At 42.3% G+C, this 144,179-nt stretch overlaps 5 protein-coding genes, 1 long non-coding RNA gene and 1 pseudogene across 15 annotated transcripts in view; 3 read left to right on the forward strand and 4 right to left on the reverse strand.

Moving 5' to 3' along the window:
• Positions 1-14,802: 14,802 nt before the first annotated feature.
• On the reverse strand, positions 14,803-28,127 carry si:dkey-28n18.9 (sorting nexin-6). Its single transcript, XM_014167025.2, has 14 exons — positions 27,895-28,127; positions 27,425-27,529; positions 26,883-26,990; positions 26,418-26,478; positions 25,979-26,106; positions 21,259-21,342; positions 20,965-21,039; positions 20,849-20,879; positions 20,630-20,717; positions 18,517-18,556; positions 18,290-18,376; positions 17,622-17,711; positions 17,247-17,312; positions 14,803-17,071 (listed from the first exon to the last, which is right to left on the reverse strand). The coding sequence occupies exons 1-14, from the start codon at positions 27,898-27,900 to the stop codon at positions 16,931-16,933; spliced, it is 1,110 nt and encodes a 369-aa protein (XP_014022500.1). The 5' UTR covers positions 27,901-28,127; the 3' UTR covers positions 14,803-16,930.
• Positions 28,128-28,376: 249 nt separating this feature from the next.
• Positions 28,377-30,130, reverse strand: zgc:152986 (dnaJ homolog subfamily B member 9). 2 transcript variants are annotated; one of them, XM_014167020.2, is made up of 3 exons: positions 29,949-30,130; positions 29,245-29,493; positions 28,377-28,879 (listed from the first exon to the last, which is right to left on the reverse strand). In XM_014167020.2, exons 2-3 carry the CDS (start codon positions 29,474-29,476, stop codon positions 28,461-28,463), a joined length of 651 nt encoding a protein of 216 aa, XP_014022495.1. In that variant the 5' UTR covers positions 29,477-29,493; positions 29,949-30,130; the 3' UTR covers positions 28,377-28,460. The 2 variants fall into 2 exon arrangements, with proteins under 2 accessions (XP_014022495.1, XP_014022494.1); XM_014167019.2 differs by having other exon boundaries at positions 29,729-30,130.
• A 28-nt stretch (positions 30,131-30,158) lies between these two features.
• On the forward strand, positions 30,159-33,772 carry LOC106583159 (zinc finger CCCH domain-containing protein 10-like; annotated as a pseudogene).
• Positions 33,773-37,412: 3,640 nt separating this feature from the next.
• LOC106583158 (uncharacterized) lies at positions 37,413-109,392 on the forward strand. Of its 4 annotated transcripts, none has more exons than XM_045705855.1 (74): positions 37,414-37,951; positions 39,285-39,326; positions 41,329-41,463; positions 41,703-41,776; positions 41,941-42,013; positions 42,400-42,489; positions 42,714-42,769; positions 43,017-43,137; positions 46,165-46,341; positions 46,666-46,748; positions 47,020-47,068; positions 47,221-47,310; positions 47,512-47,613; positions 51,844-51,915; positions 52,045-52,131; positions 52,316-52,465; positions 52,606-52,725; positions 52,803-52,979; positions 53,338-53,423; positions 53,631-53,679; positions 53,844-53,933; positions 55,896-55,991; positions 56,175-56,246; positions 56,818-56,904; positions 57,013-57,159; positions 57,303-57,412; positions 57,564-57,765; positions 59,062-59,238; positions 64,775-64,857; positions 65,063-65,111; positions 65,252-65,341; positions 65,569-65,664; positions 65,867-65,938; positions 66,022-66,108; positions 66,283-66,429; positions 66,573-66,682; positions 66,826-67,021; positions 68,324-68,500; positions 74,118-74,200; positions 74,406-74,454; positions 74,595-74,684; positions 74,912-75,007; positions 75,210-75,281; positions 75,365-75,451; positions 75,604-75,750; positions 77,851-78,020; positions 78,153-78,291; positions 79,582-79,676; positions 79,892-80,033; positions 80,203-80,379; positions 80,683-80,765; positions 85,164-85,212; positions 87,252-87,341; positions 87,678-87,773; positions 87,966-88,037; positions 88,121-88,207; positions 88,508-88,654; positions 88,779-88,948; positions 89,076-89,214; positions 94,724-94,824; positions 95,036-95,177; positions 95,448-95,624; positions 95,928-96,010; positions 96,480-96,528; positions 97,004-97,093; positions 97,443-97,538; positions 98,111-98,182; positions 98,275-98,361; positions 101,352-101,498; positions 101,595-101,731; positions 101,998-102,129; positions 107,233-107,335; positions 107,606-107,655; positions 107,966-109,392. In XM_045705855.1, the coding sequence occupies exons 1-74, from the start codon at positions 37,601-37,603 to the stop codon at positions 107,991-107,993; spliced, it is 8,046 nt and encodes a 2,681-aa protein (XP_045561811.1). In that variant the 5' UTR covers positions 37,414-37,600; the 3' UTR covers positions 107,994-109,392. The 4 variants fall into 4 exon arrangements, with proteins under 4 accessions (XP_045561813.1, XP_045561811.1, XP_045561812.1 ...); XM_045705856.1 differs by having other exon boundaries at positions 79,585-79,676; XM_045705857.1 differs by lacking the exons at positions 97,004-97,093; positions 97,443-97,538; positions 98,111-98,182; ... (5 more) ...; positions 107,606-107,655; positions 107,966-109,392 and adding an exon at positions 96,654-96,716 and having other exon boundaries at positions 37,413-37,951.
• LOC123729726 (uncharacterized) lies at positions 68,586-71,623 on the reverse strand. The gene is made up of 2 exons (XR_006761435.1): positions 70,954-71,623; positions 68,586-68,697 (listed from the first exon to the last, which is right to left on the reverse strand). It is a non-coding gene; the product is annotated as an uncharacterized lncRNA (long non-coding RNA).
• Positions 109,393-130,626: 21,234 nt separating the features above from the next.
• On the forward strand, positions 130,627-138,842 carry dtx3l (deltex-3-like). Of its 3 annotated transcripts, XM_014166988.2 has the most exons (10): positions 130,627-130,729; positions 131,157-131,243; positions 133,824-133,892; positions 134,219-134,272; positions 134,501-134,647; positions 134,945-135,185; positions 135,434-135,606; positions 135,726-137,249; positions 137,395-137,612; positions 137,867-138,842. In XM_014166988.2, exons 2-10 carry the CDS (start codon positions 131,202-131,204, stop codon positions 137,934-137,936), a joined length of 2,538 nt encoding a protein of 845 aa, XP_014022463.2. In that variant the 5' UTR covers positions 130,627-130,729; positions 131,157-131,201; the 3' UTR covers positions 137,937-138,842.
• The window catches only part of LOC106583141 (low-density lipoprotein receptor-related protein 1), a 219,342-nt gene continuing 213,742 nt past the window's right edge, over positions 138,580-144,179 (reverse strand). For 3 of the 4 annotated variants that reach the window (XM_045705049.1, XM_045705048.1, XM_045705047.1), the window contains exons 83-89: positions 143,084-143,267; positions 142,911-143,012; positions 142,736-142,809; positions 142,485-142,578; positions 141,555-141,593; positions 140,498-140,642; positions 138,580-140,352 (exon numbers count right to left, since the gene is read on the reverse strand). In XM_045705049.1, the coding sequence (XP_045561005.1) occupies positions 140,215-140,352; positions 140,498-140,642; positions 141,555-141,593; positions 142,485-142,578; positions 142,736-142,809; positions 142,911-143,012; positions 143,084-143,267 (776 nt within the window). In that variant the 3' untranslated portion in view covers positions 138,580-140,214. The remainder of the gene's footprint in view (positions 140,353-140,497; positions 140,643-141,554; positions 141,594-142,484; positions 142,579-142,735; positions 142,810-142,910; positions 143,013-143,083; positions 143,268-144,179) is intronic. The other variant, XM_045705050.1, reaches the window with a different exon arrangement.

Consider the following 144,179-nt stretch of genomic DNA (forward strand, 5'->3'; position numbering starts at 1 on the left):
GGCAGGACACCTGACAGCTCTTCTGACTGTGCAGGCCAGTGTCTCCTTCCTTCTCCACTTCTCTGAGTGGACTTGTGGGTTGAGGTGTGTGCTGATGTGAGTTGTTGTTGTTGTTATTGTTGTAACTTTGTGTGTTTACTGTTACTGGTTGCAGTTGCTGATAGTTGTTTGCATTTGTAATTGTGTTATTATATTATGAGTGTTATTATTGCTCCAGCTGTGCTACTGTTGGTATTAGTCCATTCTATTCTATTCTGGATCCATTTGCTTATCCTGTTGATACAATGCATATATTCATTGCTCTTATTTTCCTGTATTACAGATCCTTCCCACATCTATTTCCTGTCGGTTGTGCGTGTGTATGGCACTACAGTTCCCTTGTGTGTAACTCTGAGGTTGCCTCATTCCCCTCTTACCGGGGAAGAGGAAGTGGGTGACAGATCAGCCCAAATGGAGAGTCACTCTCTTTCAAATAGGATGCCATTTGTGATGCAGAAATACAGTGTACAGAGTGAACCAAGCAGGCTCTCCACTGAGGCACATTAGATGAACAAGAGCCATCACATTGTAGGTTGTTTTCCTCTCGGTAGATGGTGGCAATGATAAATCATAGGGAAGAAACAGCAGGAGGCTCCTGGACAGCTGTTGGCTCCTCTGAGCTCCTCTCAGCCAAGCTTAAAACACCCGACCATCTGTAGATAAACACAGTCCTACGCACACAAACACAGAACTATTGCTCACGCATACAAACCTACTGGTTATTGTATGTCCACGCAAACAAGAGTACACAGATACACAATGCTACTATTCTTAGGTATGCCCAAGCTTTTTGAAACCAGACCCACATAGCTGAAATCTCACTGCATTAGGTAAGACGCAACAATACTGAAGCTGTCTGCTTATTAGGTTGGGATATATTGCGTTTGAACTCATTAGATATTTTTGAGATGATGCTTGTTCCTAATGCTCAACTGTACCAACAGGTGAGAGATATAACAACATAAACTTGTATCTCAGGCTGTGAGACCTAATTGGTACCATATTCCCTATAAGTGCACTACTTATGACCCCATCTGGGTTAAAAGTGTACTATGTACAGTAGGGCAGGGATCATCAACTAGATTCTGGCGCATGCCGATTCTTTTCTTGAGTGGATGGTCAGGGGGCTGGTACATAAATACAAATTGACTGCAAGAAGCCGAAACAGATATAATATTTGAATAAAACATGATCATTTCAAACCCTGCCTACATTTGTAGGCTACATGATCACATATATCACTTTGGAACAGATTTCCTCAATTAAAATCACTTTGAGCTGATCTGCTGGTGTTTTACGGTCTACGTCATAGTTGTTTTTATACCAAATTCTGCCCGTGGGCCACCAATTGGGGAACCCTGATGTAGGGAATAGGGTGCCTTTTGGGATGCACGTCAGTTTCTACAGATGCCACAGCCTCCGCCTGGCCTTTTTTAATGGCCTAATTGATCCATCTCACTACCCTCTGCCCTCCCCGAGTCAGATACGTGTATATTCTGTATGATTTTATTTATCACAAGCCCCCATCATCTAGTGTCTTGCTGACTATGATGTGTCAAATGTCCCCCAGCTGTTTCCATAGCATGTTGTTATAAAACGTTTAATTGGCTAATGGAACCAAACAGGTCAGCTATCTATCACTGTTACACGCCCGTTGCATGCTTTTAGTCCACACAGATGACAAATACTGCCCCATATGTCAATACACACCACCACACAACATGCTTTCTGTTAACAGTGGAGTGCTTGTTTGCCCTTCACTAAAGACCAAAATGTGCACCAAAAAATTGTAATTTGAAAAAATATATATATGTTTTACTTGTGGACCAAAATGTTGACCGCAGCACCGCACAGGTTGCAAAATAGTTGGGAAGAGATTTTCGATGTGCTGATTCCGTGGCACATGGTTAATGAACTGATATGCAAAACAGCGCTTGATTCAAAACTAAGATTTTTTCAATTTAAATTATTATACAAAATTCTTGGAACAAACAGAATGTTACGGATACGGTGACTTCGGAAAATATTCAGATCCCTAGACTTTTTCCACATTTTGCTAAGCTACAGCCTTATACTAAAATAGATTTGTTATGAAATCCTCAGCAATCTACACACAATGCCCCATAATGACAAAGTGAAAACAGGTTTTTAGAAATGTTTGCAAATGTATTAAAAATGAAAAACATAAATACCTTTTTTACATACTGTAAGTATTCAGACCCTTTGCTATGAGACTCAAAATTGTGCTTAGGTGCATCACCTGTGGTAAATTTAATTGATTGGACATGATTTGGAAAGGCACACACCTGTCTATATAAGGTAACACAGTGCATGTCAGAACAAAAGCCAAACCATGAGGTCCAAGGAATTGTCTGTAGAGCTCCGAGACAGGATTGTGTCGAGGCACAGGGGAAGGGTACCAAAACATTTCTGCAGCATTGAAGGTCCCCAATAACACAGTGGCCTCCATCATTCTTAAATGGAAGAAGTTTGGAACCACCAAGACTCTTCCTAGAGCTGGCCGCCCGGCCAAACTGAGCATCGGGGAGAAGGGCCTTGGTCAGTGAAGTGACCAAGAACCTGATGGTCACTCTGATAGAGCTGTGGAGATGGGAGAACCTTCCAGAAGGACAACCATCTCTGCAGTACTCCACCAATCAGAGAGATCCTTGATGAAAACCTGTTCCAGAGCGCTCAGGATCTCAGACTGGGGCGAGGTTTCACCTTCCAACAGGACAACGACCCTAAGCACACAGCCAAGACAACGCAGGAGTGACTTCGTGACAAGTCTCTGAATGTCCTTGAGTGGCCCAGCCAGAGACTGGACTTGAACCCGAACGAACATCTCTGGAGAGGCCTCCTGGGTGGTGCAGGCACTGCATCGCAGTGCTAGCTGTGCCACCAGAGATTCTGGGTTCAAGCCCAGGCTCTGCCACAGCCAGCTGCGACTGGGAGGCCCATGGGGCAGTGCACAATTGGCCCTGTGTCGGGTTAGGGAGGGTTTGGCCAGCAGGGATATCTTTGTCTCATTGTGCACTAGCGACTCCTGTGGTGGGCTGGGCGCAGTGCACGTTGACCAGATTGCCAGGTGTATGGTGTTTCCTCTGCACATTGGTGTGGCTGGCTTCTGGGTTGGATGTGTGTTGTGTCAAGAAGCAGTGTGGCTAGGTTGGGTTTCGGAGGATGCATGGCTCTCGACCTTCGCCTCTCCTGAGTCTGTACAGGAGTTGCAGCGATGAGACAAGACAGTAGACACTACCAATTGGGGTAAAAAAGCTTGAGAGGATCTGCAGAGAGGAATGGGAGAATCTCCCCAAATACAGGTGTGCCAAGCTTGTAGCGTCATACCCAAGAAGACTTGAGGCTGTAATTGCTTCCAAAGGTGTTCAACAAAGTACAGAGAAAAGAGTCTGAATAATTATGTAAATGTGATATTTCTGTTTTTTTATTTTATACATTTTGCAAAAAAATTGAAAAACCAGTTTTTGCTTTGTCATTATGGAGCATTGTGTGTAGATCGATGAGGGAAAAAAACAATTTCATACATTTTAGAATAAGGCAACGCAGCAAAATGTGAAAAAAGTCAAGGGGTTTGAATACTTTCCAAATGCGCTGTATATATAGGACATACAACTATCTCAGCTCTGCAGATTTTGCTACGAAGAGATAGAATCATTAGATCACTTATTTTGGTATTGCCCCGATGCAGCTTGTTTCTGGTCACAGGTTCAGGAATTGCTGAAAAATCACAACATTTATCTAAAATTAAACCTAGAAATAGCACTGTTGGGAGATTTGGAAAAACATAGTCAATCAACAATATAATAATACTGTTAGAGCCAAATAGCCAATTTGTATTTGTATAGAATAACCAGAGCATTATTAGTCAAAGTATTAGTGTGAAGCCATTATTGGAGATGAATACCTCCCTTGCGGCCGGTGCGGTGGCTACGGGAGGAGGAAGGGTTATTTGAGGGAGGAAGTCAGGCCTACGAGGAGGAGTCTTGGTTAGACGGGGAGCGGTAGAGTTTTTTGACCGCACTAACTCTCATGATATCTTGAATTGACTGCATACAATAGCCTTCATTTATTGTACTTCATTTATTGCACTTATAAGTTATTAGAATTAGAGGAATTATAAGAAACATTTGCGTTTCCTCATATTTTATATTAGAAAGTCTGTAAGTGTTATATGCTTGAACAAAGAAGCATCCTTTTGTTTGTAAACTTGCAATCCGAAGTGCCACACTGCCATCATCTCTATGGACGTGCAGTAAAGCCTGTTGTGAGTGTGTCTTTGAAATAGCACCTCTCTCGCCAGGGCAGTGGGCATATTTATTGGATGGAATAGAGAAAATATGCCATTACAAATACTTTTTATAAAATTATTTCCTTAACTTACAATCTGTAGACACTATGCGATTAGACAGGTGCAGAATGTATGTGAAAAATCTAAGCACAGTTAAAAAATATATCTCACATGGAAATCATAAGAGGTTTGCAGAGATGGGTGGGATGGACTGAGACTTGAGAGGTGGGTTTAAAAGCTCATGTTCTATAATAGTTATGACTGAAAAGAAGATTTATAATGTATAAGTACAATCTATCTTTGTATATCAAAATATCAAGTTACTTTATTCTTGCTATGTAACTGCTGTAAATAATAATAGTGAAATTCCATGTCTGTAAAACATGTGTAGAATGTACTGTACATGTAACAACAAAAGAAAAAGCTGTAAAAACAACGTTTATTTTTGTCCTCCGAAGAGGGTGGTGGATGGCCCCCCAATTTTTTATTTTTTTAATACAGTGGAGTGAAGGTGCTTTAGTTCACATTGTATCACATGCTTTTGTTCACACTGAATAAAGAATTTTAGAGGGTCCATAGCATTACAACCTTTAGTGAGAGTGGAGTAAAAAGGATAGTTTAAAATGACAAGGTGACCTTGCTGTGCCAACACTTATACCACAGAGTAAACCCCCTCTGACGTAACCATGTGATGGGCTAATGGTGGTTGCTGTAGAATAACATTCTTCCACTATGTATGAGGTAAATGTGGTGTGCCAGTTAGGGCATAGGAAGTATAATGAGGTTTTTATGTAATGTTGGGGAGCTTGCTACTGCAGTCTGTTTTTAAATGGATCACTGGTTTATGAAAAAATAACAATATTCAGTGTCACTTTATGAGTTGTACATGGCTAGGAAAAAAATATTAACGTTGACAGAATTCACATTTTCTCAGTCCATTCATTCCTATTCCATTAAATAATTAATCAAGATCCAATACCCACGTAGCAATATAACACTTTGGAAAGCAATCCCATTTCGGATCCATTCTCATATACTTTCATTATGTCAAACGCGAAACAGAAATTCCATTCTGTCCTTTGGGTTAAATGGAATGTTGCTGCTTGCTCAGCTTGTTTTGCTTTGTTGCTTCTCCCCTCTTGTCATTTCCTATTTGCTCCGCAGTGAGGAAAAATCGGATTAAAAACACAATCACCATGGCGCCGGGCTCTGTGCCTTCTAATCAAAACATAATGGGAGTTTAACATGCATTATCTCAGAGTGGAATTTAATGAGAGTTTAACAAGCCTTATCTCAGAGTGAATTTTAATAGCGGCTTCCAGAGGCATTCCGTAATAATGATCCCATCTGCATCTCATCCCAAGACAAAGTCAGAGGAGACCAAGAACAATAACTCCAGGGGTGACAAGGGAAACATCTGCAGCTCACGTGGACAAGGCTTGTGTCTCAAACTCAAACTGTCTGGTGCTGTTGTGTTGTGTCTGTCTGTCTTGAGGTGTCAGGGTTGCAGTTTCCATCTGTTTTTTGTTGCTTTAACTTTGTTTGGTTTTTAGTCTCTGTCTATTGTTGTTTTGTCTGGTTCCACATTTTTTGGGGAGTTTTTGTCTTTGTTAGTTGGTCTGATATACAGTACCAGTATATCATTCCAGGGTTTTTCTTTATTTTCCTATTTTCTACGTTGTAGAACAATAGTAAAATAAAGAAAAACCCTGGAATGAGTAGGTGTGTCCAAACTTTTGACTGGTACTGTATATCAGACCAACTAACAAAGACAAAAACTCAACAAAAAAAATTGGAACCAGAAAAAACAACGTTTTGTAGAATAATAGTGAAGACATCAAATCTATGAAATAACACATATGGAATAATTTATTAACCAAAAAAGTGTTAAACAAATCAAAATATATTTTATATTTGAGATTCTTCAAAGTAGCTACCCTTTGCCTTGATGACAGCTTTCCACACTCTTGGCATTCTCTCAACCAGCTTCATGAGGTAGCCACCTGGAATGCATTTCAATTAACAGGTGTGCCTTGTTAAAAGTTAATTCGTGGAATTTCTTTCCTTCTTAATGTGAGCCAATCAGTTGTGTTGTGACAAGGTAGGGGTGATATACAGAAGATAGCCATATTTGGTAAAAGACTAAGTCCATATGTAATACCCTTGATTGAATCAGGTATTGAGTTTATTTGTTATAATTAATTGGTTATATATTTAAAAGATAAGTGAATAGTTTGTTTTACTTTGAATTGTAAGTTTTGACCAATAAGGTCGCTCGTTAAGTTGTGGCCAATGGGAGTTGACCTGGTTAACGGGAGGTCTGGAAAAAGGACGTTGATGGAGGGAAAAAGAGGTTGATGAAAAGAATGGACGTTTTTACCTTAGGACGGTTGGTAAAGAAATTATAAAAGAAGATGACAGAACTAGAACAAAACCCATACCTACTAGGATATGAAGGGAAATACATGTTTTATTTTATAAAAGAGTTGTTATAATTTTGTTAAAACTTAGTACAGACTGAAGCTACCGTCTCGTCGTGGAGGTATTTGTCAGCATTGAGGTTAGCCTAGCATCGTGTGACACTGGGAGATAATTGCTTGGGGAGCTTAACGAGTTCGTGTTCCCATGGGATATCGGTTACGGCTAAGGTGTACTGTCTGCATGGGTAGCTGTGCTTGCCTTGGACTTTGTGAGGAAACCTGCATGGAACTGCCATACTTCGCTGAGGGAATATCTACCAAGCAGTGAGTAACCACAACGTGAAGTGCTTCAGGATATTTTTGGGTGTCATCATTTTTTTTGAGCTCCAACACGCGCCAATGGTTTATTTAAGCGAACTTGAAATAATTTGGACTCATTGGGGTTTATTATTTTCTATTTCTTTTGTTGTGTCTGAAAATGTATTTATGTTTGAAAATGTTTTAATACACATATGGAACATTATGTATATTGAGTTGGTGGAGTCATTGATTGTCTCAATTTAATTTAATGCATGGGATGGTCCATCCGGATTCAATAACAGAAACCTATAATCATTTAATCTGAAGTTAATACCCTATTGTCATAACCCTAGATAGTTTACAATAGGAATTCTTATTGGAGATGTCCTTCTTACCTAACATCCCATGCTGCTGAGATACTCTGCATAAGTTAATATTGTGAGAGTCATATTCGAGCCTGGTGAGAGGGTTACACATATTATGGCAACAACAGCTGAAATAAGTAAAGAGAAATGACAATCCATTACTTTAAGACATGAAGGTCAGTTAAAAAAGAACATTTCAAGAACTTTGAAAGTTTATTTAAGTGCAGTCACAAAAACCATCAAGCGCTATGATGAAACTGGCTCTCATGAGGACCACCACAGGAAAGGAAGACCCAGAGTTACCTCTGCTGCAGAGGATAAGTTCAGTAGAGTTAAATGCACCTCAGATTGCAGTCCAAATAAATGCTTCACAGTTCAAGAAACAGACACATCTCAACATCAACTGTTCACATGAGACTGCATGAATCAGGCCTTCATGATCGAATTGCTGCAACCATTACTTAAGGACACCAATAAAAAGAAGACACTTGCTTGGGCCAAGAAACACGAGCAATGGACATTAGACCGGTGGAAAGTCCAAATGTGACATTTTTGGTTCCAACCGCCGTGTCTTTGTGAGACGCAGAGTGGTTCCCACCGTGAAACATGGAGGAGGGGTGATGGTGTGGGGGTGCTTTGCTGTTGACACTGTTACTGATTTTTTTTTTATTCAAGGCACACTTAACCAGCATGGCTACCATAACATTCTGCAATGATACGCCATCCCATCTGGTTTGGGCTTAGTGGGACTATAATTTGTTTTTCCACATGACAATGACCCAAAACACACCTCCAGGCTGTGTAAGGGCTATTCGAGCAAGAAGGAGAGTGATGGAGTGCTGCATCAGATGACCTGGCCTCCACAATCACCCGACCTCAACCCATTTGAGATGGTTTGGGATGAGTTGGACCGCAGAGTGAAGAAAAAGCAGCCAACAAGTGTTCAGCATATGTGGGAACTCCTTCAAGACTGTTGGAAAAGCATTCCTCATGAAGCTGGTTGAGAGAATACCAAGAGTGTGCAAAGCTGTCATCAAGGCAAAGGGTGGCTTTGCCGATGACACAACAGTGGTAGGCTTGATCACCGACAACGACTAGACAGCCTATAGGGAGGAGGTCAGAAATCTGTCCGTGTGGTGCCAGGACAACAACCTCTCCCTCAACGTGATCAAGACAAAGGAGATGATTGTGGACTACAGGAAAAAGAGGACCGAGCACGCCCCCATTCTCATCGACGGAGCTGCAGTGGAGCAGGTTGAGAGCTTCAAGTTCCTTGGTGTTCACATCATCAGCAAACTAACATGGTCCAAGCACACCAAGACAGTCGTGAAGAGGGCACGACAAAACCTATTCCCCTTCAGGAGACTGAAAAGATTTGGCTTGGGTCCTCAGATCCTCAAAAGGTTCTACAGCTGCACCATCGAGGGCATCTTGACTGGTTGCATCACTGCCTGGTATGGCAACTGCTCGGCCTCCAACCGCAAGGCACTACAGAGGGTAGTGCAAACGGCCCAGTACTTCACTGGGGTCAAGCTTCCTGCCATCCAGGACTTCTATACCAGGCGGTGTCAGAGGAAGGCCCTAAAAATTGTCAAAGACTCCAGCCACCCTAGTCATAGACTGTTCTCTCTGCTACCTCACAGCAAGTGGTACCGGAGAGCCAAGTCTAGGTCCAAGAGGCTTCTAAACAGCTTCTACCCCCAAGCCATAAGACTCCTGGACATCTAATGAAATGGTTACCCAGAATATTTGCATTGCCCTCCACCTCTTTTACACTGCTGCTACTCTCTGTTGTTACCGTCTATGCATAGTCATTTTAATATGTCTACCTACATGTACATATTACCTCGACTAACCGGTGCCCCCGTACATTGACTCTGTACCGGTACCCCCTGTTTAGTGTCTCACTATTGTTATTTTACTGCTGCTCTTTAATTACTTGTTACTTTTATTTCTTATTCTTATCCGTATTTTTTTAAACTGCATTGTTGGTTGGGGGCTTGTAATTAAGCATTTCACTGTAAGGTCTACACCTGTTGTATTTGGCGCATGTGACTAATAAAATTTGATTTGATTTCGATTTTTGGCTACTTTTGAAGAATCTCAAATATAAAATATATTTTGATATGTTTAATGCTTTTTGGGTTACTAAATGGTTCCATATGTGTTATTTCATAGTTTTGATGTCTTCACTATTATTCTACAAAGTAGAAAATAGTACAAATTAAGAAAAACCCTTGAATGAGCAGGTGTGTCCAAACTTTTGACTGGTACTGTATACCCGTAATTAAATTAAGATGAATTAAACTTTCATTATTGGGTCACCTCCCAATCTTAAACAGAATTAAACCTCAGCTCAACAAGACTGTATGAAGGTGTGGTGTATATTTGAGCGATATCTCTGTATAGAGAGTGATTAGAAAGAGATGAACCAAAAGTATACTTCAGTCTCAGCAAAAGTGGAGAGGTCCATTCCACCTGCAGATCATATATGCTTTTACTCACTTTGAAATGTTTCTTACAAACGTATTATTTTTTCCCTGCTGTCTACATTGAAAATCATTTCTCAAAGACACTGTGTGTTAGAGGTATTATTGTGTGACAAATCAAATCAAATTGAATCAAATCTACTGCAGATCATGCTCTTTCCAGAGGGACAAACCACAAAGCCTAAGAAAACCATTCTCCTTTGTTCTCCAGCCTCAAAGGTATATGTTTCTTTTCATCCTCTGTGCTCAATGTTTATTTGTTTATTCACACAGACAGAAGCAGAGTTGCTTATCTCTCCTCTCTCAGATCTCCCCCTTTAAAGGACACATGACCGGGTCGCTAAGGACTTCACACAGCAACAGCAGCCCTGGAGACCAGGAACGACAAGGTAAGCAGGACCCTTACAGGTCCCACTGGAGTTAGAGGCCATGACTTGAGAGAAACAAGACAAGGGGAAGGTAGGTAGTGATGAGAGGGTGGATCATTGTTGTTATGAAGAAGATGAGCTGTCACTGTCATCTGCCGGTACACCGGTGTATATTCATGTGGTGTTGTCAACCACTCAAATGGAAACTTATGTTAATGTATGCTGTTTGAAGAACCAAATTTAAGGTTGTGGTCTGACACTCTGACACTGACTTTTTACACATTTTGTTACGTTACAGCCTTATTAAATGGATTAAATTGTTTTTTTTCCTTCATCAATCTACACACAATACCCCATAATGACAAAGCATAAACAGGTTTTTAGAAAACGTTGCAAATTAAACATTTTAAATAACCTGAAATATCACATTTATATAAGTATTCAGACCCTTTACTCAGTACTTTGTTGAAGCACCTTTGGCAGTGATTACAGCCTCGAGTCTTCTTGGGTATGACACTACAAGCTTGGTACAACTGTATTTGGGGAGTTTCTCCCATTCTTCTCTGCAGATCCTCAAGCTCTGTCAGGTTGGATGGGGAGCATTGCTGCACAGCTATTTTCAGGTCTCTCCAGAGATGTTAGATCAGGTTCAAATCCGGGCTCTGGCTGGGCCACTCAAGGACATTCAGAGATTTGTCCCGAAGCCACTCCTGCGTTGTCTTGGCTGTGTGCTTAGGGTCATTGTCCTATTGTAAGGTGAACCTTCGCCCCAGTCTGAGGACCTGAGCGCTCTGGAGCAGGTTTCCATCAAGGATCTCTTTGTACTTTGCTCGATCCTCGATCCTCGACCCTCGATCCTGACTAGTCTCCATGTTCCTGTTTTTCATTTTTAGTAAATTAAGAAAAATTTCAAAACCTGTTTTGCTTTGTCATTATGGGGTATTGATGAAGGAAAAAAAACAATTTAATCCATTTTAGAATAAAGCTGTAATGTAACAAAATGTGGAAAAAGTCAAGGGCTCTGAAAACTTTCCGAATGCACCGTAGTAGGAGGGTCCATCAGATGTCTGAATGTGACAGTTGTTTCCTTGATATGCTGTTGATGACACATACTGTATATGTCATTTGCAATCTCCACATGTGGTGACCTCGAGGAGCCCAGGGGGTGTGTTCGTGGTGTGCCCCACTTCCCTGTTCAGACGAAGGAATGGACCACAATGGAAAAAGGGAAAAATAACTGATCATGCCCTTGTTTTTGTGCATTTGTCTGTTTGTGACTGTGTATACTGTTCTTTCCCTCTCCACTTTTTATTTTCATTCGTTGCACCAAATATAATTTGATTTGTTATCATCAAATCACTCAATGTAATAGCTCCCAGGAGCTCTTGCTTTCAGTGTCTGCCAGGACATTATGGTGGCTGATTTGAGTCTAATTTATTATGTCCTCTGTGCTGAAGTGACAACTGTTGAGAGTTAGTCCTACACCACAAACCCGAAGCCTATGATTGAACTGTTATTCAAAATGGAAGCAAATTCCTCAACATGTGTAAATTGAAATGACATTAAAAAAAAACAACTGTACTGTACATTTCAGAACAGTGGACAAATGTTCCTATGCTGATCTGTTCAGTCAAATGAGCAGCTACATTCATAAAGTCATAAAACCTTTGGCGTACATCAGTAATTAGGAGTGACAGTGATGTCATCTCCTCAACTTGTCATCTGAGACCTGAGTGGTGACATGACTGATGAATGGCACATGGCAAGCACTCAGTCACAGGGGAATACAGAGTATTGAAATGTATGGCTTCATACGACAGTGAACAGAGAAATTTACCAAATTAGCAAATCTAATCCAGGCAATGTGAATACTGCAAGGAGAGAAAACGACATGTTCTGCATCAAGGGGTAAAGAGAGACCCACTGAGACAGTGAGAGAGACACTGCCCAGTGCCCACTGTGTAGCTGTGAAGCGGAGCTGAGATAAATCTATATCTATCAATACTAGCATATTATATTTTTAAGATAGGTTTATTGCCATCTCAATGTCATGACAATTATATAACTTTATTGGTACAGTGCTGGGGGGAGGGAGATTGTTAGCATGAAGATCACCAGGGTAGAGAGAGGGGAAACTCCCTCATGTATTTTTCATCTCAACAGTATGACCTTTTCCACACATTCTTAGGACTCACACTAACTCTGCCACACACACAACACGCACACACGCACACAAACCAATGAATCATAATTTGTGTACTTCAGTGATTAGACTTTAATGAGGTCAAAACAACCTTGGGCTGACAACTTTTGAGCGGCAGTCAAACTTCACAGAGTACAACTAGGCCACAGATGTTTCATGACTGAGATTTCACATCATACTGTATGTCTTACAGGCTTTAGTTTTACTCCTTCGATTTCTGTTTTTTAAGATGTTCAAGCTTTGCATGGAATATCTGAGGCTTTGAGCATTACGTTGGAATGTTGCAAAATTAAGAATCTCTCAGGTTAACTTTTGACTTTCATGGGCCCTCAGATGCTCTGAAGGTCTTAGAGCCGTGAGCAGTGAGACCACAGAGAACCTGCACAGGGTGGAAATAAAGAGTTACACAAATAATGGGCAAACCCTTCCCAGCAAACTCTGTCCCAGTGTTATCACCACAGGCATACTGTATAACCACATTGGAGAAGAGTACAACCACAACTCAGAAGGAAAACTTGTAAGAGAAGTAGCAAACATGCTGTCATTTTCCTTGTAATTTGAGCAGTGTTGCCTACTGGTGAATTAGGAACTGTTTTAAGCCTGGTTCTAAGAACAGAGGCTGTTGACTCTGTCATGTTCCTCTCTAGATTTCTTCCATCTAAGGAGTTTTTCCTGGCCATTGCGCTCTCGCTACTGCTTTGCTTGCACTTTGGGTTTAGGCTGGATAACTGTTTGTGACAACTTGTGATGTAAAGAGGGCCCAAAAAAATGTGATTGATTGATTATGACTTCTTGCAGTGTGAAATGGCCTAAATATCTTAAACTATAGTCATAACACAGTAAATGTTGAAGATTCAGGACATAGAGGAGGGTAGATTTACTGTAAACCAAAATACAGGCTGCAGATGCCCAACATACAGCACAGTCTAACCAATCCACAATCAGCACCTGGGCATATGCTCATACATATTTATATGCCCTTGGTCTAAAACCCCGGTAAAAAACTCCTTATTAAAACCCTCAAGTTAAAACAGGAAAACGTTAATACGTGTTCAGTTACAGCCCCAATGGGCCAACAGTGTTCAGCGTCTCAGAGAAGATAGCGAGAAGGAGGACCTTATAAATCCCGCTGTGTAGATTTATGACTTAACAGTGTGAATGAATTAGGCACGCATAAAACATCCCCTATGTAAATGCTTTGATTAAAGTGGTGCTGCTGCAGTGTCTGCCTGCTCATCTGTGGTGGTCTTTCCCCATCTCATCTAATGAAGGAGCTCATTTGAGGGAGACCATGTTTCAGCTATATGGAAGCTAGGCTATTTGAGTTGTGTGCAACAAGACAGTCTCAACACCTGAGAGTCCCAGGTCAGATTTGTCCTGGGTCAAATTAAGCCCCTCCTAGAATTGGCAGTAGTTCACTTCTTAGTTCACTGTCTTAGGACTTTTCTCATTTGGGAAAAAGTCCATCCTCCATCCTCCACCCTCTCGCCTTCGTCTCCTTCTCAAAACGCATGAGATGAGAAAGCCAGAGGTTCCTCCCCTCTGACCTTCTCCTCCAATGGGTTTTGAGAAGGAGACGAGGATAGAGGAGAATGAGTGACAGGAGTATGCAATTGAGATCTTTCCTTGGTCATGTTTTGGACTGGTATTTGCACTGTCCCAGGTCTTGTTTAGCCCAGTTAGGACTGGTCCTAGTACTCTGTCCTAGACCTGGTTGAGCCCTGTTGGGCCTGATTCATTAGGCCTGTTGCTAGACCCACAGACTATGTTCTGACAGGCCATTGATGTCATGAGCAGCTGACAAACAGGCCTTTAGAGGGCCACAGGGCTGAATGGGCACTGAGTGCTGCTGCCTTCCCACCAGTAATGAGCCACTTTACTGAATGTGCCTTAAGTGCATGTTTTCGTTGAGAAGAGCACACAGTCACACAGCCCTTCTATTCGGTCATGCTCCCAGGTATCAGAAACCTTCTCATCACTGTGTGTGTGTGCATTTGAGTCATGTGCACTAATTAGCGCATAATGTATGAAACCATTTGTAAATATAGCTCCCTGTTGTATTATTCAGCTGGCATAATGTGGTCCCGGAACAGAAAAGAGCCAGTATGATCAAATCATGATGCACCCAAGGAATAGTAAGTTTGATGACCTTCTCACAACCATTTGGATTCCCTCATCTTTATCCATATACTTCAGGATGTGTGGTTAATATCCACACAGCAGAGCATATTCCTCATATTGATTTAAGCCTTCAGAACATCAGAGGTAAAAATCAGTGAGTCATCAACAACAGACAATAAAAACACTTATACCTTCAAAAATCTTTATTGTCCATTTCATTAGAATCAAAATTGTTGTATTCAGCAGTGTTATGCATCTTTGAATACATTCAGAGGTGTTAGAATCATGTTATATGTTTAGTGCAGGAATGATAAAGTACTTATATATAAAAAAATAAAAAAAAACAAATGACAGCCAATGTGTGCTTAACACTAAGCCACTAGAGCACTACAGTCTCTTATAAAACCTGTTAAACCAAATGTTTCGCTATTGATTAAATTGATTTGGTACTGGCACCAAAGCCATGGGGATAAGAGCAGTTAAAAAGCATCACAAAAATCTGATGTCAAATCAATTGTTAAATGCATTGGTTTATTAAATACCTCAGAATTCTCACATTATGATTTTCTGAGCATAATTGTATTATTGGTAAGATTTACAAAATGAACAGTGCTCTGTATTAAATTCTGCTCACAGCATCAGGCACAGAATGTATTCCAGACTGATTGAATTGATTCCACATGTCGAGCACAATGATGCGGTGACCTCTGTATAGATTACTGAGTGGAACATATGGCAGTGGCTAACAGGGGATTGCATGTAATTGCCTTGATAGTTAATCACATGCAGTAAACAAAAACCGCAACACCAGTAAACAGGAAGAGGAAGAGGGAGAGTGAGGAAACATGCCAACAGAAAACATGCATAGTTAGAACATACAGCCAACTCCTGATAAATGCAATAGCATGTCTGATTGGAACTATCTTGAATGCATGCAACAAATCAGAGCATGCAGATTTACAAGCAAGTAAAATGGATATACAGGTATTTGAAATGGGATAGGTGAATTGCAATGCAGTTGAGAGCAGCAGTGGGCTTTACGGCTGGGTTATCTTGACTCTAGAACAGGGTGAATACAGCAGTATGTAGCCTGATGTCAAAACCATCTCTGCTGTGTCCAAACACTCCTTCACTGTCAGATTACCACATTCTGCTCTACTCCTTTCTTCCTGATTACTGTGATGGGACATACTCCTCCCCACGACTCAGAGATTACAGACCAAGACAAACAAGCTCAAAGACACAGCAGCATCCTCATAGATATGGCCAACAGAGTCAACACAGGGCGCAGCATAGAGTGAAGAGTCAGGGATCAGCCACAGTGGAGAGTCAGGGGAGAGAACAGCACAAAGATCAGTTATAGGATCGACCAATCCCAGAATTGACCCCCAACCACTTGTGGAGATTTGGGAGGATTGAAGAAGTTTAAGCAATACCAGCCTACCATAACTATTACCATATTGCTTATACATAACACATCCAAACATGTGCCAAGGGGTAGGGTTAGTGGTCTTTTTGAATTGGACAGCCTAGAGTACACTCACATTCAGCAATAGAAGGATCATCTTAGGGCCCAGCCACAGTTAGTTGAGGAAGCACCAGAAGAACAGTCATTGAATCAGCATATAAACCAAACAGAGGGAAGAGCAGAGGGAACAGTCCTAGAGTCAGAATACAGAGAGTATCCTTGTGTGGAGTCTAACACACTGATTAATGAGCCTGGAGTGAGAAAAACACACAGGCAGCCAGAGAGTTGGGCAATCAGTTCATCATGCTTTATTTTGTGTGACCCTTACTACTGATGGGGCGATGGTTAGAGAGCTGCACAGAACACTCTCCTCTCCTCACTGTCTGCTGTCGTGGATGAATCAGAATTAGTTGGGTAACATAGATAATTAAGATGTTTTATTAGTATAATATGCTTATTTGAGGTACTTGTCATTAGAAAGTGTCCATATGTGGTGGCTAATTTCTGCATTACCAAATGAGAAGTTACAAACACACTGCACCATTGCACAATACTGACAGACAATCGGACCCTCTGCTAAGTAGAGGGGGTTTGAGTGTGAGAGGGGTTTGGAGAGAGGACACAGTATGTGACTGTGTGAGAGAGAGACAAAGCTATTGGGTTATTATTGCTATAAGGATTATGCTGATTTCCTTACATTTACAAGTTTAATGGAAGCAGGGTTTGACGCATACATAGACAATACATGGACATAGTTAGTGTGAGGTGCTCAGACAGTCAAACTGTGTTCAGGTGGGTCAGAGGGGTGTGTGGCGGTCGTGGGAGGGGGTGTGTCTGGCCAGTGGTGGTCACTCCCCCAGCTCTTTGAAAGCCTGTAAGTGCTGGCTGTAGCGGAAGGAGGTGTCCCTGGCTGTTTCAAGCTGCTTCTCACACCACAGAATCAGAGCCTGGCGTAACAACTCCACACGAGTACTGTGGAACCTTGCTATCTGGAACACACACACGCCACTGAACTTTAGAATAAAATAGAACATATATTTCAGTCAAAACTCAGCAGACAAAAAGCAACAGTCTGTTGTATAAGAGCTGCTAAGGGGAGAGGTGAGTGTCAGAATGAAGTGAACATTGGAGGTGAAAGGCAGCAGTCCAGTGGGCTGTATGTACCTCCTGTTTAGCCACTCCAGATACATGATCAAACTCCTTCTCAGCTGCCACTTTCAATTCGTCCATCTGAATCAGAGAGGAAAATACATCACTCACACAGTGCAGAACATAACAGTTTCAGAACTATTAGTCAATATACAGTCAAGTCCTGATAAGTGCACATTGGAAAAAGTATAAACACTGTTTAATTGTATTGCAGTTCACCAGTAGCAATTCAACTATATTTTTTTACTGGGATATCTTTATGCAGGAATGACAGTCTCAAGCCATATAAGCAGTTGGCTCTAGATGAGAGAGTACTACTGACCTTTGCTCGACCTATGAGGAACAAGCAGTGCCTGATGTGTCCCCATCTGTGTGAATAAAAACACTTACAGCAGCTTTCTTTACAGGCTTGGCTCTCTCTGCATTCCTGCTGGCTGTTTCTAGCTCCACAAGCTTACAGGTCCTCCTGTACAGCATCTCCTACAAAAGAACCACTGAAATGGCTCAAAGATCAACCTTATTTATCCAGAAAGAAAATATTTAATAACTTTTTATTTATACATTTTTTTATTTAACAACTAGGCAAGGCAGTTAAGAACAAATTATTATTTACAATGATGGCCTACACCGGCCAAAACCGAACGACACTGGGCCAATTGTGCGCCAATCTATAGGACTCCCAATAATGGACGGTTGTGATACAGCCTGGATTTGAATTAGGGTGTCTGTAGTGACGCCTCTAGCACTGAGATGCAGTGTCTTAGACCGCCGCACCACTCGGGAGCCCTTTAATATCAACAATATGTGTTAAGAGTTTCCTGAGCAATTTGTGATGTCTGTGACAGCTGAATGGGTTGAGGTTTTTCCACCATGACCTAATGGAAATGACAGTATGTCCTAATACAAACTGTGAGCATTAACAGTTACAACACTAATACTGAACAATGTTGTTGTTCACCAATAACTGAGCAGCTAACACTAAGGCCAGGAGTTTTTCCCAGTCAGGTCATGTAGACAGGAAAAACTCCTGGCCCTAGTAATGAAAGATGATGTCTGACCTTCTCTGCCTCTTGGCAACGAGACTCCAGATCCAGCCCCAGCCCCAGAGTGCTCAAGTTGTTCTCAGCAACACTCTCAAAGTTTCTCTGCCCACAGAGAAAGAGACAAACATAATTAGCAATGCATGTGTGGTAAATCATGTGAAATATCCTCCCAGTCTTTTTTCCTTAGAATTTTTGTTGTTTGGTCAAATGTATATTTCCACAGGGTGAGGATGACATTTTACCTTGATTGAATCTATGACCTCAGACAGCTTGACACATATCCTGCAAGATGAAATAGGGGAATAGGTGAGTCCCTTTAAAAAACACCGCCCATATACATGGTGGAGACAGATCGTTCATTGCAATGGTATTCAAACTTTTTCAACGGGGACCCAATTTTTTCAGGCAGGATTTCTGGGGACCACATTTTGTCCCCACAATAAATTACTGCGACCCCACCCCAAATCTAATGTCACAACCAAATCTGTACATTTCGATTTTTAAATCAACAAATAGGCCTAACCTTCATTTCATTTGAATCTCTTACCAAATGAAAAGAAAACAATAAGTACATTTACTCAATAAAATAGTATTTTTCTAATTATCCTTCTCAAAAATGTTTGTATATTGTTACATGCAATAATCTGTACTCTTAATACAGTTGAAGTCAGAAGTTTACATACACCTTGGCCAAATACATTTACTCAGTTTTTCACAATTCCTGAAATTGAATCCTAGTAAAAATTCCCTGTTTTAGGTCAGTTAGGATCACCACTTTATTTTAAGAATGTGAAATGTCAGAATAATAGTAGAGAATTATTTATTTCAGCTTTTATTTCTTTCATCACATTCCCAGTGGGCCAGAAGTTTACATACACTCAATTAGTATTTGGTAGCATTGCCTTTAAAATGTTTAACTTGGGTCAAGTTTAACTTCCACAAGCTTCCCACAATAAGTTGGGTGAATTTTGGCCCATTCCTCCTGACAGAGCTGGTGTAACTGAGTAAGGTTTGTAGGCCTCCTTGCTCGCACACACTTTTTCAGTTCTGCCCACAAATGTTCTATAGGATTGAGGTCAGGGATTTGTGATGGCCACTCCAATACCTTGACTTTGTTGTCCTTAAGCCATTTTGCCACAATTTTGGAAGTATGCTTGGGGTCATTGTCCATTTGGAAGACCCATTTGCACCAAGCTTTAACTTCCTGACTGATGTCTTAAGATGTTGCTTCAATATATTCACATAATTTTCCTACCTCATGATGCCATCTATTTTGTGAAGTGCACCAGTCCCTCCTGCAGGAAAGCACCCCCACAACATGATGCTGCCACCCCCGTGCTTCACGGTTGGAATGGTGTTCTTCAGCTTGCAAGCCTCCCCCTTTTCCCTCCAAACATAACGATGGTCATTATGGCCAAACAGTTCTATTTTTGTTCCATCAGACCAGAGGACATTTCTCCAAAAAGTAAGATCTTTGTCCCCATGTGCAGTTGCAAACCGTAGTCTGGCTTTTTTTATGGCGGTTTTGGAGCAGTGGCTTCTTCCTTGCTGAGCAGCCTTTCAGGCTGTGTCGATATATGACTCGTTTTACTGTGGATATAGATACTTTTGTACCCGTTTCCTCCAGCATCTTCACAAGGTCCTTCGCTGTTGTTCTGGGATTGATTTGCACTTTTCGCACCAAAGTACGTTAATCTCTAGGAAATAAAACGCGTCTCCTTCCTGAGCGGTATGGCGGCTGCATGGTCCCATGGTGTTTATACTTGCGTACTATTGTTTGTGCAGATGAACTTGGTACCTACAGGCGTTTTCCCATGATGTCAAGCAAAGAGGCACTGAGTTTGAAGGTAGGCCTTGAAATACATCCACAGGTACACCTCCAATTGACTCAAATTATGTCAATTAGCCTATCAGAAGCTTCTAAAGCCATGACATAATTTTCTGGAATTTTCCAAGCTGTTTAAAGGCACAGTCAACTTAGTGTATGTAAACTTCTGACCCACTGGAATTGTGATACAGTGAATTAATCTGTCTGTAAACAATTGTTGGAAAAATTACTTGGTCATGCACAAAGTAGATGTCCTAACCAACTTGACAAAACTATAGTTGGTTAACAAGAAATTTGTGGAGTGGTTGAAAAACAAGTTTGAATGACTCCAACCTAAGTGTATGTAAACTTCCGACTTGAACTATATATATATATATATATATATATATATATATATATATTATTTATCCTATTGTTTAATTCTGGCAACCCCACTACAGTCAGTTAGGGTCGAAACCCCAACTCTGAATATCTCTGGTTTATTCTATGTAAATGTAGATATGACATCTATGGTGTGGTTCTCTCACTTTGAGAAGGCCAGGACAGCCGAGTCTTCTTCCTGCTCCACACAGAGATGCAGAGCGGTTGAGAAGTGTCCACAAGCCACTGCTAGTTCTGGGGAAACACACATGGTAAGCAACAGAAGCAGAAACCACAAACACATGTATCTTCTAAAACTTTGTTTAGCCACAACACGTGCCACCACACTCGATTGCAACCTCACTCTCTGACTCAAAATGTCTTACTTTGTTCTGTCAGCACCACATCAATGAACCTCTGGAAAAAGAGAAGATATAAGAGGGGCTGCAGACAACCAAAACAGGTCAAGAGAGAGAGAGAGAAAATGGTACAGAGCACTAACCTCTGTTGCTGATTTGGAGCACCCAGTGAGAGTTAAGTTGTTATCACGCTCAGTCTGAAAAAAGTCATCCACATCCTGGAGACAGAAAGGAATGTACTGATTCACTTTGGACAATCTGACAACACACAAATCTTCTCAACACTTTCAGCTATTGTGGATGTTGTGCTGAACACATACAGTTTTGTCTGGTTAATGTATATGGATGTGATGGGGTTAGATCTTGTTTGTCCTTAGAGTGACATGTGGAAGGTGCAGGGTTAGGTTTTGATTGTCCATTATATTATACTGAGGTACCTTGTGACCCTCCTTCCTCATCCCTTCCATGGCCTGGCTCAGGCGATTGAAGATACCCTTCCTCACCCTCTGACGACCTGGGGGCTGGAGCGCACCCACGTATGCATACACAACCACACACACAACCACACACACACACACGCGAAAGGGACAGATTAAGGGTACGAGTAACTCATTTCATTACATCGAATCAAACTTTATTTGTCACATGCGCCGAATACAACAGGTTTAGACCTTACCGTGAAATTCTTACTTACAAGCCCTTAACCAACAGTGCAGTTCAAGAAAGACTTAAGAAAATATTTACCAAATAAACTAAAGTAAAAATTATAAAAAGTAACACAATAAAACAACAATAACGAGGCTATATACAGGGGGTACCGGTAATGAGTCAATGTGCGGGGTTAGTCGAGGTAATTTGTACATGGAGGTAGGGGTGAAGTGACTATGCATAGGTAATAAACAGCGAGTAGCAGCAGTGTAAAAACAAATCGGGGGGGAGGTTAATGTAAATAGTCCAGGTGGCCATTTGATTAATTGTTCAGCAGTCTTATGGCTTGTGGGTAGAAGCTTACAAAGCCTTTTGGTCCTAGACATGGCGCTCCGGTACTGCTTGCCGTGAGGTAGCAGAGCGAACAGTCTATAACTTGGGTGACTGGAGTGTAAGGTGTATGTAAACTTCCGACTTCAACTGTAGGTCCTGGATGGCAGGAAGCTTGGCCACAGTGAGGTACTGGGCCGTACGTACTACCCTCTGTAGCGCCTTACGGTCAGATGCCGAGCAGTTGCCATACCAGGCAGTGAGGCAACCGGTCAGGATGCTCTCGATGGTGCAGCTGTAGATCTTTTTGAGGATCTGAGGACCATGCCAAATCTTTTCAGTCTCCTGAGGGGGAAAAGGTGTTGTCGTGCCCTCTTCACGACTGTCTTGGTGTGTTTGGACCATGATAGTTTGTTGGTGATGTGGACACCAATGAACTTGAAACTCTCGACCCGCTCCACTACAGCCCTGTCGATGTTAATGGAGGCCTGTCCAGCCCGCCTTTTCCTGTAGTCCACGATCAGCTCCTTTGTCTTCCTCACATTGAGAGAGAGGTTGTTGTCCTGGCAGACCTCCTCCCTATAGGCTATCTCATCGTTGTCAGTGATCAGGCCTACCACTGTTGTGTCATCAGCAAACTTAATGATGATGTTGGAGTCATATTTGGCCACGCAGTCGTGGGTGAACATGGATACTACAATGCAAAATAATGTTTCTGTCAGACAATCATCTCCTACATTGACACACTTCATTCTGAGAAGAGCTGACTATAATAAGAGGAATATGACTATTTAGAGAAAAAAGAGAAACAGAAAGGCCTGTCAGAGAGACCTGGAACTGGATGTGGGCTGAGAGTCAGGGGGTGCTGACAGTCCTCATACACTCCAGTCTATTTCTATGACTACTGTTACTCATACAGTACTGAAATACCATTATCAGATTAGCAGAGTTAACACTCAAAGGGGTCAAACCATGACGTCAACGTCAAAGTCGGATCTCTAGAAAAATGCCAGAGTTTTTGATTTGGAATTCAGAGTTGGAGAACTGTTAAACTATTTTTCCCAGCCGGATCTCATTTTTTTCAGAGTTACCAGTTGTCTTCAATGCATTGAAGTCTGAGATTTCTGAGTTGTTTTGAACACTGCATTAGTCTCAGAGGAGGGAGAGAGAGAGAAGCAGAGGGGTTCACCTCTCACGGTCCTTGCTCTCTCCTTTTCCTCCTGTGAGACTGACCAGAGCGAGGTGACAGTCTTCCACCTATTTGTTTAATGATGGAGGTGTGCAAGTCTCATTGTATCTCTTCTCTAGGATGATCCCTCTGCATTGTACTCGACAATTTCAGACAGAAACACTGCTGTTGAAGAAAAGACAACACCACTTAGTGTAAGTATAAACTTTATATAGGCCTGGTGGGAATTCAAATAGTTGTGCCTTCAAGATTTTAGCAGCAGCACGCACAGTTTCTCTGAATGTATCTTGTGTTTGTAATTGCCCCTCTCTATAGGAGGATCCCTCAGTGACATACTCCACCATCGACCACATGAAAGGAAAGCAGAAAGCAGCAGTAAGTCTGGAGAACAGTGGAGAAACAGAGTACGCCAGCATCAAGATAGGCAGATCCCCCTAGAGCCAGTATACAGTAGGCCTACAACTGGCTCACAGCCTTATACTGCAGAGAGATCTCATATTGTGTCCAGTATCATGTGGTTTTATCTGGCACACTTGAGTGTAAATATGTTTCACTCTCCACCTCAGTAAGACAAGTTTAGTTTTGAGCTGTTCACAGGAGATCAGATGTTAAATCAACCAAACACTGTAGAGAAGAGATGAGTAAGATTGGTGAAGTAACAAGAAGACATGTTTGTTTTTGTGTAGCAGAGACACAAAGCGCCGTATATGGCTGTAAGTTGACCTAGTTCCCTTTTTATATTGCTGTTGTGCAATTATTTTTATATCTGTAAACTTCTTTGAAATAAAGACGGAGAACTTCAGACATTTAAAAAAAAGAAAAAAGGAAGATGTTTAACATGTGAATCGTATCTTTCTGCCAAATAGCTGGTACACCCTGAGCAATTCATCTTTCTCCACATTGACAACATAAAAACAGGTTAAACATTTTTTTTGTATGAGAGTGTATCACAGACAACAATCTCTGTGAAAACAACCTCAACCTCTTGTCAAAACCAGTTAGCTATTTCCGCTTTGGTGTAATGGAGAAATCACACATCGTGGTCTTTGTGAACAAGAAAATCAGTCTAACAATAACATCAACTGAAGCTACTTTTCAGTGCAGTGTGTGAAATGTTTCTGAGGTCTGTTCTCTTGCCCTTGTTTAGATACAGACAACATTGTCATTTGTCAAAGTCACATCCTACAATAGTCTACTTCAGCACACTCCCATAGACCCAAATCAGATGGCCATCTAAGTACAGCTTCTTAATATATTGTAATGAAACAGGAAGGGAGAGTGGCTCGAACCTTCAACTTTCTGGCCCGTAGCCCTGCGGAAATCAACTATGCCACAAAAGCATGCTCAAGAGTCGATATCCACGCTTATAAACCAGGGTCGCTACAATATCTTGGCTGAGTAAGATCATGTGTTTTTTGACATGTCGTTATGTTTCTACAACTTGATTGGAGTCAACCTGTGGTAAATTCTATTGATTGGACATGATTTGGAAAGGCACACACCTGTCTATATAAGGTCCTACAGTTGCCAGTACTTGTCAGAGCAAAAACCAAGCCATGAGGTCAAAAGAATTGTCTGTAGAGCTCCCCAACAGGATTGTGTCAAGGCAAGGGGAAGGGTACCAAAATATGTCTGCAGCATTGAAGGTCCCCAAGAAAACAGTGGCCTCCATCATTCTTAAATGGAAGAAGTTTGGAACCACCAAGACTCTTCCTAGAGCTGGCTGCCCGGCCAAACTGAGTAATTGGAGGAGAAGGGCCTTGGTCAGAGAGGTGACTAAGAACACAATGGTCACTCTGACAGAGCTTAGAGTTCCTCTGTGGAGATGGGAGAACCTTCCAGAAGGACAACCATCTCTGCAACACTCCACCAATCAGGCCTTTATGGTAGAGTGGCCATACAGAAGCCACTCTTCAGTAAAAGGCACATGACAGCCCACTTGGAGTTTGCAAAATGGCACCTAAAGGACTCTCAGACCATGAGAAACAAGATATTCTAGTCTGATGAAACCAAAATTGAAACCTGGCACCATCCCTAAGGTGAAGCATGGTGGTGGCAGCATCATGCTGTGGGGATGTTTTTCAGTGGCAGGGACTGGGAGACTAGTCAGGATCAAGGGAAAGATGAATGGAACAAAGTACAGAGATCCTTGATGAAAACCTGCTCCAGAGTGCTCAGGTCCTCAGACTGGGGTGAAGGTTCACCTTCTAACAGGACAACGACCCTAAGCACACAGCCAAGACAACGCAGGAGTGGCTTCGGGACAAGTCTATGAATGTTCTTGATCGAACATCTCTGTAGAGACCTGAAAATAGCTGTGCAGCAACACTCCCCATCCAACCTGACAGAGCTTGAGAGGATCTGCAGAGAATAATGGGAGAAACTCCCCAAATACAGGTGTGTCAAGCTTGTAGCGTCATACCCAAGAAGACTCGAGGCTGTAATCACTGCCAAAGGTGCTTCAACAAAGTACTGGTCTGAATACTTACGGAAATGTGATATTTCCGTTTTTTTATTTTAAATAAATCTGTAAACATTTCTAAAAACCTGTTTTTGCTTGTCATTATGCAGTAATGTGTGTAGATTGATGAGGGGAAAAAACAATTTAATCCATTTTAGAATAAGGCTGTAACTTAACAAAATGTGAAAAAAAGTTAAGGGGTCTGAATACTTTCCAAATACACTGTATGCAGCCAATGGGCAAGTGCCCTATACTGATAAACTTTACAAAACAAATGTGAATAAACTGTTTGACAGTCTCTTAAACATTGTGTGGAAACTCAAAAATCCCTAGTTACTAAATGCACCACATTACAATGTACAAGACATACAACTGGAACTGGCCAGTTCAAACCAACAGGTCATTAAGACACAGGTCAAACACATGGTGATGATTGGACTCAAACTGAACAGGAGAGGATAGGACATTGAGAAAGGGGTAGGATTAAACAGCTGGAGAAGGAGAAGAGGGTTTGGTGGTAATAACACACCTCTGAGCTAGTGAGGAAGTTCTCCAGGCATTTGTTCTTGCTGAGCGTGGTGTGTGCTGCCACCTGGTGGAGATAGGTCTCCAGTGCCATGCAGTACATGCGCCAGTCCTCCCCCATGGCCAAGAAACCTACTCCGCAGACCAGTGAGACAGCCAAATCTTTCACTTCAAACCAATATAAAAACATTGGTATGGCCACCCATACAATATCAGACAATAAACTGACCAATGAATAACAACGGTGTAGAGTTTCATTGGATGTAAGATATATATTTTTTAAATTGGTTTTCACATATTAATGATACAACATAATAATTTATAACAAATGATCAATAATAACTTAATAAAACACATTGTTAGCAAGCATTGATAAATATCTGTGTGATGTCAGGTGCATTGGGTCAGGGCTGTAAGCAATATATTTGTTGACAAATACATACCAAGTTGTTTCAGAACTTTGGTTGGTGCATTCAACTGAGGCTTGGCTGGTAGAGGAGGAAACTAGGGAGTGAAGTCACATAGTGGTATTTTTTATGAGGCTTGAATTCCCAATGCAATGGTGTATAGCCTACATTGAGCTACATTTTGAAATTATAAACTGGGTGGTTCGAGCCCTGAATATTAATTGGCTGACAGCCGTGGTATATCAGAGAATGCAAAGAGTGTGCAAAGCTGTCATCAAGGCAAAGGGTGGCTATGGTGTTATTTCATAGTTGACGTCTTCACTATTATTCTACAATGTAGAAAATAGTAAAAATAAAGAAAAACCATGGAATGAGTAGGTGTGTCCAAACTTTAGACTGGTACTGTATAGTCACTGTTGAAGCTTATAGGTTTGCTAGTTAGGGTCAGTGTCAGGATTCGATCATGTGTCAGGTGTACGTAGGAAGAGGTGGGATACTAACAATGACACCCAGTATCCCAGGCACCACCTCCTGAGAGAACAGACACTGCTGCAACCACTGAAAGTCCTCATGAGTCCTAGCCACATGGTATTCCCCACTGCCTGACAACTGGGAGGGAGGGAGGGAGGGAGGGACACAGACAGACAGACAGACAGACAGACAGACAGACAGACAGACAGACAGACAGACAGACAGACAGACAGACAGAACGTGTCACAACAGTCAAACAAGTGCATTTGGTACAGTATTCATGCACGCCATTGAAAACCTCCTGATCCTATAGTACATGTGGACACAATAACAGGCACTGAGAACAAATACTAACTTTATAGTCACTGTATCCAACAAAGGAAATAAGAACCTGACCAATGTATAGTATATACCATAATTGTGCACTATAATCTTACTGAATGACTTCAGTTAATGGCTATCTTCAAGGCTTTAAGGTCCCACTGAGTAGGGTTCTGACAATCAGTCATTCTCCTAAATAGTGGCAACATTAGGCTGCGAGACCATTTCATTTATCTCTGAAAACGACTCACCTTCTGGGATATGACTATGAAGGTCAATGCATCCCCGTCTCTCACGGCGTCAGCCACCCGGATAGTTTGGGCACTCACACTAAGTGACCCCTCTCTAGCCTCCTCCTGAAATCAACAACAATAATTTCTGTCAGACTCCAAACAGCATCAGAAAGCATTCATCATGAGACATGGTTATTGCTACAACTATTGAATGTCATTTAACTTAAAGTAGCTTATCATCCTGCACATGCGCTGATAAATGTCCATTATTACCACATCCTCACAAAAGTACACTTTCAGGTTTACAAAAACGTCAGCATTCCAATACTTGCAGTATGACTCATTTTAGCGTTTTAAATGATCTTCACAGCTAAAACGTAAAACACAAACGGTGTAAAGGTGTGTCTCTGGCAGACAGCCCATCACATGATGACCAGGAACCGTAGATAAACTGTCTTATCAGACTACAACATACTACACAGACTTACCATCATTTTCTAACTACTGTATGTGCAGTCACTCCCCCAACGTCTATAGTGTGGTAAAACTGTAAATTTGATACAAATATAAAAGCACAGATCCTTTGTCTCCTAACGGCAGCTGTGCACAGACACACTAACTATTGAAGAGGCACAGGATTTCCTTTAGGTCAAAGTGCAGGAGTGAGAGGGCAAAAAAACAGCCAAACCAAAGAAAGTGCTGGCGCAGGGAAAAACAGAGGGGAGTAACGATGTGTTACTGAGTAACTCAAATGTCTGGACCACGGCCACACCCGTACAGGAAAGATAGGAGAACTGACCATAGAGTTCCCCTCAGTCAACCATGCAGACTGGTAAACAACTGGAACTTATTTTGGCCCATAAAAGTTGCACAGCTCATTCAGTAGTATATAACATTTCATATGTCCACTTTATACTATGGAACACAGGCACTATGTGCTGTTATGTGACAGAATCAACACCAGACATAATCAATGTAAGGGCACTGTGACTTTATTGCACATTCGACCCATCTGACTGCAAACATTATATGAGCCCATGAAAACATAGATATATCATGCCCTCTCACACACTTCCTCAGCACTGCTGTCTGTGTGTGTTTTCTTCCAGCAGAACTGTGGTCCCTCTTGCTCCCCAAACCCCTCCTCATGGTCCCCCAGCCCCATCTGGCTGAAGAGATCCCCCGAGAGGTCAAAGAAGCTGCTACCCAGGAAGGCCTGATACTCATGGAGGTCATCCTCATCCTCTCCCCCTAACTGGAAGCTCCAGGAGTCCCCCACATCCTCCAGAATGGGGTCCTCGTCCATATTCAGGCCCTGGAACAGCTCCTCCAGGTTAAAGTACAAGGAGCCCTGGCCCCCTCCATCCCCGGCCCAGTCCCCTTTACCCCCATCCTCCTCCTCAGTCTGGAAAGCCTCATGACCCATCTGGTCATACCGCATCCGTTTCTCCTCGTTTGAGAGCACCTCGTATGCTTGAAGTGGAGAGAGAAGCACCCCGTTACCATAGCACTGGCAGCTCTGAAGTCTCTCAGTCCATTCACTCACACAATTACCCAGAACACATTGCTACATTACCTGAGCTTAAAAAGGTAGCCTATTCTGAAAGGTTAAAGTGGTGTTTTAGTGGTCTGAGTGCAGCGCAGTATGAGACAAAACAACCTGTCTCTGTCTGCAGGTATTGGTTGCAACACTCTTTGCAAAGAATGCCAGCTTTATCTTAAAATTATCAAGATATATTAGTACATACAAAGATGTATTTTATTACATACAGTACGATATATATTCAGCTCTTACTGATCCAAGAGAGAAAAATAAAGTTGTGAGCCTAGGACCTTACCTTCAGCTATCTCCCTGAAAATCTTCTCTGCATTGGGACTTTTGTTCCTGTCTGGATGGTATGTCATGGCCAGTTTATGGAAGGCCTTCTTGACCTGCCTGTCAGTGGCAGACTGTGGAACACCCAGCACCTCATAGTAGTCTCTAGTAGTAGCCTCAGAGTCACAGGGCCACAGGAACACAACACACCACAAGGAGCCCAGTAGCAGCATCCCAGAGGAAAGATGTCGCATTGCCTATACTGTACCTGCTACAGCGAGGACATGAAGTGTAAGAAAAACGATGTTTTTCAATGTAACACGCAGTTAGTTATTCTTCACTGTAACTCCAGTAGGAGTGGTGTCCCTCTCGTAACCACACAAAAGCTAAGTTAAACGTACAAGTTTCATGTCAGCATACCAACAGTGTACATAGGCATATGATGTCTTCAGGCAACACACACACACAATGCATAACGCTGTATAGGGTATAAATTGTATACACACAAATGTTGGTGTCGAACTTGGCTAATCATCAAAATGTGGATTCTCTGCTAGCACTCTGCCTTGCTTGCTAATGTTTGCATTACTTGCTAGTAAGCTAATAGCACGCCAGGTCTAGTAAATTAACAGCAGCTACGGTCGTGTTCAAAGTCGTCTCCCTCCTCGGAATTTTTAGATTATTTGTGACAAACTACATACACACCAAAGTTCAGCTGGTACCTACTAAAAGGTTAGTGCGGCTACCAATTAGGCCTTTTAGGCTATAAAGAACCACCGCCAGCATCTTGTTCATGTTTAACAGCTGCACTGTAAATATCCCCGCCCACAATGGATCCAGGCAGGTACAGGGTCACCTGTCATCCTGCAAACCCCGTCGTGTCTGAGTCCCCCACCAGAGGGCGCTCTGTTGTCATCAGCGCAGACGCAGTACGTCTGGTGTTGGTTTTGTCAAAGATTTTTACAACCATAATCTCATTGTTCTATTTGTTGTTCTCCAATACATCCAGTAAATTACACGAAAATCTGCAAGACGATTTGTGAGAACATTTTGGATCAATAGAGGTAGAAATTGTTCTAACCCCCCTTCTCTGGAGGTTGTGCTTTGAGTCTTTGGAGGACCAACCACGAGTGTTCAACAACACAGCAAGGACAATAGTCAGCAAAGAGAATGTGTTGAGAAAACTCAGAGGCATTATGTCACAAATTATACGTTAGCCGTCTCACATTCGTCACATAGAAATCCCACCAGCTGACATGGAAAGTAGATAATACACAGTTTCTTTTGCGTAAAATACTTCTCCTCAAGGCAGCATTTTGGTAAGTTATTGATGGCTAATCATAGGTAACGTTTGCTAGCTAGCTTGTTAGCAAACTAACGTTAGCTAGCTCTATAATCAGACACCTTCAACAGACTAGTGGAATCCCTGTAGTTTGCTTACACAATTGTACCATGATGTGACTTTGCAGCTTGTAACTAGATAACCACGGCGGGTTGTTATATTATTGTGGCTATCTAGCTAGCTAGCTGAATAGCCATAACTAGCTCTCATTCGGCTAGCTAACGTTATGTCGCTAAATAGCTAACATGTTGTTTAGCTAACCAGCTAACTAGCTAGGCTGTAGCGGCTAGCTAGGCTACTACCTCCCAAACAGCCAGAAACTGCTAGCTATAGACAAGACATGTTTAATGGACCTGTCCCGGCCTTTGGTTTGTATAATTAAACTTTCTACTCACTTCTGTATTTGTCCAATCAATGATTTCAGAACAAGCATTTGTTCTGGCTGATGCCATTGCCTATGTATACATTGATTTAGTTAACTAGCTTGATAACTGTCAGTAAGAATGTATTTAACTTGATAACACAATCAACTTGACATGTATATTTCAGATGCCTGGGTAGAGGATTGCATTGGTCCGAAGAGCGTTGGACTTACACTCATTATCAGGGAACAGAAAAGGCTGTCGGAATAAGTCACTCGCCCACACACATGAGTGCTGTGTTCCCCTTGCGCTGGGCTGAGCGCCATGCCTGACCGGGACAGCGCCTACCTCTCAGGCGGTTGCGGTGGGGTGGGTACTAGTGTGGGCGAGGAAGGGGTGCCGGGGTCTGGTTTAGGAGGGGGCACAGGAGAGTGCCGAGGGGGATCAGCGGGAGGTGGAGGCAGTGGCTCTGGGGGCATGGGTGGAGTAGGGGCCCTGGGAAATGGGAACAACTGTGGGGGAGGTGGAGCTGGGGGCCCTGGGTCAGGACCGGCCCCGGATGGGGTCTGCAGGGACTTTCTGAGGAACGTGTGTAAGAGGGGCAAACGCTGCCGCTTCAAACACCCAGACTTCAATGAGGTGCCGGACCTCGGGGTGCAGAAGAATGAGTTTGTCTTCTGCCATGACCACCAGAACAAGGAGTGCGTCCGCTCCAACTGCCGCTTCGTCCACGGCTCCAAGGAGGATGAGGACTACTATAAGAAGTCAGGGGAGCTGCCCCTCAGGCTGAGGGGGAAAGTAGCTGCAGGACTGGGCCTGTCCCCCCATGGACCTCCCACACAGCCGAGGGGAGGTCCCCATCTGCAGGGACTTCCTAAAGGGAGAGTGCCAGCGGGGCAACAAGTGCAAGTTCCGCCACGTCAAGAAGGACTATGAGTATGAGCAAGCCAGGGTGGGTGCCGGGGTCGTGATGGGCCCGGGGGCCAGTGGGATGGTGAACACAGGCGGGGGGGTAGGAGGGGTTGGGGTGGGTGCTTGTGGGGGCATGGCCGGACTGGTTGGGGGTGGAGGTAGCATGATGGGGATGGGCTGTCCCAGCCTGGGAGGCTGCAGAGATCCAGGTATCTCAGGGGTGGGGGGAATAGGGGTAGGAGGGATGGGGGGGTTGCCTCTCCATGGCCTCAGGACAGCGTCGTTTTGACAGGGGACCTTGCTCGGTGTACGACTCCCTGTTTGAGAGTGGTCTGTATGAGACAGGGCCTCTGGAGTCCCCTTTGGACCACACAATGCTGCAGCTGAAGAGACGCAGGCTGGAGGGGCTCCGGCTGGACGGGAACGGAGGGGGGCACTATGAGCTGGGGATGCAGGCGGCCCTCTCGCCTCGGCCCCTGGAGTACAGGTTTCTGGAGGAGGAGAACGCCCTGCTGAGGAGGAGAGTGGAGGAACTGAAGAAACAGGTCAGTGTAGGAGACAGGAAATGATCAACAACCCTCCACACATAATCAACAACCACACATAACAATACAATGAATCTATTAACCTTTTTAAGATCACTCCTCAAACCCCTTAATCTCTTCTTCAGGTGTCAAACCTCATGGCCACTAATGAGGTGCTGCTGGAACAGAATGCCCAGTTCCGGAGCCAGACCAAGGTGTCTGTAATGACCCTGTCCTCCACCCCAGCCCCCTCTGAGCAGACCTTGGCTCCCCCTGTGGGTGCGGTTAGCTCCTACAACCACAGCATCGCCCAGACCCATACCACCCTGAGCAGCGCCGGGCTGCAGCCTCGTACCGTCACCCTCACCCAGCAGGACCTAGTGGCCCCCACTGGTGCCCCTACAGTACCCCCATCCAACACCGCCCCACCCAGTGCTCCCCCGCCCCACCTCAACCCCGAGATCACCCCGCTCTCAGCCGCCCTGGCTCAGACCATCGCCCAGGGCATGGTGCCTCCCGTTTCCATGGCACCTGTGACTGTTTCTGTGGCACCGGTGGCTGTATCCATGGCGCAGCCTCTACCTTGCATCACTATAAGCCACGCCACCACCCCAATGGTGTCCTACCCTATCGCCAGCCAGAGCATGAGGATCACCACCATACCTCACTGATGCACTCTCTGGCAAACTCTGTACAACTCTCCCATGGAACTAGAGATGGGGATGGTATGCAGAATGCATCTCTCAAGTTTTAATTGACCCACAGCAGCTGACTGACTCGAGGGGCAAAGTTGTGGGGGAACCCTAATGCCCACACGCCATAGGCAAAGAAAAGGCTAACTTTGATAGGATGACTCCGCCACACACACCCTGCTCTGTGGCAGCGTTACAAAGTCAGGTGGTCCTCTGAGGTGACCTCCGACCTTGTTAAAGGTTGGTGTGCCAAAGGGACTTCTTCAAACACAGGCAGCAAAAATAACGACAAACTGAAAATGTCAGTCATGGCGATATTCATAGTTCTTTCACACATTTGACTGATGTCTTGATTACCAGGGGATTGTGACATTTCAGTTATCTTCTGTTATTTTTGTTAATGGATTTTTAATGTGTAATGTTGAAATTTTGCATTGCACACATTTAATGAGAATAACCACAAGAAAATGGATCTCCTGTTTTATTGCTAATTAATCAAGTTATCCATAGTAATGTTATTGTGTGAGGATAAGGTTATTGACTGATTGACACACCATCGGATTCATTTTTCAGTGCTTGATGCATTGGTATCTTTACCCTAGATTTAATGCTCAAGCCTAAACTCAGCTGAGAGCCTACAAACAAACGTAAGTCAATCATGAAGGGAATGGGTAAGCTTGGAAAAGAAACACCTTTAATAAACATGTTATGGATCATTTCCAAATGTACTTGTCAACATTTTATGCATTAAGATGAATGTGTGAACCAATGGCCTCGGGTAGATACGTAAAAGAAAATATACACCCCTGTTTTGCCCTTAGAACAGCCTCAATTCATCGTGGTATGGACTATATGGTGTCAAGCGTTCCACAGGAATGCTGGCCCATGTTGACTCCAATGCTTCCCACATTGTGTCAAGTTGGCTTTGGGTGGTAGACCATTCTTGATACACATGGGATTCTGTTGAGTGTGAAAAAACTCAGCAGTGTTGCAGTTCTTGATACAAACCGGTGTGCCTGGCACCTACTACACCCCGTTAGAAAGGCACTTAAATATTTTCTTTCCCATTCACCCTCTGAATGGCACACATACACAATCAATGTATCAAGGATTACAAATCCTTTATCCTGTCTCCTCCCCTTCATCTACACTGATTTAATAAGTGACATCAAGCAGGCGTTCTTAATATTTTGTACACTCAGTGTATATATCACTTGGGGGAAAATAGTATTTTGTAAACATCAAAGAAAATGCAACACTACACTTATGGCATTAACTATCTTGGTTAGGAACACCATACTAAACCATCTTTGGTAACACCCTTTGTAAACCAAACAAGATAGACTGGTGTCTACAATCCACCTTCAGGTAAGAAAATTGACGTGGCTATTGAAAACAATTGAAGAGCTCTTGATTCTGCATCAGTATTGGATACGTTGTCATTGACAGCCTATATTGCTCTCACAGACTTTATGGGAGATTGGAAAAGAATGCGCACTCTGCAAGTTTAAAATAAACAAGCGCATGGACTTTAGTGTGTGAACTTATTATCTGTCCCGTATTGCCAATTGGATGTGGGTCATTTTGCCATTTCAAAGGAGGGTGCATCTCAGAAATATAATAAATAGGTGTAACAGTACTCTTCTTGCGTTGTGTACAATCAATCATCGACACGAACTCCAACTTGTAACACCAGTCATGGAGCTTTATTCTGATAGGAACAGCACAAAATTGCACGTCATGCAATGCACGGCTCACCATCCAACTTTGCACTCACGCACGCTGGTTTGGTGCTTGTTCACTGGGCAATGTAGTTACCAAAATAATACAATTACAATATAATATCTTTAACAATGTACCTGATAGGAACAGCACAAAATTGCACGTCATGCAATGCACGGCTCACCATCTAACTCTGCACTCACGCACTGTACAAAATATACAACCCCCCCACCAGACAGTAAGTAGCTAGCTGGTATTAGCTGGAATTCTCTACAACAAAATGGACAACATTCACCAAAAACCGCTGCATCTTATGTGTGATGTTCGAATAACATTTACAAACAAATTGATATAAATTGTACATTTAAATCATCACTTGAGAGTATAAAAATCCCTTTTGACGTACAGTGCTTTGCAACCAACAACTTACCGCTGGTTTGGTGCTTGTTCACTGGGACGATTCTAACTGAAACATCCTCCCTCGTAAGCAAGCTACGCAAACCAGCCAATAAGATGCCATGTTGAGTCGGTGAATGCAAGACAAGACAAAAATTAAACCAAAACCCCATTGGCATAACAATAAAGTGGCAAGGGGAATCACCAATATAACCCTGTTACACTCCCCCCTACTGAATTCCACTTGCAAAGAAAAATAATACAAATACAAAACGGCACTGTGCAAACATACCAGGTACAGAGACACTCCACATATGTACAGAATAATCCAGAGAGAAAAAAATTCTAGATATATTTTTATACTACCTAATAGAGAAAACTAAAAGGTAAAGCTGTGTATATTGAGGATGCAGACCCTGCTTTAAAACAGTCACTAAATATTCCAGTCATTAGACTATTCTCCTTGAGAATTAGAGTGAAAGGTGGTTGAGCAATCCCTTTAGCCCTCATAGGTAAACATGCCTGTTACATGTTAAGTACACTCAGTGACTTTAAAACATCCAAGTAATAAAATAAACTACCATGAGAGACTTTATCATATCCATCACATTACCATCCTGCAACCTCTAATCATGGTCACAATGATGTAAAAACAAAGCAAATAAAACATGTCAATACCATTGACCCTCTATTCACACATTAACCTTCAAGAGCTAACTTTCTGCTGATTCATAATCTCTATCAGTCTCGACACTGGTTTAAATAGTCTTCCTGCCCTTGACCTAATACAACCCCGAGTACCTTCAACTGCATAAGGGGTAACAGTGTTGTGTACTGTTGCAATAGTGGGTCTGTCAACACAAGACAAAACTAAAACCAAAAACCCATTGGCTTAACAATAAAGTGGCAAGGGGAATCACCAATATAACCCTGTTACATAGGCCTAGGCCTATGTTTTTTGGGGGATCCTTGAGTTAATTTCCCCTCGCAGTTGTGCCTGTCAGTCTCCCAAACCAAAACAACATGACTGGGGGTGGATATTTTTTTTATAGACATTTGTACAGATTAAAACAATTCCTAATAATGCTTTTCTCAGCACTTCAGCACACTGCGACAGTTCACTTAATTATTTGCGCGACTCTTTAGATCAGCGATTCTAAACTAGTGGTTCACAACCCAAAGAGGTTTTGAATGGGTCGCTGGTGAAAAAATATGTGGGTATACAGTGCATTCGGAATGTATTCAGACCCCTTTACTTTTTCCATATGTTGTTACGTTACAGCCCTATTGTAAAATTGATCAAATAAAATGTTTTCCTCAATCTACACACAATACCCCACAATGACAAAGCGTAAACAGGTTTTTAGAAATGTTTGCTAATTTATTACAAATAAAACCAAATAAGTACATAAGTATTCTGACCTTTTGCTATGAAACTTGAAATTGAGCTCTGGTGCATCCTGTTTCCATTGATCATCCTTGAGATGTTTTATAACCTGTGGTAAATTCTATTGATTGGACATGATTTGGAAAGGCACGCACCTGTCTATATAAGGTCCCACGGATGACAGTGCATGTTAGAGCAAAAACCAAGCCATGAGGTCGAAGGAATTGTACATAGAGCTCCGAGACGCAAATCTGGGGAAAGGTACCAAAACTTTGAATGTCCCCAAGAACACAGAACGAATTGTTTGCCAACTGCACATCACTGCCAAACTCATAACCCACGTGCCAAACTCATTCCACGGAGGGCCGAGTGTCTGTGGGTTTTCGCTCTTGTACTTCATTATGGAATTAAGATCACTAATTAGTAAGGAACTCCCCACACGTAGGTATTTATTGAAAGCAGAGACCAAAACACAGAGGCACTACGCCCTCCATGGTATGAGTTTGACACCCCTGCCCTGCCCTAAACCTTAACCCTTTAACCTAACTCCTAACCTTACCCTAACCCTTAGCCTAGCTAACATTAGCGCTAGCCACCTAGCTAACGTTAGCAACAACACATTTAGTGAATTCAGAATATATTGCACGAATTGTTAAGCAATTTGTAAGATATCATACGAATTAAATTCGTAACATATCATTCGAAATGGATGATAGACACCCACATATTAATACATACCAACGAAATTAAATATAGCATACGTACAGAATAATACGACATGCTTTGAGACCAGGTTGCAAAAATGGCAGGCAGGCACGCGCATTCACGCGCATTCACGAATGAGTACACATAATTCGACTGCGGCTTTTCTCTTCATGGGCTGGGCGTATTTCTGTTCTGCTAACGGCATTGGCTAGATTCTAGAACAGTTGTGCATACAGCGTTGTACATTAGATAGTCTCTGTTGGAAAGGAAGTATTGAAGAATTTGCACTAGCTAGACTACTTTTTCTGTGAGAACCTAGATATAAAAAACACCAGGATGCAAAATCCGGACTCGGGACAGGGAGAATCCACCAAGAAAGCATCTGGGTCAGCCCATTCCGTTAATAATGCACCGAATAGCGGAGAAATGAAGCCACCGGGTTTTGACGCTGTATCGGTTCTTTGGACATTTGGCAAGTGCCTAGGTGCCTTGCTGCCCGTGTACCTGGCAGGATACTACCGGGTTAGCGCCAGTTTTTTGGTTTTCGGGCTTATGGTCTACACGGGATGGAGGCACTCGCGCGAGGCAAAAGAAGCTCGTCTGCGGTCCGCCATTCACCTCTATGACAACGAGCAACAATATACATCCATGAACATTTTCAAAAGTAAAAAGGATCTCCCTGCTTGGGTAAGAAAAATGTGTGAAAACGGTTTGTCACTCACTTGAATAAGTTAACGTGGTTCACCTAGATTCTATCCCGTTAGGCTATTATGGTCCTCACCAGCCAGTCTTCCAAAATCTTCACACTCAATGCCACAACAGGCTATGCACATGCATGGTTACAGAAAATAGCCTATCGCTGGACCAAAGAGATCCTCTAAAATTTCTCCTAAACCATAGTTTGATATTTATTTTATTTTACCGTTATTTTACCAGGTAAATTGACTGAGAACACATTTTCATTTACAGCAACGACCTGGGGAATAGTTACAGGGGAGAGGAGGGGGATGAATGAGCCAATTGTAAACTAGGGATGATGGTATGAGGGACAGTTTGGGAATTTAGCCAGGACACCGAGATTAACAGCCCTACTCTTATGATAAGTGCCATAGGATCTTTAGTGATCACAGAGAGTCAGGACACCCGTTTAACGTCCCATCCTAAAGACGGATGTAAATGATATAAAATATATAAATGATAACTGCGCTAATAGGAAATAAAATAATTTGGAACATGGGTAGAACAATATTATTATACAGTTACTACATCTACATGACAAAATCTCTGGCTCAAACTGCCCCTAATATTTGTGGGGCTGGTATACTGTATCCAAGCTACAGTAGCCTAGGCCATCATCCCCCATGCAGCTGAGCTGAGTGGATAATTCATCTTTCTTCCCAAAAGGTTCCAGTAAAGTAATGCTCTGAAGCTTGCAGACCATATTGATCCCTATGTATAGATTTTAAAGGCCATTTTAGATGCATTGATTGAGGTGTGGTCTTTTGATGCGCTCTCTCTTTTTCTCTCTCACTCTCTCCCTGTGTATGATTCCGCAGCCTCCTCAGCTGCTTCTATATTAGGCCATTCTCGATATATCTTCTCTTGGGACTAAGGAGCGAGTGAGTCAGAGAGAATGTCTCTATTTCCGAATACAGATAAGGGGAAGAAAAGAGCTATCCCAACTACTGGTCACAACATAACCTTTGGCAGAGAGTCTCGTCTGCTATGGGTGAAGAATGGTGTTTGAATTGTTTACACCATAAGATAGTTTTGTTTAGTGACAAGATAAGGCATTGAGATGGTGGTGTACTTCTTTCTCACCTCCACTTCCTGCACTTTGGATGTTGACAGTTCCTTTTTCGCTGTAGCACAATTTACAACACACAAAATCAGACAAACACACTGGGAAAAGCTAGTCAGATCAGATTACACTTTATAGTGCATATGCAAATGACTAGACATCTGCTGAATTCCTAAATCTGTTCTATATGTGAATGATTTATATTCTAATTCCTTACAGGTCAACTTCCCAGATGTGGAGAAGGTGGAGTGGCTCAATAAGGTACTACTATATCACCCCCTACTGAACTTTCCATCTGGCATCCTCTCTGCTCACAGATGGCTGCCCTTTAGAGAGGATAAAGAGAAACCATATGTATAATTCTCCCATTAAACACACAGTAAACACACATGCCTGTCTCTGTAAGCCAGGTGCTGTGTTGATAGATGGTTGGTGGGGCATGGTAGCTGTCTGAGAGACTAGCGCTGCTGCTGTTACACTACCATGTTACAACATGGACACCCACTCCAGTAGCCTCGCCACTGTGTCTAGGCAGCCGCAGCAATCTATCCTCTCCTGCAGCAGAGAGCAGGCAGCAGGCCCAGAGCCTTTCCGTATTAGTGCTGGTTGACTCACAGGAAGGGGGAGGGGCCAGCCAAACCCATAAAATCCAATCAAATGGCAATATTTGTCCTCTCTTCCAGCCCTGCAAAACCAGGCTGTGTTGCTAAGAATAGACCTCCTCAGCCAAGACTGAAATGATTGTGTTCGCTACATTGGGAACACGAGGTCCGAGAGCCGCTATCTTTCGGACAAAGCAGAGATTTGAGTCGGGTTTGCTACAGGGACATCAGCAGACTCTACTGGCCTCTAGGCGCCAGAAACCCTTGCTGTTAGTGTTGTTGATGACTCATTCTTTAGATTTACGTACGCAGCCATCACCTTTGTGTTGAGATGTCTTGTGACATGCAATTGGAAAGGGAAAGGGGGATACCTAGTCAGTTGTATAACTGAAGGCCTTCAACTGAAATGTGTCTTCCGCATTTGACCCAACCCCTCTGAGTCAATTGAGACGTCTCAAGACACTTTTGTTCTCAAGACATGTCTTATTAAGACACATTTTGAAGACGTCTTGAGACACAGCCTGTCTCTCAAGACACTGAATTATGTCTTGAGACATTTTATGTGTGTCTTCAAGACATGTCTCAAGACAGTAATGTAAAATAGTTCTACGACTTGAGACATTTTATTTTGGAATGTTGAACATTTCAAACTCATTTCAAAATGTTGAGCAAACTTCAGTGCGTTGAAGAAAACTGGTAAATCTGAAAAAAACGAGATCCGGCTGGGAAAAATAGTTTAACAGTTCTCCAACTCTGAATTCCAAGTCAGAAACTCTGGCATCTTTCTAGAGATCTGACTTTGACGCTGACGTCATGGTTTGACCTCTTTTACCCCCCCCCCCTAATTTGTCAGGGGTGTGTGTACTGGTGGCGAAGTCAGGTCTTCAACGCACTGAAGTTTGCTCAACATTTTGAAATGAGTTTGAAATGTTCAACATTCCAAAATAAAATGTCTCAAGACATAATTCAGTGTCTTGAGAGACAGGCTGTGTCTCAAGACGTCTTCAAAATGCGTCAGGTGGGTGGATTATCTTGGCAAAGGAGAAATCCTTACTAACAGGGATGTAAACAAATTTGTGCACAACATTTTGGAGAAAAAAGCTTTTTGTGCATATGGAACATTTCTGGGCTCTTTTATTTCAGCTCATGAAACATGGAACCAACACTTTAGATGTTGCGTTTCTGTTTTTGTTCAGTGTATATACTCACTGTCCACCAGGGAAGGAGTCTTGTGCTGCTTTTAGACAAAAATGAAACCCCCCCTAGAATCTTACAGAGATCGAATGGGTTTCTATAGGAACCATATTATAAAAACAGTGGAGGCGGAACAAAAACATCTACAGCTATGGGTGGCCCAGAATCCTGAATATGTGTATCTATGCCTGTGCCATCATGGAAAAGACAGATGTCTGCATTGCAGGCTGAAACATGCATGTTGCCCTAGTTCTTATACACAGATTGTGTACGAGTATCCCTTTGAGATAGTTGGTCTTGCTCTTAAAATGTTAACTCCTAAGTAGCAGGTGGTAGAACAAGTCTATCTGTGTTTCCCTCAGAATGTTGTAATAACCTGATTTAGTATTGCTGAAAAGCAATTGCTTGGTGTGCATTACACAAACTATGACCATCATCCCTGCTCCTCTCCCTGTCCCCCACCTCAGATTCTGCAGCAGGTGTGGCCGTTTGTGGGTCAGTATCTGGAAAAGTTGCTGGTGGAGACCATCGCTCCCTCCATCCGTTCCTCCAGCACTCACCTCCAGACCCTCACCTTCACCAAGGTGGACTTTGGGGACAAGGTAACTTGTAAGATATCATTTCACCATAAAACACACTGCTTACAGGTCTCATCATATGGATACACAGTGACACTGTTTAAACACTGCACAAGATTTAATTTCACTCTCACTGAAGTGAACATGACACTTCAGACATATTGGTCAATGACCTTTTATAATTTTAAAATTGTAATTTGACAACGAGTGTTATATTTGGTGCACATTATGTTCTGTATATAACTGCTGTGTGTGTGTTGTAGGCCATGAAGGTGGTGGGTGTGAAAGCACACACAGAGAATGAGAGGGGACAAGTCCTGCTGGACGTGTACATCAGGTGACCTTCAACCCTTCCATGTTTGACTTTCCTCCAGGCCTCAAAAGCACCATTCACTCTCTCTTCCAAAATGAGACATAATGGCTATTGAAGATCATATCCGTTATACAAGGACCCATTATTGATTGCAATGTGTTACAGTATCCTTCTCTTTTACCATGCAGCTATGTTGGAAACGTTGAGATTAATGTGGAGGTGAAGAGGTATTTCTGCAAAGCAGGAGTCAAAGGAATACAGGTATGTTTTATCTTCTGTAGTCTCTGATACGGCTGTGGGATATTATCGAAAATAGGGAGAGAAAGAATTAGTTGACAAAAAAAAGAGAATAAGGAGAGGCATGAAGGGATGTTGTTCCCACTTTACAGTAAGGTACCCGTAAGACTGTAATTAACACTTTACAGTAAGGTACCCGTAAGACTGTAATTAACACTTTACAGTAAGGTACCCGTAAGACTGTAATTAACAGGGTTTTAGTCATTTACAAATGCCATCTCTTTTTGTTTTTATATATAAACAAATAATTCAGTCTATAAAGTATAAACCCTTTATAAACCCATTATAAACCTTTTATCATTGTTGCCATTCGTTTTATATTTATGTATCCATATTCCTGCCTCTTTCAGCTGCATGGGATGATGAGGGTGATTCTAGAGCCTCTAATTGGAGATGTCCCCATCGTGGGCGCGGTCACCATGTTCTTCATCCGCAGGCCGGTGGGTACCTGGGACCATCCCTCTCTTTCCTCCACACCTACCATAAGTCTGTCTATCTCTCCCTTCCTATCCCCTTTCCCCCCCAACACCACTATCGTCCACTCCCGGTTATTTGTTCATGCCTCCATTTGTTTACGTACTTCCCTTTCTCTTTGTATTGAATGTCCTGAACCCCAACATTTGCTCCTCTGTTTTTCCCTCATCCCCTCACCCCTGTCCTGCAGAAACTGGACATCAACTGGACTGGATTGACCAACTTACTGGACATCCCTGGTCTGAAGTGAGTGAGGTTGACTCTCTCTGTTGTTAGTGTTCTGTAATTGGAGTCACTATGTAATGTGATGATAATTCACTTCATATAACACTGTAACACAAAACTATACTCCACTACACCACATGATACCATCAACACTGTGCTATGATGTGATATGCCGCCTGACCAGGCTGTATAATGCTGTACTACTGTATGTGTACTTCCGTATTTACTGTACATATGAAGTCGTGTGCTCCCTCTCTGTGTTTCTCAGCATCATGTCTGACACTATGATAATGGACGCCATCGCCTCCTTCCTGGTTCTGCCCAACCGCCTGACTGTTCCCCTGGTAGCAGACCTGCACGTTGCCCAGCTTCGCTCTCCTCTGCCCAGGGTGAGACCACACACTCCACAAACACTCTACAGAAACAAAAAGGAAGAAAAATACTTTAAGCATATGTTTTAATAGTGTAAAATGAACAGTTTTACAGAAAGACTAATGTATAAGGACACAGGGCGAGACCCAGATGCAGACACGGGAGGCAGATGGTTCGAGTCTCTGATATTTATTAGTATCCATGGGGCAGGCAAGAGAATGGTCGTGGACAGGCAAAAGATCATAACAAGGTCAGAGTCCAGGAGGTACAGAGTGGCAGGCAGGCTCGAGGTCAGGCAGGCGGGTTCAAAGTCAAGGCAGGCTTGGGTCAAAACTGTGAGGACTAGCAAAAAACAGAGAAAAGGACAAAGCAGGCGCACGGAGTAACACTCTGGTTGACTTGACAAAACAAGACGAACTGGCACAGACAGACAGAAAACACAGGTATAAATACCCAGGGGATAATGGTGAAGATGTGTGACACCTGGAGGGGGTGGAGACAAGCACAAGGACAGGTAAACAGATCAGGGTGTGACATAATGTGAAGGCCAAATTACGAAGGAGGAACTTCTTGATGCAATTAAAGCCTTAAACTCCAGGGCTGGATGGCATACCAGTTGAGGTATATCAGACCTTTTTTGATGTACTCAGAGGTCCGTTATTAGCATGTTTTAACCACTCCTATAAAAATGTTTGATCATCAGATGCTCAGCAAGAAGGTCTGATTTCACTATTATTGAAACAGGACCCAGGTGGAAAATATAAAGATCCAGTCCACTTAAGAAACTGGAGTCCTCTTACACTTCAGTGTTGTGATGCAAAAATTCTAGCAAAATGCAAAGCGCATTGAATAAAAAAGGTATTTTTCGGATGTTATTCATCCTAATCAGACAGGTTTTTTACATGGACGATACATTGGAGATAATATAAGACAAGTACTGGAAACAATAGAACCCTATGAAAAATTTGGGAAACCGGGCCTGGTTATTCATAGCTGATTTTTAAAAGGCATTTAATAAAGTACGACTAGAATGTATATACACTGCTCAAAAAAATAAAGGGAACACTAAAATAACACATCCTAGATCTGAATGAATGAAATAATCTTATTAAATACTTTTTTCTTTACATAGTTGAATGTGCTGACAACAAAATCACACACAAATAATCAATGGAAATCCAATTTATCAACCCATGGAGGTCTGGATTTGGAGTTACACTGAAAATTAAAGTGGAAAACCACACTACAGGCTGATCCAACTTTGATGTAATGTCCTTAAAACAAGTCAAAATGAGGCTCAGTAGTGTTTGTGGCCTCCACGTGCCTGTATGACCTCCCTATAACGCCTGGGCATGCTCCTGATGAGGTGGCGGATGGTCTCCTGAGGGATCTCCTCCCAGACCTGGACTAAAGCATCCGCCAACTCCTGAACAGTCTGTGGTGCAACGTGGCGTTGGTGGATGGAGCGAGACATGATGTCCCAGATGTGCTCAATTGGATTCAGGTCTGGGGAACAGGCGGGCCAGTCCATAGCATCAATGCCTTCCTCTTGCAGGAACTGCTGACACACTCCAGCCACATGAGGTCCAGCATTGTCTTGCATTAGGAGGAACCCAGGGCCAACCGCACCAGCATATGGTCTCACAAGGGGTCTGATGATCTCATCTCGGTACCTAATGGCAGTCAGGCTACCTCTGGAGAGCACATGGAGGGCTGTGCGGCCCCCCAAAGAAATGCCACCCCACACCATGACTGACCCACCGCCAAACCGGTCATGCTGGAGGATGTTGCAGGCAGCAGAACGTTCTCCACGGCGTCTCCAGACTCTGTCACGTCTGTCACATGTGCTCAGTGTGAACCTGCTTTCATCTGTGAAGAGCACAGGGCGCCAGTGGCGAATTTGCCAATCTTGGTGTTCTCTGGCAAATGCCAAACGTCCTGCACGGTGTTGGGCTGTAAGCACAACCCCCACCTGTGGACGTCGGGCCCTCATACCACCCTCATGGAGTATGTTTCTGACCGTTTGAGCAGACACATGCACATTTGTGGCCTGCTGGAGGTCATTTTGCAGGGCTCTGGCAGTGCTCCTCCTGCTCCTCCTTGCACAAAGGCGGAGGTAGCGGTCCTGCTGCTGGGTTGTTGCCCTCCTACGGCCTCCTCCACGTCTCCTGATGTACTGGCCTGTCTCCTGGTAGCGCCTCCATGCTCTGGACACTACGCTGACAGACACAGCAAACCTTCTTGCCACAGCTCGCATTGATGTGCCATCCTGGATGAGCTGCACTACCTGAGCCACTTGTGTGGGTTGTAGACTCCGTCTCATGCTACCACTAGAGTGAAAGCACCGCCAGCATTCAAAAGTGACCAAAACATCAGCCAGGAAGCATAGGAACTGAGAAGTGGTCTGTGGTCCCCACCTGCAGAACCACTCCTTTATTGGGGGTGTCTTGCTAATTGCCTATCATTTCCACCTGTTGTCTATTCCATTTGCACAACAGCATGTGAAATTTATTGTCAATCAGTGTTGCTTCCTAAGTGGACAGTTTGATTTCACAGAAGTGTGATTGACTTGGAGTTACATTGTGTTGTTTAAGTGTTCCCTTTATTTTTTTGAGCAGTGTATATATTTTAAACACACTCCACAAAAACTCTCCACAAACACACTCCTTAAACACACACATTTACTCAGACCACAGACTCTATGTATCTTATCTGAGCGTACTGCCAACCTCCTTGATAAATGAACTCTGACCCAGAGTTATACAGACATTACACATAATAGAGCTTATACCAGTATGAATCCTCTCACTGTCTTCCTCTCCCTCCCTCCCTCCCCATGAAATACTCCATTGTTCCCTCTCTCTCTGTCCCCTCTCTCTCTCTGTCTCCCCCCTCTCTCTCTGTGTCCCCTCTCTCTCTGTCTCCCTCCTCTCTCTCTGTGTCCCCTCTCTCTCTGTGTCCCCTCTCTCTCTCTGTCTCCCCCCTCTCTCTCTGTGTCCCCTCTCTCTCTCTCTGTGTCCCCTCTCTCTCTCTGTGTCTCTCAGGGTGTGGTGCGTATCCACCTCTTGGAGGCTGATGACCTGCCAGCTAAGGACAACTACATGAAGGGGGTGATAGCAGGGCTGTCTGACCCATACGCCCTGTGTAGGGTGGGGCCTCAGACTTTCACCTCCCACGTTGTGGACAACACTGTCTGTCCCAAGTGGGGAGAGATGTATGAGGTGAGGGGGCCTGGAGCCGGAGGATTGTAAAATCACTCATTCCTCTTTCATTGACTGTCATTGCCACATATTAGTGTTGCATTTACTGTTGGAAAATAGCATGTCTTGATTTCCATACCTTTATTTAGGAAGATAATGCATTACTTGGTAGAGAATGCATTAGTCCAGTAACGGAGTGGGGATTCCCCTATGTGTGTGTGTGTCTATTAAGGGAAATCCACTGCCAACTGAGTAATCATATACAGTACACAGCCACATTGTCTCCTCATTCATGTCCTGTGTTTGGTTCTCATGGTGTTGTGTATGTCCATGTGTGTGTGTCAGGTCATAGTCCATGAAGTACCAGGTCAGGAGCTGGAGGTGGAGGTTTATGATAAAGACCCAGACAAGGATGACTTTCTGGGGAGGTAGCTACATCTCTCTGCCTGCCTGCCTGCCCATGGGTTTCTGTGTGCTGCACTGCCACTTTTTTACTGACTCCCCTGACCTTTCACCTCTCATAGTCCTGCCACTGAGTCAAAGGAGAAGGATATAAAGTCTACTAGTGTTTTAAATGTAGTGTTATTCTTTTGTCCTTAAATACTACTGGTTCTCCTTTCCTTGTTTTTCTCCATCTTGATTTCTCTGTTTTTATTTCTTTCTCTATTTGTCTCTCTCCCTCTTTCCATTTTCCTCCAGAACCAAGATAGATTTGGGTATCGTGAAGAAGTCCAAAGTGGTTGATGAAGTGAGTTATTTGTATTATTGAATGTCTGATAAAGTTAGACATTTAACAAGATAACAATTTAACAAGATGACTCACAACCGTTTAGAAGTAATGTCTATGCTTCCCCCATTACGTTATCATCACAATCTGTATATTTATGCTTTGTTTCTCAGTGGTTCACCCTGAAAGAAACCAAGTCAGGACGTGTCCATTTCAGACTGGAGTGGTTGGTCTTGCTGCCCAACACGGAGCGACTGGAACAGGTCTGCATCCGTATCCTCCCTATCATAATATTCCTCCCTCAGTCAATGTGAAAGGAATATGATGCTCAGGCTGTCTTGTATGTTTAAACATTGTGGTGACTTTGTACACTGGCAGTGAGCCCGTAGTGAAGGAATGTGCAGAATGAACATTGCTTAGAGCTGAGTGCCTCTCCCCTTCTCTCCTCTCCACTCCTCCCCCAGGTTCTTCAGAGGAACGAGAGCATGACGGTGTCCAGTAAGACTTCTGACCCCCCCTCGGCAGCCATCTTGGCAGTGTATCTGGACAAGGCTGAAGCCCTTCCTGTGAGTCACCACACCTCATCAACCTCTTCCCCCTCCTCTCTCAGCCCAAAGCTGCTTCCTGTCTGTGGCTTTGCTAGGGTACAGCTGTAACTGTCGTTAAGGTTCTTGTTACACAGAGGTGTTCCCTACCATCTGCCCTTGTTCACTTCCCATCACTGAGCTGAGATAATTGGATAGGTGTAAGGAATATCTCCACCTAGCTTTCAGGTAGGCTAGGTGGAGTATCTGCCATGTTGCTTTCACATATCCAGTCCTATTCGATCTGTTAAGGGGAGTGAATGGCAGGTGAGGGGAGAGAACAACAGCCATAGTGGTGGTGTGTTCAGCTTTAGACTTCCTGAAACTGTTTGCACACAGCTCTGTTGTTTCCTCTGTGCTTCAGGACGGCTTTGATTTCTGTACTGTTTTTCGGTGGTTGCCATGCAACATCTATGGCAGTGGTTACCAATCCTATCTCTATAGCGCTACAGAGTGTGCAGGCTTTTGTTACAAACCAAATGAAATCAAATCAAACTTTATTTGCCACATGCGCCGAATACTACAAGTGTAGACTTTACCGTGAAATGCTTAGTTACAAGACATTAACCAACAGTGCAGTTCAAGAAGAAGAAATTGTTTACCAAGAAGGCTAAAATAAAAGTAGTAATAAAAAGTAGCACAATAACAATATCGAGGCTATATACAGGGGCACTGGTACCGAGTCAGTGTGCAGGGGTACAGACTAGTTGAGGTAATCTGTACATGTAGGTGGGGGCAAAGTGACTATGCATAGGTAACAAACAAACAGCGAGTAGCAGCAGTGTACAGGGGGGGTGTCAATGTAAATAGTCCGGTGGCAATTTTATGAATTGTTCAGCAGTCTTATGGCTTGGGGTAGAAGCTGTTGAGGAGCCTTTTGGTCCTAGACTTGGCCGTCCGGTACCGCTTTCCGTGCGGTAGCAGTGAAAACAGTCTATAACAATTGTATGGGCTTTCTTCTGACACCGCCTATTATATAGGTCCTGGATGGCAGGAAGCTTGGCCCCAGTGAGGTACTGGGCTGTTCGCACTACCCTCTGTAGCGCCTTACGGTCAGATTCCGAGCAGTTGCCATACCAGGTGGTGATGCATCCGGTCAGGATGCTCTCGATGGTGCAGCTGTAGAACCTTTTGAGGATCTGGGGGCCCATGACAAATCTTTTCAGTCTCCTGAGGGGGAAAAGGTGTTGTCGTGCCCTCTTCACGACTGTCTTGGTATGTTTGAACCATGATAGTTCGTTGGTGATGTGGACACCAAGGAACTTGAAACTCTCGACCCGCTCCACTACAGCCCCGTCGATGTTAATGGGGGCCTGTTCGGCCCGCCTTTCCTTGTAGTCCACGATCAGCTCCTTTGTCTTGCTCACATTGAGGGAGAGAGAGGTTGTTGTCCTGGCACCACACTGCCAGTTCTCTGACCTCCTCCCTATAGGCCGTCTCATCGTTGTCGGTGATCAGGCCTACCACTGTTGTGTCGTCAGCAAACTTAATGATGGTGTTGGAGTCGTGTTTGGCCACGCAGTCGTGGGTGGACAGGGAATACAGTAGGGGACTAAGTACACACCCCTGAGGGGCCCCAGTGTTAAGGATCAGCATGGCAGATGTGTTGCTGCCTACTCTTACCATCTGGGGTCGGCTCGTCAGGAAGTCCAGGATCCAGTTGCAGAGGGAGGTGTTTAGTCCCAGAGTCCTTAGCTTAGTGATGAGCTTCGTGGGAAGTGATGAGCATTGATGAGCAGTGTGGAGTGCAATAGAGATTGCGTCATCTGTGGATCTGTTGGGGCGGTATGCGAATTGGAGTGGGTCTAGGGTGTCCGGGAGGATGCTGTTGATGTGAGCTATGACCAGCCTTTCAAAGCACTTCATGGCTACCGACGTGAGTGCCACGTAATAATTTAGGCAGGTTACCTTCGCTTCCTTGGGCACAGGGACTATGGTGGTCTGCTTGAAACATGTAGGTATTACAGGCTCGGTCAGGGAGAGGTTGAAAATGTCAGTGAAGACACTTGACAGTTGGTCCGTGCATGCTTTGAGTACACGTCCTGGTAATCCATCTGGCCCAGCGGCTTCGTGAATGTTGACCTGTTTAAAGGTTTTGTTCACATCGGCTACTGAGAGCGTTATCACACAGTCATCCAGAACAGCTGGTGCTCTCGTGCATGCTCTAGTGTTGTTTTCCTCGAAGCGAGCATAAAAGGCATTTAGCTCGTCTGGTAGGCTCGCGTCACTGGGCAGCTCGCGTCTGGGTTTCCCTTTGTAGTCCTTAATAGTTTTCAAGACCTGCCACATCCGACGAGCGTCAGTGCCGGTGTAGGATTCAATCTTAATCCTGTATTGACGCTTTTCTTGTTTGATGGTTCGTCTGAGGGCATAGATTTCTTATAAGTGTCCGGATTAGTCTCCAGCTCCTTGAAAGCGGCAGCTCTAGCCTTTAGCTCGATGTGGATGTTGCCTGTAATCCATGGCTTCTGGTTGGGATATGTAAGTACAGTCACTGTGGGGACGACGTCATTGATGCACTTATTGATGAAGCCGATGACTGAGGTGGTATTCTCCTCAATGCCATTGGATGAATCCCGGAACATATTCCAGTCTGTGCTAGCAAAACAGTCCTGTAGTGTAGTATCCGCGGGAGTCGTTGTCAATGGGAGTCGTTGTCCCAAAGGCAGGAAGGCAGTTTAGGTCCAAAATAAGCCCATAGAAACACATTGGGCTAATTTTGGACAGATTTTGGCAAGAGTAAAACCTCTCGCTTCGCCTCTTCCCCTCTGATCCTTCTCTGTCCGAGCCAGAAAAAACAGGCACAATGGATTATGGTCATTGTAGTTAATTACCAGTTTTCTGAGTTGAACTAGGTTGAATATCTGATCGCATAAATATTTCTCGACTTTCGCCTCTCCGAATTTCGTGTTATCCAATTGGTAGTTACAGTCTTGTCTCATCGCTGCAATTCCCGTATGGACTCGGGAGAGGTGAAGGTCGAGAGCCGCACCTCCTCCAAAACACAACACAGCCAAGCCGCACTGTTTCTTGACACAATGCCTGCTTAACCTGGAAGCCAGCCGCACCAATGTGTCGGAGGAAACACCGTACACCTGTCGACTGTGTCAGCGTGCATTGTGCCCGGCCCACCACAGGAGTCGCTAGTACGTGATGGGACAAGAACATACCAACCGGCCAAACCCTCCCCTAACCCGGACAATGCTGGGACAATTGTGCGCCGCCCCATGGGTCTCCCGGTCTCGGCTGGCTGCAACAGAGCCTGGACACGAACCAGGATTTCTAATGGCACAGCTAGCACTGCGATGCAGTGCCTTAGACCACTGCGCCACTCGGGAGGCCTCGTTCACATAGTGTTGATCAGACTGTTGATTGTGGCCTGTGGAATGTTGTCCCACTCCTCTTTAATGGCTTTGCGAAGTTGCTGGATATTGGCGGGAACTGGAACACGCTGTCATACACGTCGATCCAGAGCATCCCAAACATGCTCAATGGATGACATGTCTGGTGAGTATGAAGGCCATGGAAGATCTGGGACACTTTCAGCTTCCAGGAATTGTGTACAGATCCTTGCGACATGGGGCCGTGCATTATCATGCTGAAACACGAGGTGATGGCAGCGGATGAATGGCACGACAATGGGCCTCAGGATCTCATCACGGTATCTCTGTGCATTCAAATTGCCATCGATAAAATGGAATTATGTTCTTTGTCTATAGCTTATGCCTGCCCATACCATTCTCTGGCAACAGCTCTGGTGGACATTCCTGCAGTCAGCATGTCAATTGCCCGCACCCTCAAAACTTGAAACATCAGCTTCTTGATATGCCACATCTGTCAGGTGGATGGATAATCTTGGCAAAGGAGAAATGCTTACTAACAGGGGTGTAAACAAATTTATGCACAACATTTTAGAGAAATAATGTTTTAGTGCATATGGAACATTTCTGGGATCTTTTATTTCAGCTCATAAAACATGGGACCAACACTTTACATGTTGTGTTTATATAAGGGAATTCAAGTAATTGAACCGACATAGGTCAATACATTTTTTTAATAACTGGGAAAAAAATGAAATGTTGGTTAATCGCTCAGCACTAATCGGTTGTGTTAGTGCTGGGCCGGAACAAAACCCCCCATCGTAGTGTTGTTAATGTTGGTTGTTTGTGTTTGCCTTATATTTCAATATGTGTTTCTATGTTTGTGTTTTAGATGAAGAAGGGCAATAAAGAACCTAGTCCCATGGTGCAGTTGTCTGTGCAGGACATCACTCGAGAGAGCAGGGTAAGACTACCAGAGCAGTGACTTACTTGACTTATTCCATTCAGCTCCTATAGTGGAGAAAAGGACCAAACAGTGCTACCAAACTCCCTCCTATTTCACTCTCTCAATTTTCCTTCACACTGCTTTTAGACCTGTTGGACAACCATCAACCCAAAGTGGGAGGATGCCTTCACCTTCTTTATCCCAGATCCACACAAGCAGTCAATAGACATTCAGGTATTGTGATATTCTAACTCCATTGGATAACATGTTTTGCACCCATTTGTCATCATGTTCATTTAATGAATGCTGTATTTATGTCTGTTTTTTCCTCATAGCATTCTTTTCAATGACCACACTCTCTTTTCTCTGTGTGTATTCTTCACTCAACATTCTCACTATCCTCCCATGTCTGTCTCAGGTGAAGGACAATGACCGGATACAGACTCTAGGTAGCCTGTCCATCCCTCTGTCCCGCCTGCTGTCCAGCCCCAACCTGTCTCTGGACCAGTGGTTCCAGCTAGACAAAGCTGGCCCTGCCAGCCGCATCTACATTAACACTGTACTCAGGGTAAGGACTGGTACCTCCTCTCAATCCCAACCTACAGGTTGATTCACATCTAAAAACAAATTGCTCAGTTTGGCCTGTGTAATGTATTATTATTTCTTTATTTTTCTTTCTTTCTTTCTTTCTTTCTTTCTTTCTTTCAGGTGTTATGGTTGGATGAGGATAACATCCCCACTTCCTCTACAGAAGCAGCCAACCTAGCAGCAGGTCTCTCAAAGATACGCCCCCAACACACCTCCCCTGACCCCAGCTTTGCTACAGAGGTAAATAATGCCCTGTTTATGAGATAGCAATGTTGAAGAATGTGAGTCTGATGAAGTAAAGTGTTTTGTTGTTTTAGGGGGTGCTGAGAATCCACCTTCTAGAGGGCCAAAATCTGGTCCCCAAGGACAACATGATGGGGGGCATGGTGAAGGGCAAGAGTGACCCCTATGTCAAGATCAACATTGGGGGTGAGACCTTTGAAAGCCGGGTCATCAATAGGAACCTCAACCCCACCTGGAACGAGATGTATGAGGTAGGATATTACATAGTGGCCATGATTTTATTTGGACGACCCAATAAGTCAAATCTTGTGAAATATAATCTTAATTTCAAATCAGATATTTTCAACAAAACAAATAAAGCCATTGTTCAAAACGGACACTCATGCCACTGTAGGGTAATAATGAGTTCAAGGTCTCTGCACTTCAGTAAACAGTAGAACCATAGAACAAGTGCTCAACAACCAGGACAGCAGGCTAAAACTGTGGACTTGCCTATTATTTTGAGGAAAATATTAGGTGACCTAAAAATGTCAGTGCTTCCCTGTGTGTTTCCAGTTTTAGTATGTGGAATACTGCCCTTACTGAAGCTGTTGTTGTGTTGTCTCCCAGGTGGTTCTGACCACACTGCCTGGCCAGGAGCTGCATGTAGAGCTGTTTGATAAGGACATGGACATGAAGGATGACTTCATGGGCAGGTATGCAGGCTTGCGACCCAAATGGCATCCTAGTCTATATATAGTGCACTACTTTAGGGTGCCATTTGGGACGCAAATGGAGTCTCTGGGAGCTAGATAGATTTCTATGACAGGGACATGTAACTACTCCCACAGATTTATTTTTGCTCCATATTACATGTGTTTGTACAGTAGTTTGCTCTCTGATGGTGATATGTACTGTTACAGGTTGAAGATCAGTCTGAAGGATATCATCACCTCTCAATACACTGACCAGGTGAGATCTACCTGCCTGCATGGGAGTTAACATGACTACATACTTTAATTTAAACAAACCAATCACTGCACTGAATGTTGAACTTTACCATCCTATGTGAAAGCTTTTTAGTTACCCTGTTTCATTGGTATGGTACACTGTGAGTTGTTGTCTCTCTTTTCCAGTGGTACACTCTGAATGATGTGAAGTCAGGTCGTGTTCACCTGGTACTGGAGTGGGTACCAACAGTATCACAACCAGACAGACTGGATCAGGTCAGTCCTATTCTTCCAGTTTTAAATTCGTCCCCCAAATATTTGCAGTATTAAACAGTAGAGTAATATATCCTTATACACATACAGTGCATTCGGAAAGTATTCAGACCCTTTCCCTTTTACATTTTTTTTCTTTGTTACAGCCTTTTTGTAAAATTGATTAAATATTAGTTTTTTCTCATCAATCTACACACACTACCCCATAATGACAAAGCGAAAAACAGGTTTTTAGACATTTTTGCTAATTTATTAAAAATAAATAACAGAAATAAGTGGCGAAGTGGTCTAAGACACTGCATCTCAGTACAAGAGGCGTCACTGCAGTACCTGGTTCAAATCCAGGCTGCTCACATCTGGCCGTGATTGGGAGTCCCATAGGGCGGCGCACAATTGGCCCAGCTTCGTCCGGGTTTGGTCGGGGTAGGCCGTCATTCTTAAAAAAAAGGTTGAATAAATAAATAAAAATAAAATACCTTATTTACTTAAGTATTCAGATTCTTTGCTATAAGACTCGAAATTGAACACCTGCTTCCATTGATCATCCTTGAGATGTTTCTACAACTTGTGGTAAATTCAATTGATTGGGCTTCGGGACAAGTCTCTGAATGTCCTTGAGTGGACTTGAACCCGATCGAACATCTCTGGAGAGATGTTCGATCGGGTTCAAGTCCGATCAAGTCCGATCGAACAGGTCTGGAGAGACCTGAAAATAGCTGTGCAGCAACGCTCCCCATCCAACCTGACAGAGCTTGAGAGGATCTGCAAAGAATTGGAGAATCTCCCCAAATACAGGTGTGCCAAGCTTGTAGTGTCATAACCAAGAAGACTCAACATTGTAATCGCTGCCAAGGGTGCTTCAACAAAGTACTGAGTAAACGGTCTGAAAATTATTTTTAATACATTTGAAAAATTCTACAAACCTGTTTTTGCTTTGTCATTATAGGGTAATGTGTGTGTAGATTGATGAGGGGGGGAAAAAAATCTATTTTAGAAGAAGGCTGTAACGTAACAACGTAACGTAACAAAATGTGGAAAAAGTCAAGGGGTCTGAATATTTTCCGAAGCCACTGTAATTTAGGAGTTATTAAGGAGATCATGTTGAGATCATAGAATCTGTTTTGCAAATGATACCTGAGTACAAAACATAACAATATACACTAAACAAAAATATGAACGCAACATGTAAAGTGTTGGTCCCATGTTTCATGAGCTGAAATAAAAGATCACAGAAATGTTCCATACGCACAAAAAGCTTATTTCTCTCAAATTTTGTGCACAAATTTGTTTACATCCCTGTTAGTGAACATTTCTCCTTTGCCAAGATAATCCACACACCTGACAGGTGTGGCATATCAAGAAGCTGATTAAAAAGCATGATCATTACACAGGTGCACCTCATGCTGGGGACAATAAAAGGCCACTTTAAAATGTTCAGTTTTGTCACACAACACAATGCTGACTGCAGGAATGTCCACCAGAGCTGTTGCCAGAGAATTGAATGTTCATTTCTCTACAATAAGCTGCCTCCAACGTTGTTTTAGAGAATTTGGTAGTAGGTCCAACCGGCCTCAATCACAGACCACGTGTAACCTCGCCAGCCCAGGACCTCCACATCCGGCTCTGGTGCTAAGGAGTATTTCTGTTGGCAATAAAGCCCTTTTGTGGGGAAAAACTCATTCTAATTGGCTGGGCCTGGCTCCCCGGTGGGTGGGCCTATGCCCTCCCAGGCCCACCCATCACAGCACCCCTCCCCAGTCATGTGAAATCCATAGATTAGGGCCTAATGAATTTATTTCAATTGAATGATTTCCTTATATGAACTGTAACTCAGTACAATTTTTGAAATTGTTGCATGTTATGCTTATGTTTTTGTTCAGTATAATAGGCAGTAGAAACAGTAGAGTAATGCATCCTGAAACACTGTGCCGTACAGTCCCACTGACCTGTTTACATTTCCCTCAGGTGTTCCAGTTCCAGTCCAGGCAGTCCTACCACAACAAAGCCTTTCCATCCATGGCTCTACTGTTTGTGTTTGTGGAGAGGGCTGACGGCCTATCTGTGCGTCTAATCTACCTCTTTCTCAGTTTGGAAGGGATCTCATGACTTTGTGTGCAGGGCTTATGATAATGATGTTATGTTTGTTATGTTTAGAAGACTCATTCTATTGCATATGAATACAGTGTTTATTTTTTGTGCACATCTAGTGTGTGTGTGTGTTTGTTTATTGTGGTGTGTTTCTAGCTGAAGAAGAGTGGGAAGGAGCCAAAAGTGGGAGCTGAACTTGTTGTGGGGGGGACCTCCCATAAAACGACGGTGAGACAGATAACTCAATATGTCCTGTTTTAAAATTGACATATGACACTGTAAAACCAAAGTGTAAATAAAAACATTTTTTTCATAAAGTCAGTCTCGTCCAAAACTGAGATTTGTGAGATGATAGGGAAAAAATGGTATGTCACGGAATGAAGGATACTGTAACAGTTTTCATTGGGTTGGGATTATTTATTTTAATCCTGCCCACATGCCCACAGCTGGCAGCACCCAAGTAATCATCAATTACACAAAATACCTTTTGCAGTTAAAATCCCATGTACCAAAAAAAGTTAAATGGGTTTCCATTGCACTTTCAACTCTACTGATGGTTTTCTCACACATTTTTTGCCGTTATATAGCTAGTGTGCCCACTCTGGTTTTGGCTGTAGCCAACAGCTCGCAGATACAGTGCGGGTAGACTAGTCTACATGATTAGATCATTTTTTTGTCAAACGGCAGCCAAGCATCAATGATTATGTCACCAGAATAAGACTTATAGAGATATTTAATGTAAAGAAGCAGGTTTATGTCAGTGAATTACAGCTCAGGCCTCCTTTCTATGTCTCTTAAGGTGTGTGATCGCACCATCTCACCCAAGTGGGACGAGGCTTTTTACTTCCTGGTTCATGACCCCAGAGAGGAGATCCTCATAGTGAAGGTGAGTGTGTATGTTACTTTTTAGATAAGAGCTTAAAGATGTGTGCTTTTATAAAAGGGTGCTACATTACGCTGTCATCCATCCTTCTTCCATTTTCTCTTATACTAGTTGTCGCACAGTTGGACCTTGCCTATTGGTTCTCTGGTGCTACCAGTCAGAGAGCTGCTGTCAGAACCAGATCTGGTCCTGGATCAGTGGCTGAGTCTGGATGGAGCCTCACCTGACAGTCAGATTCTACTGAGGGCTGAACTGAAGGTGAGACACACTCTTGCACTTACAGAACTTTAGAAACACTATCTTACTCTGTAGGAGGCACTATAGACGTATATTGATTCAATACATGATGTTTTGTAATAAGGTTAAATGGTGGAGTTATTAATTGTGTTGTTCTTCTACAGGTGCTATGTCCCAAGAAGTGTGAGATTGATGTGGAGAGGGCAGATCAACCCAGAGCTCGAGCCGCCTCTACTGCTGAACAGAGACTGGAGAGAGACACAGTGCAGCAGAGGTAGAACAAATGAGGGTGTACTAATACACACACACACACACACACACACACACACACACACACACACACACACACACACACACACACACACACACACACACACACACACACGTTTAACCAATTTCTCTGTTCTTCCACCATGTCTGCTCAGGTCTAGTTCAGTGGACACTCCCAGTGCTCCAGCCCCCAGCCCTCCTTCTATCCCAGCACCAGTACCAGAGCCAGAGGAGGCTAAGATGGTAACAGTTACTGAGATGGTAGCTGAGAAGGTACCTGAGGAGGTCACTGAGGAACCCAGTCTTCCTGAAACACTCCCCACACACACCAACCCTGAGCCCAGCTTTGGCTCTGAGGTGAGAAGCAGTGTGCTAGTGTTTTATTTTATTTCACCTTTATTTAACCAGGTAGGCCAGTTGAGAACAAGTTCTCGTTTACAACCTGGCCAAGATAAAGCAAAGCAGTGCGACACAAACAACAACACAGAGTTACACATGGAATAAACAAATGTACAGTCAATAACAATAGAAAAGTCTATATACTGTGTGTGCAAATGAAGTAAGATTAGGGAGTTATGGAAATAAATAGGCCATAGTGGCGAAATAATTACAATTTTGCAATTAAACACTGGAGTGATAGATGTGCAGAAGATGAATGTGCAAGTAGAGATACTGGGGTGCAAAGGAGCAACAAAAGAAATATAACAATATGGGGATGAGGTAGTTGGGTGGGCAATTTACAGATGGGCTATGTACAGGTGCAATGATCTGTAAGCTGCTCTGCCAGCTGATGCTTAAAGTTAGTGAGGGAGATATGAGTCTCCAGCTTCAGTGATTTTTGCAATTCGTTCCAGTCATTGGCAGCAGAGAACTGGAAGGAAAGGCAGCCAAAGGAGGAGTTGGCTTTGGGGGTGACCAGTGAAATATACTTGCTGGAGAGCGTGCTACGGGTGGGTGCTGCTATGGTGACCAGTGAGCTGAGATAAGGCGGGGCTTTACCTAGCAAAGACTTATAGATGACCTGGAGCCAGTGGGTTTGGCGACGAATATGAAGCGAGGGCCAGCCAACGAGAGCATACAGGGCATAGTGGTGGGTAGTATATGAGGCTTTGGTGACAAAATGGATGGCACTTTGATAGACTACATCCAATTTGCTGAGTAGAGTGTTGGAGGCCATTTTGTAAATGACATCGCTGAAGTCAAGGATCGGTAGGATAGTCAGTTTTACGAGGGTATGTTTGGCAGCATGAGTGAAGGATGCTTTGTTGCGGAATAGGAAGCCGAATCTAGATTTCAATTTGGATTGGAGATGCTTAATGTGAGGCAGGAGCCAAGGAACCAGCCTCTGAGGGTTGGCCAGTCCTTTTCTGGCTGTGCCGGGTGGAGACTTTAAGAGTACATGGCTGTCAAGGCCAGATTGTTCTTCAAGATGTTCATAGATGACCAGCAGGTTCAAATAATAATCACAGTGGTTGTAGAGGGTGGTACAGGTCAGTACCTCAGGAGTAAATGTCAGTTTGCTTTTCATAGCCGAGCAGTACCATTTACTGTGTGAATAAGATATTTAATACTATGTACAGTACTGTGTGAATCAGGTATTTCATGCTACACTGCTGTGTTTTGTACAGTCTTGTTACTAGTGTTTGTTTTTAGGGGGTACTGAGAATCCACCTACTGGAGGCCCAGAATCTAATCGCCAAGGACAACCTGATGGGGGGCCTGAAGAAGGGCAAGAGTGACCCGTATGTCAAGATCAACATCGGAGGGGTCAAGTTTAAGAGTCATGTGATCAAGGAGAACCTCAACCCTACCTGGAACGAGATGTATGAGGTATGGAGGTATTCAGTAGCAATATTTGGCATGTCATTAAGTGAACCATCCATCCTGTCTAACAGAATATGGAACAAAGCCAAAGTGTCAATATTGCAATTTATTTGTCATTAATAATGCTGATAGTACTGAATAGCAAAAGATAAAGAATACGATGAAGAGTAAGAAGACGATATCAGTCTTCTAAAACACCAGAGCTGAAAAATAGAACAACAAAAGGGGAGAAGTGTTAAGTGTAAATTAGAATGAATACAGTGTATTTTCACATAGCTGAGGTACAACAACTAGCCTGATTACAGTTGATGCGTTCACTTAACTCATTAGTAGAGTCCACAAGTGACTTGTTCACAGAGTTGGTTAAGTTTGGATAGTCCTTTGGTGTCTACAGAGTTAGGTAAATCTGCCTCTAATTGCCTTGCACCCTGTTTGGAATAATCGCCAAAAGACATTTGGATTGGATGCTTTGAAGGCCCTAGGTCAATTCAGACAGCTGACAGAGGATTTTTTTAAATGAAGAATGTCTTGGTTTTAATTGACTGTGTTTTGTATCTTAATGTGTACATTGTCTATATTTGTTTTTTTTCGATACTTGCCTGTTGTATGTGCTTGTTTTTGTATCGTATCGTGCAGGGCTCATTTGTAAGAGTTAAGTCTCAATATGACTTCCTTGTTTTAGGTCTTTGAAGCTGGTGTACAGTTGAAGTCAGAAGTTTACATACACCTTAGCCAAATACATTTAAACTCAGTTTTTCACAATTCCTGACATTTAATCCAAGTAAAAATTCCCTGTCTTAGGTCAGTCAGGATCACCACTTTATTTTAAGAATGTGAAATGTCAGAATAATAGTACAGAGAGTGATTTATTTCAGCTTTTATTTCTCTCATCACATTCCCAGTGGGTTAGAAGTTTACATACACTCAATTAGTATTTGGTAGCATTGCCTTTAAATTGTTTAACTTGGGTCAAACGTTTCAGGTAGCCTTCCACAAGCTTCCCACAATAAGTTGGGTGAATTTTGGCCCATTCCTCCTGACAGAGCTGGTGTAACTGAGTCAGGTTTGTAGGCCTCCTTGCTCGCACACGCTTTTTCAATTCTGCCCACATATTTTCTATAGGATTGAGGTCAGGGCTTTGTGATGGCCACTCCAATACCTTGACTTTGTTGTCCTTAAGCCATTTTGCCACAACTTTGGAAGTATGCTTGGGGTCATTGTCCATTTGGAAGACCTATTTGCGACCAAGCTTTAACTTCCTGACTGATGTCTTGAGATGTTGCTTCAATATATCCACATCATTTTCCTACCTCATGATGCCATCTATTTTGTGAAGTGCACCAGTCCCTCCTGCAGGAAAGCACCCCCACAACATGTTGCTACCACCCCCGTGCTTCACGGTTGGGATGGTGTTCTTCGGCTTACAAGCATCCAAACATAACGATGGTCATTATGGCCAAACAGTTTTATTTTTGTTTCATCAAACCAGAGGACATTTCTCCAAAAAGAATGATCTTTGTCCCCATGTCCAGTTGCAAACCGTAGTCTGGCTTTTTTATGGCAGTTTTGGAGCAGTGGCTTCTTCCTTGCTGAGCGGCCTTTCTGGTTATGTTGATATAGTGCTCGTTTTACTGTAGCTATTGATCTTTTGTACCTGTTTCCTCCAGCATCTTCACATGGTCCTTTGCTGTTGTTCCGGGTTTTATTTGCACATTTCGCACCAATGTACTTTCATCTCTTGGAGACAGAACGCGTCTTCTTCCTGAGCGGTATGACGGCTGCGTTGTCCCATGGTGTTCATACTTGCGTACTATTGTTTTGTACAGATGAACGTGGTACCTTCAGGTGTTTGGAAATTGCTCCCAAGGATGAACCAGACATGTGGAGGTGTACAATTTTTTTTCTGAGGTCTTGGCTGATTTCTTTTGATTTTCCCATGATGTCAAGCAAAGAGGCACTGAGTTTGAAGGTAGGCCTTGAAATACATCCACAGGTACACCTCCAATTGACTCAGTTGATGTCATTTAGCCTATCAGTAGCTTCTAAAGCCATGACATCATTTTCTGTAATTTTCCTAGCTGTTTAAAGGCACAGTCAACTTAGTGTATGTAAACTTCTTACCCACTGGAATTGTGATACAATTCTGAAGAATTATAAGTGAAATAATCTGTCTGTAAACAATTGTTTGAAAAATTACTTGTGTCATGCACAAAGTAGATGTCCTAACCGACTTGCCAAAACTATAGTTTGTTAACAAGAAATTTGTGGAGTGGTTGAAAAACTAGTTTAAATGACTCCAACCTAAGTGTATGTAAACTTCCGACTTCAACTGTACAAAACCGAAAGTAAAAGACGCAACAACAAAACTTAAGAACAGGAAGAATAGAAATAGTGACACACATTTCTATGTGATTTTGGTCGGGTCGCCCAAAAAGTTACATAATGCAGCTTTAACATTTACCTTGAAGTTTTTCCATCGTCAATAGCCTTTGGTCCTCTCCTGCATTTTCGTTATCTGTTTCTTTTTGGCTTTGGATTTCTCCCATTCGAGCCATTGCCCCTCGACCTTCTGTCGATTTGCTTCGGTCTTCAGGAGCTTGGTCCTCTTCTTTTCTTCCCACTCTGCGCGGGTTACACCAATGTAGTTTCCCAAACACCAGTTGTAGACCTTGTCTCCTTTGTGTACCTACTTGTAGTAGGTGTGTAACATTTTCTTCTGTTTTTCTCCTTAAAGTTGCACTATGCAGAAATCACTCTGCCATTTCCTGGTTGCTAAAACTCTTAATAGTTTAGACCACCACGTCTGCCTGTTCCTCGTTTGTGACCGCATCCAGCTTTCTCAGCCGGTCCTCCTCCCACTCTCTCTCCATCTCGCAGTGTCTGTGCTCTTCCAGAATCCGGGTCTGCTTGGCTTTCTGTGTCTTCATCATCATCTTCCATCTCTCCTCCCTTTGTCTTTCTTCCTCTCTCTCCCGCTCTTCCTCCTGTTCTTTCTTAATCTCGTCCCACCTTGCTCTCTCCAAGGTGTTCTGTCTTAGCTCCTTCATCCTTCTATCCTTCAACTTTTCTTTCTTGGTCATTTTGGGATGTTTCTTTCCCTCCCTATCCTTCTCTAGCTCTCTCAGTCTCGCCTCTCTCTGTCTATCCAACCCTTGCTGCCTCCTTTTTTCTCTCTCTCTGTTTCTCAGTATCTCTCTCTCTCTCTCTCTCTCTTTGTCCTCATCTTTTAAATTGCAAATATGTCAACTATGATACAAAACCTGTTTTCAACCCAAACATGCATTAATACCTACGCTATCTGTTAATATATCTCAACAATAAAAACAACACAATTTACTTGAAATTCTAATCTGAATATCTTTCTGTTAAATGGCATCCTTGAAATCATCCGCATTGTGATGTCATCCCTTATGTCAATGCCATCATCACTCTGGAGTGTCCTCAGCCATCCTCAGCCACAAAAGACCCATACATTTCCTGACCTTATTTACCTTAAGTCATGAGTTGAAAATAAATGATTTGTCACATTTATATATTTCCTTATGAAAGTTGCTTAACTTCTCTGAATATATTTTTATTTACTTTGGCTGTTCTCTAAACAAAACAGATTTTTTTTCCCAGGTACAGTGAGGGAAAAAAGTATTTAATCCACTGCTGATTTTGTACGTTTGCCCACTGACAAAGAAATGATCAGTCTATAATTGTAATGGTATGTTTATTTGAACAGTGAGAGACAGAATAACAACAAAAAAATCCAGAAAAACGCATGTCAAAAATGTTATAAATTGATTTGCATTTTAATGAGGGAAATAAGTATTTGACCCCCTCTCAATCAGAAAGATTTCTGGCTCCCAGGTGTCTTTTATACAGGTAACGAGCTGAGATTAGGATCACACTCTTAAAGGGAGTGCTCCTAATCTCAGCTTGTTACCTGTATAAAAGACACCTGTCCACAGAAGCAATCAATCAATCAGATTCCAAACTCTCCACCCTGGCCAAGACCAAAGAGCTCTCCAAGGATGTCAGGGACAAGATTGTAGACCTACACAAGGCTGGAATTGGCTACAAGACCATCGCCAAGCAGCTTGGTGAGAAGGTGACAACAGTCGGTGCGATTATTCGCAAATGGAAGAAACACAAAAGAACTGTCAATCTCCCTCGGTCTGGGGCTCCATGCAAGATCTCACCTCGTGGAGTTGCAATGATCATGAGAACGGTGAGGAATCAGCCCAGAACTACACGGGAGGATCTTGTCAATGATCTCAAGGCAGCTGGGACCATAGTCACCAAGAAAACAATTGGTAACACACTACGCCGTGAAGGACTGAAATCCTGCAGCGCCTGCAAGGTCCCCCTGCTCAAGAAAGCACATATACATGCCCGTCTGAAGTTCTTCAATGAACATCTGAATGATTCAGAGGACAACTGGGTGAAAGTGTTGTGGTCAGATGAGACCAAAATGGAGCTCTTTGGCATCAACTCAACTCGCCGTGTTTGGAGGAGGAGGAATGCTGCCTATGACCCCAAGAACACCATCCCCACGTCAAACATGGAGGTGGAAACATTATGCTTTGGGGGTGTTTTTCTGCTAAGGGGACAGGACAACTTCATCGCATCAAAGGGACGATGGACGGGGCCATGTACCGTCAAATCTTGGGTGAGAACCTCCTTCCCTCAGCCAGGGTATTGAAAATGGGTCGTGGATGGTTATTCCAGCATGACAATGACCCAAAACACACGGCCAAGGCAACAAAGGAGTAGCTCAAGAAGAAGCACATTAAGGTCCTGGAGTGGCCTAGCCAGTCTCCAGACCTTAATCCCATAGAAAATCTGTGGACGGAGCTGAAGGTTCGAGTTGCCAAACGTCAGCCTCGAAACCTTAATGACTTGGAGAAGATCTGCAAAGAGGAGTGGTACAAAATCCCTCCTGAGATGTGTGCAAACCTGGTGGCCAAATACAAGAAACGTCTGACCTCTGTGATTGCCTACAAGGGTTTTGCCACCAAGTACTAAGTCATGTTTTGCAGAGGGGTCAAATACTTATTTCCCTCATTAAAATGCAAATCATTTTATAACATTTTTGACATGCGTTTTTCTGGATTTTTTTGTTGTTATTCTGTCTCTCACTGTTCAAATAAACTTACCATTACAATTATAGACTGATCATTTCTTTGTCAGTGGGCAAACGTACAAAATCAGCAGGGGATCAAATTCTTTTTTCCCTCACTGTAACTCCTAAGCAACCTAGTATACCAACTTTAGAATTGACCCCAGCTCTGGCCATAAGTCTACCGAACATTGTATTCTGACGTGAGTCAACTTTGTTATGTCTGCCATTTCTCACCTGATTCATCGTTAGCTCTCTTCATCCGCTATAGTCTCTCTTTATCTAACTGGGGACTTTGTCTGTGGAAAGTCTAGAAACTGTTCTTTGTGGAATTATGTTTCATGCAATCTATTGCTTTCTGATGAATAGGAGTAGAAATGTGAACTTTCTAGTTTCCTCTCTAAGTGTTACCGTCAATATGATGTTTGTCCCCAGACGGTGATGACACCACAGTCAGATCAGGAGGTCCAGGTAGAGCTATATGATAAAGACATGGACAAGGATGACTTCCTGGGCAGGTGAGAGGAGCTGCTCCTGCGTTCCAAATGGCACCCTATGTCATATATAAAGTGCACTTCTTTTGACACTAATTAGTGCACTATGTAGGGAATAGGATTCCATTTGGTATACATCCAAGTTGGGTCCTGTACTTTTTGTTACCCATACTGTTCCCTGTCAAAGTGTTGTTTGATTTCTGACTGTATTTTTCCCTCCTGTGTACAGGTGTAACATCAGTATGAGAGACATCATACACTCCCAGTATACAGACCAGGTAATGCTTACATCTCTCTCTGCTCGTGTACTAAATGATGTCTGTACTCGCTTACATCGGTAGTCGGTACACTCATCTGTATAATGTGTGTATTAGTTTTAGTACACTGTCTGATGTGTGCTTTGTTGTCTCTTTTCCAGTGGTACACTCTGAATGATGTGAAGTCAGGTCGTGTTCACCTGGTACTGGAGTGGGTACCAACAGTATCCCAACCAGACAGACTGGATCAGGTCAGTTCTACTTCCCTCCTTTCTGTCTCGTCAATTTATATATTTTTCACACCTCCGCGCCCCTCTCTATAGTTTTCCAGTGTTACTTTTGCCCTGTCCTCACCTCTCCCTATCTCAGTACCCCTTCTCCCCATCTCTCTCTCATTCTATTATTCGTTTTTAACCTTTTAACCACCTGTTTTGATGTTATTCCAAAGTGATTGAACTCTTTTCTCCCCATGTTCCAGGTGCTGCAGCTGCAGTCTCTCCAGTCCTACCAGAACAAGGCTGTTCCCTCTGCTGCTCTGCTCTTCGTCTACATGGACAGAGCCCACTCACTGCCTGTGAGTCACCTCTGACCTTTCACCACTTCACCTCTGTCACTGAGCTATTTCGAACTTTTGATCTCTGGCTTCAGGTTGATGTCTAGTTTTTACAACTGTTATATGTGTTATGCATACATTTTGATATGTTCGATTTTATGAATTGCACACAGTCAGTGTTTGGTTTTGACTGTTGTATTGTGTGATCCCTGTGTGTTTGTAGTTGAAGAAAAGTGGGAAGGAGCCAAAGGCTGGAGCTGAGCTTGTTCTGGGAGAGACAACATATAGAACCAAGGTGAGATACCGTACATGTAGAGCTCAAATGCATGACTTGTAACAGGATCTGCCGTGAAAGTCAACTTCTCTGTCTCTCTGAAGGTATGTGATCGTACCAACTCCCCCCAATGGGAAGAGGCTTTCTACTTCCTGGTTCGTGACCCCAGAGAGGAGATTCTCATAGTGAAGGTGAGAGTTCAGTCTGCTTCAGGATGGAGTCTCTAAACATGGATAATGTTTAATGGAAACGTAATGTCACTCACTGTAAACATCTTGCACAGTCACTGTTAAATGCAATTCATCCACACAAATCTACCCTTTTATATTTTCCTTTCTAATCACTCTTTATTTATCTTTCTCTAGCTCTCCAGTGCTTGGGATCAGGTGATGGGTTCTCTGGTTCTACCAGTCAGAGAGCTGTTGTCAGAACCAGATCTGGTCCTGGATCAGTGGCTGAGTCTGGATGGAGCCTCACCTGACAGTCAGATTCTACTGAGGGCTGAACTGAAGGTGAGACACACTCTTGCACTTACAGAACTTTAGAAACACTATCTTACTCTGTAGGAGGCACTATAGACGTATATTGATTCAATACATTATGTTTTGTAATAAGGTTAAATGGTGGAGTTATTAATTGTGTTGTTCTTCTACAGGTGCTATGTCCCAAGAAGTGTGAGATTGATGTGGAGAGGGCAGATCAACCCAGAGCTCGAGCCGCCTCTACTGCTGAACAGAGACTGGAGAGAGACACAGTGCAGCAGAGGTAGAACAAATGAGGGTGTACTAATACACACACACACACACACACACACACACACACACACACACACACACACACACACACACACACACACACACACACACACGTTTAACCAATTTCTCTGTTCTTCCACCATGTCTGCTCAGGTCTAGTTCAGTGGACACTCCCAGTGCTCCAGCCCCCAGCCCTCCTTCTATCCCAGTACCAGAGCCAGAGGAGGCTATGAGGGTAACAGTTACTGAGATGGTAGCTGAGAAGGTACCTGAGGAGGTCACTGAGGAACCCAGTCTTCCTGAAACACTCCCCACACACACCAACCCTGAGCCCAGCTTTGGCTCTGAGGTGAGAAGCAGTGTGCTAGTGTTTTATTTTATTTCACCTTTATTTAACCAGGTAGGCCAGTTGAGAACAAGTTCTCGTTTACAACTGCGACCTGGCCAAGATAAAGCAAAGCAGTGCGACACAAACAACAACACAGAGTTACACATGGAATAAACAAATGTACAGTCAATAACAATAGAAAAGTCTATATACTGTGTGTGCAAATGAAGTAAGATTAGGGAGTTATGGAAATAAATAGGCCATAGTGGCGAAATAATTACAATTTTGCAATTAAACACTGGAGTGATAGATGTGCAGAAGATGAATGTGCAAGTAGAGATACTGGGGTGCAAAGGAGCAACAAAATAAATATAACAATATGGGGATGAGGTAGTTGGGTGGGCAATTTACAGATGGGCTATGTACAGGTGCAATGATCTGTAAGCTGCTCTGCCAGCTGATGCTTAAAGTTAGTGAGGGAGATATGAGTCTCCAGCTTCAGTGATTTTTGCAATTCGTTCCAGTCATTGGCAGCAGAGAACTGGAAGGAAAGGCAGCGAAAGGAGGAGTTGGCTTTGGGGGTGACCAGTGAAATATACTTGCTGGGGAGCGTGCTACGGGTGGGTGCTGCTATGGTGACCAGTGAGCTGAGATAAGGCGGGGCTTTACCCAGCAAAGACTTATAGATGACCTGGAGCCAGTGGGTTTGGCGACGAATATGAAGCGAGGGCCAGCCAACGAGAGCATACAGGGCATAGTGGTGGGTAGTATATGAGGCTTTGGTGACAAAATGGATGGCACTTTGATAGACTACATCCAATTTGCTGAGTAGAGTGTTGGAGGCCATTTTGTAAATGACATCGCTGAAGTCAAGGATCGGTAGGATAGTCAGTTTTACGAGGGTATGTTTGGCAGCATGAGTGAAGGATGCTTTGTTGCGGAATAGGAAGCCGAATCTAGATTTCATTTTGGATTGGAGATGCTTAATGTGAGGCAGGAGCCAAGGAACCAGCCTCTGAGGGTTGGCCAGTCCTTTTCTGGCTGTGCCGGGTGGAGACTTTAAGAGTACATGGCTGTCAAGGCCAGATTGTTCTTCAAGATGTTCATAGATGACCAGCAGGTTCAAATAATAATCACAGTGGTTGTAGAGGGCGGTACAGGTCAGTACCTCAGGAGTAAATGTCAGTTTGCTTTTCATAGCCGAGCAGTACCATTTACTGTGTGAATAAGATATTTAATACTATGTACAGTACTGTGTGAATCAAGTATTTCATGCTACACTGCTATGTTTTGTACAGTCTTGTTACTAGTGTTTGTTTTTAGGGGGTACTGAGAATCCACCTACTGGAGGCCCAGAATCTAATCGCCAAGGACAACCTGATGGGGGGCCTGAAGAAGGGCAAGAGTGACCCGTATGTCAAGATCAACATCGGAGGGGTCAAGTTTAAGAGTCATGTGATCAAGGAGAACCTCAACCCTACCTGGAACGAGATGTATGAGGTATGGAGGTATTCAGTAGCAATATTTGGCATGTCATTAAGTGAACCATCCATCCTGTCTAACAGAATATGGAACAAAGCCAAAGTGTCAATATTGCAATTTATTTGTCATTAATAATGCTGATAGTACTGAATAGCAAAAGATAAAGAATACGATGAAGAATAAGAAGAAGATATCAGTCTTCTAAAACACCAGAGCTGAAAAATAGAACAACAAAAGGGGAGAAGTGTTAAGTGTAAATTAGAATGAATACAGTGTATTTTCACATAGCTGAGGTACAACAACTAGCCTGATTACAGTTGATGCGTTCACTTAACTCATTAGTAGAGTCCACAAGTGACTTGTTCACAGAGTTGGTTAAGTTTGGATAGTCCTTTGGTGTCTACAGAGTTAGGTAAATCTGCCTCTAATTGCCTTGCACCCTGTTTGGAATAATCGCCAAAAGACATTTGGATTGGATGCTTTGAAGGCCCTAGGTCAATTCAGACAGCTGACAGAGGATTTTTTAAATGAAGAATGTCTTGGTTTTAATTGACTGTGTTTTGTATCTTAATGTGTACATTGTCTATATTTGTTTTTTTCGATACTTGCCTGTTGTATGTGCTTGTTTTTGTATCGTATCGTGCAGGGCTCATTTTTAAGAGTTAAGTCTCAATATGACTTCCTTGTTTTAGGTCTTTGAAGCTGGTGTACAGTTGAAGTCAGAAGTTTACATACACCTTAGCCAAATACATTTAAACTCAGTTTTTCACAATTCCTGACATTTAATCCGAGTAAAAATTCCCTGTCTTAGGTCAGTCAGGATCACCACTTTATTTTAAGAATGTGAAATGTCAGAATAATAGTAGAGAGAGTGATTTATTTCAGCTTTTATTTCTCTCATCACATTCCCAGTGGGTTAGAAGTTTACATACACTCAATTAGTATTTGGTAGCATTGCCTTTAAATTGTTTAACTTGGGTCAAACGTTTCAGGTAGCCTTCCACAAGCTTCCCACAATAAGTTGGGTGAATTTTGGCCCATTCCTCCTGACAGAGCTGGTGTAACTGAGTCAGGTTTGTAGGCCTCCTTGCTCGCACACGCTTTTTCAATTCTGCCCACATATTTTCTATAGGATTGAGGTCAGGGCTTTGTGATGGCCACTCCAATACCTTGACTTTGTTGTCCTTAAGCCATTTTGCCACAACTTTGGAAGTATGCTTGGGGTCATTGTCCATTTGGAAGACCTATTTGCGACCAAGCTTTAACTTCCTGACTGATGTCTTGAGATGTTGCTTCAATATATCCACATCATTTTCCTACCTCATGATGCCATCTATTTTGTGAAGTGCACCAGTCCCTCCTGCAGGAAAGCACCCCCACAACATGTTGCTACCACCCCCGTGCTTCACGGTTGGGATGGTGTTCTTCGGCTTACAAGCATCCAAACATAACGATGGTCATTATGGCCAAACAGTTTTATTTTTGTTTCATCAAACCAGAGGACATTTCTCCAAAAAGAATGATCTTTGTCCCCATGTCCAGTTGCAAACCGTAGTCTGGCTTTTTTATGGCAGTTTTGGAGCAGTGGCTTCTTCCTTGCTGAGCGGCCTTTCAGGTTATGTTGATATAGGGCTCGTTTTACTGTAGATATTGATCTTTTGTACCTGTTTCCTCCAGCATCTTCACATGGTCCTTTGCTGTTGTTCCGGGTTTTATTTGCACATTTCGCACCAATGTACTTTCATCTCTTGGAGACAGAACGCATCTTCTTCCAGAGCGGTATGACGGCTGCGTTGTCCCATGGTGTTCATACTTGCGTACTATTGTTTTGTACAGATGAACGTGGTACCTTCAGGTGTTTGGAAATTGCTCCCAAGGATGAACCAGACATGTGGAGGTGTACAATTTTTTTTCTGAGGTCTTGGCTGATTTCTTTTGATTTTCCCATGATGTCAAGCAAAGAGGCACTGAGTTTGAAGGTAGGCCTTGAAATACATCCACAGGTACACCTCCAATTGACTCAGTTAATGTAATTTAGCATATCAGTAGCTTCTAAAGCCATGACATCATTTTCTGTAATTTTCCTAGCTGTTTAAAGGCACAGTCAACTTAGTGTATGTAAACTTCTTACCCACTGGAATTGTGATACAATTCTGAAGAATTATAAGTGAAATAATCTGTCTGTAAACAATTGTTTGAAAAATTACTTGTGTCATGCACAAAGTAGATGTCCTAACCGACTTGCCAAAACTATAGTTTGTTAACAAGAAATTTGTGGAGTGGTTGAAAAACTAGTTTAAATGACTCCAACCTAAGTGTATGTAAACTTCCGACTTCAACTGTACAAAACCGAAAGTAAAAGACGCAACAACAAAACTTAAGAACAGGAAGAATAGAAATAGTGACACACATTTCTATGTGATTTTGGTCGGGTCGCCCAAAAAGTTACATAATGCAGCTTTAACATTTACCTTGAAGTTTTTCCATCGTCAATAGCCTTTGGTCCTCTCCTGCATTTTCGTTATCTGTTTCTTTTTGGCTTTGGATTTCTCCCATTCGAGCCATTGCCCCTCGACCTTCTGTCGATTTGCTTCGGTCTTCAGGAGCTTGGTCCTCTTCTTTTCTTCCCACTCTGCGCGGGTTACACCAATGTAGTTTCCCAAACACCAGTTGTAGACCTTGTCTCCTTTGTGTACCTACTTGTAGTAGGTGTGTAACATTTTCTTCTGTTTTTCTCCTTAAAGTTGCACTATGCAGAAATCACTCTGCCATTTCCTGGTTGCTAAAACTCTTAATAGTTTAGACCACCACGTCTGCCTGTTCCTCGTTTGTGACCGCATCCAGCTTTCTCAGCCGGTCCTCCTCCCACTCTCTCTCCATCTCGCAGTGTCTGTGCTCTTCCAGAATCCGGGTCTGCTTGGCTTTCTGTGTCTTCATCATCATCTTCCATCTCTCCTCCCTTTGTCTTTCTTCCTCTCTCTCCCGCTCTTCCTCCTGTTCTTTCTTAATCTCGTCCCACCTTGCTCTCTCCAAGGTGTTCTGTCTTAGCTCCTTCATCCTTCTATCCTTCAACTTTTCTTTCTTGGTCATTTTGGGATGTTTCTTTCCCTCCCTATCCTTCTCTAGCTCTCTCAGTCTCGCCTCTCTCTGTCTATCCAACCCTTGCTGCCTCCTTTTTTCTCTCTCTCTGTTTCTCAGTATCTCTCTCTCTCTCTCTCTCTCTTTGTCCTCATCTTTTAAATTGCAAATATGTCAACTATGATACAAAACCTGTTTTCAACCCAAACATGCATTAATACCTACGCTATCTGTTAATATATCTCAACAATAAAAACAACACAATTTACTTGAAATTCTAATCTGAATATCTTTCTGTTAAATGGCATCCTTGAAATCATCCGCATTGTGATGTCATCCCTTATGTCAATGCCATCATCACTCTGGAGTGTCCTCAGCCATCCTCAGCCACAAAAGACCCATACATTTCCTGACCTTATTTACCTTAAGTCATGAGTTGAAAATAAATGATTTGTCACATTTATATATTTCCTTATGAAAGTTGCTTAACTTCTCTGAATATATTTTTATTTACTTTGGCTGTTCTCTAAACAAAACAGATTTTTTTTTCCAGGTACAGTGAGGGAAAAAAGTATTTAATCCCCTGCTGATTTTGTACGTTTGCCCACTGACAAAGAAATGATCAGTCTATAATTGTAATGGTATGTTTATTTGAACAGTGAGAGACAGAATAACAACAAAAAAATCCAGAAAAACGCATGTCAAAAATGTTATAAATTGATTTGCATTTTAATGAGGGAAATAAGTATTTGACCCCCTCTCAATCAGAAAGATTTCTGGCTCCCAGGTGTCTTTTATACAGGTAACGAGCTGAGATTAGGATCACACTCTTAAAGGGAGTGCTCCTAATCTCAGCTTGTTACCTGTATAAAAGACACCTGTCCACAGAAGCAATCAATCAATCAGATTCCAAACTCTCCACCCTGGCCAAGACCAAAGAGCTCTCCAAGGATGTCAGGGACAAGATTGTAGACCTACACAAGGCTGGAATTGGCTACAAGACCATCGCCAAGCAGCTTGGTGAGAAGGTGACAACAGTCGGTGCGATTATTCGCAAATGGAAGAAACACAAAAGAACTGTCAATCTCCCTCGGTCTGGGGCTCCATGCAAGATCTCACCTCGTGGAGTTGCAATGATCATGAGAACGGTGAGGAATCAGCCCAGAACTACACGGGAGGATCTTGTCAATGATCTCAAGGCAGCTGGGACCATAGTCACCAAGAAAACAATTGGTAACACACTACGCCGTGAAGGACTGAAATCCTGCAGCACCTGCAAGGTCCCCCTGCTCAAGAAAGCACATATACATGCCCGTCTGAAGTTCTTCAATGAACATCTGAATGATTCAGAGGACAACTGGGTGAAAGTGTTGTGGTCAGATGAGACCAAAATGGAGCTCTTTGGCATCAACTCAACTCGCCGTGTTTGGAGGAGGAGGAATGCTGCCTATGACCCCAAGAACACCATCCCCACGTCAAACATGGAGGTGGAAACATTATGCTTTGGGGTGTTTTTCTGCTAAGGGGACAGGACAACTTCATCGCATCAAAGGGACGATGGACGGGGCCATGTACCGTCAAATCTTGGGTGAGAACCTCCTTCCCTCAGCCAGGGTATTGAAAATGGGTCGTGGATGGGTATTCCAGCATGACAATGACCCAAAACACACGGCCAAGGCAACAAAGGAGTAGCTCAAGAAGAAGCACATTAAGGTCCTGGAGTGGCCTAGCCAGTCTCCAGACCTTAATCCCATAGAAAATCTGTGGACGGAGCTGAAGGTTCGAGTTGCCAAACGTCAGCCTCGAAACCTTAATGACTTGGAGAAGATCTGCAAAGAGGAGTGGTACAAAATCCCTCCTGAGATGTGTGCAAACCTGGTGGCCAAATACAAGAAACGTCTGACCTCTGTGATTGCCTACAAGGGTTTTGCCACCAAGTACTAAGTCATGTTTTGCAGAGGGGTCAAATACTTATTTCCCTCATTAAAATGCAAATCATTTTATAACATTTTTGACATGCGTTTTTCTGGATTTTTTTGTTGTTATTCTGTCTCTCACTGTTCAAATAAACTTACCATTACAATTATAGACTGATCATTTCTTTGTCAGTGGGCAAACGTACAAAATCAGCAGGGGATCAAATTCTTTTTTCCCTCACTGTAACTCCTAAGCAACCTAGTATACCAACTTTAGAATTGACCCCAGCTCTGGCCATAAGTCTACCGAACATTGTATTCTGACGTGAGTCAACTTTGTTATGTCTGCCATTTCTCACCTGATTCATCGTTAGCTCTCTTCATCCGCTATAGTCTCTCTTTATCTAACTGGGGACTTTGTCTGTGGAAAGTCTAGAAACTGTTCTTTGTGGAATTATGTTTCATGCAATCTATTGCTTTCTGATGAATAGGAGTAGAAATGTGAACTTTCTACGCTTAAGAATATTCATATGAAGTATTTATAACATGTTGTCTGTCAACGACTGTCATGACTCCTGCTCTATAGGTTTACTTATAGTTTCCTCTCTAAGTGTTACCGTCAATATGATGTTTGTCCCCAGACGGTGATGACCCCACAGTCAGATCAGGAGGTCCAGGTAGAGCTATATGATAAAGACATGGACAAGGATGACTTCCTGGGCAGGTGAGAGGAGCTGCTCCTGCGTTCCAAATGGCACCCTATGTCATATATAAAGTGCACTTCTTTTGACACTAATTAGTGCACTATGTAGGGAATAGGATTCCATTTGGTATACATCCAAGTTGGGTCCTGTACTTTTTGTTAGCCATACTGTTCCCTGTCAAAGTGTTGTTTGATTTCTGACTGTATTTTTCCCTCCTGTGTACAGGTGTAACATCAGTATGAGAGACATCATACACTCCCAGTATACAGACCAGGTAATGCTTACATCTCTCTCTGCTCGTGTACTAAATGATGTCTGTACTCGCTTACATCGGTAGTCGGTACACTCATCTGTATAATGTGTGTATTAGTTTTAGTACACTGTCTGATGTGTGCTTTGTTGTCTCTTTTCCAGTGGTACACTCTGAATGATGTGAAGTCAGGTCGTGTTCACCTGGTACTGGAGTGGGTACCAACAGTATCCCAACCAGACAGACTGGATCAGGTCAGTTCTACTTCCCTCCTTTCTGTCTCGTCAATTTATATATTTTTCACACCTCCGCGCCCCTCTCTATAGTTTTCCAGTGTTACTTTTGCCCTGTCCTCACCTCTCCCTATCTCAGTACCCCTTCTCCCCATCTCTCTCTCATTCTATTATTCGTTTTTAACCTTTTAACCACCTGTTTTGATGTTATTCCAAAGTGATTGAACTCTTTTCTCCCCATGTTCCAGGTGCTGCAGCTGCAGTCTCTCCAGTCCTACCAGAACAAGGCTGTTCCCTCTGCTGCTCTGCTCTTCGTCTACATGGACAGAGCCCACTCACTGCCTGTGAGTCACCTCTGACCTTTCACCACTTCACCTCTGTCACTGAGCTATTTCGAACTTTTGATCTCTGGCTTCAGGTTGATGTCTAGTTTTTACAACTGTTATATGTGTTATGCATACATTTTGATATGTTCGATTTTGTGAATTGCACACAGTCAGTGTTTGGTTTTGACTGTTGTATTGTGTGATCCCTGTGTGTTTGTAGTTGAAGAAAAGTGGGAAGGAGCCAAAGGCTGGAGCTGAGCTTGTTCTGGGAGAGACAACATATAGAACCAAGGTGAGATACCGTACATGTAGAGCTCAAATGCATGACTTGTAACAGGATCTGCCGTGAAAGTCAACTTCTCTGTCTCTCTGAAGGTGTGTGAACAGTCCAACTCCCCCCAATGGGAAGAGGCTTTCTACTTCCTGGTTCGTGACCCCAGAGAGGAGATTCTCATAGTGAAGGTGAGTGTTCAGTCTGCTTCACGATGGAGGCTCTAAACAATGATAGTGTTTAATGGAAACATAATGTCACTAACTGTTAAATGCAATTCATCCACACAAATCTACCCTATTATCTTTTCCTTTCTAAGCACTCTTTATTTATCTTTCTCTAGCTCTCCAGTGCTTGGGATCAGGCGATGGGTTCTCTGGTGCTACCAGTCAGAGAGCTGTTGTCAGAACCAGATCTGGTCCTGGATCAGTGGCTGAGTCTGGATGGAGCCTCACCTGACAGTCAGATTCTACTGAGGGCTGAGCTTAAGGTGAGACTCACACACACACACACTTCTATATCCTCTATGGTCCTCTACAGTGCCTATAGAAGTGTCAAGGTGGGTGTAGCTGGTGCGTGGAAGTCAGGCGCAGGAGAGCAGAGATGAGTGGACAAAGCACTTTACTTATGCAATGATATGAACACAACGCAACCGCATCACAAAACAAATGCCCAATGAACAAGTAAGGCAGCACAAAATACAAAACCCAAGAACAAAGTACCGGCTGCCACAAAACATGGGTATAACACAAATCCTGGCGCAAACCAGCCGGAAGTCTGCCAACCTCGACAATAAACAATACCCCACACAGACATGGAGGGAACAGAGGGCTAAATACATATAGTAATGATGATGAAATTAAATGAAAACCAGGTATGCAGGAAAACAAGACAAAACAAATGGAAAATGAAAGGTGGAGCGGCGATGGCTAGATGACCAGTGACGTCGACCGCCGAACGCTGCCTGAACAAGGAGAGGGACCGACTTCGGCAGAAGTCGTGACAAGAAGTCTACACCCCACTTTTGATTTCTTCACATTTGTTGTGTTACAAAGTGAGATTAAAATTGATTGAATTGTCATTTTTTGTCAACAAGCTACACAGAATACTTGATTTGATAAAAAAAAAAGAATACTACATAAAACCCTAATATACCTTGATTAGATAAGTATTCACCCCCCTGAGTCTATCAATACATGTTAGAAACACCTTTTGGCAGCGATGACAGCTGGGAGTCTTCTTGGGTAAGTCTCATAAGAGCTTTGCACACCTGTATTGTGCAATATTTTCTCATTATTCTTTTCTAAATTCTTCAAGCCCTGTCAAGGTGTTTAGGATCATGGCTAGAAAGAAATGTTCTAGTCTTAGATTTTCAATCAGATTTAAATGTAACTTGGCCACTCAAGAACATTCACTGTCTTCTTGGTAAGCACCTCCTGTGTAGATTTGGCTTTGTGTTGTAGGTTAGTGTCCTGCTAAACTGTAAATTCTTCTTCCAGTGTCTGGTGGAAACCAGACTGAAGCAGATTTTCCTCTAGTATTTGGCCTGTGCTTAGCCTCATCCAGTTTCTTTTCATCCTGAAAAAGTCCCCAGTCGTTGCCCATGTCAAGCCTACCCTTGCTTGCAAATAAGGAGGCAGTTACTCATTTTTTTTCTTGCAGTTTTACTTTCGTGCCTTGTTGAATGTTTTGGAATATTTGTATTCTTTATATTTGTATTCTTCTTTTCACTCTGTCATTTAGGTCATTATTGTGGAGTCATCACAATGTTGTTGATCCATCCTCAGTTTTCTCCCATCACCGCTATTGAACTCTGTAGCTGTTTTCAAACCACCAATGGCCCCATGGTGACATCCCTAAGCAGTTTCCTTCCTGTCCTGCAGCTCAAAGCATCTTTGATGTGTCTGGATGGTTTAATAAATCATCCACGTAATAATTATTAACTTGACCATGCTTAAAGATATATTCAATATCTGATTTGTTATTGTTACCTATCTACTAATCACTGCCCTTCTTTATGAGGCTTTCGAAAAGCTCCCTGGTCTTTGTAGTTGAATCTGTGCTTGAAATGCAATACTTGACTGAGGGACCTTACAGATGTTGTATGTATGTGGAAGAGAGGAAGGGGTAGTCATTTAAAAATCATGTCAACCTCTATTATTTCACACAGAGTGAGTCCATATAACTTATGTGATTTGTTAAGCCAAATTTTACTTCTGAACTAATTAAGGCTTGCTTTAACAAAGAGGGTGAATACCAATGCAGCAACTATATTTTAGTTATTTAAACTTTATTAATTTGTAAAAATGTGTATACTTTTCTTTCCACTTTAACATTATGGAGTATTTTATGTAGATCAATGACGAAAAAAATACAATCCCACTTAGTTAAGCTACAAAATGTGAACAAACGTAAAAGGGGTGTAGTCTTTCTATAGGCACTTTATACTATCGATCAACATTTTTGAGTGACAGACAAAATGTGCCATAGAGTACACAAAGCGCCACGTTATGTACTTTACCTGCACCTGGTAGTCTAACATTGTCAAAAAAATATTGGTAAGTTATTAGTGGCATGTTTTCGTTCAAAGATCCTGAACTCGAAGATGACTGAGGGTGTTGGGGTACCACAAGGCTCTGTCTCAGGTCCAGAAACTATTACTAGTGGGAGTTACAGTGAGGAGAAAGAACCAATCACCATTGAGCAGCCAGTTACTGCGACCATTGAGGAGGACCAACACATTGAGGTGCCCTCTGAGGAGTGAGTTTTTGTCTTGGCCCCTCCCAATATTCAAATAGTTATTATAAGTTGATTGCAATTTATATGCAAATGTATGCAGTGTATGTCAATTATAAAACCTTTTAGCATATGTGTCTCTTTGTGTGTTTTCAGATCTGTTGCAGTCTCCAGCCAACCCTCTGTCTCTGAACCTGAGGAAGCAGAGGTTGTCTTTGAGGTCCCTAAAGAAGACCCCAGCCCTCCTGAGACACTCCCCACACACACCACCCCTGACCCCAGCTTTGATACTGTGGTGAGATACAGTATGTGGATGCCTCTGTATGCATATCATTAAGCATTCTGTCTGGATTGTATTCAGAGTCAATATTTTTTCCTGTCACAATCAGGGGTTGGAACTGGTACAGGGAACAGAACAGAAAACCGGAAAATAAAGACATTTTTCAAGAAACAGGATCAGAACCGGGAACGAAAGTCATTAAAAGCATGGGAACCGGTTAATAACGTTATTTTACGTTCAGGGCATTTTTTTCCAGTCCCACAAAAAACACAACAAAGCGCCTATGCAAAGCCCTCCCTCTGTCACTCAGAAACGTATTCCAGTGTCTGCCTGCCAGCTGGAAATCTTTGCCTGTGTGTGTGTGTGTGTGTGTGTGTGTGTGTGTGTGTGTGTGTGTGTGTGTGTGTGTGTGTGTGTGTGTGTGTGTGTGTGTGTGTGTGTGTGTGGGCTACCTGCCCCTCCCCCTCTGAAACATAGTCTACAGTAGCCTACTGACGTTACAAGCGTGATTCAGAAGATAGGGAGAGAGATTTTTAATTACAGAATAATGGATGTACTTTTTCAATGCTAGTTAGGGATACTATAGTTATTCACATTGGATTTATTAACTACCAAAAGGTAAGACGTGTTTTTTATTCTGGTGACGCTCCGCACACACAAGCTTGTTAGCTAGCTAGCTAGGTCTGGTCCAACGTTAAAGCAACTCTGAAGTTCAAAGACAGTCAAAGTTCCTCCATAGAAGCCGCTCCTCCGTAAGTATAGTTCTGTAGGCCTAATTCAGATAATGCATGTCATCACAAGGTCCACAGCGCTTCAAGCCAAGCCTCCTCCCCCACCCTCTCTCACTCTCTCCCCACCCACAAAATTTCAGTTGGATCTCGCACCCTACACTTTTCTTTCCATCACGCATGTAAACAACTCACTGAGCTATAGCTTGCCCGCTCCATAGCAAGCTGTATGATTGGTGAAGTAATTTAATGTTGCACTAAATGTAAAAAAAAATAAAAAATGGTTTCAGAGGTTTAAAAAGGAACAGAAAGAAACAATATAAACCGGTACTTTTTTGGGGTTCGAACCGGTTCAGAACTTTATTTTGCTCGTCGGGAACAGTATAACGGAACGAGAAAAAAAGAATGGTTCTGTTTAGAACAAAACAATTGTAAAATAATTTCAGTTCGAACCCCTGGTCACAATACACTGAAACCAAGAGTATGTATTCATGAATCATTGGTTTTGATATGAATTGCATGGCCAACAAAAACTTTATAGCTGCAGGTGAAAGCATTGACATGTGTTTTTGACCAGCAGAAAGAGGAGCCAGAAGAACCTATCACCATCACCCAACTGTCAGTCACAGCAGACACTGAGGAGCTCCAACCCTGGCACAGGCCAACGGCTGGGTGAGCTCCATTCAACAACACATCCAGAGAACTTTGCATGTACACTGACTTTGCATTGATAATCTTCAGTGTGGTGAAGCAACTATCAACATGCTGTGTGTGTGTGTGTGTGTGTGTGTGTGTGTGTGTGTGTGTGTGTGTGTGTGTGTGTGTGTGTGTGTGTGTGTGTGTGTGTGTGTGTGTGTGTGTGTGTGTGTGTGTGTGTGAATATTCAGATCTGTTACAGAGGACATTGCCAGAGCTACAGTGTCTAGCCTTCCTTCTGTGTCTGTACCTGAGGAAGCTGAGGCCATGCCTGATGTCATCCCTGAAACACGCCCTCCTCACACTACCCCTCACCCACGTTTTGGCACTGAGGTGGGTGCTTTACTGTAGGGACTATAAAAATGCTTTATACTACCAAGAACAAAAGTTCAAATTGAATAAAAAATATCTCAAGACCTTATATTGTTTGTATTTTGAGAATGCTAGGATGCCTTCAAAAAGGTTATAGTGTGCCACTGCAGTTCTGTTGTTTATCCTGTAGGGAGTGCTGAGAATCCATGTACTGGAGGCCCAGGATCTGGTTGCCATGGATAAGCTGATGGGGGGCCTGAAGAAGGGCAAGAGTGACCCCTATGTCAAGATCAACATCGGAGGGGTCAAGTTTAAGAGTCATGTGATCAAGGAGAACCTCAACCCAACCTGGAACGAGATGTTTGAGGTATGGAGGGACTTGTAGTTTATTCAATTAATCTCCGTCGGCTGTTAAACTTTGTGCCCATTTAGATGAGCGATAAAATGGATTGTGCTGTACTGAAGAAAGTCAAAGTAATGCGTGTTAGGACAGACTTTTGATCTTTTGTACAATTACTGTATTTTGATGGCTTCTCTCATGTAAGAATATATCTGAGACATCTAGAAGTGTATGCCTTAGCTACCTTTCTGCCTTAATAACATGTAATAGTATTATTTATGTGTAGTTTTGTTGTTATTGATCTTCCCTGACGTATGTGTGTTTCCCCAGACGGTGCTGACCCCCCAGGCTGGTCAGGAGGTCCAGGTAGAGCTGTATGATAAAGACATGGACAAGGATGACTTCCTGGGAAGGTGTGTTGTGACTGGCCCAACTATACACCGTTTAATCAGTAACCCGCTATTGATAGTTAAGGAATACGTCCCCAAGGGCACCCTATTACCTGTATAGTACACCATTTTTGACCAGAGTTGTATTTTGTATTTATTAAGAATCCCCATTAGCTACTGCCAAGGCAACAGCTACTCTTCCTGGGGTCCAGCAAAATTAAGGCAGTTATACATTTTAAAAACTTTACAATACATTCATAACAGATTTCACAACATATTAAGTGTGTGCCCTCAGGCCTCTACTCTACTACCACTTATCTATAACACAAAATCCATGTGTGTATAGTGCGTATGTTATTGTGTGTTTTTATGCATGTGTCTATGTTTGTGTTGCTTCACAGTCCCCACAGTTCCATAAGGTATATTTTTATCTGTTTTTTTTATCAAATTTTACTGCTGGCATGTTACTTGATGTGGAATAGAATTCCATGTAGTCATGGCTCTATGTAGTACTGTGCGCCACCCATAGTCTGTTCTGGACTTGGGGACTGTGAAGAGACCTCTCGTGGGCTATACATGGGTGTCCGAGCTGTGTGCCAGTAGTTCAAACAGACAGCTCGGTGCATTCAACATGTCCACCCCTCAGAGCCTGATTCCTCTCTAGTTTTCTTGCTAGGTTCCTGCCTTTCTAAGGAGTTTTTCCTAGCCACGGTGCTTCTACATCTGCATTGCTTGCTGTTTGAGGTTTTAGGCTGGGTTTCTGTACAGCACTTTGTGACATGATTTAAAAAGGCTTTATAAATACATTTGATTGATTGATTGATTGATTGATTGATGTCAATACCTCTCACAAATACAAGTAGTGATGAAGTCAATCTCTCCTCCACTTTGAGCCAGGAGAGATTGACATGCATATCATTAATGTTAGCTCTCTGTGTACATCCAAGGGCCAGCCGTGCTGCCCTGTTCTGAGCCAATTGCAATTTTCCTAAGTCCCTCTTTGTGGCACCTGACCACGACTGAACAGTAGTCCAGGTGCGACAAACTAGAGCCTGTAGGACCTGCCTTGTTGATAGGGCTTTAAGAATGCAGACAGACTTCTCCCCATCCTAGCTACTGTTGAATCAATAGGTTTTGTTTTTACCATGACAGTTTACAATCTAGGGTTACTCCAAGCAGTTTAGTCATCTCAACTTGCTCAATTTCCACGTTATTTATTATAAGATTTAGTTGAGGTGTATGCTTTTAGTTTTTTAAATATTTAGGACTAACTTATTCCTTGCCACCCATTCTGAAACTAACTGCAGCTCTTTGTTAAGTGTTATAGTCATTTCAGTCGCTGTGGTAGCTGACGTGTATACTGTTGAGTCATCGGCAGACATGGACAAACTGGCTTTACTCAAAGCCAGTGATGTTGAAAAAAGTAAGGCGCAAAGACAGCTGCCCTGGCGAATTCCTAATTCTACCTGGATTTTGTTGGAGAGGCTTCCATTAAAGAACACCCTCTGTGTTCTGTTAGACAGGTAACTGTATCCACCATATAGCAGGGGGTGTAAAGCCATAACACATATGTTTTTCCAGCAGCAGACTATGATCTATAGGCTCCTGAGTGGCACAGCGGTCTAAGGCACTGCATCTCAGTGCAAGAGGCATCACTATAGTACCTGGTTCGAATCCAGGCTTTATCACATCTGGCCGTGATTGGGAGTCCCATAGGGCGGTAAACAATTGGCCCAGCGTCATCGGGGTTTGGCCGGGGTAGGCCGTCATTGTAAATAAGAATTTGTTCTTAACTGACTTGCCAAGTTAAATAAAGGTTAAATAAAAAATAATTTAAAAAAATATATATAATGTCAAAAGCCGCACTGAAGTCTAAAGAACAGCCCCCACAATATTTTTATCATCAATTTCTCTCAGTCAATCATCAGTCATTTGTGTAAGTGCTGTGATTATTGAGTGTCCTTCCCTATAAGCATGCTGAAAGTTTGTTGTCAATTTGTTTACTGTAAAATAGCATTGTATCTGGTCAAACACAATTCTTTCCAAAAGTTTACTAAGGGTTGGTAACAGGCTGATTGGTTGGCTGTTTAAGCCAGTTAAGGGGGCTTTACTATTCTTATGTAGGGGAATAACTTTTGCTTCCCACCAGGCCTGAGGAAACACACTATCTAGTAGGCTTAAATTGAAGTTATGGCAAATAGGAGTGGCAACATCATCGTCTATTATCCTCAGTCATTTTCCATCCAAGTTGTCAGACACCGATGGCTTGTCATTGTTGATAGACAATAATACTTTTTTCACCACTTCCACACTTACTGTATGGAATTCAAAAGTACAATTCTTGTCTTTCATAGTTTGTTCAGATATACCTGGATGTGTTGTGTCAGCGTTTGATGCTGGCATGTCATGTCATCCCTAAGTTTGCTTATCTTGCAAATGAAAAAGTCATTAAAGTAGTTTGCAATATCAGTGGGTTTTGTGATGAATGAGCCATCTGATTCAATGAATGATGGAGTAGAGTTTACCTTTTTGCCCAAAATGACATTTAAGGTGTTCCAAAGCTTTTTACTATCATTCTTTATGTCATTAATCTTTGTTTCATAGTGTAGTTTCTTCTTCTTTTTATTCAGTTTAGTCACATGATTTCTCAATTTGCAGTATGTTTTTCAATCGGTTGTACAGCCAGACCTATTTGCCATCTATTTTGCCTCATTCCTCTCAACCATACAATTTTTCAATTCCTCATCAATCCAGATGGATTTAACAGTTTTTACAGTCATTTTCTTAATGGGTGCGTGCTTATTAGTAACGGGAAAAGCAATTTCATAAATGTGTTAAAGGCAGCGTCTGGTTGCTCGTAATTACACACCACGGACCAACAAGTATTCTTCACATTAACAACATAGGAATCACTACAAAACTAATTGTATGACCTCTTATACACAATATTAGGCCCAGCCTTTGGAACTTTGGTTTTCCTAGATATGGCTACTATATTGTGATCGCTACATCCGATGGATTTGGATGCTGCTTTAAAGCACATTTCTGAAGCATTAGTAAAGATACGATCAGTACATGTTGATGATTTCATTCATGTACTGTTCGTAACTACCCTGATAGGTTGATTGATAACCCGAACCAGGTTGCAAGCAATAGTTACAGTTTTAAGCTTTCTCTTGAGTGGGCAGCCTGATGAAAGCCAGTCGATATTTAAATCACCCAGGAAGTATACCTCTCTATTGATGTCACATACATTATCAAGCATTTCACATGTTATCCAGATACTGACTGTTAGCACTCCCACCAGAATGGGCTTTAGGTGAGGCAGATGAACCTGTAGCCATATTACTTCAACAGTATTTAACATGAGATCCTCTCTAAGCTTCACATGAATGTGGTTCTGAATATAAACAGCCACACCTCCACCTTTGCCATGTCTGTCTTTTCTGTAAAGTTATAACCATGTATTGCTACCACTGTATCATAAAAGGTATTATCTAAGTGAGTTTCAGAGATTGTCAGAATATGAATGTCATCTGTTACTAGCAAATTATTGATTTTATGAACCTTGTTTTTTAAGCTACATATGTTAACGTGGGCTATTTTTAGCACTTTTCTGGGATGCTTGATTGTTTTTCTTGCTTTACTGGGAAGCTTGGCAAAGGTAAAAATGTTTGGGTTATTTGTATTAGTGCAGGGTGAGCAGCACACAGAGGTCTTCCTTCTAGCACCACCTCAGTGCTAACAGTATAACTCTGGTTCATAGGCACATGATTACTGCATACAATAGCTGTAGGATCAGCAGAGGCATTCAGGGCAGTAAGAGGAACATAAATTAGGTTACTTACATTTGTGTCTACCAATGCCCCTGGTATAATGTACATTTGCTAAAGCATTATGATGACTCAGCGACACAATGGTAGAGATTAACTGAGCTGTGCTTGGGTCATTGATAAGTCATTGTCTCAACGCAGCCTTATAATGCTGTGAAAGGATCCAGGAACTCAAATTATTTGGGTGTAATCCCATCCTTATAATACAAGCTTTGTTTCTAGAAGGTATCAGAATTGTCAATAAATGAGTTCTATGGGCCCTGGTCAAAAGTAGTGCACTAAATAGGGAATAGGGTAATGTTTGGGACGCACACAAAATAACACTTAGTTTCATGCACTTTGGTCTCATGGTGGATGAAATGTTTGAAATATAAGATAAGGTTCTACTTTTCTACTTTCACATATGAAATATATATATAAATGTTCACAGGAATGCAATTCCTTTTTGAAATGTTGCCAAAGTGTGTGTGTGTGTGTGTGTGTGTGTGTGTGTGTGTGTGTGTGTGTGTGTGTGTGTGTGTGTGTGTGTGTGTGTGTGTGTGTGTGTGTGTGTGTGTGTGTGTGTGTGTGTGTGTGTGTGTGTGCGCAGGTTTATGATTAGGCTGAGTGATGTCATCAGTTCCCAGTACACAGACCAGGTGAGTCAGTGTACTGAGATATTTACTTCTCTTTCTAGCCTGTCTGCCATGTGGCACTCCCTTTTATTACTTGTAGGCCTAATGTCAGGTTAAACTCCCTTTTATTACTTGTAGGCCTAATGTCAGGTCAAACTCCCTTTTATTACTTGTAGGCCTAATGTCAGGTTAAACTCCCTTTTATTACTTGCAGGCCTAATGTCAGGTCAAACTCCCTTTTATTACTTGTAGGCCTAATGTCAGGTCAAACTCCCTTTTATTACTTGTAGGCCTAATGTCAGGTTAAACTCCCTTTTATTACTTGCAGGCCTAATGTCAGGTCAAACTCCCTTTTATTACTTGTAGGCCTAATGTCAGGTCAAACTCCCTTTTATTACTTGTAGGCCTAATGTCAGGTCAAACTCCCTTTTATTACTTGCGGGCCTAATATCAGGTCAAACTCCCTTTTATTACTTGCGGGTCTAATGTCAGGTCAAACTCCCTTTTATTACTTGCGGGCCTAATGTCAGGTCAAACTCCCTTTTATTACTTGCGGGTCTAATGTCAGGTCAAACTCCCTTTTATTACTTGTAGGCCTAATGTCAGGTCAAACTCCCTTTTATTACTTGTAGGCCTAATGTCAGGTCAAACTCCCTTTTATTACTTGCGGGCCTAATATCAGGTCAAACTCCCTTTTATTACTTGCGGGTCTAATGTCAGGTCAAACTCCCTTTTATTACTTGCGGGCCTAATGTCAGGTCAAACTCCCTTTTATTACTTGCGGGCCTAATGTCAGGTCAAACTCCCTTTTATTACTTGCGGGCCTAATGTCAGGTCAAACTCCCTTTTATTACTTGTAGGCCTAATGTCAGGTCAAACTCCCTTTTATTACTTGTAGGCCTAATGTCAGGTCAAACTCCCTTTTATTACTTGCGGGCCTAATGTCAGGTCAAACTCCCTTTTATTACTTGTAGGCCTAATGTCAGGTCAAACTCCCTTTTATTACTTGTAGGCCTAATGTCAGGTCAAACTCCCTTTTATTACTTGCGGGCCTAATGTCAGGTCAAACTCCCTTTTATTACTTGTAGGCCTAATGTCAGGTCAAACTCCCTTTTATTACTTGCGGGCCTAATGTCAGGTCAAACTCCCTTTTATTACTTGCGGGCCTAATGTCAGGTCAAACTCCCTTTTATTACTTGTAGGCCTAATGTCAGGTCAAACTCCCTTTTATTACTTGCGGGCCTAATATCAGGTCAAACTCCCTTTTATTACTTGCGGGCCTAATGTCAGGTCAAACTCCCTTTTATTACTTGCGGGCCTAATGTCAGGTCAAACTCCCTTTTATTACTTGTAGGCCTAATGTCAGGTCAAACTCCCTTTTATTACTTGCGGGCCTAATGTCAGGTCAAACTCCCTTTTATTACTTGCAGGCCTAATGTCAGGTCAAACTCCCTTTTATTACTTGCGGGCCTAATGTCAGGTCAAACTCCCTTTTATTACTTGCGGGTCTAATGTCAGGTCAAGGCCATCATGTTGCTACAATATAACTTTTGATTGAGAGGTTAAGCTTAGATTTATTTCCCCCCTTTATTTTATTGTGCTACATGTGTAAACAGGCTATTCGGTATATTTCTGTGTTCCAGTGGTACACTCTGAATGATGTGTGTTTCTGTTCCAGTGGTACACTCTGAATGATGTGTGTTTCTGTTCCAGTGGTACACTCTGAATGATGTGTGTTTCTGTTCCAGTGGTACACTCTGAATGATGTGTGTTTCTGTTCCAGTGGTACACTCTGAATGATGTGTGTTTCTGTTCCAGTGGTACACTCTGAATGATGTGTGTTTCTGTTCCAGTGGTACACTCTGAATGATGTGTGTTTCTGTTCCAGTGGTACACTCTGAATGATGTGTGTTTCTGTTCCAGTGGTACACTCTGAATGATGTGTGTTTCTGTTCCAGTGGTACACTCTGAATGATGTGTGTTTCTGTTCCAGTGGTACACTCTGAATGATGTGTGTTTCTGTTCCAGTGGTACACTCTGAATGATGTGTGTTTCTGTTCCAGTGGTACACTCTGAATGATGTGAAGTCAGGTCGTGTTCACCTGGTACTGGAGTGGGTACCAACGGTATCACAACCAGACAGACTGGATAAGGTCAGTTCCACTCCTCCGTTTTTTCAGTTTCTTCGTCTCTCATTTCTCAATCTCATTTTCTTTCACTATGAGTTTAGTTCAACAATTTCTCTCCTCCCTCCCTATCATACAATGACATATTCCTAGAACTCTTTATGCAAAAGACTCACATTCCATAACTCATGAGGCATAACATTTTACATGTTAGTCATTTATCTAGAGTGACTTTGAACCAGAGACCTTTCAGTTACTGGCCCAACACTCTTAACCGCTAGGCTACCTGACGCCCTTAACAGAGCACAACATTATTATTGCAAGATGTTGTTTCAAATTAACTCTTTTCTCCCCATGTTCCAGGTGCTGCAGCTGCAGTCTCTCCAGTCCTACCAGAACAAGGCTGTTCCCTCTGCTGCTCTGCTCTTCGTCTACATGGACAGAGCCCACTCACTGCCTGTGAGTCACCATAAACCTCTTCACCTCAGACACTGTGCACTTTGAACGTTTGAACTCTGACTATGCGTTGTTGTCTAGTTTTGCAGCTGTGATATGGGTTATGCACAGATGTTGATGGTTTATTTTGTCTAGTTGCTCACAATCAGTGTTTGGTTTTGACTGTTGTATTGTGTGATCTCTGTGTGTTTCTAGTTGAAGAAGAGTGGGAAGGAGCCAAAGGCTGGAGCTGAGCTTGTTCTGGGAGAGACAACATATAGAACCAAGGTGAGATACCGTACATGTAGAGCTCAAATGCATGACTTGTAACAGGATCTGCCGTGAAAGTCAACTTCTCTGTCTCTCTGAAGGTATGTGATCGTACCAACTCCCCCCAATGGGAAGAGGCTTTCTACTTCCTGGTTCGTGACCCCAGAGAGGAGATTCTTATAGTGAAGGTGAGAGTTCAGTCTGCTTCAGGATGGAGGCTCTAAACATGGATAATGTTTAATGGAAACATAATGTCACTCACTGTAAACATCTTGCACAGTCACTGTTAAATGCAATTCATCCACACAAATCTCCCAACAGGGATATAAACCAATTTGTGCACACAATTTGAGAGAAATAAGCTTTTTGTGCGTATAGAACATTTCTGGGCTCTTTTATTTCAGCTCATGAAACATGGGACCAACACTTTACATGTTGCCTTTATGTTCATGTTCAGTGTAATTCACTCATTATTTATCTTTCTCTAGCTCTCCAGTGCTTGGGATCAGGCGATGGGTTCTCTGGTGCTACCAGTCAGAGAGCTGCTGTCAGAACCAAATCTGGACCTGGATCAGTGGCTGAGTCTGGATGGAGCCTCACCTGACAGTCAGATTCTACTGAGGGCTGAGCTTAAGGTGAGACACACTCACAAACATGTACCAACAATCAATGTTTTGGAGTGAGGGACAAAATGTGCACAGCCTATACAAAGCGCCACATGATGTACTTTAACTGCACTCGCCATGTTTTTGTTCACAGATCCTGAACTCGAAGATGACTGAGGGTGTTAGGGTACCACAAGGCTCTGTCTCAGGTCCAGAAATGATTATGAGTGGGAGTTACAGTGAGGAGAAGGAACAAATCACCATTGAGCAGCCAGTTACTGCAACCAATGGGGAGAAGCAACACAGTGAGGTGCCCACTGAGGAGTGAGTTTTTGGCTTGGCCCCTCCCAATATTAAAATAGTTCAATTGCAGTTATACATTTATTGCAAAAGTATGCAGTGTATGCAAATGATAAAACCCTTAAGTATATGGCTCTCTATGTGTTTTCAGAGATTTTGTAGTCTCCAGCCAACCCTCTATCTCTGAACGTGAGGAAGCAGAGGTTGTCTTTGAGGTCCCTAAAGAAGACCCCAGCCCTCCTGAGACACTCCCCACACACACCACCCCTGACCCCAGCTTTGATACTGAGGTGAGATACAGTATGTGGATGCCTCTGTATGCGTAATCCCTCGTGGGCAGATTCTGCATGCAGACCGAGAAATCTGTTTAGACATAATGGTATATGTAAGATAATGAGCAGCAGCAGTTCCAGTCTTTGGGTTTTTCTCACTGGTTATTTGGACATATCAAGATTTGGCGAAGGCGGTGCTTAACCTCTTGGGGCTAGGTGGGACGCTAGCGTGCCACCCGTGGTGCACTCCATCAACAGCAGGTGCATTTCAAGAGCGGCAAATTTGAATCCAAATAAATGTCAAAATTCAAATTTTTCAAAAATACAACTATTTTACACCATTTGAAAGATAAACATCTCCTTAATCTAACCACGTTTTACGATTTCAAAAAGGTTTTACGGCGAAAGCATAAATTTAGAGTATGTTAGGACAGTACATTTACAAGAGTTGTGTGTAATGTTTTGTCAAGTCAAAGACAGGGTCACCAAAACCATAAAACCAGCTAAAATGATGCACTAACCTTTTACAATCTCCATCAGATGACACTCCTATGACATTATGTTAGACAATGCATGCATTTTTAGTTCTATCAAGTTCATATTTATATCCAAAAACAGCGTTTTACTATGGCATTGATGTTGAGGAAATCGTTTCCCTCCAATAACCGGCAGTCAAGTCAGCGTCACAAATTAAATAATTAAAATTAGAAAACATTGGTAAAATATTATATTGTCATTTAAAGAATTATAGATTTACATCTTTTGAACGCAATCAACTTGCCAGATTTAAAAATAACCTTACTGGGAAATCACACTTTGCAATAATCTGAGCACTGCGCCCAGAAAAATACGCGTTGCGATACAGACTAGACGTCATGTTGGGGAGATCTAAAATCGAAAATACTATGTAAATAATCCATTACCTTTGATTCTCTTCATCAGATGTCACTTCCAGGTATCACAGGTCCATAACGAATGTAGTTTTGTTCAAAAAAGCTCATCATTTATGTCCAAAAATCTCCGTCTCGTTAGCACATGATGTAAGCCAGCCGGACTTCTCGTCATGAACGAGGGGAAAAAATATATTTCCGTTCGTTCAAACATGTCAAACGTTGTATAGCATAAATCATTAGGGCCTTTTTTAACCAGAACATGAATAATATTCAAGGTGGACGAATGCATACTCTTTTATAACGTATTGGAACGAGGGTACCCAACATGAACTCGCGCGTCAGAGTCTAATCGGCCATCACCGTTCCATGGCTCTTGTTCGGTCAGATCTCCCTCCAGAAGACTCAAAACACTTTGTAAAGGCTGGTGACATCTAGTGGAAGCAATAGGAAGTGCCAAAATATTCCTAAACCCCTGTGTTTTTCAATGGGATAGGTTTAAAGTCAATACAACACATCAGGTATCCACTTCCTGTCAGAAAATGTCTCAGGGTTTTGCCTGCCAAATGAGTTCTGTTATACTCACAGACACCATTCAAACAGTTTTAGAAACTTTAGAGTGTTTTCTATCCATATATAATAAGTATATGCATATTCTAGTTACTGGGTAGGATTAGTAACCAGATTAAATCGGGTACATTTTTTTTATCCAGACGTGCAAATGCTGCCCCCTAGCCCCAACAGGTTAAACAGCTTTACTTCGAGTGCTTCACGCGTTTGCCCACATGGAATTGGAAGGGGGATGGGGGGGCTTTGGCTGAGTTTCCTTTTGCAAGGGTGTGGACTAGAGGTCGACCGATTAATCGGAATGGCCGATTAATTAGGGCCGATTTCAAGTTTTCATAACAATCGGTAATTGGTCTTTTTGGTCACCGATTTGCCGATTTAAATAATTTTTTATTTATTCTTATTTTACACCTTTATTTAACTAGGCAAGTCAGATTAAGAACACATTCTTATTTTCAATGACGGCCTAGGAACAGGGGTTAACTGCCTTGTTCAGGGGGGATTCGGGGATTCGTTTTTGCAACCTTCTGGTTACTAGTCCAACGCTCTAACCACCTGCCTTACATTGCACTCCACGAGGAGCCTGCATGGCAGGGTGTGACTACCTGTTACGCGAGGGCAGCAAGAAGCCAAGGTAAGTTGAATGCTAGCATTAAACGTATCTTATAAAAAACTGTCAATCTTAACATAATCACTAGTTAACTACACATTGTTGATGATATTACTAGTTTATTTAACGTGTCCTGCGTTGCATATAATCGATGCGGTGCCTGTTAATTTCTCATCGAATCACAGCCTACTTCGACAAACGGGTGATGATTTAACAAGCGCATTTGTGAATAAAGCACTGTCGTTGCACCAATGTACCTAACCATAAACATCAATGCCTTTCTTTAAAATCAATACACAAGTATATATTTTTGAACCTGCATATTTAGTTAATATTGCCTGCTAACATGAAATTGTGTCACTGTTCTTGCGTTCATTGCCTGGCGTGTTGTGAACTAATTTGCCAAAATTTTACGTAATTATGACATACCATTGAAGGTTGTGCAATGTAACAGGAATATTTAGACTTAGTGATGCCACCCGTTAGATAAAATACGGACCGGTTCCGTATTTCACTGAAAGAAAAAAACTTTTGTTTTCGAGATGATTGTTTCCGGATTCGACCATATTAATGACCTAAGGCTCGTATTTCTGTGTGTTTATTATATTATAATTAAGTCTATGATTTGATAGAGCAGTCTGACTGAGCAGTGGTAGGCACCAGCAGGCTCGTAAGCATTCATTCAAACAGCACTTTCGTGCATTTTGTCAGCAGCTCTTCGCAATGCATTGCGCTGTTTATGACTTCAAGCCTGTCAACTCCCAAGATTAGGCTGGTGTAACCGATGTGAAATGGCTAGCTAGTTAGCGGGTGCGCGCTAATAGCGTTTCAAACATCACTCGCTCTAAGACTTGGAGTAGTTGTTCCCCTTGCTCTGCATGGGTAACGCTGCTTCGAGGGTGGCTGTTGTCGATGTGTTCCTGGTTTGAGCCCAGGTAGGAGCGAGGAGAGGAACGGAAGCTATACTGTTACACTGGCAATACTAATGTGCCTATAAGAACATCCAATAGTCAAAGGTATATGAAATACAAATCGTATAGAGAGAAATAGTCCAATAATTCCTATAATAACTACAACCTAAAACTTCTTACCTGGGAATATTGAAGACTCATGTTAAAAGGAACCACCAGCTTTCATATGTTCCCATGTTCTGAGCAAGGAACATAAACGTTAGCTTTCTTACATGGCACATATTACACTTTTACTTTCTTCTCCAACACTTTGTTTTTGCATTATTTAAACCAAATTGAACATGTTTCATTATTTATTTGAGGCTAAATTGATTGTATTGATGTATTATATTAAGTTAAAATAAGTGTTCATTCAGTATTGTTGTAATTGTCATTATTACAAATAAATAAATACAAATCGGCCTATTAATCGGTAGCGGGGTTTTTGGCCCTCCAATAATCGGTATCGGCGTTGAAAAATCATAATCGGTCGACCTCTAGTGTGGACTTCGCAAACTGCCAGATCACTCCATTTCTAACACATATACAGTGAGGGAAAAAAGTATTTGATCCCCTGCTGATTTTGTACGTTTGCCCACTGACAAAGAAATGATCAGTCTATAATTTTAATGGTAGGTTTATTTGAACAGTGAGAGACAGAACAACAAAAAAATCCAGAAAAACGAATGTCAAAAATGTTATGAATTGATTTGCTTTTTAATGAGGGAAAAAAGTATTTGACCCCCTCTCAATCAGAAAGATTTCTGGCTCCCAGGTGTCTTTTATACAGGTAACGAGCTGAGATTAGGAGCACACTCTTAAAGGGAGTGCTACTAATCTCAGTTTGTTACCTGCATAAAAGACACCTGTCCACAGAAGCAATCAATCAATCAATCAGATTCCAAACTCTCCACCATGGCCAAGACCAAAGAGCTCTCCAAGGATGTCAGGGACAAGATTGTAGACGTACACAAGGCTGGAATGGGCTACAAGACCATCGCCAAGCAGCTTGGTGAGAAGGTGACAACAGTTGGTGCGATTATTCGCAAATGGAAGAAACACAAAAGAACTGTCAATCTCCCTCGGCCTGGAGCTCCATGCAAGATCTCACCTCGTGGAGTTGCAATGATCATGAGAATGGTGAGGAATCAGCCCCGAACTACACAGGAGGATCTTGTCAATGATCTCAAGGCAGCTGGGACCATAGTCACCAAGAAAACAATTGGTAACACACTACGCCGTGAAGAACTGAAATCCTGCAGCGCCCGCAAGGTCCCCCTGCTCAAGAAAGCACATATACATGCCCGTCTGAAGTTTGCCAATGAACATCTGAATGATTCAGAGGACAACTGGGTGAAAGTGTTGTGGTCAGATGAGACCAAAATGGAGCTCTTTGGCATCAACTCAACTCGCCGTGTTTGGAGGAGGAGGAATGCTGCCTATGACCCCAAGAACACCATCCCCACGTCAAACATGGAGGTGGAAACATTATGCTTTGTGGGTGTTTTTCTGCTAAGGGGACAGGACAACTTCACCGCATCAAAGGGACGATGGACGGGGCCATGTACCGTCAAATCTTGGGTGAGAACCTCCTTCCCTCAGCCAGGGCATTGAAAATGGGTCGTGGATGGGTATTCCAGCATGACAATGACCCAAAACACACGGCCAAGGCAACAAAGGAGTGGCTCAAGAAGAAGCACATTAAGGTCCTGGAGTGGCCTAGCCAGTCTCCAGACCTTAATCCCATAGAAAATCTGTGGAGGGAGCTGAAGGTTCGAGTTGCCAAACGTCAGCCTCGAAACCTTAATGACTTGGAGAAGATCTGCAAAGAGGAGTGGGACAAAATCCCTCCTGAGATGTGTGCAAACCTGGTGGCCAACTACAAGAAACGTCTGACATCTGTGATTGCCAACAAGGGTTTTGCCACCAATTACTAAGTCATGTTTTGCAGAGGGGGTCAAATACTTATTTCTCTCATTAAAATGCAAATCAATTTATAAAATTTTTGACATGCGTTTTTCTGGATTATTTTGTTGTTCTGTCTCTCACTGTTCAAATAAACCTACCATTAAAATTTTAGACTGATAATTTCTTTGTCAGTGGGCAAACGTACAAAATCAGCAGGGGATCAAATACTTTTTTCCCCTCACTGTAGACCCAGTAGTTAATCACGCAGATGACCAAATTATGCAAGATTTTATTTCTTTGTTAACAGTTAGCCTAGCGATAGGTAACCTAGCAGTTAAGAGCGTTGGGTCAGTAACCGATAGGTCGCTGGTTCGAAGCCCTGAAATGACTAGGTGAAATATCTGTTGATGTGCCCTTAAGCAAGGCACTTAACCCTAATTGCTCCTGTAAGTCGATCTGGATAAGAGCATCTGCTAAATAACAACAACAACAAAAATGATGTATTCATGAGACATGTTATAATTGGTTTTGATAGGAATTGCATGGCAGGGGAAAAGCATTGACTGCAGGTGTAAGCATTGGAATGTGTTTTTGACCAACAGATAGAGGAGCCAGAAGAACCTGAGGAACCTATCACCATCACCCAACTGTCAGTCACAGCAGACACTGAGGAGCTCCAACCCTGGCACAGGCCAACGGCAGGGTGAGCTCCATTCAACAACACATCCAGAGAACTTTGCATGTACACTGACTTTGCATTGATAATCTTCAGTGTGGTGAAGCAACTATCAACATGCTGTGTGTGTGTGTGTGTGTGTGTGTGTGTGTGTGTGTGTGTGTGTGTGTGTGTGTGTGTGTGTGTGTGTGTGTGTGTGTGTGTGTGTGTGTGTGTGTGTGTGTGTGTGAATATTCAGATCTGTTACAGAGGACATTGCCAGAGCTACAGTGTCTAGCCTTCCTTCTGTGTCTGTACCTGAGGAAGCTGAGGCCATGCCTGATGTCATCCCTGAAACACGCCCTCCTCACACTACCCCTCACCCACGTTTTGGCACTGAGGTGGGTGCTTTACTCTAGGGACTATAAAAATGCTTTATATTACCAAGAACAAAAGTTCTAATTGAATAAAAAATATCTCAAGACCTTATATTGTTTGTATTTTGAGAATGATAGGATGCCTTCAAAAAAAAAAAATGCATGAAATGAAATTAAATGTATGCATTCACTACTGTAAGTCGCTCTGGATAAGAGCGTCCGCTAAATGGCTAAAATGTAAATGTGAAAAAAATGTTATAGTGTGCCACTGCAGTTCTGTTGTTTGTCCTGTAGGGGGTGCTGAGAATCCATGTACTGGAGGCCCAGGATCTGGTTGCCATGGATAAGCTGATGGGGGGCCTGAAGAAGGGCAAGAGTGACCCCTATGTCAAGATCAACATCGGAGGGGTCAAGTTTAAGAGTCATGTGATCAAGGAGAACCTCAACCCAACCTGGAACGAGATGTTTGAGGTATGGAGGGACTTGTAGTTTATTCAATTAATCTCCGTCGGCTGTTAAACTTTGTGCCCATTTAGATGAGCGATAAAACGGATTGTGCTGTACTGAAGAAAGTCAAAGTAATGCGTGTTAGGACAGACTTTTGATCTTTTGTACAATTACTGTATTTGGATGGCTTCTCTCATGTAAGAATATATCTGAGACATCTAGAAGTGTATGCCTTAGCTACCTTTCTGCCTTAATAACATGTAATAGTATTATTTATGTGTAGTTTTGTTGTTATTGATCTTGCCTGACGTATGTGTGTTTCCCCAGACGGTGCTGAACCCCCAGGCTGGTCAGGAGGTCCATGTAGAGCTGTATGATAAAGACATGGACAAGGATGACTTCCTGGGAAGGTGTGTTGTGACTGGCCCAACTATACACCGTTTAATCAGTAACCTGCTATTGATAGTTAAGGAATACGTCCCCAAGGGCACCCTATTACCTGTATAGTACACAACTTTTGACCAGAGTTCTATGGTCCCTAGTCAAAAGTAGTGCACTAAATATGGAATAGGGTGCTATTTGAGATGCACACAAAATAAGACTTATACTTTCATGCATTTTGGTCTCATGGTGGATGAAATGTTTGAAATATAAGATATGGTTCTACTTTTCTACTTTCACATATGAAATATATATATAAATGTTCACAAGAATGCAATTCCTTTTTGAAATGTTGCCAAAGTGTGTGTGTGTGTGTGTGTGTGTGTGTGTGTGTGTGTGTGTGTGTGTGTGTGTGTGTGTGTGTGTGTGTGTGTGTGTGTGTGTGTGTGTGTGTGTGTGTGTGTGTGTGTGTGTGTGTGTGTGTGTGTGTGTGTGCAGGTTTATGATTAGGCTGAGTGATGTCATCAGTTCCCAGTACACAGACCAGGTGAGTCAGTGTACTGAGATATTTACTTCTCTTTCTAGCCTGTCTGCCATGTGAGGTCATTACTGTTGTCACAGCTTCACTTTATTTTCCATCTTTATTTTATTGTGTATATTTCTGTGTTTCAGTGGTACACTCTGAATGATGTGTGTTTCTGTTCCAGTGGTACACTCTGAATGATGTGTGTTTCTGTTCCAGTGGTACACTCTGAATGATGTGTGTTTCTGTTCCAGTGGTACACTCTGAATGATGTGTGTTTCTGTTCCAGTGGTACACTCTGAATGATGTGTGTTTCTGTTCCAGTGGTACACTCTGAATGATGTGTGTTTCTGTTCCAGTGGTACACTCTGAATGATGTGTGTTTCTGTTCCAGTGGTACACTCTGAATGATGTGTGTTTCTGTTCCAGTGGTACACTCTGAATGATGTGTGTTTCTGTTCCAGTGGTACACTCTGAATGATGTGTGTTTCTGTTCCAGTGGTACACTCTGAATGATGTGAAGTCAGGTCGTGTTCACCTGGTACTGGAGTGGGTACCAACGGTATCACAACCAGACAGACTGGATCAGGTAAGTTATATTCTTCCTGTTTCAGTTTCTTCTGCCTCCCCATCTCTCTCATTCCCTGTTATTGTCTTTTCTTTCACTGAGTTTGATTTAACCCTCTCTTGCCTCCCCCTATTGCTCTCTCTCATACAATCATCCTATGACATATTCATACTGTTTACATAAGAAGGAAGTCTTCCTGCATCCAGAATGCAGTTGACTCAAATTACATAACTCATATGAGGCTTTTGTATTTGTATTTATTAGGGATTCCCCCCCCCACCCCCCACCCCCCCACCCCACTTAACAATTAAATAGCACAGCATTAGGTTGAAAGATGTGTCATTTTAACTCTTTTCTCTCCATGTTCCAGGTGCTGCAGCTGCAGTCTCTCCAGTCCTACCAGAACAAGGCTGTTCCCTCTGCTGCTCTGCTCTTCGTCTACATGGACAGAGCCCACTCACTGCCTGTGAGTCACCTTTCACTTCTGATATTGTGATGTTACCATGATCTTTATAGCCTACTGTTGTCTGATGTTTGTAATAAACTGCGATGATTCGCAAAGTTGTTTCCTTTTAAGTCTGTAGACACTTGTTCTCTTGTGTTGTGTAGTTTATTTCATTGGCGAGATATGACCTCAGTGTTATAGATGCAATATGCAGAAATCGCTCTGGCAAATCCTGGTTGCTAAAATTAAAATAGTTAGACTAATTTCAGTTTATGTGACAAAACAAGCAATGTATAGTGTAGAGAATCATTGCACCATCTAAACTGCTGTGAAATATATTTTCAATAACCAAAAATATTGTTTTTTCAGCTATCTGAAGCTGGTGAATGAAACTTATGATCGGGAAGTATAGAAATAGTGCATAGAACAGATCTACTGCTTCTTAGACTTGCTTTCAATGAGAATGACAAATATATAACTCACATTTCTAAAAAGTTACATATTACAGCTTTAATTGTCTTATGATCAAGATTTGATGGTATCATATTATGTCACTGAGTTACCCATAGTGACATATCTCTGTGTGTTTGTAGATGAAGAAAAGTGGGAAGGAGCCAAAGGCTGGAGCTGAGCTTGTTCTGGGAGAGACAACATATAGAACCAAGGTGAGATTCTCATCTCACAAGATCATGCTTGTAATTTGTCTTAGATTGACCAAATAACATCTCCTTTCCCTATCTCCTCGATCTCTCTGAAGGTGTGTGATCGCACCAACTCTCCCCAGTGGGATGAGGCTTTCTACTTCCTGGTTCGGGATCCCAAAGAAGAGATGCTCATAGTGAAGGTGAGAGGTTGTTTATTTGTGATTGCAAGCACTTTGCTTCCTGTTTTATTACTGATTTAAAACACAATACGATTTCTTTATTGTCCACCCATGTTTAAGTGTTGTTCAAGTCAGGACATCAGTGTTAATCTTGTCAACAATAACTATGACGAAAAACGACCTATTTTTCCTGACTAAACTAAACTCAGCAAAAAAAGAAACGTTCTCTCACTGTCAACTGTGTTTATTTTCAGCAAACTTAACATGTGTAAATATTTGTATGAACATAAGATTCAACAACTGAGACATAAACTGATCAAGTTTCACAGACATGTGACTAACAGAAATGGGGGGGGGGCAAAATCAAAAGTAACAGTCAGTATCTGATGTGGCCACCAGCTGCATTAAGTACTGCAGTGCATCTCCTCCTCATGGACTACACCAGATTTGCCAGTTCTTTATGTGAGATGTTACCCCACTCTTCCACCAAGGCACCTGCAAGTTTCCAGACATTTCTGGGGGGAATGGCCCTAGCCCTCACCCTCCGATCCAACAGGTCCCAGACGTGCTGAATGGGATTGAGATCCGGGCTCTTCGCTGGCCATGGCAGAACACTGACATTCCTGTCTTGCAGGAAATCACACACAGAACGAGCAGTATGGCTGGTGGCATTGTCATGCTGGAGGGTCATGTCAGGATGAGCCTGCAGGAAGGGTACCACATGAGGGAGGAGGATGTCTTCTCTGTAATGCGCAGCGTTGAGATTGCCTGCAATGACAACAAGCTCAGTCCGATGATGCTGTTACACACCGCCCCAGACCATGACGGACCCTCCACCTCCAAATTGATCCCACTCCAGAGTACAGGCCTCGGTGTAACGCTCATTCCTTCGGCGATAAACGCGAATCCGACCATCACCCCTGGTGAGACAAAACCGCGACTTGTCAGTGAAGAGCACTTTTTGCCAGTCCTGTCTGGTCCAGCGACGGTGGGTTTGTGCCCATAGGCGACGTTGTTGCCGGTGATGTCTGGTGAGGACATGCCTTACAACAGGCCTACAAGCCCTCAGTCCAGCCTCTCTCAGCCTATAGCGGACAGTGTGAGCACTGATGGAGGGATTGTGCGTTCCTGGTGTAACTCGGGCAGTTGTTGCCATCCTGTACCTGTCTCGCAGGTGTGATGTTCGGATGTACCGATCCTGTGCAGGTGTTGTTACACGTGGTCTGCCACTGCGAGGACGATCAGCTGTCTGTCCTGTCTCCCTGTAGCGCTGTCTTTGGCGTCTCACAGTACGGACATTGCAATTTATTGCCCTGGCCACATCTGCAGTCCTCATGCGTCCTTGCAGCATGCCTAAGGCAAGTTCACACAGATGAGCAGGGACCCTGGGCATCTTTCTTTTTGTGTTTTTCAGAGTCAGTAGAAAGGCCTCTTTAGTGTCCTAAGTTTTCATGACTGTGACCTTAATAGTCTACTGTCTGTAAGCTGTTAGTGTCTTAATGACCGTTCCACATGTGCATGTTCATTAATTGTTTATGGTTCATTGAACAAGCATGGGAAACAGTGTTTAAACCCTTTACAATGAACATCTGTTTAATTATTAGTATTTTTACGAATTATCTTTGAAAGACAGGGTCCTGAAAAAGGGACGTTTCATTTTTTGCTGAGTTTATGACAATAACAAGCCGAGATGCCCTGGAAAACTATTACAAATTACTTTTCACGAGACTGACATTTTATTTCACATGACATTCGGACCGCAGCACGAGAGAGAGAAAGATGATGGTAGAGAAATAAACATTACATTCTCTGGCAACAGCTCAGGTGGACAATCCTGCTGTCAGCATGACAATTGCACGCTCCCTAAAAACTTAAGATCTGTGGCATTGTGTTTTGTGACAAAACTGCACATTTTAGAGTGGCCTTTTATTGTCCCCAGCACAAGATGCACCTGTGTAATGATCATGCTGTTTAATCAGCTTCTTGATATGCCACACCTGTCTGGTGGATGGATTATCTTGGCAAAGGAGAAATGCTCACTAACAGGGATGTAAACACATTTGAGAGAAATAAGGTTTTTGTGTGTATGGGAAACTGTTGGGATCTTTTATTTCAGCTCATGAAATATAGGACCAACGCTTTACATGTTGCGTTTGTATTTTGTTCCGTATAGTTGTAGCTCAGTTGGTAGAGCATGGTGTTTGCAACGCCAGGGTTGTGGGTTCGATTCCCACGGGGGGCCAGTAGGAAAAAAAAAAAAGTCGCTCTGGATAAGAGCGTCTGCTAAATGACTAAAATGTAAAATGTAAATGTACTTTTGACCCCCCTCCCCCCCCCCACCTATTCCATTTCTGTTAGTCACATGTCTGTGAAACTTGTTCAGTTTATGTCTCAGTTGTTGAATCTTATGTTCATACAAATATTTACACATGTTAAGTTTGCTGAAAATAAACACAGTTGACAGTGAGAGAACGTTTCTTTTTTTTGCTGAGTTTAGTTTTAGTCAGGAAAAATAGGTTGTTTTTCGTCATAGTTATTGTTGATCAGTTTGGTTGGACGGCCAGCTCTAGGCATAGGCAGAGTCTGGGTAGTTCCATATTTTTTCCATTACCCAATGATGGATGCACCTGAGCTCAGTTTGGAGGGTCATTGCAAAGGTGTGTGAATACTTATGTAAATTAGATATTTATGTATTTCATTTTCAATAAATTTGCTAACATTTCTAAAAACATGGGGATAGTAGGCCTAGTTGAACAAGGCTATCTGAATGTGCACATGATGGAAGTTAGTGGTAGCCTAAATATTCATTATGTAGTAGAAAAAATATGCACTGACTATTCTGTGACTAAAATGGCTGTGACTAAAACGAGACAAAAATTGTCCAGTTTTAGTTGACTGATAACTGAAACTAACAAAGGATGAAATGACTAAAATGTGAGCATACTGCAGCATATTACAGATTGAGAAACTAAAGTATGTCTATTGTCAATGGCCCATCTCTCTACATGCAGCTCTCCAGTGCTTGGGATCAGGCAATGGGCTCTCTGGTGCTACCAGTCAGAGAGCTGCTTTCAGAACCAGATCTGGTCCTGGATCAGTGGCTGAGTCTGGATGGAGCCTCACCTGACAGTCAGATTCTACTGAGGGCTGAACTCAAGGTGAGACACACACACACACACACACACACACACACTTCTATATCCTCAATTGTTTTTCTGTTGAAATTACTACTTACGAAATGTATCTTTCAACAGATTCTGGACTCTAAAATGGTGGACCTGATAGGTCATGGAATTCTTCCGTGTGCTGCAGGAAACTGTGGGCAGGTGAAGCTGTCTCTCTCCTATGCCTCAAAGAAGAAGAAACTGACCATCACAGTCCACGCCTGCAGGTTTGCGTCTGAGTGTCTGTATCATTCATATCTCCACCATGTCATATAGCAAGAGCCCAGAGTTAGTTAGGTGACATGATGGTCAGCAAAAACTACTGCCCCTTACATATAGCATAGCTTTAAACTCATTGCTAAAGAAGGGGTCCCTTCCTGTAATGATATCCCTATCATACATTTTCAAAAGAATCCTCATACTGTACCGCTTTCTCTTACCTTACCAATTGTCAACACTTTTTAAGGCCATGGATCATATGTTATGTGTATAGGGATCTGGAGTCGTCCAGTAAAGACGGTCTAGACACCTACGTCTCCCTCATGCTGCTGCCAGACAAAAACAAGGCCACCAAGAGGAAGACAAGCATCAAGAAGAGAGACCTCAACCCAGAGTATAATGAAAGGTGTGTGATGTTATCAGCATTGGCGTGTGTGTCAGGGTTTCCGTTAGGAAAATGTGGTGCCCGACAAGCGACTGGGAAGATTTTAATTTATCGGACATTTGAGAAATTGACCGTTCATCGATATGCATTGGGTGCATATCCCAGGGCGTCCACTCTCGCAGCCAGCGCCATCAATAAACAAGGGATATTGGCCAAATGAGCCACATTTACATGTCCTTAAAAACAGCCTGTAACAAATTGCCAAAACACAATTCCTTGTGTTTCAATGTGTAGCATATACAAACGATATAGCCTATTGTTTTATTAGTTTTTACTTTCCTAAAACAATAATTGTCCACCTCACAGTTCAGCTGTACGATATAGAGATAAATATGCCGGCGGCATGCTACGACACCGACATGCTTTTCTTTATCCTTGTCAGATAGGCTACTGCGTCTGCTATACAGATATAGGCGTATAGAAAGACACTAATTCGTAAATTTTCTATCAGAATATTTTTTATAAAGATAAGCATTATGTTGTTAGATTATAGGAGTAACACTGGTAGGCCTAAAACATTCTTCATCACCTCAAGATCAACTGTCGAAGTCAGTTGGAGCGCCAGTACACACTGCCTTCATATCATAGGTCTGCAGTATAACAGGCTAATAGCCACACCAAACCTTGACAAAAGTTTCTAAACTTTATTAGGGTAAAATAAATAGTAAGTCAAGCAATTGTTTACAGGGAAAATACGAGCAGGATATTATACAGTTGGAACTTAATTTGGTCAAAGAAAATGGCTCAACAGAATGAAGCAAAACACTTGCTGTCACGCTCTGACCATAGAGACCCTGTTTTTTCTCTATGTTGGTTAGGTCGGGGTGTGACTAGGGTGGGTATCTAGGTTGTTCTGTTTCTATGTTGGCCTGGTATGGTTCCCAATCAGAGGCAGCTGTTTATAGTTGTCTCTAATTGGGGATCATATTTAGGCAGCCATTTCCCCACTGTGGGATCTTGTTCCTGTGTAGTTGCCTATGAGCACTGCTTGAGCTTCACGTATCGTTTATTCTTTATTGTTTTGTGCGTTTCACTTAAATAAAATATGTGGAACCCAGATCACGCTGCACATTGGTCCGAGTATGCTTCCAGTTCGTACGACGAGCGTGACACTTGCGAACTGGTTTAAACCTTCTAAAAAATGTTGAAATGTTTATATTGCAGAAATTACCAAGAAAGGCTAGTGCCTAATGATATCTATTTTACAACAGCCCTATTAATAACCATCTTAAACTAAATATAGAGCACACAATTAAAAAGATAGATCAAACAATTTAGCCAATGAAAACATGTTTTGTATATTTAAAGAATTGGTTTAGATAGTAAATAGGCTTACAATAATAAAAATGTAATTTAAAAAAAGTTACAAATTGCATCCTACCTGCATAGTGAATTGCACAGTAGCCTGCATTTGGACACACCAACGTTCTTCTCATTTTTATCCACTACAACATGAAAACTTGTCCATACGGAGGACTTTCCCCTTGTAGGCTTTTCACTATAGGCATACTCTCTAACTTTTGTTTTACTTCAATGAAAAAGGCCTTCATCTTCGCAATCAACAGTAACCCAAGGCTTCTCTCTCGCTGTCTCCTCAGCAGCGCGCATGTAAGGCAACGTGCAAGGAGTGAGAGAATAGTGCTGAGAACAGTGCCTTGAGAATGTATTATGTGACAGCCTGAGTTGAAAATTGATTAAATTGAGATATGTTGTCACTGGCCTAAGAACAATACCCCATAATGTCAAAGTGGAATTATGTTTTTCGAAATTTTTGTAATTAATTAAAAATTAAAAGCTGAATTGTCTTGAGTCCATAAGTACTCAACCCCTTTGTTATGGCAAGCCTAACAAAGGATTACTTTATCCTATCCCAGGTATTCCTTAAAGAGGTGGGGTTTCAGGTGTCTCCGGAAGGTGGTGATTTACTCCGCTGTCCTGGCGTCGTGAGGGAGCTTGTTCCACCATTGGGGTGCCAGAGCAGCGAACAGTTTTGTATTATCTGTAAGGTCCCTCTGTTGAGCAGTTATTTTCAAACACAGATTCAACCACAAAGACCAGGGAGGTTTTCCAATGCCTCGCAAAGAAGGGCACCTATTGGTAGATTACAAAAAAAACATTGAATATCCGTTTGAGCATTGTGAAGTTATTAATAACACTTTGGATGGTGTATCAATACACTCAGTCACTACAAAGATACCTGCCTCCTTTCTAACTCAGCTGCCGGAGAGGATGGAAACCGCTCAGGGATTTCACAATAAGGTCAATGGTGACTTTAAAACAGTTACAATGGCTGTGATAGAAAAAAACTGAGAATGGATAAACATTGTAGTTACTCCACAAAACTAACCTAAATGACAGTGAAAAGAAGGAAGCCTGTACAGAATACAAATATTCAAAAACATGCATCCTGTTTGCAATAAGATACTAAAGTAAACTGCAAAAAACTTGGCAAAGAAATTAAGTTTATGTCCTAAATCGAAAGCGGTATGTTTGGGGCAAATCCAACACAACACATCACTGAGTACCACTTTTCATATGTCCAAGCATGGTGGTGGCTGGATCATGTTATGGGTGTGCTTGTCATCGGCAAGGACTAGGGATTTTTTTATGATAAAACAAAATGGAATAGGCAAAATCCTAGAGGAAAACCTGGTTCACTCTGCTTTCCAACAGACACTGGGAGACAAATTCACCTTTCAGCAGGACAATAACCTAATACAAGGCCAAATATACCCTGGAGTTGCTTACCAAGACGACATTGAATGTTCCTGAGTGGTCTAGTTACAGTTTTGGCTTAAATCGTCTTGAAACTCTATGGCAAGACTTGAAAATGGCTGTCTAGCAATGACAGACAGACCAAGTTGACAGAACTTAACTTCTATGGGCTACGTGGGACGCTAGCGTCTGCAGGACACAGCCAGTGAAATATCAGGGCGGCAAATTCAAAAACAACAACAAAATGTCATAATTCAACTTTCTCAAACATACAAACTATTTTACACCATTTTAAAGATACACTTCTCCTTGTTGTAACCACATTGTCCGATTTCAAAAAGGCTTTACAGCGAAAGCAAAACATTAGATTATGTTAGGAGAGTACATAGACAAAAATAATCACACAGCCATTTTCCAAGCAAGGACAGTGTCAATAAAACCCAAAACACAGCTAAATGAAGCACTAACCTTTGACGATCTTCATCAGAAGACACTCCTAGGACATTATGTTACACAATACATGTATGTTTTGTTCGATAAAGTTCATATTTATATCCAAAAACAGCATTTTACATTGGCGCATGATGTTCAGAAAATGTATTCCCACCAAAACTTCCAGTGAATGTGCACATCAATTTACAAAAATACTCATCATAAACGTTGACAAAATATATAACAATTATTTAAAGAATTATAGATAGACTACTCCAGGATGCAACCGCTTTGTCAGATTTTAAAATAGCTTTACGGAGAAAGCACATTTTTCAATAATCTGAGTACAAAGCTCAGCCATCACAGAGAGCTATACAGACACCCGCCAAGTTCGAGGCAACCTAAACTCAGAATTAGTATTAGAAATATTCTCTTACCTTTGCTGATCTTCATCAGAATGCACTCCCAGGACTGCTACTTCCACAAGAAATGTTGTTTTTGTTCGAAATAATACATATTTATGTCCAAATACCTCTGTTTTGTTCATGCGTTCAGAGCAAAGGCATAACGCGCGAGCGCGGTACCAGAGACGAAAAGTTAAAATGTTCCATTACTGTACTTAGAAGCATGTCAAACGCTGTTTAAAATCAATCTTTATGGTATTTTTAACGTAAAATTGCGATAATATTCCAACCGGACAATAGCGTATTCATTCAAGGAGAAAAAGAAGGAACGGCGTGCTCGCGTGACTGCGCATATCCAATCCCTTTGTCCACAGGCAGTCCACTCAGTAACTGAGCTCCTATTATCTGCCCAGTAACAGGAGAAGGCTGAAACAACTTTCTGAAGGCTTATGACAGCCAATGGAAGCCTTAGGAAGTGCAACGTAACCCCACAGATACTGTCGTTTCGAAAGGGACTAGAAAGAATAACTACAATTCTCAGATCCTCCACTTCCTGGTTGACTTTTTCTCAGGTTTTTGCCTGCCATATGAGTTCTGTTATACTCACAGACACCATTCAAACAGTTTTAGAAACTTCAGAGTGTTTTCTATCCAAATCTACTAATAATATGCATATTCTAGTTTCTGGGCCAGAGTAGTAACCTGTTTAAATTGTGTACGTTTTTCATCCGGCCGTGAAAATACTGCCCCCTAGCCCAGACAGGTTAAAGAACTTTTAAAATAATAATTTGCAAAGCTCTTACACTTATCCTGAAAGATTCACAGCTGTAATCGCTGCCAATGGTGATTGTAACATGTATTGACTCAGGAGGTTGAATACTTACCTAACCAAGATATATTAGTGTTTTATTTCTTATCAATTTTAACATTTGTAAAAAAATGTTTCTTCCACTTTGACATTCGTTTTTTTGTGTAGATTGTTGACCAAAAAAATTACAATTAAATCAATTTTAATCTAACTTTGTAACACAGAATGCAGCCCTCTACAATTTTATTAATTGGCTTTTCATTTATTTTATCTGCCAAAAGCCATCAATTACCGGCTAACGGTAACCCTGGTGTGTGTGTGTGTGTGTGTGTGTGTGTGTGTGTGTGTGTGTGTGTGTGTGTGTGTGTGTGTGCGTGTGTGCGTGTGTGTGTGTGTGTGTGTGTGTGTGTGTGTGTGTGTGTGTGTGTGTGTGTGTGTGTGTGTGTGTGTGTTGATCCTCGTGGGTACTGGAAATCCCCAAAAGGATAGTAAACCAAGGAAGATTCTCTCTCGTGGGGACATTTCCCAGGTCCCCACGAGGACAAAGGCTATTTTAAGATTAGGGGTCATGTTTAGGGAAAATAGGATTTTGAATGCAAATCAATTTTAGGTCCCCACAATGATTGTGTGTGCGCAACTCAACAGAGTCATTTGAACCTGTGGCGGCAGAATGTAACTGTATTTTCCTCCTGTCTCTCTGTGTAGGTTTGAGTTTGAGCTGTCTGTGGAGGAGGCCAGGCGCAGGCATCTGAGTGTGTCGGTGAAGAACAGCAAAGCCTCCTTCAGGAGCAGCGATCTCATTGGACAGGTCATCCTGGACTTGGATTACTGCTTCTGCTATTATGGCTATACTATACTCATCATACTGTACTATACTGATCATACTGTACTATATCAGCTGGGTAATTTTGGAGTGAACATGGGTGTCTCTACTTTTTACAAGCAATGCTCACCTTTCTCACCTGGTGCAGATGATTCTTCTGTTCCACTCAAGCAATATCATGACAGTATTATGTAAATACCACTTGTTCAGAATGGTGAATACTAATACATATTAACACCAAACTGTCTTTTTCAGGTGCAGATAGAGCTGGCTCAGATTGACCTGGCCTCAGGGGTCACAGAATGGTGAGTAGTAGCCATAAAACAGAAATTGAGTGACTAGTGCCTAGATTCAATTCGGAATGTGGAAGATCTGAAATAGAAATTGAAAGGCAATGTTCCCACGTTTGTGGAGACTGCAGTCACGGTAAACACTGCATATGTCGGCTCAATCAGAAATGACCTTTAAATCTAAATCACGCTATTACGCAGATCTTCCGCGCTCCGGATTTAATTTAGCCCTTAAGGTCGGTTGACCGAAATTTGTACATTTGTACTGTTATTATGTTTGCATCTTCTCATTGGACATCAACTATTTAATCCTCCTCTCCCCCAGGTTTGACTTGAAAGAGGAAGCTGAATAGTGGATCTGTCTGCAGCTGTCATACCTGTTATACCACAGGGTTAAAGTTCACCTGTACAGCCTAACTCACGCTGATGCCTTCCCCCACCTACCTACCACTGCTGCAGCCTTCCCTGTCCTATCACCTGTCTGCCTGTTAATGTCTATCTCTAAATATCCACATATCAATATTATCACTAAAGACAGGGCTCAATTGGTCAGAACCTGGATTGAACCAGGAGAAAGTCTGTATTATATAGTTTAAGCTGAAGTTTATACCTAGTATTAATAGTTATTAAGTAATAGTTATGAAGGTCAAAATGTGTATATACTTATGAAAAGGTTGAAGGTTATACCTGCATACTTTAAGAACTGATGAGGGTTATACCTGTTTATGAAGGTTACTTTTGAAGTTTACATTAATAACTTGTTAGGGATATTTGAAGATCATATGAAGGTTATGTACGTTAAAGGTTAATGTACTAATGAACGATAGCTACATGCATTTATCTTGTTTAAGTAATATCAGTAAGGAAGGAGTTCATATTATCAAGGTAAAGAGACTCTTGCCTGATCCAGGAAGTGAATAGGGACCAGCATGCGTTTTCAGTATACGGTATCAGATTGCTTACAAGTTATTTGATAATACCAAAGTAACAATCATTTTGGAAGATATATCAGGGAATTCCATTATGTATTATGGAATGTTTGCTGTGGAATATTGTTAAGTATGTTAATACTAATAGAAGGATAATGAGGAAGTAACATTTTAAGTATAGTATGAGTCCTTGCGTATTCAGAGAGAGCGAGCGAGAGAGAAAAATCAGGTCCGGGACATGGTAGCACGTCCGGTGAACAGTACACTTTAACCAAATCCTTTACTCAGTGTCTAGTCAGGAACCTCCCTTATTAAAAGAGCATCGATTTTACTTTGCCTTATGTTATCACAGAGACTTCTATAGTATATACTGTACCAATGATATAAACAGTACTGCCATCCATGCATTATCCATGTGAAATTCAGCCAATTATCAAAGTCACTCTGATGATACAGATTACAGATACTGACCAGTGAGGTTCAAAAGTGTGTCATGGAGTGTTACCAGTTATTCATTTCTAACTAATACAAAAAAAGTATTTATCTGTTGCCATTTTTATTTTATGTCATATTGTTGATGCATTCCATTCCATTTTGCTACATCATATATTTTTGTTTGCACTTAAGACATTTTACTTGCCCTTGTGTTATTACGCTGCTTTGTGTTTTACATTTGTTTTGATGTGTATCTTTTTTTTTTACAGCAGTCAAATATTTTTTTAACACATTACAATTGTGCATCTATTCATCCTTTCTAGCAGGGTTGTGCTCAATTCAGAATGGAAGGAATGCCTCAAATTCCAATAAAATGTGTGAATTTTAATTGAAGTAGTAAACAGGATATATTCTTTGGTACCTGGAAGTGTGACTGTCAGATTCAATTCAACTTATGTTTTATGACTGAGTAGAATGTCTTTCAATTGCACTGAATTCAATTCAAATCTGAAAAAGAAAGATGATCATAAAATCACAGTGTGCATCGTGGCAGTCAAATATACAGTTTTTGCACCCAAAAAATGATTTGTGGTCTTATCTATCATACATATGAGTATTTTATAACTGTTGCAATCTTACTATCATGATAACGATCAGCGGTAACTACAGAACCAATCTGCAGCCCTGAGAAGTGAACCTGGACCGCAAGAACCTGATAAGTCAACTTGCAGCATCAAAAATACCTTTTCTGTAAAATTGCCTTTGTCAAGGTGTCCCCCTCCTCTCCGACCTAGTAGCTAGCTGGAAATGCAGGGTTAGTCACATGACACTAGGCAAAAAAAAAGACATGCCACCGTTAGGCACACCTGGCATGGCAAGCGCGGGAACCTAGCTAACTAAAATAATAGACTAGCCTGCTAGCATAGCAGTGAATAAGCCACCCCCCTAACTAGCTATGTCAAACATGAGGCCCCTGTATGTTTGACAGCACAATACTTTATATTTTTTTGGGGGGGGGGACAAACTCAATATACTTTGAAATGCTGAAAGCCAGATCGAAACAGTAGAAATGATAATGGACCTACATTCATACAGTTTGACTGTGTCCAGCTCGCTAATAATTCACAAAATGAAAGCTAGACAGTCGGGGAGCATCGGAAATTAGTGGACAATTCTTTACAAATTTGGAAGGAAACTAAATAACACATTATGGCCCTCCAGACCGCATTGCAAACTAAATGTGGACCTGGGGAAAACATTTTTTTGACACCCCTGAGCTAGAACCATAAATGATAACTCCAGTGTGATGACTTGTTCAGGGGCCTAATTTATAAACCGTGTGTCAGTACAAAATATACCCCAAAATGTGTGAGTGCCAGTATTCACGCAAACGTTGGCATTTTTTTTTTTAATTGCTTGACTTTAGAATGTGCTTAGCTTCCCACACACTTTAGACCATGCGATGCGCACACCTAAACGTTGCTATCTTTCAGCTGCTCTATACAGTAGAATTTAACAGAGAACAGACAATCTTTTGCATTGAAGTGTTTAGGCTACCACTAAGTAGGCCTACTGTTATTTTTTCATTTTTTGGAGTAGACATACAAGACAATGTTTCAGAATCCGCAGGCAGTGCAGCATATTTAGTTTAGGGAAAAAGTAAACTAAATATAATTCAATTCAAATGATTTGTTTACAGGTCCACAACATTTTGCAATAGTTTTTTTTTCAGTAAATGTCAAATACAGCACGTCACTGAAAAGGTTTTAAACATTCTGCCAACACCTCCAAGTACATTAGATCAAGTTTGCCATTGCTATTTCCTATAGAATCTGCCTTAACCTAATTCCAATAGGCCTACTTCCAAAGTATACAGCAAATAAGGGCATTATTGTCACAGTACCATCAGGAAGTATTCACACACACACACCTTGACTTTGTCCACATTTTGGTGTTACAGCCTGAATGTAAAATTTGTGTCACTGGCCTACACCTTATGTCAAAGTGGAATTATGTTTTTAGAAATGTTTACAAATTAATTTAAAATGAAAAGCTGAAATGTCTTCAGTCAACAAGTATTCAACCCCTTTGTTATGGCAAGCCTAAATAAAGAGTAAAGATTTATTTAACAAGTCACGTAATAAGTTGCATGGACTCACTCTGTGTGCAATAATAGTGTTTAACGTGATTTTGAATGACTACCTCATCTCTGTACCCCACACATACAATTATCTGTAAGGTCCCTCAGTCGAGCAGTACATTTCTAACACAGATTCAACCACAAAGGCAAGGGAGCTTTTCCAATGCCTCGCAAAGGGCTGTTAGTATTGGTAGAATGGTTAAAAAAATAAAAAGAATCCCTTTGAGCATGGTGAAGTTATTAATTACCCTTTCGATGATGTATCAATACACCCAGTCACTACAAAGATACATGCCTCCTTCCTAATTCAGTTGCCGGAGTGGAAGGAAACCGCTCAGGGATTTCACCATGAGGCCAATGGTAAAACAGTTAGCGTTTAATGGCTGTGATAGAAGAAAACTGTGGATGGATCAACAACATTGCAGTTACTCCACAATAGTAACGTAATTGACAGAGTGAAAAAAAGGATGCCTGTACAGAATATAAATATTCCAAAACATCCATCCTATTTGCAATAAGGGACTAAGGTATAACTGCTAAAAATGTGGCAAAGAAATGAACTTTATATAGTGGCGTGTATTCATGGACTCCAAGGGAAGCCAGGCTTCCCCCAAGAACTGGCAAATCCCCAAGCAATCCATATACAGTACATTCGGAAAGTATACACACCCCTTGACTTTTCCCACATTTTGTAACGTTACAGCCTTTTCTAATTTTTTTATATTTTTTATTCCCTCATCAATCTACACACAACAGAGGATTGGGGCGATAGGTAGCCTACTGGTTAGAGCATTGGGCAGTAACCGAAAGGTTGCTGGATCGAATCCCTGAGCTCACAAGGTAAAAATCTGTCGTTCTGCCCCAGAACAAGGCAGTTAACCCACTGTTCCCTGGTAGGCTATCATTGTAAATAACAATTTGTTCTTAACTGACTTGCCTAGTTCAATAAAGGTTAAATAAATAATCACATAATGACATAGCAAAAACAGGTTTTTCGACATTTCTGCAAATGTGTTAAAAATTAAAAACTGATATCAAATGTTTAGTGCCTTCAGAAAGTATTCAGACCCCATGACTTTTCCCACATTTTGTTGAGTTACAGCCTTATTCTAAAATTGGTTAAAAAAAAAAATAATTCACTCTTCAATGTACACACAATACCCCATATCTGAAATAATCACATTTACATAAGTATTTAGACCCTTTACTCAGTACTTTGTTGAATCACCTTTGGCAGCCTAGAGTTTTCTAGGTTTTGAATACAAGCTTGGCACACCTGTATTTGGGAAGTTTCTCAGATTTTTCTCTGTAGATCCTCTCAAGCTATGTCAGGTTGGAGGGGGAGCATTGCTGTACAGCTAATTTCTGCTCTCTCCAGAGATGTTCGATCGGGTTTAAGCCCAAGCTCTGGCTGGGCCACTCAAGGATATTCAGAGGCTTGTCCCGAAGCCATTCCTGCGTGGTGGTGGCTGTGTTCTTAGGGTCGTTGTCCTGTTGGAAGATGAACCGTCACCCCAATCTGAGGTCCTGAGCACTCTGGAGCAGGTTTTCATCAAGGACCTCTATGTACTTTGCTCCGGACTAGTCTACCAATCCCTGCCGCTGAAAAACATCCCCAGAGCATGATGCTGCCACCACCATGCTTCACTGTAGGGATGGTGCCAGATTTTTTTCCCAGACGTGACGCATGGCATTCAGGCCAAAAAGGTCGTTCAATCTTGGTTTCATCAGACCAGAGAATCTTATTTCTCATGTTCTGAGAGTCTTTAGGTGCCTTTTGGCAAACTCCAAGCAGACTGTCATGTGCCATTTACTGAGGAGTGGCTTTTGTCTGGCCACTCTACCATAAAGGCCAAATTGGTGGAGTGCTACAGAGATGTCCTTCTGGAAGGTTCTCCCATCTCCACAGAGGAACTCTAGAGCTCTGAGTTCTGTCAGAGTTACCATCAGGTTCTTGGTCACCTCCCTGAGCAACGCCCTTCTCCCCCGATTGCTCAGTTTGGTCGGTCGGCTAGCTCTAGGAAGAGTCTTAGTGGTTTCAAACTTCTTCCATTTAAGAATGATGGAGGCCACTGTGTTCTTGGGGACCTTCAACGCTGCCTTAATATGGTCTTTTACAAAATGGGGCTATCTTCAGTATACCAACCCTACCTTGTCACAACACAACTGATTGGCTCAAACGAATTAAGGAAAGAAGTTCTACAAATTCACTTTTAACAAGGCACACCTGTTAATTGAAATGCATTCCAGGTGACTAACACTTTTTTGTTTACTACATGATTCCATATGTGTTATTTCATACTGTTGATGTCTTCACTATCATTCTACAATGTAGAAAATAGTAAAAATAAAGATAAACCCTTGAATGAGTAGGTCTGTCCAAACTTTTGACTGGTACTGTACATATTTGTGTGTGTGTGGATGAGTGTATATCTGTAACCAAAAGTAATATATCATACTCATTTGAGTGTCCCGGATTTATATTTACTATGTTACGTCTAGTTTTGAGACCAGGCTTCAGGGTGGCATGCCGAATTTCTTCAGCCCCTTGATCACACCTACAGCGGCATTGCGCAAAATGGTACGCAGTATTATCTGAATGTGTGCAACAAACGTTCAACATTCACCTTCTGCTACCATTTCTATCAAGCCGTCTAGCATACAATTTAATGCATACATTTGATAAATCCAAAAGGTTTGCACCACACAGAACGCACTGCAACGCAATACTGCAAACGCAGCGTTCCATTGGACATTAATGTACACTACATGGCCAAAAGTAGGTAGGCACCCTGTCAGCCACACCCGTTGCTGACAGGTGTATAAAATCAGACACACAACCATGCGATCTCCATAGGAAACATTGGCAGTAGAATGGCCCATACTTAAGAGCTCAGTGACTTTCAACGTGGCACCGTCATAGGATGCAACCTTTCCAACAAGTCAGTTCTTCAAATTTCTGCCCAGCTAGAGCTGCCCCGCTCAACTGTAAGTGCTGTTATTGTGAAGTGGAAACGTCTAGGAGCAACAATGGCTCAGCCGCAAAGTGGTACAGTAGGGCACACAAGCTCACAGAATGGGACCACCAAGTGCTGAAGCACGTAAAAATAGTCTGTCCTCAATTGCAACACTCACAACCGAGTTCCAACCTGCCTCTGGAAGCAACGTCAGCACCATTTTAAACTGTTTTATTTAACCTTAATTTAACTAGGCAAGTCAGTTAAGAACATATTGTTATTTACAATGACGCCCTACCCTATCAAAACGCAATGGCGCTGTAGATGTGATCGAGGCATTAGGAAGTAGAGACGCTGTTGCGCCCTCTTGACAAGAGTGGTGGTGTGTTGCTCCATGTCAAGTTCTCAGTGATGTGGACACAAAGGAACTTAAAACTGCTGACTCTACTGCAGTCCTGTTGATGTGGATCGGGGCATGAAGTCAATAATCAACTCCTTTGTTTTCAATAATCAACAACCCGGAGAGATTGTTGTCCTGACACCACAATGCCAGTTCACTTCACCTCCTCCCTATGGGCTGACTCGTCATTGTTGGTTATCAGGCCTACAAACGTGGTGTCGTCAGCAAACTTGATGATGGAGTTGGGGACGTGCAAAGCCAAACAGTAGTGAGTGAACAGGAAGTATAACAGAGGGCTGAAGACACAGGACTTGATCAATGTTCCCTCTAAGCTGCGTCCCGCCCCCGAGACTGGTGCGCAGCGCCCCGGGACTGCCACGCAGAAATATCTGCCCACTGAGAGAAGCATGAGATTGTACTTCATTCAACTTTCTAGAGCGGTGGTCATCAACCAGTCGATCGCAAGGCATTCCTAGTCGACTGCCAAACATTTCTGTAAAAACTTCAAAGATAAAGCCTTGTGTTCCTATTTTTATTTGTCTTAGGCTGTTGGCAGTAGGTGCACCCGATTCAGCTGCCCTGTGCGCCGGGTAGGCAAACTGTTGCCATTTTGGACCATTGCATGTGTCTGAAGGTCCAAAATTTGCCTTCCCGGTGCCCCCAGAGAGCAAATGAAGTGCACTATAGGCTTACTGCTGGCCAATCGGATGGCTCAGATAACCATGTCTGCAGTAATGTAGCAGGCACAAAAGAAAGCTACATCAAAGTAGATATTGTGAAAAACCATGACTAAAGAAAAGCTGTCAACAAATACAGCAAAGAGATGCTGTTTTTATGAGTGAGTTCATGTTTAAGTTCTTACTCAGCACTGTCAACAATTTGTATTCAACACTTTTATAAGCCATAAAATGCACTTTCTTCTTATTTCCACTCAGTGCTACAACAATCCCTGTAGCAGTAATGAATGAGTAGGAAAGTGTATCTATGGGCATTGTTATTATTAGTGGCTTGGATCTTTTTTATCATCAAGGAATATTTCACTTTCTCTGTTCATAGGAGTAACAACATGAATTTGTCCATAAGGTAAAAATAACGCGGTGCGACTTGATTTTTTTTTATGGCCAGAACAACTTAAAGCAGGTAGAGCCTCAGTGTTCACAGTAAATGCATGCTGGAAGTTGCACTGAATTTTCACAACATTCCAGTTTGCAGCAGACCTGAAATTCAGCAGACCTGAAATTTGCTCAGTGCCCAATTTTTTTTTTGAGGGAACATTGGATGTGATGTCTCCTTCCATATAACCATGGCATTCGACCAGTGGCTGTCTGTTTAATATTCACAGTGGAAGCTACCAGGAAGTGTAAGTGTGCATTTGCTATGGTCTTTATGTCCATCATAAAAATGTACACTTTTCAGATTCTGCACGTTCTAGACTGTCAGTCCACTGATATGTCCTCTGTCACGGAATTCTAGGAGCAGTGGAGATGCGGAATCAGGCGCAGGAGACAGAGGGCCGGAGCAACAGTGTTTTAATGCCACGGTAAACAAAACACAATAGCCGAAAGGCACAGGGCGTTTAATAAAGTCCGCCAGGGAAACACATTCCCAAAATAAAAACACGAGGAAAAGCGCACGGGGCGCAGCCCGGCAAAAAATCTTACACAGGCCAGCGAAACAGGCCACACACACACAACTGTCCTGAGTGGACAATAAACAATCCCGCACGAGAACCCAAACTGAAAATACACACTAAATAACCCCCCACTAATGACAGACACGAAACAGGTGCGGGATAGACAGACAAAACCAAAAGACACAGAAACATAGATCGGTGGCAGCTAATAGGCCGGCGACGACGACCGCCAAGCGCCGCCCGACCGAGGAGGGGCGCCACCTTCGTTGGATACTGTGACATCCTCAGCACTCATGGTGGGTTCCACGGTTCAAGGAAGGGTGTTATCACCACCAGCTAAGGCATGAACCATCCCTAGGAAAAACAAACAAATCACAGAGAGTAAGACATCATACTGTACTTTTGAGGCACATGAACAACAAGACATTGAGAATGCTGAGCAGGTTGACGGTAACTCGCAGTAGCCAAGGGAGACAATCTGATTCTGAAACAGTCTATGAACCTGTTGTCGATATGAAATGGCCAGCTAGCTAGCGGTGTGCACTAGTAGTGTTCAGTTAGTAACTTCACTTGCTCTGAGACCTATAAAAAGCCAGAGCTTTTGTGGAGCGATAGATAAAGAGGTTTCATGGGTAGGGCGGTGGAGGTCATGAAATTTTGTCAGCCAGTTATTGTCATGCAAAAGATTGCCGGTCTCACGGTAATTGACCGTTAATTAATATAAACATGTTTAGCATCTCTAGGCCACTGATACGTCTTTGGATCGTCTGCATTGTAAAAGGTAAAAAAATATATACATTTAATATACACCATCACAATAAATCCATGATTTATTTTAGGCAGATCTAAAGAAACAATATGATATGAAGAACATGTATTTCAGAAGAACAGAATATGAGTTGCCCTACTGCATGTTATCTGGCTATGCGCCATGCCATTTGCTGAAGGTTTGTTAATTTAACAGAGAAGATATACTAATCAGTCCTGTGCCATTATTTTATATTCTATAGTAAGAAGAATATAAATTGAACTTTTAAATATTTGTTCCCATTCTGGAGCGAGTGCGCATATGAAGTGGCTTTGTTGAGCGTAAAAGTGATCATTTGAAACAGGTCCTATACGCTAGATTTAGAGTTATTTGGCAACTTTACTTGTGAATGATACAAACCTTAGAATGTCTTTGAAATCCAAACATATCTGAGCTGCATGGTGCGACTATAGGCTATTGATGATTTGAGAAAGACGCAAAAAAAGCATGTGCTCTGTTCCTTGCCTCAGGCTACACACGCTGTTCTCTCATTAAATGTGATCATACACTACATGACCAAAAGTATGTGGACACCTGCTTGTCGAACATCTCATTCCAAAATCATGGGCATTAATATGGAGTTGGTCCCCCCATTTGCTGCTATAACAGCCTCCACTCTTCTGGGAAGGCTTTTCACTAGATATTGGAACATTTCTGCGGGGACTTGCTTCCATTCAGCCACAAGAGCATTAGTGAGTTCGGGCACTGATGTTGGGCGATTAGGCCTGGCTCACAGTCGGCGTTGCAATTCATCCCAAAGGTGTTCAATGGGGTCGAGGTCAGGGCTCTCTGCAGGCCAGTCAAGTTCTTCCACACCGATCTCAACAAACCATTTCTGTGTGGACCTCGCTTTGTGCGCGGGGGCATTGTCATGCTGAAACAGGAAAGGGCCTTCCCCAAACTGTTGCCACAAATTGTCTAGAATGTCATTGTATGCTCTAGCGATAAGATGTACCTTCACTGGAACTACGGGGCCTAGCCCAAACCATGAAAAACAGCCCCAGACCATTATTCCTCCACCAAACTTTAGTTGTCACTATGCATTGGGGCAGGTAGCGTTCTCCTAAGGCATCCGCCAAACTCAGATTAATCTGTCAGACGGTGAAGCGTAATTCATCACTCCAGAGAACGCGTTTCCACTGCTCCAGAGTCCAATGGCGGCGAGCTTTACACCAGTTCAGCCGACACTTGAAATTGTACATGGTGATCTTCGGCTTGTGTGCAGCTGCTCGGCCATGGAAACCCATTTCATGAAGCTCCCGATAAACAGGTCCTGTGCTGATGTTGCTTCCAGTGGCAGTTTGGAACTTACGCACTACAGCACTCAGTGGTCCCATTCTGTGAGCTTTTGTGACCTACCACTTCGCGGCTGAGCCGTTATTGTGAAGTAGAAGCGTCTAATTCTGAGTTTAGGTTGTCCCAAACTTGGTGGGTGTCAAATTAGCTAGCAGTGATGGCCGAGATATGTACTCAGAATATTGCAAAATGTGCTTTCGCCGAAAAGCTATTTTAAAATCGGACATAGCGATTGCATAAAGAAGTTCTGTCTCTATAATTCTTAAAATAATTGTTCATTTAGTAAATTCACCGGAAGTTTTCGGTGGGTATGCTAGTTCTGAACATCACATGCTAATGTAAAAAGCTGTTTTTTGATATAAACATGAACTTGATTGAACAAAACATGCATGTATTGTATAACATAATGTCCTAGGAGTGTCATCTGATGAAGATCATCAAAGGTTAGTGCTGCATTTAGCTGTGTTTTGGGTATTTGTGATGCATGCTAGTTGCTTGGAAATGGCTGTGTGTTTTTTTTGTGTCTATGTACTCTCCTAACATAATCTAATGTTTTGCTTTCGATGTAAAGCCTTTTGGAAATCGGACAACGTGGTTTGATTCAGGAGAAGTGTATCTATAAAATGGTGTAAAATAGTCCTATGTTTGAGAACTTTGAATTATGACATTTTGTGGTTTTAAATTTGGCGCTCTGATTTGTCACTGGCTGTTGAATAGTGTGGGATGATTTCGTCCCACCTCCCCTAGAGAGGTTAACTGCCTTGCCAAGTAAAATAAAGGTAAAAAAATTATATATAATTTAAATCCAGACAAAAGAAGTATCGCGCTTTGAACTTCAGAGGAGAGAGACCATCAAAGGCTCTCATCATCTCAGGGGTGACGATGGATGTTCAGGTTGAATACCTGAAGAGAATTCCATTTGTGGTTGGTACCTGGCGCCTGACCCGCTAGGTGAAGAGAGAAAAGGAATAGTCCGTCATTTCTCAATAGAGAGCACCTACTGTACCTACGCATGTAAAGCTAGGTTATTTAAGATATGCTGTAAGAGCTTTCATACACAAATCACAGAAGTGTAAACATTTTAAAGGATTTGGCCATGTTTCAAGTGTGCGTAGACAGAGTATACTGAAGAACGGGGTGTAGAAGGTCAACGGTTTTGCATTTGTGGTGGGGACCATGATCTCAAGTTCCGGGAGTGCCCTGTAAGGGTGAAGGAGATTGAGGTGGCCCAGCAGATTGCCTATGTATGGAAATGTTTTGTACCGTCTCAATAGAAGTAAATTAACTTGACTAGATTTAGCCAGTCGATGTACCATTAGCCAAAAGTTGACTAATGCATTAGCTATTCTTTTTGCCTCAATCACACTAGAACTCAATCAAACCGCTACGCCCTCAGATGAACCAACAAACAGGCAAAGCATCAATACAGGCTCTGACGCTCGTCAGATGTGGCAGGGCTTGCAAACTATTACAGACTACGAAGGGAAGCACAGCCGCGAGCTGCCCAGTGACATGAGCCTACCAGACGAGCTAATTCACTTCTATACTCGATTCAAGGCAAGTAACACTGAAACATGTATGAGAGCATCAGCTGTTCTGGACGACTGTGTGATCACGCTCTCCATAGCCGATGTGAGTAAAACCTTTAAACAGGTCAACATTCATAAGGCCAAAGGGCCAGATGGATTACCAGGACATGTACTGACAGCATGAGCTGACCAACTGGCAAGTGTCTTCCCTGATATTTTCAACCTAACCCTGTCCGAGTCTGTAATACCAACATGTTTCAAGCAGACCACCATAGTGCCTGTTCCCAAGAATACTAAGGTAACCTGCCTAAATGACTACCGACCCGTAGCACTCACATCTGTAGCCATAAAGTGCTTTGAAAGGCTGGTCATGGCTCAGATCAACACCATTATCCCAGAAGCCCTAGACCCACTCCAATTTGCATAACGCCCCAACAGATCCACAGATGATGCAATCTCTATTGTACTCCATACTGCCCTTTCCCACCTGGACAAAAGGAACACCTATGTGAGAATGCTATTCCTTGACAACAGTTCAGCGTTCAACACCATAGTGCCCTCAAAGCTCATCAATAAGCTAAGGACCCTGGGACTAAACACCTCCCTCTGGAGCAACTGGATCCTGGACTTCCTAACGGGCCGCCCCCAGGTGGTAAGGGTAGGTAACAACATATCCGCCATGCTGATCCTCGACACAGGGGCCCCTCAGGGGTGTGTACTCAGTCCCCTCCTGTATTCCCTGTTCACTCATGACTGCACGGCCAGGCATGACTCCAACACTATCATTAACTTTGCCGATGACACAACAGTGGTAGGCCTGATCACCGAGAACGACGAGACAGCCTATAGGGAGGAGGTCAGAGACCTGGCCGTGTGGTGCCAGGACAACAATCTCTCCCTCAACGTGATCAAGACAAAGGAGAAGATTGTGGACTACAGGAAAAGGAGGACTGAGCACGCCCCCATTCTCATCGACAGGGCTGCAGTGAAGCAGGTTGAGAGCTTCAAGTTCCTTGGTGTCCACGTCACCAACAAACTAACAAAGCACACCAAGACAGTCGTGATGAGGGCACGACAAAACCTATTCCCCCTCAGGAGACTGAAAAGATTTGGCATGGGTCCTCCGATCCTCAAAAGGTTCTACTGCTGCACCATCGAGAGCGTCCTGACGGGTTGCACCACCAGGTATGGCAACTGCTCAGCCTCCGACCGCAAGGCACTACAGAGGGTAGTGCGAACGGCCCAGTACATAACTGGGGTCAAGCTTCCTGCCATCCAGGACCTCTATACCAGGCGGTGTCAGAAGAAGGCCCTAAAAATGGTCAAAGACTCCAGCCAACCTAGTCATAGACTGTTCTCTCTGGTACCGCACATCAAGTGTTACCGGTGCGCCAAATCTAGGTCCAAGAGGCTTCTAAACAGCTTCTACCCCTAAACCATAAGACTCCTGAACACCAAATCACATGGCTACCCAGACTATTTGCATTGCCCCCCACCTCTTTTACACTGCTGCTACTCTCTGTTGTTATCATCTATGCTTAGTCACTTTAATAACTTTACCTACATGTACATACAGTTGAAGTCGGAAGTTTACATACACTTTAGCCAAATACATTTAAACTCAGTTTTTCACAATTCCTGACATTTAATCCTAGTAGAAATTCCCTGTCTTAGGTCAGTTAGAATCACCACTTTATTTTAAGAATGTGAAATGTCAGAATAAATAGTACAGAGAATTATTTATTTCTGATTTTATTTCTTTCATCACATTCCCAGTGGGTCAGAAATTTACATACTAATTGAGTGTATTTGGTAGCATTGCCTTTAACCTCTCTAGGGTCAGCGGGACGAAATCGTCCCACCTACGTAACAGCCAGTGGAATCCTGTGGTGCGTTATTCAAATACCTTAGAAATGCTATTACTTCAATTTCTCAAACATATATATTTTACACCATTTTAAAGACAAGACTCTCGTTAATCTAACCACACTGTCCGATTTCAAAAAGGCTTTACAACGAAAGCAAAACATTAGATTATGTCAGCAGAGTACCCAGCCAGAAATAATCAGACACCCATTTTTCAAGCTAGCATATAATGTCACATAAACCCAGATGACAGCTAAATGCAGCACTAACCTTTGATGATCTTCATCAGATGACAACCCTAGGACATTATGTTATACAATACATGCATGTTTTGTTCAATGAAGTTCATATTTATATCAAAAACCAGCTTTTTACATTAGCATGTGACGTTCAGAACTAGCAAACTTCCGGTGAATTTACAAAAATTTTACTAAATTACTCACGATAAACGTTCACAAAAAGCACAACAATTATTTTAAGAATTATAGATACAGAACTCCTCTATGCACTCGATATGTCCGATTTTAAAATAGCTTTTCGGTGAAAGCACATTTTGCAATATTCTCAGTAGATAGCCCGGCATCACAGGGCTAGCTATTTAGACACCCAGCAAGTTTAGCACTCACCAAAGTCCGATTTACTATAAGAAAAATGTTATTACCTTTTGGTGTTCTTCGTCAGAATGCACTCCCAGGACTTCTACTTCAATAACAAATGTTGGTTTGGTTCAAAATAATCCATAGTTATATCCAAATAGCGGCGTTTTGTTCGTGCGTTCCAGACACTATCCGAATGGTAAAGAAGGGTCACGAGCACGACACACTTCGTGACAGAAAATTTCTAAATATTCCATTACCGTACTTCGAAGCATGTCAACCGCTGTTTAAAATCAATTTTTATGCCATTTTTCTCGTAAAAAAGCGATAACATTCCGACCGGGAATCTGCGTTTAGGTAAAAAGACGAAAGAAAATAAAGCATGGGGTCGACTCGTGCACGCGCCTAAGCCCATTGTCCTCTGATCGGCCACTTGCCAAAAGCGCAAATGTGTTTCAGCCTGGGGCTGCCTCGATATCATTCAGCTTTTTCCCGGGCTCTGAGAGCCTATGGGAGCCGTAGGAAGTGTCACGTTACAGCAAAGATCCTCAGTCTTCAATAAACAGAGACAAGATTCTCAAGGAATGGTCAGAGAGGGCACTTCCTGTAAGGAATCTTCTCAGGTTTTTGCCTGCCATATGAGTTCTGTTATACTCACAGACACCATTCAAACAGTTTTAGAAACTTTAGGGTGTTTTCTATCCAAAGCCAATAATTATATTCATATTCTAGTTTCTGGGCAGTAGTAATAACCAGATTAAATCGGGTACGTTTTTTATCCGGCCGTGTAAATACTGCCCCCTACCCCCAACAGGTTAAATTGTTTAATTTGGGTCAAACATTTTGGGTTGCCTTCCACAAGCTTCCCACAATAAGTTGGGTGAATTTTGGCCCATTCCTCCTGACAGAGCTTGTGTAACTGAGTCAGGTTTGTAGAATCCTTGCCCACACACGCTTTCTCAGTTCTGCCCACAAATCTTCTATAGGGTTGAGGTCAGGGCTTTGTGATGGCCACTCCAATACCTTGACTTTGTTGTCCTTAAGCCATTTTGCCACAACTTTGGAAGTATGCTTGGGGTCATTGTCCATTTGGAAGACCCATTTGCGACCAAGCTTTAACTTCCTGACTGATGTGTTGAGATGTTGCTTCAATATATCCACATAATTTTCCTACCTCATGATGCCATCTATTTTGTGAAGTGCACCAGTCCCTCCTGCAGCAAAGCACCCCCACAACATGATGCTTCCACCCCTGCGCTTCACGGTTGGGATGGTGTTCTTCGGCTTACAAGCCTCCCCCTTTTTCCTCCAAACATAACGATGGTCATTATGGCCAAACAGTTCTATTTTTGTTTCTTCAGACCAGAGGACCTTTCTTCAAAAAGTACGATCTTTGTCCCCATGTGCAGTTGCAAACCAAAGTCTGCCTTTTTTTATGGTGGTTTTGGAGCAGTGGCTTCTTCCTTGCTGAGCGGCCTTTCAGGTTATATCGATATAGGACTCGTTTTACTGCGGATATAGATACTTTTGTACCGGTGTCCTCCAGCATCTTCACAAGGCCCTTTGCTGGGATTGATTTCCACTTTTCGCAGCAAAGCACGTTCATCTTTTGGAGACGGAATATGTCTCCTCCTGAGGGGTATGACGGCTGCGTGGTCCCATGATGTTTATACTTGCTTAATATTGTTTTGTACAGATGAACGTGGTACCTTCAGTTTGGAAATTGCTCCCAAGGATGAACCAGACTTGTGGAGGTCTACAATTTTTTTTCTGAGGTCTTGGCTGATTTCTTTTGATTTTTTCCATGATGTCAAACAAAGAGGCACGGAGTTTGAAGGTAGACAGTGAAATACATCCACAGGTACACCTCCAATTGACTCAAATTATGTCAATTAGCCCATCATAAGCGTCTAAATCCATGACATAATTTTCTGGAATTTTTCAAGCTGTTTAATGGCACAGTCAACTTAGTGTATGTAAACTTCTGACCCACTGGAATTGTGATGCAGTGAATTATAAGTGAAATAATCTGTCTGTAAACAATTGTTGGAAAAATTACTTGTGTCATGCACAAAGTAGATGTCCTAAGCGACTTGCCAAAACAATAGTTCGTTAACAAGAAATTTGTGGAGTGGTTGAAAAATGAGTTTTAATGACTCCAACCTAAGTGTATGTAAACTTCCAACTTCAACTGTATTACCTCAACTAACCCGTGCCCCCGCACATTGACTCTGTACCGGTACCCCCCTGTATATAGTCTCGCTATTGTTAATTTACTGCTGCTCTTTAATTACTTGTTATTTTTGTTTCTTATTCTTATCCATATTTTTTAAAACTGCATTGTTGGTTCGGGGCTCGTAAGTTAGCATTTCACTGAAAGGTCTACACCTGTTGTATTCGGCGCATGTGACTAATAAAATTTGATATAGTGCTATAATAATAGCTAACTTTAGATGCTAGAGCTGAACTGGCTGTGGTAGCTACTGCCGTGTATTGATTTGACGTACTGATATATTACGTCACCACGTCAGTAAAGGACCACGGGGCTTGTTACACGGACAGTGATGGAGTAAAGACATGTTGAAGTTTACCGCAGTCTGGTTGATGGCGTTTGAGCTGTTCGTGGATGGTAAAGTATTAATACTATCCGGTGGCGTTGATGTGGTTACAAAACAACGGAGGGGTGCTTTGCTTCTACATCATGCTGGGACAGATGGGCCCTGGGCTAACATTAGCGCGGACACTCGAACTATGTTAAAATTGAAGTGCAAATGTCCACCATGCATGCGAGTACAGATGCAAAAGATGAGACCATGCATTGTGTTTTCAAAAAGGAGGGGAATTATCACAAAAAAGAGGCAGAGTAAGAAAAGAGAAGGAAAGACAAATCAGAGAAGATGTGCTGTCGTTGTGGACATGCAGATCATTTTGCAAAGGACCCTGCTTGTCCAGCACATGGGCAGACCTGCAAGAAATGTAACGGGAAGGACCATTTTGCTAAAATGTGCAAGACCAAAGGTTACTCGAAACAGACTGAAATATGTTGAATCAGATGAACAAAACCGAGACTATGCATTTGGTAAAAGAGAACTGTAACTCAGACAGGATCACGTTCTCAGTAAGAGGGGTCAATTTATTAATGTTAATTGACTCTGGGGCCACGAGTAACATACTGTAGTAGATGAGAGCACGTGTGAAATGTTGAAAGCCAAGGAAATCAAAAACCTATATGCATACTCATCAAGCAAGACATTACCAGTAAAAGGGGTTTTCACATGCCAAATAAAGTTAGGCTGAGTTCACTGTAATATGTGGACGTGGATAACCGTAACTAGGTAAAGAGACTGCCATCAAATTGGGTGTGCTAAAAGTGGGTGTTGACATAGCAGCAGTGACAGATATAAAAACGCAGATAAAACAGAAATACCCCAAGTTGTTTGAAGGGGTGGATAAGCTAAACACAAAGCAGATTCCCCAGTTCTCTACACTCTCAGAGCCTCTGCAGAAGTTGACCAAGAAGGACACAACATTCCACTTTGGACCTGAAAAGAAGAAGGCATTTCAGACATTAAAAGAGAAACTTGCCGAAGCCGCGATACTCGTGTACTTTGACAAAGACGCTCCCACAAAAGTCAAATCAGACACAGGACCAGTGGGCCTAGGAGCTTTGCTCGTGGAAGAACAACACAGAGAAGTGGTTCCAGTCTTATGTGAGCAGGAGTCTGTCAGAGTGTGACCGCAGATATTCACAAACTGAGCGTGAGGCCCTTGATTTGGTTTGGGCTTGTGAAAGGCTTCACCCGTATGTATACGGCAGGGAATTTGATCTTGTGACTGATCATAAGGCGTTGGAGGCTATTTACAGTCCTCGCTCAAAGCCATGAGTTCGCATCGAACGGTGGGTGCGGAGACTACAACCGTATGACTTTTGTGTTGTCCACATACCAGGGAAAAACAACATTGCTGACCCTCTGTCTCGTCTAACTGGAAAGACTGCAGTGAAAGACTGTCACACACATGGAGCAGAGGAGTATGTGAGATTTGTGGCTGTGAACGCAACTCCAAATGCAATGACCACAAGGGGAGTGGAGGAAACATCAGCTACAGATGAAGAGCTAAGAGAGGTGAGGAATGCTATTCAGAGTGGGTGTTATGAGACATGCCAGGCATATGCACCTATAGCAAATTAAATGTGTGTAATTGGACAATTAGTCCTAAGGGGAACACGCATTGTTTTGCCACATGCACTTCATGCAAGGTCTCTAGCCTTAGCTCACGAGGGACATTTGGGCATTGTAGGCACAAAACGACATCTCAGGAGTAAAGTATGGTGGCTGGGCATGGACAAGGCTGCAGAGAGACACGTCAAGTCATGCCATGGTTGTCAGACTGTAGTACGACCAGATGTGCCAGAACCGCGGAGACCCACAGCGCTACCTGATGGGCCGTGGCAGGACGTCGCCACTGACCTATTGGTTCCACTGCCAACTGGACACTCAATACTAGTAGTTGCAGACTATTACAGCAGATAATATGAATATGATCTCATGCAATATACTACTGCAGAAAAGGTGATTGATAGTCTGGAGACTATTTTCAGTCGTCATGGTCTACCATTAATAATCTGATCGGATTGTGGCCCACAGTACATGTCATCCCAGTTCCAGAACTTCTGCCAGGAAAATGGGATACAGCATGGAATAATTATGCCACAATGGGCACAGGCAAATGGTGAAGCGGAAAAATGCCTCCCTCATGAAACAGATTCGCATTGCACTAGCTGAGGGGCTGGACTGGAAGCAGGAGCTAGGCAAGTACGTGACAGTCTACAGGTCCATTGATCACTCTACCAAGAGCAAGAGCCCAGCTGAACTCCTTTTCAAAAGGAAAATGAGGGGGAATCTTCCGGATATAGCTACACCACAGTGACCTGGAGACGCGGGACTATGATGCTGAGCAGAAAGGGAAAGCCAAGATCTATGCAGACAACCGTTGCAGAGCAAAACACTCTGACGTGGACTTGAAGATTAGGTTCTCCTAAAACAGGACAAAACAGACAAGTTCACAACAACCTTCAACAAGACACCACACACTGATCAATAAAGAGGGAAACAATGTGGTTGTTCAATCTCCAACCTGAGCTAGGTATTCAAGGAATAAAACATTTGTGAAGAGGTACACAATTGAGGAACCAGATCCACAACTAAAGTACACCACACAACTGAAAGAGACTGTGGAACAGAGTCCTACTCTGAGATATTACATTGAATCCAAACCAGAGACTATATGTTAGGGATCACCACAAAGACCACAGACACCCAAGCCAGTCAGGCTTCATAGATAAATTAAACTGCCACAGAAGTTAACACTGCAAGGGGTAAAGAAAACCAGTATAAACTGAAAAAGGAGGACAAATGCAAAGACTCTGAATGTTTGAATTATGTTGTGAAAAAGGTGCAGAATGTTTTGCTACAGTAAGAAATAAAGAACAATACTGTTTTGTTTTGCTTAGAAGTAAGCTCCTGAGTAGCACAGCAGTCTAAGACACTGCATCTCAGTGCTAGAGGTGTCACTACAGACTGGTTTAGCTTTTTTATTCTATTTATTTCACCTTTATTTAACCAGGTAAGCTAGTTGAGAACAAGTTCTCATTTACAACTGCAACCTGGCCAAGATAAAGCAAAGCAGTGTGACACAAACAACAACACAGAGTTACACATGGGATAATCAAAGATACAGTCAATAACACAATAGAAAAATCTATACAGTGTGCAAATGTAGTAAGATTAGGGAGGTAAGGCAATAAATAGGCCATAGTGGCGAAATAATTACAATTTAGCATTAACACTGGAGTGATAGATGTGCAGATGATGATGTGCAAATAGAGATACTGTGGTGCAAAAGAGCAACAAAAAAATAACATGGGGATAAGGTAGTTGGCTGGGCTATTTACAGATGGGATATGTACAGGTGCAGTGATCGGTAAGCTGCTCTGACAGCTGATGCTTATAGTTAGTGAGGGAGATATAAGACTCCAGCTTCAGTGATTTTTGCAATTCGTTCCAGTCATTGGCAGCAGAGAACTGGAAGGAAAGGCGGCCAAAGTTGGTGTTGGCTTTGGGGATGACCAGTGAAATATACCTGCTGGAGCAGGTGGGTGTTGCTATGGTGACCAGTGAGCTGAGATAAGGTGGGACTTTACCTAGCAAAGACTTATAGATGACCTGGAGCCAGTGGGTTTGGCGACGGATATGTAGCGAGGGCCAACCAACAAGAGCATACAGGTCGCAGTGGTGGGTAGTATATGGGGCTTTAGTGACAAAACAGATGGCACTGTGATAGACTACATCCAATATGCTGAGTAGAGTGTTGGAGGCTATTTTGTAAATTACATCGGTGAAGTCAAGGATCGGTAGGATAGTCAGTTTTACGAGGGTATGTTTGGCAGCATGAGTGAAGGAGGCTTGGTTGCGAAATAGGAAGCCGATTCTAGATTTTATTTTGGATTGGAGATGTTTAATGTGAGTCTGGAAGGAGAGTTTACAGTCTAACCAGACACCTAGGTATTTGTAGTTTGTAGATCCCATAGGGCGGCGCACAATTAGCCCAGCGTTGTCCGGTTTAGGGTTTTGCCGGGGTAGGCCGTCATTGTAAATAAGAATGTGTTCTTAACTAACTTGGCTAGTTATTATAAAGGTTACATTAAAAAAAATGAGGAGAACAGAAATAACAACACATTAAACAGATTTCAGTTGTTTATTGGTAACAAAGGTTGCTATACAGGTAAATAATGAGTGTGGTTGTGTATGTCAGGTTGACATTGAAGTTCATATCCAAGTAAAGGGGGATGTCGTGTATTGATGTGATGTACTGATATATGACGTCACCACATCAGTAAAAGGAATATGTGGCTTTTTACACGGACAGTCATGGAGTAAAAACATGTTGAATTTTACCCCCGAGTCTGGTTGATTCAATTCAGTATAATATCCTAACTTAGCCCACATAGTAAGTATAGGATTGAACAGCTGCTACTAGCTGGCTAATTCATTCACATCAGTCGAGTGGGCTGAAACATGAACTAACGTTACATGTCAGTTACACTACCAGCTCAGCACTGGGAATAAACCAGCATTTCAAAGGACCCCTCATAGGTCCGCGGACAGAGCTCAGTTTTTATGTCATAAATAATTATTGATGTAGTTTAGGCTCATCAGAAATGTCCAGATCCTGAAATAGGAAAAACTAGAAACTGTTCTCCATGGGTCATGTGTAGATCCTAGCTTATGACGTGATTTTCAACAGACTGTGGCTGCCTGCCCATGATTAAATGCCTCAATAAATGGAATATCGAATGACATTCATGCTTTCCTGTAAAATCGAGTGGTTATGTTGTCTAAGCTCGTAGGTACTCAAGCTTGTGTTGATCAGTTGTATGTTATTGAGCCTATCCACAATTATATAGACTACAGGTTAAAGTGCTTAAGGTTGTAAAAGTTGTGGAAGTGTCTGTCTCACTACCCTAGGCCACTACAGTGACCGTCAATCATCAAATCATTAGAATGAAAAAAAATGTGTTTATTCGATGACATATGTAAGATCAAAAACATTAAGAAAAAAACATTATCATTTCTGTGTTGTCAGGAAGCCACGACTATTAATTGGCCAAAACTTATGGTGCACGAATTGAACCAGAACGGATAATTAAAAACACATTTGAATAATGAAATCATTATTTCGTTTCTCGTTATTTAATATGACCTTCAGACAATGAAAAAATAAACGTTTGTTGTTTGATTTCAGATTCAATCAAATAAATGAGCAACGACCCTTTGCTCGTTTTTTAAAATCTTGTCATCTAATAGGAAATATTGGCCAGAAAGTACACGGACCCGATTAGATGCAATCTCTCTTTGGCAGGGGTAGACTATTTGGACTAGTCCGCCTACAACAGATTAATTGAAAGAGTCATTAATGGTTTACTCAATATATTTACCTTTAAAAAACGATAATTGAATTTTGTTTGGGAGTTGGATTGTGAGAATAAAGGCTAGACCTACATACAGTATTTTCTGGTTTTTATGTACCGTCTATGTGGATTGTGGTTAATTTGGTCCATCCATCCGGATACAGTACAGTGAGTAATAATTTTAGCAAATTAAACCCTACAGTGGGCCATAGGCTACAATAGCTGTGATACTCCCCCTCTTTTGACAGAAAGTGCCTCTAGCCAGCTATAGTGTTGCATTCTTGAATCATCGTTACTTTCGTTTTCGCTTCCACTGTTTGAATGTTAAATGATGAGACGGAGGCATTGATGGGAGTAACCAGTCTATTGCAATACATCCGGGTATTTCAAGTACACCGGTAAAAACACTGGCGCTGCAGTAATTAACATTTACCAACAGATGGCATCACTGTGCCATCTTACACCCATAACATCCACGTCTATAAATTAGATGACATTAAAAACTGAGACAGAGACAGCTGTACACGCCTGGTATGTAACCTAGACAATATTTTAGCAAAACTTCGGGCACACCTGGCACCGAAAACTATTTAATAAACTATTGTATAGCCGTAATATTGAAATAGGAAATATGCATAGAAAATTACAAGTTCATAATGTTTTATTTTTTAATCAATTGAATAATCTAAAAGAACAATGTATTATTCTCGATGTGTATTATGTTTTAATCTAAAACTACACGCGTTATATTCTAACTAGGCCTATTCATTCGGATTTAGTAGCCTCGAGTTTTGTAGGCTACTAAATCGACATAGGCTATCGTCAACCTTGGGCTGTGTTGCAACTTGGGAAACGAAAGTGATACTATTTTCTGTGGCGTCGCGCAGTTGGCCCAAAACGGCCAAGATTTTCGTATTGATGATATTCATCCAACGAATAAGGTATATTTCCTGTGTAGGACACACGGAGTTTGACTGGGTGAAGCAAGAAGACTGAAATCTACATGGCAGAAAATGACGTCGACATGGTGGAAGTGGGTGATAATGTGAGTAGGCTGGTTTGAGGACAAATGCATGAGTACCTTTTTAATATTGCAGCGACCAAAAGCAACACCCAGCGAACCTCGTTAGGAGGTTCAGATCTCTTGGCCTAACCATTAACATGCTGACCACATCTCTCGTCCATGTTGATTTTGTCCGCCTACTAGACACGAACTCTGAACCAACTATATTCATTTGGGGACAGGTCAAAAGGCATTAAACATTTATGCCAATTTAGCCGGCTAGCTTGCAAATTTTCCCTGGGATATAAACATTGGGTTGTTATTTTACCTGAAATGCACAAGGTCCTCTACTCTGACAATTAATCCACAGATAAAATGGTAACAGTTCGTTTATAGTAATATCTCCTCCTTCAGGCTACTTCTTTGAACTTTATATGGCGGTTGGCAACCAACTTTAAGGTGCATTACCACCACCACCACCAACTGGACTGTGGACCTCAGTTCACCTATCAATCACCCACATAGGTATATGCTCCTAAAAACTGATGGGAGAGGTGGGACTTGCAGCATGTCAAGCTTCACAAGTAAAACCAAGTTCTATTGTAGCGCCTGGCTACACTGATGCTCAATGACACACACGAGCAATGTGGGTGCAATGATTGAATAACATGTATGTGTACATTTATTATGCAACGCGTGCGGTGTGGTCAGTATGTAAGGTGTTGGGTTAGGGTCCCGGTCAGGGCTACTTCCAAATTCATTACATTGGTGTCAGATGTGGGGTTGGGTGGCGCGTGAGGGACTTAGTAAAGTAAAACGTGCGGAGGCGCTCTCCCGAAGGAAGGGGGGTAGTGTATAGCCCAACACCTAGCAACCTGGTCAAGAGGTTTGGATCTCTTGGAGAGTAACTGTGTTGGGTTGACAGTCACTGGACCCGGGTTCCTGGAATATGAATTCACTACAATATTCATACATTAACTTATTTTTAGTCAAACAGCAGCTTGTTTGATATAATGGGAATATTATTTTGGATATTGAACAGCAGTAATAGATAAGTTGTTTGACTAGTTCTCCAATTCTAACAGAGTTTTTAATTAAATGTATCATTTTAGTAGACACTCTTATCCAGAGCAATTTAGGGTTAAGTGCCTTGCTCAAAAGCACATCGACAGATTTTTCATCTAGTCGGCTCATGGATTCAAGCCATCTGTTACTGTCCCAATGCTCTCAACCACTAGGCTACCTTCCACCTTTTAATCTTAAAGGACAAAGGGAACTAACTACCTCTTACTTTCTTCACAGATAATTGTCTGTTAACCTCTTTGCATCTCTTTCAAGACATTTGCAACATTCGAGACAGTAAATTCTCCTGATACTGGGAGCAGTGACTCTGCCTGAGAGCACCAATCATGGCAATTCCCAAGGGCAGGTTTATACCATAAGTACTGTATCAAACGATACAGCTGGGATAGCCAGGGATATACTTAAGCAATAAGGCCTGAGGGGGTGTGGTGTATTGCCATTATATACTAAACAAAAATATAAACACAGCATACAACAATTTTACTGAGTTGCAGTTCATATAAGGAAATCAGTCAATTGAAATTAATTAGGCCCTAATCTATGGATTTCAAATGTCTGGGCAGGGGCGCAGCCATAGGCCTATCCACTTCGGAGCCCCACAAAAGGGCTTTATTAGAGTCAGAAATACTCCTCAGTTTCATCAGCTGTCTGGTCTCAGACGATCCCGCAGGTGAAGAAGACAGATATGGAGGTCCTGGTCTGGCGACAGAGGCAGCTTATGGTAGAGAAATTAACAAATTCGCTGGCAACAGCTCTGGTGGGCATACCCGCAGTTAGCATACCAATTGCACGCTCCCTCAAAACTTGCCACATCTGTGGGATTGTGTTGTGACAAACCTGCACATTTTAGACTGGCCTTTTGTCCCCAACACAAGGTGCACCTGTGATCATGCTGTTTAATAAGCTTCTTGATATGCCAGACCTGTCAGGTGGATGGAGTATCTTGGCAAAGGAAAAATGTCACTAACAGATATGTAAACAAATTTGTGCAAAACATTTGAGAGAAATAAGCTTTTCGTTCATATGGAACATGTCATGTTTTTTTCAGCTCATGAAACATGGGACCAAAACTTTACATTTTGCTTTTATATTTTTGTTCAGTATACCATGGCTAAGAGCTGTTATTAAAGGCTCTGCATGGTCAATCCGATGTCTGCAGTGGCCGTACAGCATTTACCACAATACAGCCTCTACAGAAGTCAGGGCATTCATACTTCTTGTGCTGCTCAGAGCAGAGTTGTTGTAAAGGTAGTGGTCAAGGAAGTGAGTTCGTGTTTATGCAGGACCTCCCGCTCCCACCTACCGTCAACCAATCATGTCTATACGGAGCCCTCCACCTTCTTTAAAAATTAATGTAAATATAAAGCTGTTCATGAGAGGGCATACTTAAAAATTACATATGTGGAACTAGACGAACCAAACAACAGTAGTTTGCTTGTGTTCGAATTAGATTATATGAGAACCACATTTCTTCAGGAACAAAAATTGCATTGTATGTGAAAACCTACAACCCGTACACATCTTGCTCTCCTCTTGCAGTCTGACCCAGCCTTGGCTGCCAGTAGAGCACTGCACCATCCACAATGGGCATCTCCGAGCCCCCATGGGGTAGGTATTGTTTTTCTTATGTGGAATGATTGAAGATATTAACCCTCTCCTCTCTCAGACCTATTCTTCAGGAACAAGTGGGGAGCCAGTGATGGTAACACAGCCACATTCATGTCACACCCAAAGTACTGTTTTTACTGATGATCAGCAAAAGGTAATGAGTAAAGTGTAATTATGATCATGTCAACTAGTCTGACTCAGGCCTGAGAAAGCAGGTGATCTTATCGTTATCATACCTGCTTGCATAGACTATCCCATGCTGTTTCATGAAGTTGCCAAAACTAATCGCAATTAAAGTTAGGATAAGATCAACGTTATTCTTTCAGGACCTGTATTTGACAGATGATGAATCTGAAGGAGGACTGGATACACCACCCCAGGTTAAGACCACAAGTTGACAATATATTTTTAAATATCTGAATGACATGTAAGACGTTATATAGTATGTAAAGTACATGTTAAAGAATAATCGTTTTTTCTAAAGCTCTGATGACAGAAGTAACTATCAGAGCTATGCTTCTACAGCTCACCTTTTATGACTTTATAGTCCAAATGGAGTTGAAATTGATTGTTAGGTCAAAATCATATTGAATCTCTTATTTTTTCAGGTCACAGATCTGTATTGGTCAAAGGAGGAGATTGAGGGAAATGAGATGAATGTGTATCCTGCTGGAGGAGCTACTGGCTCTAATAAAGACAGACAATCACAGAGAGATCAGCATTCTCCCATCAACTCCCAAAGGACTCAACATGTGGTAATTCTATCCAACAAATCACAGGATTTTCTACATTTCACATACGATAAAATGTTCTATTTCAATCAGCCTACTGTTTAGAACGCAAGTATGGGTATTTGGACACGGACAGTGTTCCTGTTATTGCCCTGAAAATGAAAAAATAAAAATAGATAAATAAAAATCGGGCTCTGATTTGTACTCGAGGAGCAAAATGAGATTATCCGGTATGAATTTCAATTACTAAACTACAGGTCCTCTAGGACTGAATAAGCTGTTGCGCCAACAACCATATTTATGCTCAGACATTTTTTTCAGGATCTGAATCAAGCTAAGGTTGAAGAGAGAAAGCAGACATCAGCATCTCCAGATGAGGCTACAGTCTACATCACTGTGAAGTGGCCTAGGGAAAACCTTCCATCAAAATGGGAATCTACACTAGAGAAAACTCTCCAGTCATGGCTCAATAAAGACTTTGGTGATAAGACTACAGATTGTACCGTGAAAGGTCTTTATTACAATGGGTCATGGGCTGAGGTCAAGATAACTCCCTCAACAGGTGAGAATGATGAAGTCAAAAATACCTAGTACCCATTTTAAATGTTGAGGATAAACAAGCCATGGTGGTGCTGCTAAGAAGAAAATATTCACATCAACAGTACATTATTAATGTGTTCTCAAATGCATGCTTTTATCTGGGAACTAATATTTTATTAGATAGGTCAGCATGTTTGATTTGGTTACAGTTATTCTTTTATCTTAAATCCTTAATGTTAATGTTAATATATTAATCTGCCCTATTTGAAGATCTAAAAGTACTTCTGAATCAGAGGGAAACACAGATGACCTTCAAAGACCAGGCCAAGACAACCGCTACAGTGCAGTTTCACAAGACTGCACCGTCTACACCCCGGAACCAATCAGACTGTAAACGTAGCTCAATGGATGGCTCTCCTCCAAAGTCACACACTCCACAGGATGTAATTGGCTTTGCTTTTGTAAATGTTTGATTATTTGATTGCATTTTCAAATCAACTATAATATAAAAAGTATAGATGTAAGATATCTAAATCTTTTTAATATTATATTTTCCCACTAGGTCAAACTCCCAATAACTGTAAATACTATCATTGACCTCAGTGGCATCACACATGAAGCACAGGTTGCCCTTCAGACCAGGTTCAGTCAGTACCGCACTTATCACTCACTGACCTTTACTGGGAACTTTGATGAAGTGGAGAAGTTCCACAGAGAGGTGAACAAGGTCATCAAGGAAGCTGAGGCTGGGCCAGCAGGTGATTGGAATGGTTTAGCAGCGACACCAAGCATGACTCACAAGGGAATGAACACCCATGAAGCCCCTGGGCAAAAGGAAATGAGCTTTCCAGTCCCACTGACCTTCTTTGGGTACATGAACCAGGCCTACCAGAAGGAGATGAAGGACATAGAGAAAAGAAATGGAGTGAAAATCAATGCAGATGTGAAGGTGTCTGTCAAAGAAGATTCAGAGAAAACAGGCAGAGATTTTCTGATGTCCGAAGCCTACCAGGAGTTAATTGACCTCTTCCAGAAGCATGCAGGTGATTTTGACAGCATCTCCGTACATTTGCCACACATGAATCCAGAAGACCTCCAGAATACGCTGAAGAACATCCAGAATGAGGAGTCCAGGCTGGTGCTGAACGTGTCCGCCAACAGTTGCAATGTGTTTGGGCTGAAGCAGAGCATGGTAGCAGTCGGGAAGGCTTTCGGGGTGGGCCACAGCTCCACAGTGAAGACCTTCGAAATGGATCACAGCTCCACAGATAAGGCCTTTGGATCTGGAAGGAGATCTACAGAGATTCCACTTGAGATCAAAGACCTACTGGTGTCAAGTGGGCTGTCCATGGACCCAGCCCACTGGGAGCTGATTAAAAAAATATTTCCTGAAAAAATAACAGCAATCCAAAATAAATTTGGAGTAGTTTTCATGAATTATCCCTCTCAGGGGAAGGTCAGAGTGACAACCAGACCTATCAAGTCCCAACACACTGCCTCTCTGGAAAGCCACGCCATCAGAGCTTTCATGCACCTCTACCAGAAGGTTGCCACGTCAACAATGAGCTGCTACCTGCTAGACACTACCCAGGCAGGGACCGTGGGGGATATGCTGGAGAAGATCCGCTCTCGACACCAATGTGTTGGGGCAGGAGAAAACTACGGTCCCTGGAGGCTGATCGGCCTACCGGAGCATTTAGGCCCTGCTGTCAAAGAGCTCGAAGAGAAGCTGGGTGGGCCTGTGTTTAAAGAGGAAGACAAGCAGAGGATTGTGTATCCTGAAGACTTCAACACTGGAGCAGCTGAGGTGGGAGCAACTGGAGAAGCGACATGCCCCATATGCATGGATATATTTATCAACAAGGAGAAGTTGTCGTGCACCCATGAGTTTTGTAAAGAGTGTCTGAGGCTGTCAGTGGAAACCTTGGGCCCCTGCTGTCCTGTGTGTAAGGATGTGTACGGGAAGGTGGAGGGAGACCAGCCCGATGGAACAATGACACACACCATTTCTTCCACCAACCTACCTGGATTCACTCAATGTGGCATGATAGTTATCAACTATGATATTCCAGATGGAAAACAGACGGTAAAAGCCTCAGGTTCTTCATTATACTGTAAATGTAAAAGTTGACAATACATTATTATCTCCCAATTTCCACTACAGTGTTTTATATTAACACAGCCATTTGTTGCCATTGCTATTAGTTTTTGTTTACATTGTCTGTTTTCAGAAGAAACATCCCAACCCTGGAAAGCATTTCTATGGGACCAAAAGAAGCGCTTATCTACCCAATAACATTGAGGGGAATGAGGTGCTAAAGCTGCTGAAGAAAGCATTTAATCAGAGGCTGATTTTCACAGTTGGGATCTCCAGAACCACTGGGACAGAGAACATAGTGACCTGGAACGACATTCACCACAAAACCTACATCGGAGGAGGGGCACAAAAGTACACCATCTAAGACTATAGATATGAATAAACTTCTGTATGCCTCTAGTGACTAACACAGTTAACATTTTCTTATGTCATGTAGAAATGTTTTTTCTATATTTTGCATTGACTTAATTCAGGTTAAGTGTCTACTACTACCTTGCCTGGGGGAACAACATTGATCCCTCATGAGATTTGAACCAGATGCAAGCTCAGAAATAATTGGAGAATTTGTTTAATTCAAAGTTTTGTGTGCTTTGTGTTTCCCACAGTTACGGCTATCCTGACCCTGGCTACCTGAGCAGAGTGAAGGATGAGCTGAAAGCCAGAGGCATCAAATGAAGACATTTTTGGAAATAGAACAGAAGACTAGTTCAGTTGAGATTCAAAGCTGCATACTTTAAAATTAAAACAGAGGGGAAAGCTATACTATGGATTCAAGATGTTTGTTGATTGTTTGCCATATCACTGTTCCCTCTCTGGGTTGTGACAATACAAGAGTCTTTTGGTGTCCGGGACCTTTTTGGTCAAGATTCTTTGTTTTATGAAGCCATTTGTCTAAACAAATGTCAACTTTCGGGGGATTTAGTTTTGATTGGTATACTGGTAGTTATTTTATTATAGATGCTTGGATCTAGGCTAACGTGTGAGCTATGACAATATATCTTGAATGATTAGAAATATGTAACATTAATCTTGTTTGATTATCATGTCAGTGCTTTTAAACAGAATGGTAACATTCAGATTTAAAATCAACCTCAACATATTAGAATTACCAGGTGATCTCATTATTAGATCCACTTGCTCACTTAAGGCCCAATACACGTGTTCTTGTGTAATGAAAATAAAACGTTCATTTAAGACTGATCTCATATTAATTGTTGTAAACTCTAGTCCAGCTAGATATTAAAACACATCCACAGAAGTGACCAAACTGCGATACCAACAATGTAATGACGACATAAAAGAACACAAATCCAGTTGATTGTTTTTAAAATTGTATTCATAACAATCTGTTATTTAGCTTGTAAAGTACTCTACCAAAAACATATATTCTCTTTCCAGAATAAAGTTTGAGCCTCCATGCATTTTGTACTATAAAAGCTATGTGTAATTTCTCATAAAACAAGGACTAATCAAAAGCAACTTAAATCCAAGAACGCATGTATGAACTTGTATCTCCTTTCAATTAAATAACATGCAACCGCATAAATAAAAAATAACACTTGCTGACAGGTAAGCAAAATACGGATTTGTTATTCTTGTTACTTGAATATTTGTTTGCCTTTTCTCACATGCATTAAAATATGGCTGATCACCTGACAGAAGCAGCATTTTGGGACAGTGGCTGAGCTTAAAGACTCGTCAAGGCAACCAAAACGGCAGCGTTAGCAGCAGGGTACAGAAGACAGAGATGATCAGAAACGGCTAAAGGAAGAACAGTGGAGGGAAATGCTACGTGACAGTCAAAAAGAAAGAAAAATTGATGCCCTTCAGAGGGAGCTGTTACAAAACCATTAAAGCAAAAAACTAATTTTCTCAGGTTAGAAGGATTCATCTTTACTGAAGTCTGACAGGGCCAGGTGGACAGTCAAGCCCTTACATTAGACCAAACGTTATCCCATCTCCTTTCTCTGTCCATCCACACAGCTGTAACTAAGACACTTGTAATCTGACACCACAGTCCACTGAAGGGGTGCAGATTGGTAATGTTCTTCTCAGCGAAGGTGTCACACATTTTCTCACAGTAGCTCTGGTCCGTCCCATCGTTAGTATGCTCTGACCTGCCGTGACATGGGCACTGGGCACACCCACAACCCACTATATGGAAGCATTCCCAAGCCTGGAATCTTCAACATCGTCATAATCATCACATCTCACCAGTAATCAGTCAGTCACTCATCCTCAGTCGCTTCAACAACACTTTGATTACGCTATTTTAACATCACATGAGCCCTACACACCTTAAGGATAGAAACAAACATATTTACCTGCGTTACATCTTACGGTATATACACCGTAAAACCTTGTCTGTGCAAGAAAGAAAACAATTTCATGAACATAGTTTTCTGAGAAAATAATACGGAAATAAGTTGCCATCCGGTATTGACATTTTACACGTGCTGTACACAAATCGTACTCTATTATTCCTGTCTTACACACTCCTGCAGACAAAACTGTCATCAAGACAACATTGGTACTGACTTACAGAACTGAGTTCGCCTTCCCCTGCTCAAAATTAGCACAAACAAAATTAAATAGAACAATGTTTTTTTCTTTATACAATTCATACAAAACAAAATAAATTGTTCCAATGATGATGTTTTTCTTCTTCTAATAGTTTTTTTCCATTTCCTTGTGCACAGAGGTAGTGGCTATTTAGGTAAAGGGACAAAAATACTAAATTAAAAAATATCTTCTAAAAAATGTTTCTGTTCATTTTTGACCAGAGGAATCGTAAAAGAACAAAATATAATACTGCAACCACATACAAAAAGGTCCATTTTTGTACAATTTATACAGTGTGCACGCTTTTTCTGTTGATTTTCTTTCCCTTTTTTCTTTCAAAGGCAAAAAGAGTGGTGTGTTTGGAATGTTACGCCCCAGGCTAATGGACAGTTTATGCTAGTGGGTCCACCAGGGGCTCCTCATCCCCCCGTGACAGAAGCTCCTTCTCATCCGTGCTGGCCAGGGAGTTGTGGCTGTTGTGGGCTCCCATGTACAGGGTGGCGTACACTGGGTTGGTGAAGTTGGTGGGCTGGGAAGAGACCAGGGAGGACCATTAGATCATGTGTTTGTATGTTGCCTCATTTGTATCCAGGATGTGTGTGTTTGCTTGTGCAGGTATGTGTGACATGGTGCAAGTGTCTGTGTGTGCTTGCTTGTATTACTTTGTGTTTTACCTTGTCTGGGTCCAGTGTGAAGTCTGAGTCTAGAAGATCCCCAGCATCATCGTCTGGCTCACCCTCGTAGATCTTGTACGCTGGGTTTCCTATCTCTACGTTCATGGCCCCGTTAGTCATCCTCTGGTGCTGGAAGCCCTTGGCCCTGCAGATACAGAGGTGAAAGGACATGATCCCTTAGACACGGACGGGTCCTGAGAGCGTCCACACAGCGCGGGCAGCGACATAGCCACATCACGGGGGTCAGGGCTCACATCACTGTCACGGTAACCCAGGAAGCCTGGACCGAAAGCCACAGCCCAGGCAACAACGCAAATTCAGCATTCACCTAGCTAGTATATACTACAGGACACACTGGTCCTGGAGAGGGGTATGTAACAGTACCAAGTAAGCCAACATTACACACACACCCTGTGTAAGTGGTACTACTGAATGCCTACTTCAAAGACACAAGCAAGGTCAAATCTATCGATGTTTGAAAATCTATAGACATCTTGGACAGAAATCCACGTTGTCAGTTTGGAGCATTACCATATTGGTTCAAACCATGGACTTGAAGAATGGAGATAAGTAAGAAATCAACCAACTACCATTGTAAATGCTGGATTTTTCATGTTGCATTTTCCAAATCCTGGCTTGGAACATCGCAGTCAGAGCGTCCTCTCTCTCAGTATGATAAATACAGTAGCATTCTACACAACCCAATACAGTACAGCATGGTGGAGAACAGCATGGGGTCCATTAAGACATCCTGGGGCCATAGACTGATCCATTTCACAACCTCTTCAATAGATCACCACCTGTTACACCCCTAGAAGTACAGTAGGGGTTTTGGAGAGGGTAGACCAGTCCTGAACAGGTATTTAGATCAGGAGAGGGAGGGGCAAGCTGAACTAGAGGGTCATGACCCCTTAAGCACAACAGAGAATGAGAGCGACATTAACCACAGGACTATACACTGCGCAGCAAAAGAGACTGATGAAGAGAGAGAGAGAGAGATGGATGGGATGCCATATTGAGTGAGAGAGGATGGATAGCGTAACGTGGCAACCGTTACCGCGAGGGTCTGGAGAAGGACTTGCCCGGCCTGCCAGACCTGAGGGACAGAAGAGACGCAGTTACTCACAGCAGAGAGGGGTGGGTGACCACATTTAAAATACTCAAATGCGGGACAACGGGATGATTTTGCGGTACAGTGTAGCCTACATGTTCTTGGCAGCGCTCCAAGCGAGCTAATTGAAGTGCACAAGCCTACTCTTTTGCCGAGCAAGCACCTTATTTGGTGATGCAGAAACGAGAGACCACGTGTGTGGCTGTTTTATAAGAATCTGGGAATATTTGGCCAAGTAAACATTTGTGGTTGGTCTCAGGGAATGTAAAACAGTTCGGAAGGGAGACTTTTAAAAACGGGATTGAGTGAAGTACCAGCAAATATGTTGAATGAGCAACTAATGAGCTTTACAAGTTTGATGAAATTACCTTATCTTTCAGTCTAATACGGCTATTTACGTCTCGTCTTGTGCAGCCAGAATATTCAATCTCGTCAACAATTGGAGAAGTGTGTAACATCACCAGTACCACATACTTATGAGATAGATTATATATATATATATATATATAATCTATCTATCTTGTTATTAGCGCAATGTGACTGCAAAAGAGACAGATTGGAATGTCAATTCTCAAATGAATAGGAAGTCTGACTTAAATACAGTACAAATCTAACTTTTTTGTGTAAAGTAGTGGTGTTTTAAATTGTTAATAAAATATGGGACATGATTGTTTGGTTGTCGGACGCACAATCCGGGACATGTGGTCACCTTAGGAGAGAGCGAGGGAGGGAGGAGAGAGAGAGTGCAGAGACCATAAGAAGAAGCATTAAAGACAGCCTGAGAAGAAAAGAGAGCTTGATGGGGGTTAAGGTAGATTTTGTCCCAGTGTTCCACTAGTGCCCCGGTGTTGTATTGTTTAGTGTAGCGTTCCTCACCCACTCATCCTCCTCCTGTACCAGAACACAGCTCCTCCCACCAACATAACCAACAACAGCAGCATCAACAGTGGGATCACTATGGAGGCAGTACCTGCACATGGACACACAGAAACAGTATACATACACAGTTGGGCAGGAGACTTCAGGTAGCGTCAAGTCGATGTGCAGCCACAATAATATGTGTAAAATGTAGAGCAGCAGATCTTCTTTTTGCAAACCTTCAGAAAAGTTGAGGACAGTTTACTTACGTCCACCAGACTCTGAGGAGTCTACACTAGAGGCCACCACCTCACAGCGATGCCCCACCCAGCCTACAGAACACCTGGGGGGAGAGAGATAGACAGACATGTAACCGCACAGTAACCAGAGGTACTATAATATAAGTATGTGAGAGAGTGCGAGATAGAAAGAGAGAGAACTTACTTGCACTCTGGTAGGTGTGTGCGTGGGTTGACAGAGCACTGTCCATTAGCACAGTATTCATCACATGTGTAGCAGCTGGGCTGGACTCTGCCATTTGTGCAGCTACAGGACACACATAGGTAACAATAGGTTAGGAGGACGTGTGTGTTTGTGAGTGTGAGTGTGACACTTACATGCAGGTGACCTCTCCTGTGGGCTGGAAGGAGTTGGTGGGGATACACTTGCCGTCGCGGCAGTAGTGACACTTGTCCACCTCACAGGTGCTGCCGCTGAACTGGGGTAGACAGCGACACTGGCGCGCCCCGCTGGCACTCTGCAGACAAGTGCCTCCGTTCAGACAGTGGCCCTCGCAGCTACCTACTCACACACACACACACACACATACATGAGAGACAACTATCCGTCTGAGTATAGTGAGAGCAAGGAGTCTTGAGGTGGATATCAAAAGAGTGCCAAGCAGTTAACATTTTGTAGTCCTCCACTACTCTAACTCAGTAGTGTTTGAGTATTATACTGCCAGCTGGTGGCAGTAGAGAGACAGTTTTAAATGTTTTGTGTATTAGGAGCCCGAATTAGCTGTTACACATGCAGCAGCTATTCTTTGTGGGGTCCATGCAAAACATAAAATACATTAACATTTCAGTCATTTAGCAGATGTTCTTATCCAGAGAAATTTACAGTTAGTGCATTCATCTTAAAAGTCCTAAAAAAATGCTCACCTACCCCTAATCATGAAGTAGGATTAAATGCCCACACCAGCTAAAATCATCCCCTTTTTCAGCTGAAAGATGATGCCCATAGCTTACCCTTGATATTGCACAACGATTTAAGTCAATAAATCATCGTTTTAGTCTATGTGTAATATATTGGGTCTATGCCTTGTGTTTCATTATAAGATTAATTAAATTGATATCTGACGAGGGATGGCTTTAGTTCATTTGGAACCACCTGCAAAACATGTACATGTGCGGGCTCATTACTTCCTGTTTACAACCTGGTACTACTGCTTACTGCTGTCTGTAATGCACTTAGTTCGATCTGAAGCTGTTGAATGAGCTGACGGTGAAATGGTGAGTAAGAAAATAGCTAATATTATTATGAACTAATGTCATTCACTTGGCTATAGTAAGCAGCCCGGCAAGGCACATGTTAACCGAACAATGTATCATCACCTAGCTAACATTAGTGACATCAAAAGTGGATGAAGACGTGGAGAGGTGAAATGTCAACACGGCTGTGATACATCGTCGTTTCTGGAGACGTTATGCA

This window comes from Salmo salar, chromosome ssa22 (assembly GCF_905237065.1).
Source record: "Salmo salar chromosome ssa22, Ssal_v3.1, whole genome shotgun sequence".
NCBI classification, from domain to species: domain Eukaryota; kingdom Metazoa; phylum Chordata; class Actinopteri; order Salmoniformes; family Salmonidae; genus Salmo; species Salmo salar.

Bases quoted from the DNA above. Each gene is read 5' to 3' on its own strand.
- si:dkey-28n18.9 (XM_014167025.2), bottom strand. The intron at 26,991-27,424 runs GTGAGTCGTTTT...CCTCCCTCCCAG, and splicing joins TCATAGTCATATCCCAGAAG to TTGTCAGGCAGTGGGGAATA. The intron at 20,718-20,848 runs GTAAGACATTTT...GTGTTTCCCCAG, and splicing joins TGTGGTGCTGACAGAACAAA to AACTAGCAGTGGCTTGTGGA.
- zgc:152986 (XM_014167020.2), bottom strand. From the start codon at position 29,476: ATGCGACATCTTTCCTCTGGGATGCTGCTACTGGGCTCCTTGTGGTGT. The intron at 28,880-29,244 runs GTAAGGTCCTAG...CTCCACTTCAAG, and splicing joins TTTCAGGGAGATAGCTGAAG to CATACGAGGTGCTCTCAAAC.
- LOC106583158 (XM_045705855.1), top strand. From the start codon at position 37,601: ATGCAAAATCCGGACTCGGGACAGGGAGAATCCACCAAGAAAGCATCT. The intron at 59,239-64,774 runs GTATGGAGGTAT...GTTTGTCCCCAG, and splicing joins CCTGGAACGAGATGTATGAG to ACGGTGATGACACCACAGTC. The intron at 96,011-96,479 runs GTGTGTTGTGAC...GTGTGTGTGCAG, and splicing joins AAGGATGACTTCCTGGGAAG to GTTTATGATTAGGCTGAGTG.
- dtx3l (XM_014166988.2), top strand. From the start codon at position 131,202: ATGGCAGAAAATGACGTCGACATGGTGGAAGTGGGTGATAAT. The intron at 133,893-134,218 runs GTAGGTATTGTT...TTATTCTTTCAG, and splicing joins CATCTCCGAGCCCCCATGGG to GACCTGTATTTGACAGATGA. The intron at 134,648-134,944 runs GTAATTCTATCC...CATTTTTTTCAG, and splicing joins CCCAAAGGACTCAACATGTG to GATCTGAATCAAGCTAAGGT.